Raw genomic sequence first — 144,179 nt, 5'->3', positions numbered from 1 at the left:
TTCATGTGTAGGATCCAAATATAAACGTAATAATTTATACAAGTGAAATAATTATCAATCTAATCTTTACTGTAAGACCTGATAAGAATGTTCTTAATAGACGTAACAGGAAAAAAAAAAGGAGCTTTTAAAACAGAATTAAGAAGGAACTGCTTGACTGTATGTGTTTATTTGATAAGAAAAAAGCATATCCTCCTTATAGTTCCTGTTTCTGTTGCCTAAGTTGCCCATAAATGAAGCGTGGCTCAAAGAGCCGACCTAAAATAGATTTCCTGAAATTCTAGGTGTAGTAATAATATCGTGCTGGCTAAAACAGTCACGCAAAAACAATCCCTACAACCTCCAAGCTAAAAGGCAGCTATCATACGAGTGTCACGCAAGGAAAACCCACCGCCATCCCTTCACACCTGCTTTACTTCATTATGCATTTCCTCTGTTTACACGTCTATCCTCATATCACACACATGCCTCACACCGTTTCTACAGCAATTCGTGTACTTGACCCCTAACCTTTGGTGGTCATATCGTACAAGGACTATTGCATTATTGCCTAGCGGCAGCACCCCCAATAACTCTAATAGCCTTAAGTTTTCGGATAAAGTTTACTTACTCTAGTTCCTTGATGTGAAAAAAAAGTAAAATAGAAATATGGTGAAAGAAAATATAGAATTCCCTGCTCACCAACAAAAGTTTCTAGATTGTTATACATTAGTTGTACTTTTTTTCCCGAACTTTTTTATGAGTATGAATTTTGATAGATAGGCTCTATTTGCATTATACATGTTATCTTCACATACTACCGTTATTTGCCATTATAATATTATCTTTTAAAAATAATTTTATTGGGGCTAATGCAACTCTTATCACAATCCACACATACATAAAATAGACTGTTAGGGTATGCTTGCGACAGTTTAAACCATTGATCTGCATTTTCCTGGTGATACCTATTTTTACTGATTTTTAAGTTTCAGATCTCCACAAAGATATTAAGTCAGCATTATGTTACGCTCAGATATTTTAGTCTTCACAGGCCAAAGATTAAGCCACTATTTTACCTATAAAATGCACCACACTTTCATTGCTCTATTCACACTTAAATGGGGTTTTCATTATAATAGAGTGGAGAGAAGGATTTGTTTTTCCAGTGTGTTTTCAGGAGAACGTCTATGCTATATATAAAATCGGTGTATTCATATCTTGATTATACCACTTATTGTTTCCTATGACATGAAATCTACAATTGTTTTTCCTTTACCCTAAGTAACGCCGGTATGACATTGATGTAGAAAAAAAGTGTTCTGTTGCAGAAAATCAAGTAGATATAAATATGCTGTCATTATTGAATTTTTGTTGGATTGAGACATTTGTTTTCAAGTGTTTGCAATGAGGTGACCCAGATAATATAGAACCACTTCCCTGCCCAGCACTCTGATCACTCTAAAGAAAATTTTGTGTTTTTATATTGGGGAAAACGTAGCTAAATTTAAATGCTCTAACATTTTGCTACCCCATCACTTTGGAAGAGTCGATTGTGCTAACCAAGACCATAATAACAAAGCCTCCTAAAGTTCTCAGCATGAACCTAGTCACTTGTCATTTCGGTCTATAACATCTACATGCCAACACAGACTCGCTTGGCTTGAAAAATTTCTTAAGTTGAGGAATCTTATTTAACATTCTGCTTGACTCAGGCAGTGGTGGTGACATGGAGGCATTCAATGACTACTGAGGGGACATTTAACTCCTCATGCATACCGCTGGATACTCTGTAGGTGCTGGTTCACATCTCTTTCTTGTCTTGAGTTCATTCTGAGGACAGAGTGGTTCAGGGACTCATAAACAATGCTCTTCATGCTACTCTCCAAGAATGCCTTAGAATCAACTTCTGTGTCTGTGGTGAGATGCGACCGGTGCCTCATTCTTGGCCGTACAGGTTTTGTCCTGTCAGACTATCAAGCATAGTGATGAACAATAAGCAGCGTTCGATGATTTCTATATTCTGTTGCATCGCCTTTGTTTGGAATGGGTACCCATAGGGATCTCTTCCAGGCAGTTGATCAGGTTGGCCTTCCAGATGTCTTGGCGTAAATGAGTGTTTCCAGTGCTTCATTGGCTGCTGAAACATTGCTCTCGGTGTTCTGTCGATTCCTGACCTCTTCTTTTCCAGTACCTTCAGTGCAGCTGGGACTTCTTCCTTCAGCACCGTTGGTCCTTGACCATCCACCACCCTTTGAAATGATTGGATGTTGAACAGTTTTTTTGGTTTCTCTTTTTTCTTGGCACAGTGACCCTGTTTATTCTTTACATATCTTTTGGGTGCTACCAGCATTGTTTGATATTTTGCTGATAGAATCTTTCAATATGGCATTTTAGGATTAAATTTTTTTCAGTTCTTTCAGCTTAATATATACTGAGTTTTTTTGGCTCTTTCTTTTTTGGTTTCCTAAGTGCAGAAGCATGGTCCTGAGACAGGAGCTATTCTCATCAATTCCAGTTTCTGGTGGAAATGTTCTGAAATTTTCCTGGGTTCCCACTTCAATTTGTTCACTACCAAAGAGTTGAAGAACAGCAGCTATAAGGGAAAAGAAGTAAGGTCCTCATGAAGATAATTGATGCATGTCTTTTAGCCCCAACTTCATCCATAAATGAACATTCACTCACCTCTGACTGCAAGGCTAAATGTACCCACAGAAGAGCAATAATCTACTGTTCTCCTACATGCAGTTGGCAATTAAGTTTTTCGCTCACTGCAGCAGCATCAATTGAAGGATGAAAAGCCTGCTGGCCACTGTGTTCTTTCCAAAATAGTTATTTTGCTTTCCTGTTGGTCACTACTGAGGTAACAGAGGACTTTCCAATCTTCCTTCAAGATGAAAAGCACAGCACACATTTAAGGGAAACAGGAAATATCCAAACTGTAGGCAGCTCACAATTGAATAGCTAGTATCACCATAGTGTAGAAAAATTAAAGATAAAGCAGACCAGGTCCATCTTTAAGTGGTTAGGGAAAAAAATACATACTATGACTTACACATGATATACGACTGTAATTAAAATACAAGATTTTTAAATGGCTGTCCATTTGGGGGTGATGAAGGTAGAAAAGAATCCCAAAATAGCAGTATTCCTACAGAGTGGTGGAAACATTGCTGGGCAACTGACTGAAGGGTTGGAAGTTCAATCCCACCTATAGGCACATGGGAAGAAAGTCCTGGCAATCTGCTGTCAGAAAGTAGCAGTCATGAACACCCTGCGCAGCCCAATTCTACTCTGCAGGGGGTCTCAATGAATGGGAATGGACTCAGTAGCACCTCCTGTGGTTTTTAGTTTTACAGTTGTCTCTACTACAGGGAAACTCTCACGCTGCCACACAAATGTCTTAAAGCCCCAAATGTCTTAGAGACGGTGTGAGAAATAGGCAAATGTAGAAAACCTAAACACAAAACAGGTCCAATGGTGTTCTTACTATTTTCTGTTTTTTCTTATTCATCCATTCTTAGCTACCATGGAATCTACTTGATAAAAATAAAGAACAAAATTAAAAAAAACAAAACTCTCCCAGCTTGAGTCAAAACTGACTCACAGTGCCCTCTGTGGCTTCCCCAAACTGTCGATTATTGACGTGAGTAGAAGCCTAGTCTTTCTCCCTTGGAGCAGCTGGTGGTTTCCCACTGCTGACCATGGCCTTCGCAGCCCGCTGTGTACCCACCACGCCACCCAGAACTTGTATAAAAACAAGGGCTGTTATTTCATTTAATTTTATTTCAATTTTTGCCGACCTATTTAAGGTTTCGGTAGTCTGGCCTAAATCTTTTACAGCATCAGGTCTTTGACAGGCTGTAGGATTGTCTGGTCCGTTGTTGTTCTCACTGCTATGTGAGCTGTGACATCCTTATTAAACCTCTTTGGGTGAGTCCAAGCAGGAAAATATGTCAAGTAGGTATTCTGAGAAGCCTCGTTCTAACTTCTGAGTACATTGCCTATTTCTCATACAGAGGGTTGGCTGCCCAGGAAATAACTGGATGATTGAAAGGGGGAAGTGATGGCTTTAACCTTCACCATCCCTAGCTGATGTCATGTGTCTTGACTTCTACTGGGAGGAACCCAGTTAAAGCCCGTGGGTGGAACACTTGTATATCTACAAGATCCTTTTGCTTGTCTATTTGAGTCTGTTACATTAGCGAATAGACCTCCCAAAAGATTGCTCACTTCTATGAAACTAACTTGTTGGGAAGACTGGGATAAAAGAAAACAAGTTATTCTGTGACTAAGTCAACCAGTACCCATCAGTGTGGGTACATACCACCAAGTTAGAGCACATGCTATAGTGGATAAAGATGGTAAGGGTCTAAGGGGCCAGCACATTGATACAGTGAGCTGGCAACCATAGGTCAATGGTTTGAACCCAACAATTGCTCCACAGGAAAAAGATGAGGCTGCCTACTCCCATGAAGATGCTAGGCCTCAGAAACTCAATGCAGCAGTTCTACCTTGTCCTATAGGATTGCTATGAAGGTAGAAGGGACTCGACACCCTCTTGGTACCTGGCGGGCCGTGGAAACCTTACCTTGATGGGTCTAAGGCTCTCTTAGCTGACTTGAAAAAATCAGGCACCTAAGACCCAAAAGACAAAATGCGATGTGTTGGCAAGCCAAGCAGCTGTTTCACAAACATCTTATTCCCTAGCAGGAGAGTCCCTTCCCCGGTTCTTCACTGGCAGAGGACTATGAGTTAAAGAGTCTTTATGATCCCTGGATGGCCATATTCTTATTTTAAAGTTTCTATTTCTTAAACAGAGCCCCTCCTGTCCCATAACTCGTCGTGTTGACACGTACCCCAGTGCATGGGTTCTTGTGACTGCCGCATCAGCGTGCTCTGATCGTTTACCAACCTCTTGGTCCTTTGTTCCCTTTCTTCCTGAAGATGGACTAGTTTGGGACTTATTTCCACAAGTTTACAGAGATCTTTTTAATTTTTAAAGCACTGAGATATAATTTCTACAATCATAAAAAGTCACCCTTTGAAATACACAATCAAATCATTTTTAGTATACATAGCACTTTTAGATCCTCAAAGAACCATTCAAGAATAAGATCAGAACTTTGGCTTTTATATATTCCTGCCACCTATTTACCAGCTTTTGTTGTTGTTGTCTACTATAAATTTCTATTCCACTGGTTGTCACGCCAATTCCTTCTTTAACATTCTTTCACCCCAAGGACCAGCTGTGTCATCTCTTTGTTTTCTGAACTGCTAAATAACTCCAATGGAACAATGCAAGTTATGAATTCAACATCAAGTCATGCATAATGTATCCGGTTTACACAGAAATAAAAGTACATCTATGGAACCTTCCTGAATTTTGTTTGCATGGTAAAATATTTAGGTTATTTTTCAACAGTGTAATAACTCTCATACCTGATGGTGAGCAGAATGCAGCATTTTTGTTGTTGTTAATTATAGAAAGAGAGTAAATAAGGTTTAAGAAAACCTCCCTAATTGGGGAAACAAAGCCTTAGTACCCCCACAAATATCTACTGATACTTAATAACAATGTAGTACAAGTTTTCCAAATTGAAAGCATCTGGTTTGATTTAAAATTAGTTACCTGAGTTGGGAATCATTGGTGCTTTGTTATGTTATGTAGAGAATTGTTGCCTCAGTGCCCTTGTTACATTTGGAGTTGTCAATATGATGAACCTGTTGCCACTGAGCTGGAACCAACTCGGAATGATTCCATGTGTTCCAGGTGAGAAATGCACCATAGGGTTTTCTAGACATTTCTCTTAACAGAGCAGATTCTCAGGACTTCTATTTTTGTTCTTTTGCTCAAGAAAGTTGTTGTTACTGTTTTTGTGTACTGCTGAGTCAATTTCGACTCATGAGTTGGTTTACTGTGCCAACCTGGCCAATAAACACATGTGGGTTAATTGAAGGGTGGAAAGATAAATGGCTCGGTGAGCCTCACCTTTCTAGTTCTCGGGTCTCTTGCTTTCTGATGGTCGCACCAGGGTGCAGCTGCCTTAGCCAGTTCCCTGCTTTAACTGGCAAGGCTCACTTCCTGCAAGACATCCATGTGGAGAAGCCACATGGACCTACCCCAATGCAACCCTGGGTGCTGGAGCAGCCATGTGGAGACCCCTGCCAGAGCTGAGATGCTTACACATTCACTGACTCAGCTTTCCTCCTGCAGTAGGCAGCATTGTGTCTGTTTTGTGAGATGGAGGAGGACTTTGTGGATTGGTGTCGGACATATGGGTTAATGGGTTAAGGTTGGACTTGTGGGCTTGGGCAGCACTGGGTTGGGATGTTTTCTTGATGTGCTCTTAACCTTTATATAAAACTCTCTCTTATGCATATGAGTTTCTGTGGATTTGTTTCTCTAAAGTACCCAGACTAGCACATCAGACGAGAGGAAACCTGCGTCAGAGGGTGTCCTGGAATAACATCTTTGTTATTTTTTACTGAGGCCCACAGAAAAGATCATGTGTGCTGTTTAATTAAAGAGATGTAATATAAAAATCCTCCCACATTGCATTCTGTTATTAGTTACAATATTGCCATAGTACTAAACCCCAAATAAAGGCCTAACTTTGTTTTCCAAGAAACATTGGCACTCTTTGCTAAGTCCAGGAAGTATCTTTCTTGGTGAGCCCACACACACACAGTGTCAGGGACCGTTTGCATTGGCAACACATCTGTGAGCGTGCCTCTTTGACTGTGTGTGTGATGATGTTTGATGAAGTTGTTTGGGTGGTCACTCTTTCATTAACTCCTTATTCTCTTCCAGAAAAACGTTGAAGTGTTTCTGAGAGAATAAGCAAATAGACTGAAGCCCACCGAAACACAGAACAAAGGCTCGAGACTCAACCTTATATATTTACTACTTAGGATCTACACTGTTTCCTAGAATCCATGCATGAGACATATTCATCACGATGAACTTCTTGCACGAGATAGAAGTGAACATTAAACAAACCCATTTTTAATGAGGTGATCTATGTTGTTTATATGGAAATCAGGCCCAAACAAAACTCACTGCCAATCGAGCCAGTGCCTGACTCCTAACGAGCCCCCTTTGGGTTTCCTAGACTGTAACTGTTTGCGGAAGTAGAAACTATAAGTAATGTAAACTAAACACATTTTAAAGAGGCATTTTCTGGCACATGGGGAATATTTCAGACACTCATTGCATTGGGTTACATATTTGAGATGGCTTCCAACGTTCATGGCAAAATGGAATGGAAAGATAATGGAATTGTTCCACCACCTTTTGGGTACTGCTGTGTGTGTGTGTGTGTGTGTGTGTGTGTGTGTGTGTGTGTGTGTGAGTCAAAAAAAGGATTGTGCACAAACCTTCTTAATAGGATTGAACTGTTGGATTGTTTGAAACACTGTAGCTTTGGGTAAAGGTGAACTGCAGTCAATTGCTCGGGCCCTTCGAGCTATAATCCCTTGTGTAAGGTGTTCTAGATTTTAGACTCTATTCCTGTGACTATAACTTTAGAGGGAGTTTTTGTCCTATACTATTGGAGAGATAAAAGGGGGTTGAAATCTCCGCCTTAGTGGAGAATATTAACGAAGCAAATAGTCTTTGTTTCCTTGGGGATATTGTCTGCCTGCTGAAAGGCAAAAGCCACACCCCAACACCTTTCCTTTGTGTACAAAACCGTCATCTAGGAAATAGAGAGAAATCCCTGGATCCGCCGGGGCACAGCCTCGGGAGGAATGAACACATTTGGAATCCCTGTCTGAAGCAGTGGAGACCAAACCCAGGGGCAGGAAAGGCTGGGGCATGGACACAGACCATGAGACAGAGCAGAGGAGCAGCACTGAGACTGACCCATGGAGGCTGAGCAGCAGGCTGCCTTCCTGCCCATGGAGGCAGAGGCCAAGGGACCATGGGGCCGAGAGGCTGAGGACCAGAGAGAGATGGAGCTACTGGCTGAGAAAGTACGCTGCTATGGACCAATTGTTTCATCATGATTGTTACTGCTCCGACTTTGTGGTACCCTAATACATCTCCGTGATTGTGAGCACTGTCTGTGATTTCTGTCAGGCCATTATAAGGACTTGGTGATCCCACGAGACAAGTAGAGTGCTGTGAGAACAGTCGGTGTCAGAATAGATAAAGACATATGGAAGATGCATGCCTGGCCTCTGCCTCAATAGGGAACCTGGAGGAGATTAGAGATAGCCCCCAGTGCTGTGTTTGCAATATAGCTTTAGATAATGTTTATTTCAGTTTCTCGTGTATGTGTATGTGAATATAGTTGGGTTGGAGCATATGGTGTATTTTTTTATTATAGGTAACTGTTACTTTGTATGAAAACTACTGGATTGAGATATTCCTATTATGTCTATAATTTGCCTCCCTAGGTGCTTTGGGGTAAAGACAGACAGTGGCAAATGGAGCTGGACATAAAATGGCTTGATGATGCATCGTGAAAGCAAAGAATATGTTGTCTTTTGTAGTTGTTGCCTAAGTTGGGCGCCCAAGTCTTTCCCAGAGGAGCAAGAATGGCCTTCAGGGGAAGGGACCTGAATAGAAATGAGGGAAATGGTTCCCAGCACAGCCTAACACAGAGATAATCTACCTGGCTAAGATCCAACTCTTACTGCAAGGTCTCCAACCAGCAATTTAGTTCCCTTAACTTGATACTTAATTTTTAGAAGGTATTTGGCAATATCTTGAGTCCATGCTGGAAAAGGAAAAACAAGCTAAGGACTTTAAACTGGTTGCGTCAGCACGAGGGCTTCACCCTCAAGCACGTCTGAAGTTGAAACTTATCTCTAAGAGGGCCCATATTTACACCGAAAGGGAAAATTCACTATTTTAGTCCAAAGATAGTTTCCGTAGTTCAAGAACCTTCACTTGGAGATCAAGGGCACAAAGCAAATCCCTAGGTTCATTTGAAGTCTCCAAGGGAAGTGGCACAGAAACAACATCACCGACACAGGTCTGCTGTTATTCTTCTTCTCCCATATATGTATGATGACACAATGCAGCCGACATGACACCTTCCCGTACTTGAAATGACAAAACGCACCTTAAGCTGGTGCTCAGAGGTGAGCATGCAAGAAGTGCATGTCTCTTCCTGCCCATTCATCCAACCCCCACCTTCCTGCACAGCTAAGGATGACCCTCACTTTGTCAGATTCCTCAACAGGGAATGAGCAAGAGTGGGTTGAAGAGGCCAGAGCTCAAAGTCAGTGATGTCCCAGAGATGATCGTCCAGCTCTTTCAGTTTCTCTCTAGGGGGCTGTGCAAAGAGATGGACAGGCCACTGCTGCTCTATTACTCTCCTTTTTAAAGTGCTACTTTGTTATCATGGTCCTCATCTCTGGATTTCTTTATAATATATATATATATGTGTGTGTATCTATATGTGCATACATAACTATATATGTGTATATATAACTATATATGTATACATATAACATAACTATATAATATATAGTTATATGTAGTTATAACTATATCTACATACTACCTTGATATATTACTCGTAACCTAAGAGTATCTGACTGACCATAATGCTTCTGAATTCTTTGTCTGGTAATTCCAGAAACTTTCTTCCTAAAAATATTTCCTTTGGATTTGGGTGTTGGTCACTGGCTTGTGTCCTTTTCTCAAGTATTCCGGTGGTCTGACAGGGACTGCCATCCCTCCTGGTGCAGGTCTCAGGGTTGGGAGTCAGGCTGGGTGTGTGGAGGTAGCTGACTCCAGCAGGTGGATGAAGTCAAGGAGTGAGAGCAGGCATAAGGCAAGAATCGGCCTAGGAGAGAAAGAAGAAGAAAGAGAGAAGGAAGTAAACTCCTTATAAGGCAACGATAAAAACTCTGAAAGTCATTACAAAGATACCGTCTTGTTGGAAGATGATGTGGATGAGAGTGTGGGCATGCTACCACAAGAAGGGTGAGACTCTGGGAGTGTGCAGGGTTCGTATCAATGGGATGCGCTGGCCTGGGTGCTTGTGAAGTGAGCGGTCATGACACCTGGGGCAGGTGGAGTTGGCACAAGCGGGGTCCAGGGGTGGGCGGCAGTGAGGTAATGCATGGTGTGTCATGGCAGAATAGGCATACCTGCTGGGGCTGTCAGAGTGGGTGTTTGTAGCAATCAGGGGTTGGCAGCTGAGCGGGCACACAGCGACTGGGGCTGATGAGACAGGTGTGAATGGAGGCTGGGTGTCGAAAGAAGTGTGGGTATGTGTGGTGGCCAGGGTCCAAGCATGTGGTCACAGAGTGTAAGGTGGCCAGACACAGTGAGGTAGCTGGGAGAGAGGGCTGGTGGCCTTGTGAACATGTTTGCACTTTCCTCCCCTTTATCTGACCATTACCAGTCTCTGGGATGTGGAGGTTTGGGATGACGTAGCGATTGTTTTGCAAGGTTGCTGACCATCTGTTTCTTTTTCATAATGTTCTTCTACTGATTATTATAGAAGGATTTATTCTTCTTGTGTTCAAGTGGCCATCTTGAATTGAAAGGCCTACAATCATCTTTAAATTATCTTCAATAATATCTTACTGTAATAATTAAATCAATTAATACATTTAATTAATGCCACCAATATTGTACTATTGTAATATCGATTCTATTGTGCAATATCTTCTGCATTCTTTTTTAAAAATGATTTTATTGAGGATTCTTACAACTCTTATCACAATCCATACATCCATCCAAGCACATTTGTACATTTGTTGCCATCATCATTTTCAAAACATTTTCTTATACTTGAGTCCTTGGTGTCAGCTTCTCATTTTTACCCTTCCTTCCCCCGTGAACCCTTGATAATTTATAAATTATTATTATTTTCATGTCTTACACTGTCCAATATCTCCCTTCATCTACTTTTCTGTTGTCTGTTCCCCTGGGAGGGGATTATATGTAGATAATTGTGATTGGTTCCCCCTTTCTCCCCACCACTTTCCCCTTACCCTCCTGGTATCCCTACTCTCAATATGGTCCTAAGGGGTTTATCTGTCCTAGGTTCCCTGTGTTTCTCGCTCTTATCTGTACCACTGTACATGCTCTGGTCTAGCCAATTTGTAAGGCAGAATTGGGGTCACGATAGTTGGGAGGGAGAAGGCATTAAAGAACAGGAAGAAAGTTGTATGTTTCAATGGTGCTACACTGCACCCTGACTGTCTCATCTCATCCCTGTCGGAGGCAGCCAACGAGTCCAATAGTCCTGAAAGGGGGAGTGAGGATTAAGGAAAAAGAGAGACAAAAAGTATTGGGAGGGCAACAGTCTGATGGACTGAAGCACCCGAGTTTATTCTACACACTCTTTATATTCATGCAGAAACAACCTGGGGTTAATGATCTCATTGTTAAGCAAGCACATTTGATACACATAGCAACTCTATCTTCTGCCAAGCCAGACATCCTTGAGAAAATTAAACAACCTGTTTTTCCCAGACCTTGCTTGCTTTCTTGTCCTTGACAGTCTGTTCAAAACATAGAGTCACAGAAGAAATCAGCAAACACTGGCACATAGGTCATGAGACTTCTCAGCTGTTTCAAGGCTGAGTCTTAATGGCCTTCAACACATCCCTGCATCCCTTCTGTAAAGGGATCTCCAGTTGCCTACAGATGGGCTCTGGGTCTCCACTCTGCACTCCCCTTCTTCACAATGATATGATTTTTTGTTCTGGGTCTTTTGATACTTGATAACCGATCCTCTTCACACCTCATGATCTGTAGGAAGCATCCGGCTGATCTAGGTGTTTACTAATGGGTGACTATTTAGTCCCCTGCGTTTCTGCAGACAAACGCATTGCAAAATGAATGTTGTTTGTGACTTTGCTGCTAAAAGCATTGAGGGATAACTCAGCTATTTAAGATCTCTTTGAGACTCTCTTGAATCTTGCATATCCCTGTGATTGTCATTGAACCTAGTGCTTTTATTATTCTAAAGTTAAGAAACAGTGACTAGTTAAGTAACATTTACATAGATAAGAGTTTAGGAATTTTTAACTTCTTTGATGTTTGTTTTGTGACCAATTCCCTTGTGTAAGAAAAATATAAAATCCAAGCTTCAAATATACTTGGGACTCCAGTCCATGAGATTGGAGTCCTCCCGATCCCATGCTTTGTACATAGCTCTTTCTTTTCCTTTCATCCGCACGCCTCAGTTCGAACCCAGCTTGAGGCGGGATAGCTGGTCGAATCCCCCACAATGATCACACAGGCTGGTGTGCTTCTTCCTTCTGGACTTTATTGCATCTCAGCTAGATGGCCACTTGTTTATCTTCAAGCCTTTAAGACTCCAGATGCAATATCTTTTGATAGCCGGGCACCATCAGCTTTCTTCACCACATTTGCTTATGCACCCACTTTGTCTTCAGCAATTTTGTTGGGAAGGTGAGCATCATGGAATGCCAGCTTCATAGAACAGTGTTCTTGCATTGAGGGAGTACTTGAATAAAGGCCTAATGTCCATCTGCTACCTTAATACTAAACCTATAAATATAGGTACATAGATCTATTGCCCCATCGTCATAAATATATTTATATATGTGCATGCCTGTATTTAGACCTCTATAAATGCCCTCTGCCTCCTACTTCTTTCCTCTATTTCCTTTTACTTTCCTTTTGTCCCACTATCTTGTTTGACCTTCATTTGGGTTTCAGTAATTCCTCTCAGTTGTATTTCCCTTGATCAAGCCCTACCAGGCCTCTTATGCCCTCCTCATCGATGATTTTAGATCACTTGTTTCCTTGTCCGGGGATTTGTTTACACCCACTGCCCACAGTCGGTCCTCTTGTTTTCTCCAGATTGTTTATCCCACTGATCTTATTTAGATAGACATACAGAGACTATAATAAGCATAAAACAAGACAGAGCAAAGCAAAGCAACAAAAGAAAACAAAACCACTGACCAAAAAAAAAAGCCTATAAATAATTCAAGGTCTGTTTGTTGACGTTTAGGAATGTTTTCCAGTTGAGTCTGATAGGTTCCACGCCTTGGCCCCACAGTCTATTTTGGGTATTCCCTGGCGACTTTGTGGCTCTGTTCCCCTTGCTGTTCTGTTGCACTCTCTTAGTGTCTCTCCTAGGTGTAGTGGGGTCAGATCCGGCACAATTCCCACGCTTTGTCTCCAGTGTCGTCCCTTGTAGTGCTATGGGACAGTGAGGGACATTGCGTCTTACAGTGGAACCTGCCCTACATAGTCCTGTGTGCATCATTGGCTGCTGTGAGCAGGAATATCATCCTCCGGGCTTGGTGGGCCAGGATGTACTCCCCTCTCTCTTCCTCCCACTTCATGTGTTCCCATGTCCTCTGATCAGACATGTCCATCCCCCTGAGATGTAGCTTTAGTGCTGTCCTCCGAAGTGAATTCTTCTGGGGAGGGGGTGGGGGGCTATCCATGTAGTTGGGATTGGGGCTGGCCCCTCTATTGGTTTCTGGCTTTCTGCATTCTTTTCAATAACTTTTTGATACATTCACAAATGTGGATCAAGTCAGTTGGCCAGATAACTGTCTTCCAAATCTCTTGGCGCAGGCACGTGCAAACTGCCAATATTACATCTGGCTATTGAAATATTTCTAACAGAGTCTGCCAATTCCTGGAGCTTTTTATATTGAATCTGTCTGAGGGACTAGATCACAGAGTCAGAGGGCATTGATGGTAGAAGGACAAAGAGTAGAAGGCCAATGGAAAAGCCCTAGTGAATCTCCAATTATGAACAGGGGCACTGATCACAATGTTGCATGGTCTTAATTAGTGTTCTCTAGTGTATGTATCTATGGCCTAATGTCCATTGTTATGACTACACAGAACTCACATAAAAAATTCATTATTAAAGGGTTTATAAGAAACTTAGCAAGTTTAGTGACAGTCAGAAATGCTCAGGGTTGAGTTATCAGGACACATTACAACATTCCATCAAATCTGCTAATAAATACCCGAAGAGCACCCTATAAGATTTATTTGGATGCGAAAACAGAATCAAAGACCCAATTAGCGGAGTTTTAGAAGCAGGCTTTATTGGGAAGCTTGCGGGTGGGTTCAGCAACTCAGGGTATTGAGCTATTGAAGCTGTGCCGGGAAAAAATCCTGGCAGCATTTTTATGCCCACTGCTGGCAGGCACAGCTGGGGAGGATCAAAGCTGGGGAGGATCTGCGCACACAGGTGCTTCAGAAGGGAGAAGGTCGTTAATCTTATCCATATGTCAGGGACGGGTGGAGTAACCGTATCTTCAGAAAACGTTCTGGCTTTGGGACGAGCTGGTTCCCAGAATTTGGGGTTGAGCAGGGGAGGGGAGGTTGGTTAGGGGTCAGTCTTGAGAGCTAAGATGGAGGTGCAGGACTCAAAATGAGTCTGTTGTGCCAAGACCGTCACACCCCACCATACTATAAGCCTCAACTGAAAGGCATTCAGCTTAGAGGTCTGGGACAGCAAACCCAGCACCCTCAATTAAGTGCCCAGAGGCACCCCACTCTAGTAAGACTCAGATCAAAGGCACTCAGCTTCACTTCCCTGGGTTAGCAAGCCCAACTTCTCCAATTAAGTGCCCAGAGGTCCCAAACTCTTTAAGCCAGCCTCCTGCACAAAAGCACTCCTCTACCTGCTCCATAGGTTGCAAAGTCCATCATGTTCTGGGCTTTCACGCTCTGTCCCCTGGTTGTGGTTCTGTACCTCTGCTGTTGTAGCTGTCTTCTGGACCCAGGAGGTTCTTTGTGTGGGGATTTTGGGCTCAGAGGATACATTCCATTCTTGGCTCTTGCTAGCAATGAGATTCCCCCATTTCCACCCTTCTGCTTCTCAGAGGGCTCATATTATACATAGCAGGATGGTACTTCAGGGAATTCTTATTACAAATACTCATAGATGAACCCTGGCAGTATCTTCCACCACTCTCTTACCATATCCATGCACAGAACGGTTATTTTGTGAGAGCTGGAGACCTTGGCTAAAAGAGCCACTTTGTATCACTCCCTGCCCTTGCCCATGTGATAAGAAAGTGAGTGATACAGAAGGTAGGCATGAGGGGAGAATTGGAGGACAGACTGGTGCATTCTTTTACAACTAGCCATTCGGAAGGCAGTCCAGCCCACATTCACTGCACCTCTCACACCAGGTGTTTTGCTCAGTCCGCCTTAACCTCTGCCCCTGGAAACACCCCCTCCCTATGCACTCATCACCCGCCTCCTTGGCATCCTGCAACATGGTCCCGTGGATGATCCTCGGACATCTCTGAATGGAACCTGCACTGGTAGCAAGCCAGTCCTTTTCTCTTTCCTCTTTTCTTTCCTCTTCTTCCTTCTCCAATCACCAACACCACCTCCTCTATTCCTCCTCCTCCTCTTCTTTTTTGCTCATTAGATTGGGGGAAAAGTTGTCAACACAGAGGAAGGAACAGTATTTGGTGGAAAATATAGTCTGGATGATAGAAATAACGCTGGAGATCGCATGGTAGAATTGTGCAAAACCAACAACCTGTTCAGAGAAAATATCTTTTTTTTCAACAGCACAAAAGGAAACTATACAACTGGACTTGCCCAGCTAGAATACATAAAAATCAAATGGACTGCATCTGGGGGTAGGTGCAACGGAGAAGTTCAATATCACCTGCTAAAACTGGCCAGGGGCTGACTATGCGGCAGACCATCAATTAACCATATGTAAATACCAACTAAAATGTTTGAACTAGCTAAAGAAGCACTGTAAGCACTCACTGGTTTATGCCAGGTAATTTGGATGACAGCGGTTACAGAAAGACATCCATATTTGTGCCTGTGGTCATTATATAATCTGGTATGAATGTGAAGATTCAGACTGAAGGCGTGGAGTCTAGCCTGTCAATCTGGTCGTAGCTTGATAATCTCATTTGGAGACGCTAAGGAGATAAAGAACTCCCTGGAGGTGGGACATGTGTTCAGTCCCTGTGCATCATCCTGATAGACAAGCCACTTAGAGACAGAATGATGGCAGCCAGAGCCTCAGAGCTGGAGAAGCCACGTGGAGACCCCTGCCAGTGCTGAGATGCCACTGGATACGCAAGACTTCCCACCCACCGGCCTGTGATCTTTCTGCATTAAGCATCATTGCTTGTGCTCCATGAGTCTGAAGAAGACTTTATCAATTGGTATCAGATATATGGGCTAATATTGGACTTATGGACTTGATGTGGACTGGGCTGGGATACTTTCTTAATGTACAATTACTCATTATACAAAGCTATTTCGTGTACACATATGAGTGTCTATGAATTTGTTTCTCTAGTCTACCCAGACTAACACAGTGCCCATTCCAAAGAAAGGTTGCCCAACTCAAAAACAGAACAATATCGTTGATAGCTCACAAGAATAAAACATTGCTTAAGATCATCCAACAAGGTTGGGCACAGCAGTACATTTTAAGGCAACGGCTGGAAATCTAGGCCCAACCCAGAAGAGAACATAGAACAAGAGAGAGAACAAGTCAATGGAACTTGGCTGTGAACACAGAATACCAGAAAGAGGTTTACATGTGTTTCATTGACTTTGCCAAGGCGTTCAACTGTATGAATCATAGCAAACAATGGATAACCTTGAACATAATGGGAATTCCAGAGCGCTTCATTGTGCTCAAGAGGAACTTGTGTAACCAGGAGGGAAGTAGTAAAATGGATTCCAGTTAAGTATTTACATGGATATCAGTTTTATAATCACTGACTTATATGAAAACTGGTGCAGAAATCCTCCAAGCTTTTTGCTGCACAAGACCTCTTTAGAATATTGAAAAGCAAGGATGTTACTCTCAGGACTGAAGTGTGCCCGATGCAAGCCAGGGTGGTTTCCATTGCCTCATATACATGTGAAATTGGCATTGACTAAGGAACACCAAGGAGGAATTGATGCATTTGAACTGAAGTTGTGGAGGAAAATATCAAAAATATCATTGTATTAGTCTGGGTACTTTAGTGAAACAAATCCACAGAAACTCATGTATAAGAGAGAGCTTTATATAAAGGGTGAGTGCGCATCAAGAAAACATCCCAACCCAGTGCTGCCCAAGCCCACAAGTCCAACATTAACCCATATGTCTGACACCACCAGTACACAAAGTCCTCCTCCATCTCACAAAACAGACACAATGATGCCGACTGCAGGAGGAAAGCTGAGTCAGTGAATGTGTAAGCATCTCAACATTGGCAGGGGTCTCCAGCACCCAGGGCTGCATTGGGGTAGGTCCATGTGGCTTCTCCTTGGAGATGTCTTACAGGAAGTGAGCCTTGCCAGCTGAAGCAGGAACTGGCTAAGGAAGTTACACCCTGTTCCAATCATCACAAAGCAAGAGAGCCAAGAACCGAAAGGTGAGGCTCACTGAGCCATGTGTCCCTTCGCCCTTCAATTAACCCCACGTGTGTTTATCGGCCAGGTTGGCACCATAAACTAACTCAACCATGGGCTGCTAAATGGACATACAGGTCTATGTTGAAAGAAATGCGGCCAGAATTTTCTTTGGAGGCAAGGATGGCAAGACTTAATCTTACATACTTTTGTTTGTAAGACCTCATCTTACAGTCAGGAGAAACCAATCCCTGGAGAAGGACGTTATGCTCTGTAAGGCAGAGAGGCAGGGGAAAAAGACAAGAAGGCCCTCGTGGAGATGGATTGACACAGTGGCTGCAAAAATGAGCTTGGGCAGAGGATCCATTGTGAGGATGGTACAGGACCATGCAGTGCTTCCTTCTGCTGTGCATAGAGTTGCTATGGGTTGGAGCAAGACTTGATGGAACAGAACAACTTTCTCCGTCTGCTAGGTTTTCTCATTAGATTTAAGTTAGTGAGTCTACCCAACCACACCTCCTGCACCTGCATGTCAGATGGCAAGAGTTTGTACCAAAGCTGTGCTGCTGTTCCTTCTCTAGCCTTTCTCTTTACTTCCTTTGTCTCCAACACCCCTACACCATTTTTATATTTGTTTGGTTTTTGTCTCTACATTCTGTTTTAATTTTAATCATATTTACATAATAGTATTATTGTATTACATAATAGTATTTTATCACGTAAATATCCCATTACTTTTTTCTTCAAAACCATTTTATTGGGAGTTAATACAGATCTATCATTCCATAGTTCAATCACGCCAAACAATATCGTATGGTTGCTACCACAGTCGGTTTCAAAATATTCATTCATTCCTGAGCTCCTTGACATCACCTCCGTTTTACCCCACCCCCACTCCGCCACCACTACTGTACTCCCCCAGAAACCATTATTCTACTTGTTGTCTCTATAGGTTCATCCATATTGGGTTTCATATACAGAAAAACATATAGCAAAAATCCATGAGGGTCATTCCCAATAACATAACACATTGGAGATGTGAACAAACAAAAACCAGAGCAGGCCTAATGTGCATCACAGATGGATCAACTGACAAGGTATGTTCGTCTGGGTAGACTAGAGAAACAAATTCATGTACACTCTCATATGTATAGGAAAGAGCTTTATATACAAGAGCGGTTGAATTGTGAGAAAACATCCCAGCTCAGTCCAGATCAAGCCATAAGTCCGATATTAGCGCATATGTCCCATACCAATCTCTAAAGTTCTCTTCAGACTCATGAAACACATTCAATCACGCTGAATGCAGGAAGATCACAGGCCAGTGGGTGCAAAGTCTTGTGGATCCAGTGGTGGTAGAAGCATCTTAGTGCTGGCCGGGGTCTCCACGTGGTTCCTTCAGCTCCCAGGGGACAGAGTCTTTCCGCGTAGCACTATGTGTCTTATCAGCAGAGCGACTCCCAGGGAATGAACAGAGTGAGAGACTGTTTCCTGCCTCTGAGAAGGAAATCCCGGAGTTCCCAGCATTCTCAGGAGAAGACCACGCCCACACAGAGGCCTCATTGGCCATGACCCGATTGACAGACTAGAGCCCACCCCTTCACTCTCAATCTTCTTGAGTCCCAAATTGACACCTGATTACGTAACTGCCACACAAGGTTTTAACCTTTCAAGTCAGTGTTAGCCTTCTGCTCTCCTACAGTCATCTCTCCAATGCACTCTGTTCAGCACCACTTTCCTCCCATCCTCCTATCGTGGATAGAAGGAAATCACCGGAGGCATATTGATTAGGTAGAGCCCACAAATGTATTTTGGGCTCCCACTGTTACCCATAGCCTTCTGCAAATGGGATTCTCACAATATCGACTCTGATACTAATCCCTCCTTTAAATTCAGGTTATATGATTTGCAATCTGTTGGTGACTAGTGATGATGGACTTCTTCCACGTGGACTTTGCTGATTTCTCATCTCACTTCGACGGCTTCCTGTTTGGAGAGAAACCTCTAAGACTCCGAACGCTATTTTATCTGATAGCTGGACACCAGCTAATTTATTCACCACAGTTTCCCATAGGACCCATATCTTCTGTGTTCCCTTCCTGAAGGTGAGTATCAAGTAGGGCCGTGATGCAAGAAGTAATTGCTATTTCGTTGGAGTTAGGATTTAGGGTGAGCCCAAAACTCATTCCTGGATCGGGGGGGGGGGGGGGGGGGGAGGTTGTTATTGTTGTTTATCTGCCTTTGGCTGCCTTTCAAAACCTCCTTGTTAATTTATGGTAGTCTTATCGATCATCCCCCTGGAGCATAATGATCTGTTAATACTGTCTTTGATTAGCCCCTGGTGTTAATGTTCAAAGCCCTGTTGAGGGAGGGATATTGGACCAATGTAGGCTAACTCCGTATTGTAGTACCTCAGTTACTCCCTTGTACAGAATCAATCCTTTCATTGTTGGATGCTATTTACACAAACAACGAAGGTTAATCGTCAGGGGAAATTTACAGTAATATTCACCGAGAATGTCAGTCACAGGATTGCTGGAATAATACATATCTTAATACAGCACCTAGGGCCCGATGTAGTAAGACCACGCTTGTCTGACCAACCGTTCAACAATCTTGGTACGGTTGTCTTCTGCTTACTCAGAATTTTCTGTCTTAAGTCGCAGGTTACAAGTGTGTCTGAGGTAGAGTCCAGTTCACCCAGTGGACTTTCCCCCATCAGATCTCACCGTGACAGCCTCTGGAGCATGCTGTGTGCCTTGAAAATCCAGGGTTCAATGTCTCAGTATTTCATGGTAGCCAGCCTGGGTCTCCAGGATGCACCCAGAAGACCAGGACAATGTGACCCATTCAGTACATACCACCAGGAACAGTCCCCCTCCCGGGGTCCCCAGGAGAATGCAGTCATTCTTCCCCCTAACTGGAGGTCATTCCTCCCTCTTTTCCTGCCAATAGTCAAACATTTGTATTCCCCTAGACACCCAATATTTTTGTTTCTATTTTTCCCAATTAAGCAACCTGGCCCCTACTTATTTCTTTCCACTTTTCCCCATTGTTCTGAAACAACTGACTCTCCCCAGTCCTCTTCACCAGTTTGACACCTGACCCACTGGGAGACTGATACTATTTATTCTAGTGCCACTGAATTATGACAGACAGCATTCAATACTCTCTTAGCATGGCTCAGCTGCTGAACCTGACCAATAATCAGAGACCTGCACCTACACAGCCACGCCTGATAGGTATTGAGTGCCCTAGTACTACCAAACTAGCCAAAAGTCTAGCATGTCCAACCCATTGTCTGGACATATTAGAACAACCACAAAAAAAAGAACAGGGTGAAGTCACCATAAAATCAACAAAGCAATACAATCATACCACAATGTCTTAGTGACTAAGCAAGCACAAATGATAATTTATATATTTCGATTGTGGTGTTGGTGAAGAATATTGACAGTATATGGATTGTCCGAAGAGAAAACAGGTCTGTCTTGGAAGAGGTACAGCCAGAATGTTCCTAAGAAGCAAGAATGAGAAGACTCCTTACAAATGTTGGCCATGTGAGAAGACCAGTCATCTTCCAGGAGCGACCACTCCCTGGAAAAATGACATGGATTGACAGATGGATAGGCCCAAACAGAAGAACAGTTGTGAGAATGGCTCAGGGCTGGGAATGGTTCATGATGTTGTCACTATAATTCAGAACCGAGTTGACAGCACCTAACAACAACAACGTACAGTGAAAAGAGGGAATGAATGGTGTCGTTCCAGAACTTCCAGATGGAATGGAAGGCAAGACAATATCAAGTTAAAATAGACTGTTTTAAACTTGAATGATAGTAATAAATTTCAGGGTAGCTGGTGGGCAGCAAAAAAGAGGGAGGTTGTCAATGAGATTGACACAGTGGCAGTGGTGATGGGCTAAGGTACAAGTGTGAGGGTGACCCAGGACCAGGAAGTATTTCATTCTGTTATGCACAGGGTTGCTATGGGTTGGAAATACTTGACAGCACCTAACAACAACAATCTCAAAGAAAATGAATAAACCCACCCCTCTCATTCTCAACAATGTGGTTTGTGGTCTTCAGATGCCTGTTACCCGATCCTGTAGAAACCCCATGACCACAATGGGACATCCCCTTAGAGAAGGGTCACAAGGAAGCGATGAGTCAATGAGGGCACATTATAGCACTGATGAAACACACAATACTCCTCTGGTTCCTTGAGGCTTCCTCACCCCCCACTATCATGAGCCTAGTCCTACCTTTCACTCCAGGCTAGACTAGAGCATGTACACTGATACAGATAAGCGATAAGAGCTCAGGACACATGGACTCTAGGAGCAGGAATGGGAGTAGTGATACCAGGAGGGCCGGGGCAAGGTAGGGACAGGAGCGGAGGAAGGGGGAACCAATCACAATGATTGACACATCACCACCACCACCATCACCCAGGGGAATGAACAACAGAAACCATAGGGGAAGGGAGACAGCAGTCAGTCAGAGTAAGATATGAAAATAATAATAATTTATAATCTATCAAGGGGTCATGAGGGTCGGGGGGAGAGGGAGGAAAAAAGAGTAGCTGATAATAAGTGTCCAAATAGAAAGTAACGTTTAGAAAATAATGATGGCAACATATATACAAATATTCTTGATACAAGTGATGTGTGGATTGTTAAAAGAGCTTTTAGAGCCCCAATAAAGTGACCTTTTAATTAAAAAAGTAAAAGAAATAAACCTCAACATTAAGAAAATGATGCAAAAACCCATCGACAAGATGAACTCTACACAAACTATATGGAGTAATTAAATCATTGGCACATCACCGGCAAAAATAAGCACACAAACCAAAGATCATATACGTGGCAAAATGAGAGTAGTAACTCTACCAATCAAGAAACGGGGACTAGTACATTGGATAAGAAAACATGGCCCATAAATAATGCTGTCTGAAAGAGACACACCTCAGACATAAAGACAAAAATAAGATAAAAGCAAAGGACAGCAATATATATATATAAAGAAAAATGTAACCAAAAGGGAGGAGTGGCAATATTAACTTCTGAAAAATTAGGCTGAAAAACTAATAGAGATAAAAAAGGACATATTATAATGATTAAAGGGTCAACCTAGTAAAAAGAAATTACCATAACCAATGAAAGAACTTCAATCAAACCTTAACATATTTGAGAGAAATAGAAAACTGCACAATGATTGTACAAATGTGCTTTACACAATGAATGGATGGCTGGATTGTGATCAGAGCTTCAAGAACCCCCAATAAAGTGATTAGAAAAAAGACATGAAAAATATAATTTGTAAATTATCATGGATTCATGAAAGAGGGGGAAAATGCGCTGACACCAAGGGGTCAAGTAGGAAGAAAATGTTTTGAAAATAATGATGGCAACACATGTACAAAGGTGCCTGACACATTGGATGTATGGATTGTGATCAGAGCTGCAAGAGCCCCCAATACAATGATTTTTTTAAAAGAATCAACAGAAAAAAATAATTTTCCCCAGGATGATATTCATTGCACTATTAAGATAAAATTAGAGCCATTTATAGTATAATAAAATTAAACTTAGCTCCATCAAATCCTCATTCTTTAGAAGAGATGTCTTTTTGTACAAGTTGAATTGATATTGTGTGCACCATAGTAGGAAATTTTCATCTAAGTTTAGCCTTCGTTCATGGGAACCCAAAATTCCTGTTGAACACTGACAGATTTAGAGAGGGTCAGAGGCATGCTCACACCATCACACAAAAGTCTCCCAGGACGAGTACAGTTTCTGCCCTTTCCCATATTTGGATTATCCCAAAACGATTCCACATGGTGGTAGACTGAATAGTGCACTGGAGGGAGATACGTGAAGGCTGAAGTTAGAATCAACAGTCTGTCTGCCCTGGAGGGAAGCGGGCTGACTCCTGAGGCGATGTGTTTATTACAGTCAAAATAGAACAGAATGTGAAGGAAGACCAGATGGGAGTGGAAGTCTAAGGGCTAAACATGGCCTGGTAAATTTCTCTGACATTTTCTACGCCCTACGTTTTTTTTCTATCCTTTTAAACGTCTACTGTGATTTGAACGAAAGCATACAATGTAAATTTGAATGATGGGGCTGGTGAAAAATATTAAAAATATCATGGACTGATCTGTCTTGAAAGAAACGCATCTAGAGAGTTCTTTGGAGGCAAGGATGGCAAGATTTCATCTTACATATGTTTGGGCCGGGTCCGCACTAGGCAGCCCCCATCTCCTCTCAGGCTCCTCAGGAAGATAGAACTTTAAGGTCCCCCACTTCCAGCCTCTCAGGGAAGATAAATGACCTATTGAAATCTGCATCTTCTGCTCCAACATTCCAAGGAGCTTATCTCGACAGATCAAGGTTGTTCAGCCCCTGTCCCAGCACTCCAGGGAGTAGGTTGGCAAACAGCAAAGGCACTTCCCACAGATCGCATCCTGACTCAACGTCCTGCAGCTGCAAGCTAAAAATCTCCCTTCTTGTTGTCAACGTACACCTCCCTAGCTCGAGCCCTAGATATCTCCCACCGCCTCACCAACAGGCTTCCATTTCCCTGACCTAACTCGTTGGGTCTCGGAACCCGTCCAGGAGCTCAAGATGCTCCTGTCCCTCTCTCTGCTCTCCCTTCCCTCCCAGGCGCTCTTTCCCTGCCCTAATAAAGCCGCTCTTAACCTCACGTTCCTTGTCTCAATTCTATCTCCGTTCCGTGTCTCAGTGTTGACCTCTCAGCATACTTTGGGCATACTGTCAGGAGAGACGAATGCCCGGAGAAGGCCATGGTGCGTGGAAAGTAGAGGGGCAGTAAAACAGAGGAAGGCCCTCAAGGAGATGAGTTAATACAGCGACAGCAACAAAGGTTTTGGCACAGGAACAAATGTGAGGCTGGTGCAGGACTGTGTGCCAACTGTTCCATTCTGGGCACAGTCCCACTCTGTTGGGCGACGTTCCATTCTGTTGTGCACAGGGCCATTGTGGGTCGGAATGCATCCATGGCTCCTAACAACAGCACCACACAGGATACATTGGTTTTCCATTCAGAGTCATTTTGTTTATTGTCGTTAATTGCAAGCCCCACAATGTAGCCACACTCTTCCCATTCCCCAATTGTGTTGATGGTTGCCCTTGGTCCTTCTTCCTACCCATTCTTGCCTTCTGAGCGTATCCTTGGACTAATTCTGCTCTTTTGATCTCGGACCTTTTGAGCTCCATTGACTGATTGTCCAAAGAAGTGCTTGCACCTGGTACTATTATTCTCCTTATAAGCCTGCCTGTTGGTGGGCTGAAAGTTGAATCAGGAAGAGTGAGTTCAGTTCCAAAGAACCCTGGACTCAGAGGTTCCACAAATCTTTAGCAGACCAATAAGTCCAGTCTTTTTTAAGATGTTGAGTTTCGTTCCACATTTTGTCCCATTTTATCCGGAACCTTCTTCTATTGTGACCCCTTTCAGAGAGGTTGGCGTGGTTACTAGGCACCTAATTCTGGTCACATGGTCCTGGGGGCTGAGGTTTGGACTAATTGTTCCCAGGTGTCTTTAGATTTCATCACACTTCTTCCACTGCCAACACAAACATGGAAGACACTCCCATGCTCTGTAGAACTTTGTTTTTGTGGACTTTGTTTTGCCAACTTAACTGCATGTCCTCCTTGATGATGACCCTAACCCTCAAGGCCTAGTTGTTAGGGAGAGAAGAGGAAACTTTTTCCACTGGAAAACACTCTAAAAATAAGGGAATGGTCAAGAAAAAGTTAGCTGATAAACTGCAGTAAAATGTACTAACTCAAGGAACCTACAATCAGCGAACTCTTCCCCACCTTGAGCAAGCATAGTGGGCAAAGAAATGACCTCGAGAAACCCCACTGTCCACTCTAACAATAAAAACCACAAACCCTGGGCCCTTACAGTATGTCTTTACCTAGGAGATTGCCAATTCAGACATGACCAAATAAAGGAAAGTAAGGGATGAATCCCAAACTTATCAGAAGTTCCCCTCATTCCCCCTGCAAGAAAAATCATGAATATTCCTCCCTTTGGTTATCATACATTTGTTAACCTTGAATAAACACAGCTTGCTGTACCACTGTTAGTTCAGTCTCCACTCTGCAGAGATTGATCCATTCCTTCGTCAGAGAGTACTTTTGCTTGCAAATGAATACTTAGCTGAGGGAGATACTATGGCCAAGTGAGCTTTTCTGCCAAGCTTGGGCCACTGACTCTCTGATTCTTTGTCTGGAAGTGGAGTGGGAGGCGGGCGATGTCTGGAGGGGAGAACACATGCTAAGGCATTTGGTTATGACTAAGAAGTTTGCAAAGATTTGGTCCCTCTCTGTGTGCTCTGCTCTATTTATGAATGTCATTACAGAACATAAAATACACATTTGAAATACCCTACATATGTCAGCATTCATGGACATAGTCCCATTTGTCTTCTTACAGTTCAGCTGACATGCTTCTGTATCGATTCAAAGATTATTGCTGCTACTGTTGCTGCAGGATTACCCAATCCTGTTTTAGCCTGTACCTCTGTTGCCTTTAATGCTGTGTTCCTCTCAGAGTCTTCCTTTGCCTTGATCGCTGTGTGTGGCACTCCCCCTTATTGTATATTGCCTTTCCTTTTTCCTTGTTAATATGTGGCTATCCTCCCGTGGCACTGTCGGTGAGAACTGAACTGCTAAGTTCAAGGTCTAGGGTGAAACCCCACCACCAGAAGAGGTTGTCTGCTTCAGTGAGATTTAAAAAGCCCCGGGAACCCTATATAGCGTCATTATCCAGCAAAATCGATTCATTGTCAATGGATTTACCCTCTAGTTAGTGCTTTATCCACCCTTCCCCTCCCACCCCTGATATTGTGGTTAGGTGCCTCAAGTTGTGTCTGACTCACAATGACCCTATGCCTAACGGAATGAAACATCACCAGCTCCGGCACCATGCTCAACAATGGCTATGCTTGAGGGCATTATTGGAACAAGTCTGTCAATACATCTCCTGAGGCTCTTCTATTTCCCTGCTCCTCCACTTTATCAAGCACGAGATCCTTCCCCAGAGACCCATCTCTTCTGATAACATGTCCAAATTTGAGAGGTAAAACCTTGTCTTCCTCACTTCCCAGGAGCATTTTGGCGACATTCTTCCACAACAGATTTGTGTTTTCTCCTAGAAATCCAGGACACTTTCAGCATTCACCTGCACCACATTTCAAATGAATCCACTCTTCCTTAGTCTAGACCCAATTTTCACATACACGTGGGGTGAGTGGAAATACCATGACGAGGGCCAGGTGCACCTTAGTCCTCGAGGTAACAGTCTTATTATGCATCAGTTTAAAGAGGTCTTGTGCAATGTATTTGCCCAATGCAATATGCCTGTTGATTTCTTCACTGCCACTTCCATGAGGATGGATCTTGGCTCCAAACAAGATGAAAACCTTCCAGCTTCTCTCTGTTTATTATGAGGCTCTCTATTGTTCCTAGTGTGAGGATTTTCGTCTTCTTTACACTGAGTTGCAATCTGTACTGAAGGATGAAGTCCGTGATCTTCATCAGTAAATGCTTCAAGTCTTTCTGGCTTTCAGCAAGCAAGGTTGTGTCATCCGCCTATAAAAGGTGGTTAATAAGCCTTTCTCTGCTCCTGATGCCGCTTAATCCCTTATCTAGTTCAGCTTCTTGTATCATCTTTTTAATGCACAGATCATAGATGTATGATGAAAGGATACAACGCTGATGCACACCTTTCCTGATTTTAAACCACTCAGTATATCCAAGCCTACCTCTTTGCCCGAGCAAGAATCAAGGTTTAGGCTTTCTCATTTTTTCAATGTTATCCAGTCTCTTTTGATCCGTGCAATTGAATGCCTTTGCATAGGCAACAAAGCACAAGTAAACATCTTTCTAGTATTCTCTGCTTTCAGCCAAGATCCATCTGACATCAGCAATGAGATCCCTTACTCCACCTCCTTTTCTGAATCCGGCTTGAATTTCTGAGCGCTCCCTATTGAGACACTGCTCCAACCATTGTTGAGTATGCTTCAGCAAATCTTTACTTGCATGTGATATTGATGATATTGTGTGATAGCTTCCACATCCTTGTGGCTCACCGTTCTTTGGAATGGCTACAAACATGGATCTCTTCCAGCCAGTTGGCCAGATAGCTGTCTGACACTTTTCTTAGCACAGACTCGGTGAGTGCGTCCAAAGCCACAGCAACTTGCTGAAACCTTTCATTTTATATTCCCTCTGCTCAGGGAGTCTATTTCTTACTCACCCATCATCACTTTTAAGGAATGTTTGTTTTACTGTGAGAACATTTTCTTGACTTTTTATAGTAGTGGTGTCAAGCAACATTTGATTCCACTGGGTATATGCTCTATCTTTTGTTTATCAATTCAGCCATTGATGGGTTCCTACTTAGGGGGTAGTTTCCAGTTTTATTTGTTGTCATAACCATGCTATGGAGAGCATAGGTTAGAAAAAAGGGTGCGGGTGTGCGTATACATTCGTGATACAGGGTCATGGGATTATTGGATGATATAGTATTACTATTTGCAGTTTGTAATGAAGCAGCATATCATTTCCCACAATGGCTTCACCACTTTGTAGTCTACTTACTAGCAGTGTATGAGGGTTTCAATCTCTCTGAACCAGACATGGGGAATCTCCTTTCTGCCAAGGGCCATTTGGATATTTGTAAATGTGGCTAGAATGTACCATTTGCAGGCCACAGTAAATGATCAGCTTAAAGTTAGCCTGCTATATTTGGTCATTTTTAAACCAAAATACAGCAGGATAATTTTCAAGGTGATAAGAACAGACAATTAAGATGACTTCAGCTCCCCCCCTTTGAATAAAGGAGCCACCGCAAAGTTTGTGCATAGCTTCAAACTATTGCCAGATACTGAAGGCCTAATGAATGGAAGCAGAAGAATGTCAGAAGTGGTGCCAGGGCTGTGTGACTTGTGACTGAGGAGGAACCGCTTTCTCAGAGTGCTGTCGACCAGGGTGACATGAGTCGTGTGACGTCTGTGGGAGTGGAGCCTTCAGGGTGTTCATTTGCTGATGGGGCAAGGGAAGGGGGAAACCTGCCAAGAATCTTCTAGTGATGGGAACTTTGAATGTGTGAAGTATGAATCTAGGAAAATTGGAAGGGGTCAAAATGAATCAGAGTGCATAAAGATCTTAGGCACAAAGGAGCTGCAGTGGGCTAAGAGTCACCATTTTGAATCAGGAAAACATATGGTTTACTCTTCCAGGAACAACACAGCAAAGGGGAATGCCATGGCATCCCTTGTCCAAAAGGACATTGCAAAAGCCACCAGGAAGTGCAATGCTGTCTGTGATAGGATTTATTATCCCCCATCAAGGAATTAAATAGACACCATTATTATTCAAATTTATGCACCACCCACAAAGGCCAGTGCTGAAGAAATTGAAGAAACTACAACTTCAGTCTGAAATTGATCAAATGTGCTATTAAGATGCATTTATAATTCTGGGCAATTGGAATGCAACATATGGAAACAAAAAAGAAGGAATCGTAGTTGGAAAATATAGCCTTGGTGATAGATTTAAAGCTAGAGATCGCATGATGGAATTGTGTGAAACTAACACCTTGTGTAGCGAAAACATCTTTCTTCAACAACACAAAAGATGGCTGTGCACCATGAACTTCCCCAGATGGACAACACAAAATTCAAATGGACTAGATCTGTGAGAAGAAGACATGATGGAGAAGGTCACTATCAGCAGCTAAAACTAGGCTAAAACAGTGGAACTGATCATCAATTGATCATATGTATGTTCAGGCTAAAGCTGAAGGAAATTAAAAACAAGTCCACAGGAGCCAAAATACGACCTTGAGTCTATCCCACCTGAATTTTAAGACCATCTCAAGAACAGATTTGAGGCATTGAACAGGGAGGACATCGAAACCATCATTCATGAAGAAAGCAGAAAGTCATTCAAAAGACAGGAAAGACAGAAATGATCAAAGTGGCTGTCAGAAGATATTCTGAACCTTGCCCTTAATAATAGAGTACTAAAGCAAATGGAAGGTAAAGGTAGGATGAACCCAAAGGTTTGAATAGAAAATTTCAAAGCACAGCTCAAGAAGGGAGAGCCAAATATTGTAATGTCATGCGCCAAGACATAGCATTAGAAAACCAAAAGAGAAGAACATGGTCTGCATGTCTGAAACTGGAAGAAATCAAGGGAAAAATCCAAGCCTCGAGTCGCAATCTTGAAAGATTCCACGGGCAAAACAATGAATGAGACAGGAAACGCCAAGAGAAGATGGAAAAGAGTACATAGTAACAATACCATAACGAATTAGTCGAAATCCCACCTTTTCGGGAGGTAGCATATGAACAAGAACCAATGGTACTGACAAAATCAGTTCAGGCTGTCCTGGAATACCAAGTGTTCTGGAATACCAACTACGATGCTTGACGCTAATGAAACACTAGACTACTCACTGGCGCATTCCAGGAACATTGGAAGACAACTAACTGGCCAACTTACTGAAAGACACCATATTTGTGTCCCTTCCAAAGAAAGGTGACCAAGCAGAACACTCAAACTACTAAGCGGTATGATTGATGTCACACGCAGGTCATCCAACAATGTTTGCAGCAGGGACAGGGAACTGTCAAAAGTTCAGGCGGGATTCAGGAAGAGGATGTGGAAAAAGGGATATCATTGCTGCTGTCAGCTGGATCGCGGTTCAGAGCAGAAAATACCAGAAAGATGTTTGCTTGTGTTTTATTGGTCATGCAAAAGCACTAGACTGTGTGGACCACAGTAAACCGGGGATAACTTGACAATAATGGGAATTCTGGAACACTTCACGGTGCTCATTTGGAACTTCTATATGGATCAAGAGGCAGTTTTAGGAAATGTACAAAGACATACTGCAAAGGCTGTAGTAGAAAGTAAATGTTTTCGAAATGATGATGGCAACATATGTACAAATGTGCTTGGTACAGTTGACTTATGCATTGTTATATGAGCTATAAGAGCCCCTGATAAAATGATTTATTAAAATTAAAAATATATCAATAAAATCAGGAACGGTGTGAGTCAGGGTTGTATCTTCTCAGCGTCCTTGTTCAATCTGTATGCAGAGCAGATAATCAAAGAGGCTGACTTATATGAAGAAGAATGTGTCATCTGGAGGGGAGGAAGTCTTGTTAACTCACTACAATAGGCAGATGACACACTCTTGCTTGCTGAAAGTAAGAAGACTTGAAGCACTTGCTGATGAAGATCAAAGATTGCAGTCTTCAGTGTGGACTGTGACTCACTGTAATGAAAACTAAAATCCTCACAACTGGACCAGTAGTTAACATCACGAAAATGGAGAAAAGATTATAGTTTTATGGATTTTTGTCTTGCTTGGATTCACAATCAATACTCATAGAAGCAGCACTCAAAAATTTATCAGATTTATTCCATTAGGTAAATCTGCTGCACAAGACCCCTTTAGAGTAGTGAAAAGCAAATATGTTACTTTGAGGACTGAGGTGTGTCTGACCCAAGCTATGGTCTTGTCCATCGCTTCATATGTATGTGAAAGTTGGGCATTGAATGAGGAAGATCGATGAAGAATTGATGCATTTGAATTGTGGTGCTGGAGAAGAACATTGAAAAGACTATGGACTGCTAAAAGGACAACTGAACTATCTTGAAAGAAGATGGTCAGAGTACTCCTTAGAGGCAAGGGTGGCAAGACTCATGTACTTGTCAGGATGTATTGTCAGGAGAGGCCAGTCCCTGGAGAAGGACATCATGCTTGGTAGAGTGGAGGGGCAGTGACAAAGAGGAAGACCCTTCAAGAGCTGTATTGACATAGTGGCTGTAACAGTGGGCCCAGGCAAAGGAACAACTGTGAGGATGGCACAGGACCGTGCAGTGTTTCATTCTGTTGTGCATAAGGATGCTAGGGGTTGGAACCAACTCAATGGCACCTAACATCAATAGCATATTTTGTCTAACAATGAACTCATCCATACTCTGCTGGCTGGAACAGCTTCTCTTTGGTGAGGCGTGTGGTGTTAGCTGGTATTTTGGTTTGCTGGTCTTACGTGGACTGTTTTTCCACCCCTGATCTAAACCCTTGTCAGCATTTGTTGTTTCTGTATTTTGAACTTCGTTATTAGTACGGGGATGAGAATATAGATTGTTTTGACTAGCATCTTTTGAATGGCTAATCATCATGAGAATGTCTTCAGGTGTTTGTTGGCCATCTGATTGTCCTTTTTGGCAAAGTGTCTGTTCATGTCCTTTGCCCAAATTTTAATTGGATTGTTATTTTTGTTGTTGTTGATGTGTATAAGCTTTCTATGAAATTGAGAGATTATAGCCCATTCAATATGCCATTGTCAAATATGTGGTCAATTATATTGAATGTTGCTTGTCCACTGAAAAGATTATCATTGTGATGCTGTTGGATAGAGTGCTCTGTACACGTCCATAAGTCAAATTGATTAATTGGGTTATTTAGTTCATCTATGTTTTGGTGAAGTTTCTTTCTAGTTTTCTGTCATTCATTGAAAGTGCTATATTACAAGTACAAATTAATATATGTACATAAATCTATTTTTCTATACAAATATATTTACATATGTACATGCCTGTATCTAGATCTCTACTAATGCCCTTCCTAGTTCTTTCCTCTATTTTCTTTTACTTTCCTCTTATCCCACTATCATGTTCAGCCTTCATTCAGGTTTCAGTAGGTACTTCCTCTTGGCTACATTACCCTTGATCAAGCCCCACCAGGCCCCTAAGCCCTCCTTGCCATCGATTTTAGATCACTTGTTGTTCCCTTATCCTTGGATTTGTTCGCACCCCGCTTCCTTTCCCCATGCCGCCCCTTCTCCTGTGTCCCCCTGGAACTGTCAGTCCCGTTGTTTTTCCTCTGGATTGTTTATCCCACATATCTTATCTAGAAAGACATGCAACAACAATAATAAGCACAAAGACAAGATAAAGCAAAACAAAACAAACAAACAAAAGAAACCCCAGCAACAACAACAAATAAAAGAGAAGCCTATAAATAGTTCCAGTTCTGCTTGTTGACTTTTATGAGTGTTTTCTGATTGACTATGATGGGAGGCCAGGAGCTGGCCCCAAAGTCTAGTTTTGGTAGTCCTTGGGGACTTCATTGTTGTGTTCCCCTTGCTGCTCTGTTGCACACCCTTAGTGTTTCACCCCTGTGTGATGGGGTCAGATCGTGGACAATTCCCTCACTGTGTCTCCAGTGTTTTCCTCCATAGTGCTATGGGTTGGTGGGGGGATGTGGTGACTCATGTTGGGGGCAGCCCTATCGTCCTCTCTGTGCATTGTCTCCTCTGAGCTGGAATATTGTCCTCAGGACTTGGTGGGCCAGGATGTGCTCCACTCTCTTTCTTTGCCTCTTCATTTGCTCCTGTGTGCTCTGATCAGATGTGTCTCCCTCCCTGAGCTGTAGCTTCACTGCTGTCCTCGGAAGTGCATGGAAGAAATGTTTTTAAAAGTTTTTCTCAAAAAAAAAAAGTTTTTCTCAATTATTCTATTTTAAAGTCTGAATATGAGCTCTTAAATATTGTTGAAATAGAAAATATTGTGGGAAATATCGTTGCTGTTATGTGCCATCGAACTAGCTGCAACTCGTAACAACTCTATGTACAACAGAACAAAGCACTGCCTGTCCTGCACCATCCTCACAATTACTGTTATGTTTCAGACTCTCGTTGTAGCCACTGTACCAACTAATCTCATTGAGGATCTTTCTACTTTTCACTGACCCTCTGCTTTTTCAAGCATGATGACCTTTTCCATAGACTAGTCTCTCCTGGTCACAGAATGGCAGGTTATTAGAGCAAAGTGTTCTGAGTTGAGGGAGTACTTGAGTAGAGGCCCAATTATGGCCGTATTATATGAGTCAACATCTCACCATCCCCAATTCTAAGGAGCATTCAAGTTGTACTTCTTCTAAAACAGATTTGTTTGGTCTTCTGGCAAGCTATAGTGCTTTCGATATTGTTTGTCAACACCATGATTCAACGGCATCCATTCTTCTGTAGTCTTCCTGATTCATGGTCTACCGCTCACGTGCATATTGGGCATTTAAAAATGCCATGGCTGCAGACCTGTTCTCCTCCCTTTATCACAACATCATACGAGCATCTACCTCATCACACAGACCAGAACCTAGGAACCATCTTTATCTCTTCCTCACTGGCCCACACCATCAGCCAGCAAGTTAAGCTGACTCAGTATCCCAAATATCTTTCAAGTGTGGTTGGTCCAAGTCACTGCTTAATTCGGGCCTCACTAGATCTCACATGGGTTATTGCTACTGTGTGACAAGTGGCCTTTTACTCTCCAAACTTGGCCATGTTCCCTCCTTTCCAGACCCTAATGCATTTTCCACAACAATCTCACGGTTCCCATTCTCAAACTAAGATTTTCTATTTATAACTCTCCAGCTACTCCTCAAGGACTATCCCCTCCCTTCCTCATTGTTTTCCCTTTTATTTATTTATATTTAAAATTTTATTAGGGGCTCATACAACTCTTGTCACAGTCCATACATATACATACATCAATTGTATAAGGCACATCTGTACATTCTTTGCCCTAATCACTTTCTTTTTTTTCCCTCCTCTTTTCTTTTTTTATATTTTATTAGGGACTCATACAACTCTTATCACAATCCATACATATACATATATCAATTGTATAAAGCACATCCATACATTCCCTGCCCCGATCATTCTCAAAGCATTTGCTCTCCACTTAAGCCCCTTGCATCAGGTCCTCTTTTATTCCCCCTCCCTCCTTGCTCCCCCCTCCCTCATGTGCCCTTGGTAATTTATACATTGTTATTTTGTCATATCTTGCCCTATCCGGAGTCTCCCTTCCCCCCTTCTCTGCCGTCCATCTCCCAGGGAGGAGGTCACATGTGGATCCTTGTAATCAGTTCCCCCTTTCCAACCCACTCACCATACACTCTCCCAGAATCGCCCCTCACACCCTTGGTCCTGAAGGTATCATCCACCCTGGATTCCCTGTGCCTCCAGCCCTCATATGTACCAGTGTACACCCTCTGCCCTATCCAGCCCTACAAGGTAGAATTCGGATCATAGTAGTTGGGGGGAGGAAGCATCCAGGATCTGGGGGAAAGCTGTGTTCTTCATCGGTACTACCTCGCACCCTGACTGACCCATCTCCTCTCCTAAACCCCTCTATGAGGGGATCTCCATTGGCCGACATTTGGGCCTTGGGTCTCCACTCTGCACTTCCCCCTTCATTCAATATGGTATGTATATATATACACACATACATACATACACACATATCTTTTTTTTTTTTTTGCATGATGCCTTATACCTGGTCCCTTTGGCACCTCATGATCGCACTGGCTGGTGTGTTTCTTCCATGTGGGCTTTTTTGCTTCTGAGCTAGATGGCCGCTTGTTCACCTTCAAGCCTTTAAGACCCCAGACACTATCTCTTTTGATAGCCGGGCACCATCAGCTTTCTTCACCACATTTGCTTATGCACCCATTTGTCTTCAGCGATCCTATCATGGAGGTGTGCAGCAATGATATGATTTTTTGTTCTTTGATGCCTGATAACTGATCCCTTTGGGACCACTCGATCACACAGGCTGGTGTGTTCTTCCATGTGGACTTTGTTGCTTCTGAGCTAGATGGCCGCTTGTTTATCTTCAAGCCTTTAAGACCCCAGTCACTATCTCTTTTGGTAGCCGGGCACCATCAGCTTTCTTCACCACATTTACTTGTTCACCCACTTTGGCTTCAGCAGTTGTGTCGGGAGAGTGAGCATCATAGAGTTCCAATTTAATAAAAGAAAGTATTCATGCATTGAGGGAGTGTTTGAGTAGAGGCCCAAGGCCCTTCTGCCACCTTAATACTTAACCTATAAATATAGACACATAGATCTATTTCCCCATCCTCCTATATATATTTGCATGTACATGTCTTTGTCTAGACCTCCATAAATGCCCTTTGACTCCTAGCTCTTTCCTCCATCTCCCTTGACTTTCCTCCTGCCCTACTACCATGCTTCGTCACCACCTGGGCTACAGCTATCCCTCTTCTCTACGCAACCTTACCCTTGATCATTCCCCACCAGGCCTGTCCTCATTTTTTTTTAAAATGGACTTCTTCAAATACCATTTATAGCCCACATTCTTATATAAACTGACCCTCCAGAAAGCCTTGGAAATGTTCCATGCTGAATTTTTTGTGACAGCCATCAAACTAGAGCACAAGTGAAAATCTGTTCATGCACTTGTCTTCTCCTTTCCTCTGGGACTCCAATGGTATGGTTCTGGTCGCTGCAGGAGGAGATGGCCCTCGCGGGGATGAGAAGATGACACATACTCAGCATGAACAGAAGGAGCTTCAGGAAAGTTTCACAACTGAGAGATGGGCAGGCAAACAGGCTTTGAAATGAAGATCGTGGCTCACATTTTTCCATGGTTAAGTCAGACCCTCTGAAGAAAAACGGGCTCTTACATGTCCGCAGTGTGGGAAAGCCTGATTTATGGCCATGCTGAAGTAATGCTCAAGATATTTAACAAGTGATAGTCCTTGGCCACCCAGCTACCCGATCCGGCCACTTGATCTAAAGACATCCAGAAAGAAGCACTTCCACAAGCAGCTGGTCCAGGCAGCTGAACAAACTAACCATCATGAGCTGAACAAAGGAGATGATTTGTGCACTCTGTCAGCAACTATTGAAAAGTTAAAGGTTTGTGTTTATGATTCCTTTGTGACACACAAGTATTTATTGTGTTTAAGGACCGCACCCCAGATTACAATTACTATTGTGAGAAAAATCCCAAAGAGGTTTGCTCTCTTTTGAAAAATCTCTAGAAAGTCTCTCAAATATCAAAATGGCCACATTCACGGAGAGAAATTCAGGGTTCCATGAGGCAGTAGTATTTTATATCGTGTTGATGAAACGAATTACTATAAATCAATGAGAAAAGAACAGATGTTAAAAGTCAGATATTACCAGAAAGGCTTGGAAAACTGGGTCAATTAGAAGGCTCACACACACAGAGTGACTATTGTAAACAGGGAGCATTTTTGTTTTTAGCATAATCCAGAGACTTAAATTTTAGGTGTAAAATGAAAGCATCATTCAAGGTTCGGTCCTCTCTGCAAAATGAAAATAGACTCGCATATACCTTACAATCAATGCTTAATGTAATATAGGTCACAGCCATGGAATAGGAGAGGTAAGTTATGCGCCCCCCCCCCCCCACCGTGGATACTATCTGATATTGATCTTCAGCCAACTCCTCCCTCCCTAAACACACACGCTTGCTTAACAAACAGTTGTTGTTAACTGCCTTGAGTGTCTCTCAGACTCATGGTAATTCCAGACACAATGAAATATCATGCTACTCGGTCCTGCACCTGTCCCATGATTGGTTGTGGATCGGCTTGTTGTAACCCGAAGACTCTTCATCGGTTAATTTTCAGAAGCGCTTGCCAAGTCTGTTTTCCTAGTCCCTCTCAATCTGGAAGCCCCGGTGGCTGTAATGAAGTCCACAGACTAGAGTCTTCTTCATGAAAGGCAAGAATTCCCTCAGTGAACTGCCTTAGCAGAAATGGGATTGGAAAGAATTAACCTCATATCAAGGGTTCATATGGTATGATCTGTATTTATTCTCATTACTTAAAAAACAAAGAGCAGGAAACAAGAAAGCTCAGAGGTTATTCACAATCATCTATCATTAGCTCCTCTGAAAATCCTCCTCTTCCTGAAGTATACCCTATTAAGAACTTTTCTTGCATCTGCTTTCCAATGGTACAACTTGAAGTAAAACTTTTTGAGGTCCAAATTTCTAATATTTAGTGATATGACTATTTCATGGGGGTTAGAATTTGAAGAGTATCACTTCAATCAATTTATACTGAGCAGAATACGACTTTAAGTATATCTTGTCTTTACCCAGTTTGGAATAATTCTGAAATCCTTTGTCTAAAGCAGTAATTTTTGTATTTTCCATAGATATTTGTAACAAAAGTTTTCTGAATGCCTGTGTCATTTCCTCTTCTGTTTATATTTAAACACAGGAAAAACCAGTGTTTTCAAGGGTCATTGGGTCAGATAACAGATGGACCATTTAAGTCATATCTGGGAAGTCGTCCCCAGGATCACGGCCTCCCATTGTTTGCTACAAGTTCAAAACTGCACCACACCTCACACCGTCTACAGGCAGTCGCCTCCTCTGGACACCATGTTGGCAGGTCAAATGATAAGTATTAGATTACAATTTTTTAATTCTAATTATGCACTAAGCTCTTTGGGGGTTCCAGAGCCTATATTTACTCATTTGATTCTTACAGCAAACTTATAAGGCGATGGAAAATATTATCATTATGCATAACTTGAGGAAAGGGATTCCTAGAGAAAGAAAAAGGTTAGCACAGTGTTGGGGTCATAATAATCGCCAATAAGAGCCTGGGATTATTACAGGGAAACCTATGAGAACATTGTTTTTCCAGGTCCTGTATGTTTTCCATCTTTGCCCCAATCCCGTCACTACATTTCTATTGTTCTCAATTTAGTGGAAAATATTTGAGTTTTCCTTCTTACACAAGTTTTTGGCTTACCCAAGTTCTCTTCGCTGAGAGACACGTTTTTCTTAATTTTTGTCTTTGAGAGACACACACACACACATAAAATCAAGCATAATTTCTTAATACAGAAGGCTCTTAGGCAGGATATTTAACGAGAATATTGTCTTTCCCCCGAACCTATTATAGATACATCCTTGGAGAGAGGCACATAGATCTCATTGTTTTCAAGTCAGAAAAAACTACTCCCATTCAAATGATTTTTAAGTACTGTGAAGCAATACCAGTGCAAAGAATGCCATAATTAAGTAAATTATAGAGAATACATAAGAGAGAATGGTTACAATTAATGTGGCTTCAAAGAACAGAGCCATTAGCTTTGTCTGGAAGAATACATCTCACTGAATGCCCTTTAACAAACTTGTGTAAATGATTATAGAAATGGAGAAAAGGTTGAGGTTGTCAAGGATTTTGTCTTACTTGGATCCACAACCCATGTTCATGGAAGCAGCAATCAAGAGATTAAAAGACATGTTGCATTAGGTAAATCTGCTGCACAAGACTCTTTAGAATATTGAACAGCAAGGACGTTACTTTGAGGACTGAGAAGTGCCTGACCAAAGCCATGGCATTTTCTATTGCCTCGCATGCATGTGAAAGTAGGACAAGAAGGAAGAATCAGTGCATTTGAATTGTAGTGCTGGAGAAAAATATGAACAGTACCATGGACTTCTAAAATGGACAGACCAATTTGTCTTGGAAAAAGTATGGCCTATGTGCTTCTTAGAGGCAAGGATGGCAAAACTTCATGTTACATATTTTAGATATATTGTCAGGAGAGACCGGTCCCTGTAGAAGGACATCATGCTTGGTAAATTGGAGAGGTGGTGTAAAAGAGGAAGGCACTCAAGGAGATGGACTGACACAGTAACGGCAACAATGGGTACGGGCACAGGAACAATTGTGAGGAGGGTGCAGGACTGGGTAGTGTTTCAATCTGCTGTGCATAGGGTCACTATGGGTCTGGACCTACTGTGGCACCTGATAACAACAACAACATGATGATATTAAAACCAGATCAAAGGTTTACTTGATGAGGATAACACTAGTAAAAACACCATTAACATTTACCTGGCATTTATAATGTGCACTATTACTATGTGCGTCACTATGCTATATACCTTTAGTGTTGCTTGTATCATATTCACAATAATTTACTATCATCATCTCTATAAATGAGGAAACTGAGGATAATACAGTGTAAGTATCTTCACCAAGTTCTCATAGTACGAGGAAGAGCCAATAAAAGAGCGCAATCTCAACACTGAAGTTAATTTAGTAGTCACTCTAACACACTATACCACACACCCATATGCAGGTTTGGGTTGAAGCTGGAAAAATGAAAATAAGCTCACAAGAGCCAAAATATGACACTGAGTCTACCTCATATGGATTCTGAGGTCATCTCAAGGACAGATTTTTTTGCATTGCACACTAATGACAGAAGACAGGCTGAGCTGTGGGAGGACATCAGGAACACCATCCATGAAGAAAGCAAAAGGTCAACAACAAAAAAAGACAGGAGGGAAAGAAAAGATCAAAGTGGATATCAGAACACACTCTGAAACTTGCTTGTAATCATAGAGTAGCTAAAGCAAAGAAAATAAACAATGAAGTCAAAGGGCTGAATAGAAAAATTTCAAAGGGCCGCTCAAGAAGACAACGTAAAATAGTATAATGATATATGCAAAGGCCTAGAGTTAGAATATTAGAAACATGTTCAGCATATTTTAAATGGAATGAACTCAAGAAAAATTCAAACCTCAACCTGATATACCAAAGGAGTCTATGGCCCAAATATGAAATGATTCATGAAGCATCAAAAGAAGTGGGAAAGAATACCTAATGTGACTATACCAACAAGAGCTAGTAATCATACCATCATTTCAAGAGGCATCATACAATTACGAAACAATCTGAAAGAAGAAGTCCAAGCGAAGGTATTAGTCAAAAACTAGCGCATTCCCTTACAGAACGATCACAAGGAAAGAAGATATGGACAGGGTGCAGCACAACACCAATGGAACACACAACATTCCTCTAGTTCTTTAACGCTTCCTCCCCTACGCTGTCATGACCCCAGTTCTACCTTACAAATCCGGCCAGACTAGAGCATGTACACTGGTACAGATCAGAGCTCTCGACACATGGGATCTAGGACAGATAAATCCCTCTGGCACAGCAATGGGAGTAGTGGTACCATGAGGGTGGGGGAAGGTGGGAAGAGAAGGGGGAGAAACAGGGAACCGACTATAATGACTAATGTGTAATATACCCCCAACCCCCAGGGGGACAAACAACACTAACATGGGCGAAGGGAAACAGCATGGGGTATAAGATATGAAAATAATAATAATTTCTAATTTATCAGGGGTCCAGAATGGTTGGGGAACGGGGAGGTAAAAAGAGGAACTGATACCAAGGGCTCAAACAGAAAGAAAATACTTTTAAAATGATGATGGCAACATATGTACAAATGTGCTTGATCGATAATAGGTGAATGGAATTTATAAGACCTGTAAGAGCTCACCATAAAAGTGATTTATTAAATTAAAAAATAAATAAAATAAAAATTAGGTTCCAAGAATTGATGGAATGTCAAGTTAAATATTTCACCAAGCCGGAAGCAATCACTAAGCTATGTCAGTAATTTGGAAGACAGTTAGTTACCTGGCCAGCTGACAGTAAAAGATTCCAAAGAAATGTTGGAAGTTCAAACCTACCAGCCACTCAGTGAGAGAAAAATGAGGCTATCCATTCTGTTAAAGCATACATCTTAGGACACATTATTAAGGACCACTACTGAGTCAGAATCGACTCAATGGCATTGGGTGGGGTTTGGATACCACACTGGGAGGAGGGTTAGAAATTGTATCCCACCCCGGTGTGGCTGAAAATGATCTTACTTCACAGTGTTTCAAGAAATGAGTTTATATAGTTGGAAAGAGTTCTTATCCAATTTCCTGTTGAATAATATTTGATTCCAATGAACTGTAAATACCTGATAAAAATGAAAAGTTAGGTTGGCTCTCAAGGACTTCAAGCACCCAAATGTTCAGTGGACTGAAGGTATTTTGGACTTGGCACCCTGTTGTGTGTTGCCCTGGCATCACGGAGCCAAACTGCCAATCACACAGTTCCACAAGGGAAGATGCTATTCCACTGAACCTCTGGGACCATGTTTTCATATTTAAAAACTGAGCACGCAAACAAGGTGGAACAACAAACCAACTGCCGTTGCGTCGCCTCTGATTCATGTCAACCTTCTGTGTCAGACTAGAAAGATTGATTTCCTCTCCAAATTGTTCCACCACCATTAAAATAAATGCACTGTCCCCTACACAGAAACTCTTCTTCCTTTACCATTGGCAACCACAGGTCAAGGTTGGTTTCCTTTTTTTTCTAGCAGTTTTCGTGATATAATATTCACATATCATACACTTCTATAGTTAAATGACTTTTTCAGGTCTACTGCTCTCTCCCCTTTCCACGTTTATTGACTGCTACCCAATTTCTCTCCCCTCCCTCTTCCCCCTCCCATTCCCGATAAAACATTGTATCAGTGATTGCCTCTATACATCCACTCCTTCTGTGCTTCATAAACTGGGAAACCTAACATATAACATAAACAATAAAAAAAATGAAATGAGATAGAAAGAAGGAAACAATAATAATACAAAAATAAAGAGGAAGAAAGAAAAGACCACCAACAATCGTTGAAACTCCGGAGAAGACATTTCTATTGTGGAACAATAGAGAGATGTTTGAGTCTGGAGCACATTTAGATTGGGTCAAGAGAGAGGTCACCTGACCACGTATCATATCATACTGTGGCTCAATCCACCATGACAAGTTTACCATAATCTCTGACTGACGATGAAGCTGGTCAAGTCCCTGGCCTGTGTCTACAAGGGCTCTTCCAGAGGCTTAATGTGACTGGATACTCCATAGATGGATTTGGACTCCCACTGTCCTCCATAGCTTTCTACACATTGGGTGTTCACCATGTAAGATCTGATCTTTCCCCCTCATAATATGTGGATAGGGAGATCAATAATGGTTGTACAACATGAGTATAATTAATGCTACGGAGTTATACATATAAAAGTTGTTGAATTGGAGAATGTTTTTGTTGTGTATGTTTTTGCCAAAATTGGGAGCCGGCGGGGGGGGGGGCGGGGATTACACGAATAACAATGAGCATAAGGAAGAAGAAAATGTGCTAAAATTGATTGTGGTAAAGATTATACAACTCTTCTTGATACGCTTGAACAATTGAATTGTATGATATGTGGATGAAGCTCGATAGTGTCTGGGGTCTTAAAGGCTTGAAGGTGAACAAGCGGCCATCTAGCTCAGAAGCAAAAAAGCCCACATGGAAGAAGCACACCGGCCAGTGCGATCACGAGGTGCCAAGGGACCAGGTATAAGGCATCGTGCAAAAAAAAAAAAAGATATGTGTGTGTATGTATGTGTATATATGTGTATATGTATATATGTATGTGTATATATGTATATATATATATACCATATTGAATGAAGGGGGAAGTGCAGAGTGGAGACCCAAGGCCCAAGTGTCGGCCAATGGAGATCCCCTCATAGAGGCGTTTAGGAGAGGAGATGGGTTAATTAGGGTGCGAGGTAGTACCGATGAAGAACACAGCTTTCCCCCAGATCCTGGATGCTTCCTCCCCCCAACTACCATGATCCGAATTCTACCTTGTAGGGCTGGATAGGGCAGAGGGTGTGCACTGGTACATATGAGGACTGGAGGTACAGGGAATCCAGGGTGGATGATACCTTCAGGACCAAGGGTGTGAGGGACGATGCTGGGAGAGTGGAGGGTGAGTGGGTTGGAAAGGGGGAACTGATTACAAGGATCCACATGTGACCTCTTCCCTGGGAGAGGGACAGCAGAGAAGGGGGGAAGGGAGACTCCGGATAGGGCAAGATATGACAAAATAACGATGTATAAATTACCAAGGGCACATGAGGGAGGGGGGAAAGGGGAGGGAGGGGAAAAAAAAAAGAGGACCTGATGCAAGAGGCTTAAGTGGAGAGCAAATGCCTTGGGAATGATTGGGGCAGGGAATGTATGGATGTGCTTTATACAATTGATGTATGTATATGTATGGATTGTGATAAGAGTTGTGTGAGTCCCTAATAAAATGTAAAAAAAAAAAAAAAGGGAAGGAAACTGGTTTTCCATAGTGTTTTCATTGCCTGGCTTTTTAGAAATCGATGACCAGACATTTCTCAAACTGCCAGCCTTTCAGTTAGCAGCCAAACACGCCACCCATTTGCACTACTTTAGGGACCCTTATAGTGTCAAAGCAGGATACTGGACACCGGAGTAACTGAGAAAACCAACACTTGGTAGCCATCCAAAGGCCTTCCTCCATTAGGACATGTGGATACTTGTGTCAGTGTAGGGGAACAAGTGGCCTCATGGTGAATTAGAAATTGTGCAGAGTGAACAAGTTTATGCTAGTTTATGCTAGAGGCCAGCTGTTTCCTATTTCCTTCATAGGAACTAACACTCAAATAGTGACCATTCACATGCAAGAAAACATGAGCATGGTGGAATGCTTGCTAGTCAGTCTTCTCAAAGCACACCTCCCACTGAACCAGCTAGCAAGCTCTTGCTTAGAAAAAATATAGCCAGAGTCACTCTGGAGCTCGGCATCACCCTGGCTGTCCAACGCCATCCTATTTCACTGCGCACACCACTCGGCAGGACTTAGCTTTGCGTGGGAAACAACACAAGCTCCTTTCACCATCAGCATGGCAGCGAACGTACTTTTGGTTTTCTAATGATAACTTTGGATGTAATGATTTATCACACCTCACCTCTTTTCTTCCCATCCTCGCCTACCTTTTTCAGCAAATCCACCAAGGAAGTGCCTGCTATTATGCCACGCTGTCGTTTGTGTTGGGTCTTAAAATGTCTTCAGGGAACAAACCTGTTTGGTTTGAACCCTCCCCCCCCCCCCCCCCATTATCTACTTGGATGAACTTCATAGCTTACTGACCTTTGCGAATGAAAATAGCGTCTCCAATACAGCCTGCGCAATGAACCCAGAAAGAATCTAAACAGGAACCTTAACATGAATACTCCAGATGTCCACAGAAAGGATTAGGAATTCAATGCCACACGTGGATAACGGTATCTTCACTTGGAGGTGCGTCTGAGGGGCGGGGAAAATGCTAAAGTTAAAAGGCTTCCTTTCCTTCCCCGAGCTCCTTGGGGCTGAATCAAGTCACCTAGCCCAGTGGCATCGGGGAAACAGAAGAGAGAGGAGGAGGAAGAGGACAAACAAGAAGAACCCAAATGATGGAGTGAAAGGAAGTGAGCAGAAGGCAGTGTGATATTCCGTTCCGTGGTTGCTCTTCCTGCCAAATGACTGTTTGTTTCCAAAGCTCTGATCTAAAAAGCAGCTCTACCCTTATACGTTCGCCCTTCCGTTCTTCATGGCCGTTAGCCCCAGCTTGGGGTTTTCCTTATCTAACGTGGGATTACATGAACCATTTTAACCTTTAACTAAATTGAGTTTGAGCGAAGATCAGGACATTCATGGTAAAATCCCTTGGTACATATCCGCTCTCACCCTTCTCAGAGCCTGTGATTATGAAATTTCTCTTATGTGAACAATTTTAAAGTCTCACACACACATCCCACTCCTCCAAATAACCGCCAGTGAAAGACTATAGCACTGCTGGCCCTTCCATCAGTGGAGACGTATGTGAACGCATGGAGAAAATGAGCCCCCGAAAGTACTTTCTGAACGCATGATCAAAGAACGATCTTCTTATTGTTTGAACAAGATCACTGTTAGCATTGGCAACATTTTCTCTCTAAATGAGCATCTTGAATATCAATGAAAGGAAATTTCCATTTCCAGTATTATTTTGGCAGTTGTTGCCTGGATGAAGTAGAATAGAAACAGGAACTGGACAAAAATAAAATCAATCCAAATCGTTTAGCTTAAGATAATCTTGTCATTGTTTTCTACAAGGCTTTTTCATAAAATTTTAACTTAGTTTATAATCAGAGAAGCTAATTTGATTTACCCAATACTTGATTATCCAGGTGATAGAAAGATTCTTGTCATTTGTGAACACAAACAGAGGGTTGAGTTGTTTTTTTTATAAGTATTTACCTCAGAGGTTGGCGATTTCCTTCTAAGGACCAAATCAAACCATTGTACATGCTTAAGGCTAGAAAATATTTACTACGTATTCCATGAGTCAAAGGAACTGCACTATGGTTGGAGATAAAAAGATAAATGAAGAATTCTAATGAATTCACAATCAACCAGTATTGTCACTTCATCCCCTCAACCTGTGGGGCTGATATTTAAACACTGACGCATCTCAATGCACACAGCCCCTCTACACATCTTCTTATGAACATCCATCCCTGATCAAACAAACATCTCTTCCCTGGAAACCATTGATATGTTCGAGGCGGAGAGTCAACTTCCGGCAGCTGTTCAGGCAGACTCACTGGCGCTGAAGTCAAAAGCCACAAACCGTATGGCAAGGATTAGAGAATATTGTCTGAGACCTGAAAGCAGTTATAGTGACTTTGTATATGTCAACATAAAAGGTTTGCGATTCACTGCCTTAAAGATTTTTTCATATTAAAAAAAACCCTATGCTTATTAGATGAAAATTGGGGGTGGGGGCTATGTAAAATGCCACGTATGTGGTGAGAGTCCCTGAGTGATACAATTAAATGCACTTGCAGGCTATCCAAAATTTTGGAAGTTTCAGTCCCTCCGATGGTACCTCAGAAGGAAAGTCTGGCAACCTGCTTCCAAGTGATTCACCATGAAAACCCCGTTGAGCTCTTGGGAGTCATCTTTAAATGAGAAATACTTTAGCTTGGCTAGTAAAAAATGTCTGCCTTGAGTATCATGCTCTTTTAAACAGTTAGGAAATCACCAATAGCTACTCAAAAGGTTAGATGAGCGCTTTAAAGGGACAGTGAGTTTATGGTAATGGCAGTGGAATAATTCGGGGGCGAGATGGTTGCCTACCTTGAAGAATGGAATCGAACCAATGTCACTGAATTGCAGATGTAGAAATTGTTGAATTGGTATGTGCTTTTTTTGCTATAGGTACTTTTACCACACAAAATAAAATTAAAAATTTGAAAATGAGCATGAAGCTCAATTTTACTCTGACACACACGGGACACCCAGAGTTAGCATTACCTCTACAGCCACTTTTTAATAGGGTTTTTGTTTTTTAGCTTTTAACGTGAGGGTATATGTTTTCCTAGTGGATACAGTTTATTACTTTTATCAGCAGACCCAGCTCTTTTCCTCCTCCACAGCTGGAGTTCACGAGAAAGTCCCGACTTAGATGAAATCCTACCTTTATTCTAGAAAAGGTCATAGAAAAATCTGGCTCAGAAGTCTGGTAGTTCAGCAATGAGTCAGTCTTATTTTTAGCTCTTACCCCACCCAATAATTAGGTTTCTATCTTGGCTTTTGTGTATGATCAGAACATTATAACTTTCATTGAAGCATGCAAATGTAAAATGGCCAAGATATATTCTGAAGTCATTTCACGAAACATTGTAGAAACAATTAAAAATGTAAATCTGTCTCTCAATGTATGGTGACATGGTAAAAGCTAAAAAGCAAAAGAGAATTTGGCATCCTCAAATTCACTCTATTTGGAGGGCAAATGTTTTCCTTCGCTTGAAGGCTCAATGGTTTTCATAAATCACGAAGCGGACCTGCTTAACCAGAGTGATCCTAGAACAAATAATCACGAAACAGGATGCAGGGCTCCGGAGACATCTTGCCACTGATATTGGACAGCATCAATGTCAGATGAATGTTAGTCCTGGGTTGGTTAGTTTGTTTAACACTCAACAAGACATCCGCAGATTCTACTAGACACATAGTCCAGCATTAAATGTTGTTTCCATTCTTCTACTGGTGAAGTCATCTCTTCACCAGTGTTGTTGATAGCAATTGTTTGGATCGTGACTGTGCTTTAAGATTGGTCTGGGTACATTTTGTAAATTAAAAATCCTTCAGTCCCCATTTCCTTTGAGTCAGAAACTGGCAGGGCAGTGACCAGATATCCTTATTAAAACAAAAGAAAACAAAAAAAGCTTCCCAAGGTACTACAGCTAAATTAAATCGATACTTGTAAATCAATTATGATTTGGAAGAGGACATGCAATTTTTGAATCGCAAAATATCTGGTGTCTAATCTTTGCTACTTGCTAGCTGTAGAACTTTTCAAAGATTTCCTCAAATCTTAGTGTCTGTGGTAGACACAGAAATGAATCATCCAATATACTAGAAAGATGGAGTGCTCAAATATACTATAAAGAAAAAACATCAAGACAAACCCATCTCTGGAAAATACAAGACTTCTTTGATTGTGCTCTTTAACATAAGGGGTCATGTACAGAGTTCCTTAGAGTACATGGAACTCTTTCAGGGGCCCTCAAACTTTTTAAACAGGGGGCCAGTTCACTGTCCCTCAGACCCATTGGAGGGCCGGACTGTAGTTAAAAAAAAAAAAACATGAACAAATTCCTATGCACACTGCACATATCTTATTTTAAAGTAAAAAAAATGGGGCAAAAACACCTGATGGGCCAGATAAATGTCCTCGGCAGGCCACATGTGGCCCGCGGGCCATGGTTTGAGTGCGCCTCCTTAAGATGCTTCCACAAAACCTTTATCAAGGTTCTCCTAGTATCCTTGACTCCTAAGTTCCTCTCACAGGCATTTTCCTACTTAGGTCCTTGCACATGCCACCCTGCTTTGGCATCTGCTTCTTGAAGTATTCTTCATCAGGTGAATTTAGTTGATATGAGGTACTATTAGGTAGAGGCAGAACCCAGGGGTTGTCCCTCTACAGGCCAAGGCCTCCCTCCTTACAGGAAGTGGGAAACCAATAAAGGCTAGAAGGCATGCACATTCACGCCTTTGAGACAGGAAGCCAGCACACTTAGCAGGGCCCCAATCTAGGCCAGGTGAGCTTAATTCATCCAATGAGGTCCACCAGTGCCATTGACCATACCCCCCAGCGGAGGACCCTGAGAAAGCCCGAATCTGGAGTCCACCTCGTCTTCCCCAGCTGCTCCTCCGTGTGCTGCTGTTTCTGTGGCCTCAGGGGCGCCAGGTGGCTGTGCAGTGCCCTGAGGGTGCCGGTGTAAAACCTCAAACTTCCTCTAGACAAAGAGAGAAAAGAAGTCTCACATATCTGTGGTGAGGAGCAGGTTTCAAGCCGGCAGGAGGGGAGGGTAAAATAGTAAAGGTTAGAAGCTGCAGGTGTGCATACGAGGAAGCAAGGGGAAGGAGTTGCAGCTGTAGGGGCTCTCAGCCTCCTCCATCCATAAAAATCCCAAGGTAGAGTGAACTGTCCTCCTGGTACCCTGGCAGATGGCTCATTGATCTGGGCCCTTTGAAGTTAGCCATCTTGGTCTGATAGGGGCAGACAGGCTTTTGCTAATGTTTTCTGATTGGTACCTGACCCAACATTTACAAGTCGAATTCTTCACTAGCCCCTTATTCTTAGGTTGTTTTTCAGTGGAATTTTCCAGCTTCCCTGTTCTTTCCCTAACATTCTTCCCTTAGGGAGAGGTGCCTCAAAGTATTTGAGGGTAATGGTTGATGGCTCATCTAGCTGCTTCCTGTTGTAGTGGGTAGTAGTGGGTGAAGTTTCTCCCCATCTCCTATCTGGCCCTAGCTTCTGACTGGACATGCTGTTGAGTGTAAAGGAAAGAAATGGCTTGATCCAAGGGGTCCAGATGAGTGGGAATTACAGCAGTTATCTTAGATTTTGACCACCTGTTCACAGGTGGGCTTTATTTTCTCATTGTTGCACTCCTGGTGAATGCAATGGCCTGACTGCTGCAGGGTGGCAGATGGAGACTGCCTGTGCATTCTTCCCATCTTCTTTTGAGGCTTCTTATGTACGCATCAATATTTTGTCTGTAGAATCCTTCAATATTGGAAGTCAAGGCTTGGATGTATTTTGCTTCAGCTCTTTCAGTTTAAGATATGCTGAGCTTCTCTGCATTTTTTTGTTTTCTAATTCTAGACCTTTGCACATTTCATGATAATAGTTTACTTTGTTTGTAGCACTCCCATCCCCCTCCCCCTTGGGGTCCCAAGAGGCAGTCAGTTTACCTTGTGTAGCAAGAGCTGTGAATAATGCCATTTTATTTAACTTCCTGTGGATATCAGGGGCTGATGGGTTAATAAAATGAGTGTTCACAAATAGAGCTGCCTCAGGGGAATCTGAATGCCAGGTCATTTGCAGCACTGTCTCTACTGGTCTGCTTTTAGGCACAGTAGAGTTTCATTCTTTTGTTGCATTAAGTTCATGGGTTTTATTTGTACAGCCATCCTTCCTTCTATTAAACAAGTGTGCACGTGATTCCTTGGGGTGACTCCCACTTTCTCATGTTGTTATCCCTACTCTGGGTCTTGGCTGGGGACTGCTTGATTTCCAAGGGGGAAGGTGGGATGGTGAATGTAGATGTGGCCTCCATATGCGAGGTAGTTAGTTTATTGTGCCAACCTGGCCGCTAAACACATGTGGGATTAATTGAAGGGCAGAGAGATAAATGGCTCGGCAAGCCTCGTCTTTCTTGTCTCTTGCTCTTTGATCATCGGACCATTGTGCGGCTGCCTTGCTTGTTCTGTGCCTCAATTTGCAAGATGCACTACCTGTGGGACACCTAACCCATGGACTGGGTTGCTGTAATTTGAGGTTCCTTCAAGACCTGCTTCGCCACACCATTGGATTTACATCTCTTGAGCTGGGGACTATTGGACCCTGTCATCTGGCTGACTGTTGGTGACCTGCCTTGCTGTTTGCTGTCTGTGCCCAGATAGCCTGAATTGCTCTACAGAGGACTACCAGGCAGCCCTGAAGACTTGAAGAACTGCTAGTGTCTCACAACTGTCTCACGGGAGTGAGTTGCAATGCACCATTTGTACTGCTTTATAATTTAATTAACTGTTTATTTCTTATGTTACATATCTATCTATCTGTGTATATATATATATATATATATATATATATATATATATATATATACACACACAATTATTAGCATTCTGGTTTTGTTTCTCTAGAGAACCCTGTCTAACACAATGTCCCTGCCCTTTCATCAGGAGTGCAACAAGGAGGAAGCACACGTCTCGCAGGCTAAGTCAAAGGCCCAGGTCATATGTTCAAATTCCCTAATGAAGGCAGAAGAACCAACTGAGAAGATTCTGTTTTTCTTTGCAGGCTTCAAGGTAGGTCCCCTTCCTGACCTGGGCACTCCTGGTAAGGGTAATAAGGTTACCATGAGTGTGTAGTTGGTAGCCCAACCGGTTTGGAGAGGGATTCCATCTGGCAGGACAAGGAGCAAAGAGCTCTGTTTCTCACCTTATTGAAACGGTGCTACCCCCTCTGGCTTCCTTTCTAGAAAGCATTTTTCTATACCCCCCTCACATATTTGAGGTCTTTCTTACAAGAAAGTCTGGACATATGAAACCTCTGGCTGCTTTATTTCTCTGTTACTAAACAAATCTGGTTGTGAAATGGAGTTAAACTGTCATTAACTGACCACTTCTCCCCGTCCCATAGTTGATAGGCAGGCCAAGTGGGGTTAACAGAAGAACACCAGTTTTAAAGCAAGCATTCCAATGGGGGAATTGGCAAGACTGGAAGTTCCTTGTCCCCTGATGCCAAGGGGGAGGAAAACCAAAAGGAAGGTGGATTGTCCTGAGCAGCCAATATGCATGAGCGATCACCGGTCGCTCCTGGGATGGCCCTCTCTCATTCCATTCCTGGGTCTCTGTGCACTACTTCATGGCTGCGTATCCTCCTTGGGTGAAGATTCCCAGTTCCCTGTCAGCAGTTGCACACCCTCCATCTGCCAGCCTCCTCCTTGTGGCCTTTGCTTCTCCAAGGTCCGTGACTAATGAAGCACGGACCCGGGCTAGGATGGATTCCCTGCGTGAGCATCTTTAACACCCCTCGCACGATTTACCTGGGAATAGGTTTGGTCCCACAACGCTTTCAGAAGGGAGTACCGAGCTAGAGAGCTCACAAGAAGGAAGCCAGGTCATATTAGACGGCCCACAGTCAGCCTTATCAAGATTACTGATGAGAGGATGGAAGCCTCCTATCAGAAGTTTGAGCGCAAGAAGACAGATGGAGCCCTAAGATCTGGAGGAGAGGTAAAAGGGAATGCCTGAAGGGGCACACAGGGGCAAACGGGACTGGATAGTACACTCATTCCTCAGGTTGAGAGACGTCGGAAGGAACCCCAAATGTGAGACTGCAGCAAGGAGAAAAGATCTAAGCCCCAAGTAGCTGAGAGTAAACATTCACATGAAGTCATACCTGCACCTGGAGGGATTGCCATTGACATAAGAGAGGCTTCTGTAGGACGTCCTACAGCACCAGATGCTAGCCTCTCTGGACGTCCTCGGTCCCTCCTCCTCTTCCTCTCCAAAGAATGGGAGAGTCAGTGACCCGATCGCAGTAGAAAAGCACGATGTGAGCACAGCATCACACTCGGCCACACGTTTATGTCATAGCAAAAGTATGTTCTGAAAGAGGAACGAGTCAGTCTCCAGAGAGTGGAGAAAACCTCAGCGGGTGCAATGCAGAGATTTTTGCACATGTATGATAATGAAAACTCAAAGCAAGCTGCCTGCCACCGAGTCTATTCTGACTCCTAGTGACCGCCTAGGACATGGGAGAACTGCCTCTGTGGGTTTCAGAGGCTTAACTTAAAAGATTTTTCTATTAGCATATATTTCACATATCATACAATTCAATCATTCAATCACATTAATAAAGGCTGGGAAATCATCGCCCCAATCAATTTTAGAACAATTATGTCTTTCTTGTACTCTTTGTCATCAGCTCCCCACCTTCACCCAAACTACCCCACCCCAGCCCCCAAGGAACCATCAAGGTAGTGACTGTCTCTAGAGCTGAGCCCATCCTGGATCACACATATAGAAAAACGGGGGGCGGGAGGGCGTGGGAAATGCAACAAAACAAAAAGACCACTGCACATTACTTGCTAGCAGTGATTCACATCCCTGGTCATTGATCAGAAAAAATTCACCAGAGGCTTAGTCCATGTGAGGACCCTCTACATGTATTTGGGGATCACACAGTCATCCGTAGCTTTCCACAAACCAAGTGTTCACAATTTAAGCTCTGCTACCATTTAGGTCTACTTTGCTCATTCACACAGGCTTGGATCACGCGGACTGATGTGCTTCTTCCGCATGGGCTCAGTTGATACCTCACTCTTATTGCTCATTCCCTGGAAGCTATGCTGCTTAATAGCCAGGCACCATATAGTTGGTTCACCACACTTTATTACAGTACTCATACTTTCAGTGATCGCTTCATGAGGGCAAGCATCAAGCAGGGCCATTCCATAAGAATTGTCATATTGGGGCTATACCTAACTCTAAACTCAAAATCAATTCATATACAATTTATACATATATAATTCACTTTTGTTAGAGAAAAAAATCATCCTTCTGAGGCACGTGATAATTATATTGATAGTGCCATCAATTTAGCCAACAGTGGGAACTTAAAACACTGCTGAAAGACATTATGTAATTGTAGACGGGCTACAAAACTCAATACACAAGTGATTGGAAACTATTTATACAAACAGTGGGAGTTGGTGATACAGCAAAGCTTCCAATATTATTCATTTACAATGGCAGAACCAAGCATACCAGATTGGTACATGTCATAATTTGGCCACCCTTCATTGGGCAAGAGATCCGTACCAAAGTCCAGCGATCACCGTTCTATAACCTTGGGGTAGCAGTCATCTGGTTCTGACACCAGGCAGTTCAGCCTTAAGACTCAGGCTCTGGATCTATTTGAGGTAAAGCCACATCCTTCTGATGTGCACCTTGAAAGATGGGAGTCTAAGGTCTCAGTGGTATGGATTATCCACGGTCAAGACAGTAACTCTTTATAGGAGTAAAGAGTGTGAGTGAGGTGTTATCTTTCTCCCTCAGAGCATCTGGTGGGTTCAAACTGCTGGCCTTGTGGATAGCAGCCCAGTGCTTGACCATTATGCCACTGAGGCCCCTGTGTTTATTAAGGGGAGGAATGTGATTCTGAAGGGGGAACTTCTGATAAGTTTGGGGTCCATCCCTCCCTTCCCCTTATTTGATCACATCAGAAGAATCCTGGTAATCTCCAAAGTAATGGTAAACCGTCATGGTGTGGTGATGATGGGCAATGAGGTTTCCTTGGGTCATTTCTTTTCCCACTGAGCATGCTCAAGGTGGAAGAGCGTCCTCTCATTGCAGTCTTCATTAGTAAGTTGCATTGTGCTTTGTCAGCTGAATTCTTTTAGACTACTCCCTTATTCTCAAGGTGTTTATCAGTGGAAATTTCCAGCTTCTCTGTTCTTTCCCTAACACTCCCACTGAATCCCCAGGGGGCTACAGTCTTCCACCTGACCCAAGAGCACTATATAAAGAGAAATTCCCTGCACCTTCTTTGCAAATGTGAAGGATTAGAACAGATAGGTTGTGTCTCTCATTGAAGTAATCTTAAGATGTTTTAGATCACTGTGGAGTAATATGTTCTTTCTCTTTTTATGGTGTAACATGTGACCTTTGTGTTGATTCTTTGGATAAACAGCTTGAGAAATATTTCCTCTAAGCCCTGAGGAGATGTTTCTTTGCCCTAATTCTTTTTGGAAAATCATTTTGTGGCCTCCCATGTGGCTCTCTAACCCAGAGTCAGTCTCTGCCAGTGTCAAATGTTACTTTGGGACATGAGTTGATTGACATGTCATGGATAAAGAAGGATTGGTTGAATTTTAGTCTGATGAAGATTATAGTGATTAGGATTGGCATAAAGAAAGGGCTGAACCACAGAGGTTTGCTTGGTCTCTCATTAAGAGACAGAGATATTTGCAAAGAGCTGGGCTGGCCAAGAAGCAAAGGCACTTGGGAGCTTGGTGATTCCCAAATTGCCACATTATATGTGAGCTGGCTCAGTCAGGAATGGAGAGGTTCACAGTGGAGAGACCTGGTGGCAGAGAACCGCTAAGAAAATTGTGCCGCGTGCTCCACTGGCATTCAGTTGGCGTGGAGAAACCTCAATGGCAGAGAACTATCAGGTTGTGAAAAGAGGTAAACTCTAAATGCTGCATGGTGTCCTTCTTTACAGACTTGTCCCTTATAATAACATGCCCAAAGTTTGTGAAACAGTCTCACCATCTTTGCTTTGAAGGAATATGCTTTCCTATACTTCTTCCAAAGCACTTCTTTTTCTTTTCATTTTTTTCAAAATTGTCTTCTCTTTTAAAAAATAATTTTATTGGAGGTTCTTATAGTTCTAATCGCAATCCATACTTCCATCCATTGTGTCAAGCACAATTGTACATATGTTGCCAACATCATTTTCAAAGCATTTTCTTCCTACTTTAACATGTGATATCAGCTCATTTTTTATTCTTTATCAGATTTCTTTATTCTTCTGAAAGTTCATAGTATATTCGGTTTTCTTCACCAACATCATAATGCAATACATCAAATCTTCTTAGGTCTTCTTGATTCATTGCTTGGCTTTCATGGGCTGAGACAATTGAAAATATCCTAGTTTATGTCAGACACCAGTTAGTTCTCCAAGTATGATCTTTGCTTTTTAACACTTTAAATTTGTCATAACACATCACACATGTTAAGTAGCACTTACATTTCTACCTCAGGTTTCTTGGGGGAGGGGGCCCCCACATATAGTATATCCCAACAGCCGGCTAGAGATTTGTTCAATTGTGTGAAACAAAAGAAGTCTGTTAGCAACATATTTTGGCAGTAGGAGGTTGTAGGGAGGAGAGCCGTCATAAAACTTTTGTCTCATTGGGCTTAAAAACATCAAGATAAGGCTTATATTTACCGTTTCCTGTGGACTAGCATGAAAATGCAGTATTCAGGAGTAGGTAATTTATTATTTTTTAAAGTTTTTGTTTCTTTATTATTATTAACAGGCAAAATAAAAACAAAACCAAGAAAACACAGCACCTTGAAGCTGGAGCAGGAATACTGCTTCTTGAGTTCACAAATGTAGCTGGGGCAGGTGCTCACTCCCTGAGAGGCTGAACCTAGACATGTGGCCGTGCATTTCGGAAACACGTGTACATGATCCTGAAGAATCAGAGCAATGGAAACGACTGGAGAACAGAAAGCGTCTAGAACATTTCACCAGACAATCCCAAAGTGTTCCTCTTTGCCCCTCTGTATCCTCTGTGGTTCCAGTTCCAGCTGAACTTGGCAAATCCCGAGACGCTCCCGCCTCTTTTTCAGCTTCTCACCTTCTGCAGACTTTCTGGAGATTGGTGAGGCATTTCAACCAACTCTTTGAGCTCATTCCTTCAGCCTCTCCAAGTTAACCAGAGGCCTGATGTCCAATGACAGGCCTTTGGTTGGAACTGAAGAACTGGGAACCCCAGCTGCGCAGGCCGCTTTCTTCCTCTCCAAACTCCAAGGCACATTGAATCATGTAGCTAGCTTGTGCATCCTCTGAGTCTGTCATGTTTCAGAGGTGATTCTGACCACTTTCTTCTCTGCTGCCACATCAACAATTTTTTTCAGGGGCTCTTCCGCTCCGACAGGCAGCGCTATGGACTGGGGCTCTTCTTCCGCTCTTTCATCTCCCTGTACCTCTGCATTTGCCACATCATTGTGTGCTCTTCACGATCTGCTGGAGCGTGGTGAGGAGACCTTGTTTTATTCCTTTGCTCTCCAAACCACATGCAAGACATTTCTGCTTCAGTTCAGGAAGCTTCAGCTGGTGAAGCTCCGCCGTCTCCTGCCACCATCATGTTACCAACTCCTAGGTAATATTTTTTTAATAGTTTATTGACATGTAGTTTTCCTATCATATACTTCCAAGGTTAAATCAGATTTTTAAAGATGTATTGGCACCTAGTCCCTATATCATATAATTCAATAATTCAATCATATCAGGAAGAGCTGTAAAATCATTACTACAATCAATGTTAGAATATTTTCTTCTTTCTTAAACTCACTGTAATTAGCTCCCTACTTTTTCCCAACAGACTCCCAAGAAACAATTAATCCAGATACTGTCTCTATAGATTTACCTATACCAGATCTCATATACAGAAAACATCCAAAAATATATAAAGAATAATAAAAAATCAAACAGACAAAAACTTCAGTTATAAAGAAAGTGGAAAATATTAAAAATTAGAACAAATTTTAAATGGGTCCCAAGGGAGATCAAATGATCAGGTGTAAATTTTTACCTAAGCGCATGTATAACAGTCTACTTTTGAATGCACACTGCGTGGCAGCAAGGCGGTTCGCCTCCCTGCTTTATTGTCAGAGGGTATTCAATAGAGGTCTAATCCACATGTATGTCCCATGCACTTAAGAAAATAAAAGAAAATAATAGGAATGGCTTTTAAATGGATCAACAGGAAGATCAAATATTACATTTCAACCTAACTGCTTTTGTTCTGTGCTATCCAGTTGATTCTGACCCACACTGACCCCGTGCATCCAGAGAAAAACACTGCCCAGGCCTGTGCCGTCCTCACGATGGTTCCTATACCTGAGTCCATGGGTGCAGCTGCTGTGTCTGTCCACCCCATCCCATGCCTCCCTCTTTTGCTTTGTTTCCCCCCCTCCACTTTACCAAACATGATGTCCTTCTCCAGGAACTGCTATCTTCTAGAAATATGTCCAAAGTACATATTGAAGACAAAGTCTTGCCATCCTTGCCTCTAAAGATCACTCAGGCCATTTTTCTTCCGATACAGATTGGTTTGTCTTTTGGGTACTTTTGATGGTTTCCTCCAGCATCACAATGCAAAGGCATTTATCCTTCTATGGTCCTCCTTATTCAGTGTCCTACTTGTACATGCATGTGACGCAGTGAAAAGCATCATGGCTGGGCCAGGTGCACCTTCATCCTCACAGTGACATCCTTGCTCTTTAATACTGTAATACATGGGCAGCAGGTTAGCTCATTGCAACACATTCTTTGATCTCTTGACTGCTGCTTCTATGAGCACTGATTGTGGATCCAAGCAGGACAAAATCCTTGACAACTTCAACTTTTTCTCCATTTTCATGATGTGACCTACTGATCCAGGTGTGAGGATTTTGGTCTTCTTTACATTGAGTTGTAATCCATACTGAAGACTACAATCCTTGATCTTCATCAGCAAGTGCTTCAAGCCCTCCTCACTCTCTACAACCGAGGTTGTATCATTTACATATCAGAGGTTGTTAATAAGCCTTCCACTGATCCTGGTGCCTTAATCAATTTCATATGATCTAGCTTTGCTGATGAATTCCTCAGTATAGAGATTTAACAAGGTTGGTGAAGAGGTTACAACCCTGATGCACACCTTTCTTGATTTTAAACCATGCAGTATGCCCTTGTTCTGTTCACACCACTGCTGCTTGTTCCAGGTACCAGTTCGAATGAGTACAATGAAGTGTTTGGGAATTCCCATTTGTCTCAAAGTTATCCACACAGTCAAATGTCTTTGCAAAGTCAATGAAACACAAGTAAACATCTCTTTGGTCTTCTCTATTTGGGAGCAAGACTCATCTGACATGAGCAATGATATCCCATGTTTCACAGCCTCTTCTGACTTGGCCTGAACTTCTGGCATTAACCTAACTATACTGCCATAATCAATTTTACAATGCCCTCTGTCTGAAAACAAGACTATTCACGTGGTCAGAAGGGGCTCACCATAGGCTTAATTCATGTGTTGACCCTGCAAAGGAATTTTGGGATTCCATTGTCATCATAGCTTTCTGAAAACCAGTGGTTCACAATTTAAGCGCTGATACCATTTCCTTCTTCAGACTTGGATTACTACTATATTGTTTACAATCCTTGGATCACACAGGCTGGTGTGTTTTTCCCAGGCGAACTTAGTTGATGCCTTGCTTAGATAGCTGCTTCTTTAAAAACAAGCCATTAAGACCACAGATGCTATTCTTTCTGATCGGCAGTGTGTTAGGCCAGGTTGAACAGAGAAACATATATATGCATAAGAACGTGGTATCAAGAAGTCATTGTGTGTCAAGAAAACATCCCAGCACAGTCTAACTCAAGTTCACAAGTCTGTTACTAGTCCACAAGTCCTTCTTCTAGCTTACACAGCCACATTCAGTAATGCAGAATTCAGGAAGATCACAGATCATTGTGCACCAAGTCATGTGGATCCAAGTTCATGGAAAACATTGCAGGGCTCCCACAGCTCTCGGGGTGGCCAGTAAGGAGAAAGTTCAAGACAAAGAGAAGAGGAGGTTCCCTGGACCCTCCTTATGAACAGGCCATGCTCACAAAAAGGAAGTGTCAGGCTGTGACCTGATTGACAGGTTGAGTACCACCCTATGCTTCTATAGATCAAATTGACATGAAATTACATGATGGCCACAGCCAGGCATCACCTGATTTCTTTGCCATGCTTTGCTGTAGTGTCCATGTCCTCAGTGGTTTCTTCCTGAGAGACAAGCATCAAGCAGGACCACGTCATCAGCACAGTTTAGTCAGTTAAAAAACTTATACAGTCATCACCACAACCCGTTCTAGAATATTCTCTTCATTCTTGTGCTCATTGTCATTTGCTCCCCATTTCCCCCCAACCCTCCCTGTTATACTCCCAATTGGACATTAACCCAGGTACTGTCTCAAGATTTCCCTATCCTGGAACATCTCATATACAAAAAACCTACCACCACCTCCCCCAAATATCAGAAAAGCCCTAAAAACAACCATTTATTTTAAAAAGAAAAAAACCTCACAATCAAAAAGAAGGCAGGCGTAAATTTTTGATTAATTTCTCAAATCTATATTTCTCAGTGTCAAGCTTAGTTGTGGATGACATCTGTGGTAGTTACATAATCTGTTGGCAATTTGACACTTATGAGTGAAGGGGTGGAGTTTAGCCTGTCAGTCAGGTAGCAACTTGGTGACCTCATTTGGAAGCACTAAGGAGATAAATAGCTCCCTGGAGGTGGCACACAGACTCACTCTCTGTGAGACGTTCTTGTGGAAAAGATACATGGAACTACACTAGAGCCCTGGAGCTGAAGGAGCCACGTAGAGACCCCTGCCAGCACTGAGATGCTTCCACTGCCACTGGATCCAGAAGACTTTCCACCTACTGGCCAGTGATTTTCCTGCATTTGGCATCATTGCATGTGTTGTGTGAGTCTGAAGAGAAAGTTATTGATTGGTATCACACATATGGACTAATATTAGACTTATGGACTTGATCTGAATTGGAATGGCATGTTTTCTCAATATTCAATTGCTCTTGTATATAAAGCACTTTATATACACAAAAAAACAATAACTTTAAAACAAGTGGAAAGGAGGTCAAATAAGGTGTTAACCTGTTTAACCTGCTGTTACAACAATCCACTTCCCCTTGCATTCTGCACGATAGAGAGGCTATTCACATGCTTGGTCAGAGAAAACTCACTGGAGACCTAATTCACGTGTGGACCCTACAAAGGGATTTTGACCTTCCAATGTCATGCATAGTCTCTGACATACTAGTTGTTGACAATTTAAACTCCACCCCCTCCTTCATATTTGCATTTTATTATTTATAATCTTTGGATTATAAGACTAGTGTGCTCCTGCCATGAAGGCTCCATTGACACTTCACATAGATGGCTGCTTGTTTTAAGGCAAGCCTTTAACATCCCAAATGCTATTCTGTCTGATAACCGAGCACCACATGCCTTCTTCAGCACATTTTGTTATAGCACCCATAGCTTCAGGAGGATGTGCCTTGAGAAGGGTCATGCCATAAGAGCTAATTGCTCTTACAGTGAGAATTAAGTACAAGTCCCAAATCCATTCACTTATCTCTGGTTTATATACATCTTCGGTTCACTTTAGAGGCTTCCTTATCATTTTATGACAGAAATCATTATCAATCATACAGTAATTCTATTGATAGTGTCATTAATTTACAGGATTAGATAATATTTCAATTTAAATTAATATTTAAGTTTAAGAGTGTTTGCCTGTTTGGCTTTTGATGCCCCTGCCCACATATCCTACCACCAGAGTACACGGGGACGTATATGTTCTACATATTCTATATTAAACTCCATCATCCTTCGTAGAAATTTAAAAGCATTCAGTGATCCCACATTCATTCACTCATTAACAAAAAATTATATCAAAAAAGTCTTACAAACAAAAATAATTCATCAGTGAAAGAGTTTTAAAGATGCCTTTTACAGCAGACTTTCCCAGTGTAGTGTCAGTTGTTTTGTTTTGTTTTTTTCTTGACTGCTCTTTCAATGGGTGTTGATAGTGGATCCAAAGTAAAATGAAATCCTTAACAACGTCAGTATTTTCTCAATTTATCGTAATGTGGCTCATTGATTGAGTTGTGAAGATTTTTGTTTTCTTTTGTTGAAGTATAATCCATGCCGAAGACTATATTCTTTTATCTTCCTTAGTAAATATGTCAAGTCATCTTCATTTCAGTCAGCAAAGTTGTGTCATCCACATATTGGAGATTATTAAAAAGCTTTCCTCCAAGCCTGATATCACTTTCTTATTTATACAATCCAACTTCTTTTCTTATTTGTTCAGCAAACGGATTAAATAAGTATAGTGAAAGGATACAGTCTGGCATACATTTTCCTGATATAAAACCATAAAGTATCCCATTGCTTTGTTCCAAGGACTGTCTCTTGGTCTATGTACAGGTTTTTTATGATCTCAAACAGGTGTTCTGGAATCCTCTTCTTCACAATGTTATCCATAGTTTGTTATGATGCAAACCTACCAGAAAATATCTATCTGATATTCTTTTTTATTTCAGCCAAGGTTCATCTGACATCATCAATTATCTGTTCCATGTCTTCTTCTAAATACAACTTAAATTTTCTGGTAGTCCCCTGTTAATGTACTACTAACACCGTTACTGAATTATCTACAGCAAAGCTCTACTTGCATTTAATATTAATAATACTGATTGTGTTAAGCTGTGTTGCCTAGAGAAATAAAACTGGTGACACTCATATGTATAAGAAAGAGCTTTATATCAAAAAGTAATGTTTTATGAAGACGGCATCCTAGGCCAATCCAATTCAAGTCCCTGCCTCCAGTGCTAGCTGGAGCCCTCTACAGATTCATGTAGCTGAAGTCTTGCAATGCAGGATGAAGCAGGATGCTGGGAGATTACAGGCTGGTGGGTGCAGAGTCGCATAGATCCAAGGTTGGTAGGAACATGGCAGTGCTCCAACAGCTTTCTGGGTTGGTGACTGATCCAAGGCGCCCCCTGGAGGCAGACACATAATCCCAGCCAGCAGGAAGGCCAAGGGCCAGACAGAGTAGCAGTCCCATTGCCTCTGTTATAGAAAAGTCCTCATCCCCAAGGAGGCATCATCAGGTTATTGATGGGTTGGATTCCCCCCCCACCCCACCTACTAGTACCATCAAGTTGACATAAAACCCAACCACCACTCTGTTCAATCTTTTCCACATTGTGTTGGATCGTCTTCCTTTGAAGTGGGCACAAATACGGATCTGTTCCACTTGGTTGGCCAGGTAACTGTCTTCTACCTTTCTTGGCATAGAGCAGTGAATCCTTCCAGTGAATGCTACAGAGACTTGTTGAAGCGTCACAGTTAGTGTTTCATCAATTCCTGGAGCTTGGTTTTACGCTAATGCCTTCAGGGTAGCTTTCACTTCTTCTTCCAGTGATAATGGTTCTTGACCATATGGGACTTCCTAAAATGGTTGCTTTACTTAATGTTATTCTGTTTAACATGGCACCTAGTTACAACAACATCTCTGATGGATTTTGTTACTGGGGATAGCCATCTTGAACTCTTGCAATGTTTTTCTGTTTTTCAGTATATGACACCCAGGATTGATGAACCTATAGAGACAGTTGGAGAATAAGGGGTACTGGGGGATTTGGTGAGGAAAGGTTAATAAGGGAAGCTGGTATCAAGGAGTGCAAGAAGCAAGAGAATAGTTCGAGAGTGATTATGGTAGCCAATGTACAATACTGTGGATGTGCTTGAACTACAGAAGGATATAATATCTTTTTATTAGTTCCTAATAAAACAGTATTGAATTTTTTTTTAAAGTTGAACATCGAACACTTTTTAACTTACAGTACCTGCATGTTCCTTCTATCTTCTTTTGATGTTTCCCGTGTTTTCCAGTAATTTTGTTCATTGAAGCCTTCAATATTGTGGCCAAGGTTTAAATACGAATACAAGTTTTACTTTTCTGTTTGTTTTAAGAGAGGAAAGAAGAGAGAGGAAGACAAGAAAGAGGTGGAGGGTGACAACAAAAGCCTCAGGACCGATACCAAGATATTGTTGGCCAAAGAGAAAGACAACACTAAAGGCCACAAAAGACTGCTCTCTTTGAAAAACATTTATGAAAAGAAACAAAATTAAAATTTTGAAATTTCTATTCTTAACGTGTGTGTTGTCAATTTGAGGACTAAGAGTGTAGGGACGTTGTCTAGCCTGTCAATCAGGTGTAGGCAAGGTGGCCTCTGTGCGGGCATGGCCTTCTCCTGAGGATTCTGGGAACTTCTGTATTATTCCTCCTTGGAGGTGGAAGACACTCTCTTTCTGCTCACTCCCTGTGAGACATCCCTGTGGAGAAGACACATGGAGGGAGGCTGATGGAGTCAGACATCTGGAGCTAGAGAAGCCAGTGGAGAGCCCTGCCAGCAATGAGATGCTTACAATGTCACTGGATCCACAAAACTTCCCACCCACTGGCCTGTGATCTTCCTGCACTCGGCATTAGTACAAGTGTTTTGTGAGTCTGAAAAGGGCTTTATAGATTGGTCTCAGACATATGGGCTAATATCAGACTTATGGACTTGATCTGGACTGGGCTGGGATGTTTTCTCCATATTCACCTGCTCTTGTATATAAACTTCTTTTTTTTTCTTCTTCAAAGATTTGACCTCAATTTTATTAGAATACTGCTATACTACAACATAAAATTGTCTTGAATTCAAATATTTTACTTAGAATAAATAATGTAAGAACAATATTATAGTCAACAAAACTTTAGTGATGTGTCCCTGTTACTTAGGACTTTACATACAAAAGTATAATGCTTTAATATTTCATAAACACAATAGCAATATAATTTTATGGAACTTATATTTTGATTACTTACAAAAAATGAAGTAATTTTGTTTTTAATTATAGAGGTGTTTCCTGTCCTGCTAAAAAAATCTAGCACATTAAGCTTTTAATAGATGGAATGGAGTTATAAATTTCTGCTCAGCAAACACCCCATAAACCTCTTCCTTACACACACAAAAATGTCTGTGGATTTGTTTCTCTAGTCTACCCAGACTAACACAACATGACTCCAGAATTCGTTGTTCATTCCAGGAAGCTCCTGGTTGCAGTGGCTTGGTTTCTCATTCTCTCCAAACCCTCATAGTAAAACAAACAGGGCAAAAGCAAAGTCCTATGAATGACGTTAACTAAAACAAACCACCGTGCACTCAAAACCGAAAGAAGCCACATATTCTCCTGGATCCTTCAACACAAGCAGATGAGACAAGCTACCACCAGGGAAGTTCCTGTATGGTCTCAACATCTGTGTGGAAGGACGCAGAAGACCACAGCAAGACATCTGACAGACTGGAAACAGGATACTCAAAAGAGTCAACAGAAACCCACCGGAGGGCACCCGGGTCAAGATGAGGACAGCAGTGGATGGACCCAAGAAAGAGAAGTGTCCACTCAAGTAGCAGAAAAGTACATGGGCTGTGCCGTCAGGGGCTGGAGAAGTCAAGTGCCTGTAAACTATTGAGGCGGAGCCCCCAAGGCTCCCTTTTAAGACAGAGTCTTACACTGAGTAGAAGCTATTGCGGTTGTTGTTAGCAATCGTTGAGTGCCTTCAACTCATCATGACCCTGGGTGACAGAATAGAATTGCCCCTTAGAGTGTTATAGGCGGTAACATTTATGAGCGACCACCAGGTCTCTCCCCAGTGTAGCTGCTGGATGAGCTTGAACTGATAGCCAACCGCTTAACATTTGTGCCACCACAATGCCTTAGATACTGAAGTGACACCAAAATAAAACATAACAGATTTGAAAAGATGAAGAAAAAAAGTTTATATAAAATGGGGAGGACTACCGTGATCTCAATTCTACCTTGCAAGTCTGGCTAGACCAGAGGATGTACACTGACTGGTACAGATAGAACTGGAAACACAGGGAATCCAGGGTGGATGATCCCTTCAGGACCAGGGGTGTGAGTGGTGATACTGGGAGGGTAGAGGGAAGGTGAGTTGGAAAGAGGGAACCGACAAGGGTCTGCATGTGACCTCCTCCCTGGGGGCCAGACAACAGAAAAGTGGGTGAAGAGAGACATCGGACAGGGCAAGATATGACAAAATAATAATTTATGAATTATCAAGGGTTTATGAGGGAGTGGGGAGCGGGGAGCGAGGGGGAAAATGAGGACCTGATGCCAGGGGCTTAAGTGGAGAGCAAATGTTTTTAAAATGATGAGGGCTATGAATGTACAAATGTCCTTCACACAATTGATGTATTTGTGGATAAGAGTTGTATGAGCCCCTCATAAAAAATAAATAAAATAAAATAAAGAACTAGAGGGGAAACAGAACAAAAAATTAATAAAATTGGGAGGATAAAGAGTTCCAAGTGTAAGTCATGGCATTTCGAACTATAAAAACAGAAATTAGACATTGGAAAGCTAACCTGAACCATGCCTACATCTGAAAATCTAAAAACACACTTTTACTTTAAATTAAGAAACAATTTGGCCCCATGGGCAGGACTCCACAGAGACCAGCACAGAGGGGTCATGGAAAAGGCTATCCCACCCCCCCAGACACTGTGACTCTCAGCCTAAAGATAAGTCGACACACTGAATTAAAATTAAACAGTGCTAACACCTGCTGACAGACTTCCTTTTACTATTGCCCAGACATAAGTTGGAGCAACTGGCAGCTTCCCAACTACAGGGGTCATAGCTCTTTGTGAACAGCCAGGCGCTAATATAAGCACAATAGCCCAAGCCATGGGGAGCCTCATTCTGACCCACCAGCAGTAATACCTCCCTGATAGCAGGGATAGCACAGGGCAGCCGGGAACAGACACAAGTAGTGAATAAGCTAACCCTTCACATAAGCCAGAAATCTCCAGTCCTCCATGCAAGGTACAGCCCTGTATATTTATAGGTAGGCAGACTTAATACTGTGAAAATAACACTACCTAAAACCAGCTACAGATAAAACACAATCCTGATACAAATTCCAAATATGTATTTTTTAAGGAGTGGAAAAACTAATTACCAATGTTATACAGGTAGGACCCAAGAGAAGCATACAACTTCTTAAAAAGAGGAACTGAGTAGGAGACTGTGCCCATTAGGTGAAGGCAAACTGCTTCTGGTTTACTATTTTCCTAGGTAATGGCAATTCTAATGGTGTCCACTTGTCCTTTCCTACCATGATAGCCCTTATTCCACATTTCATGGATCCAATATGGGGGTTCTGCCAGTTACTAAGTATGTCTATTCCAAGGATACATTCTGGAACTGGGGAAATAACCACAGGATGGGTCCGGGGGCCCACTGGACCCACAGTGAGGCGTACTTGAGCTAAAACTCCATTGATAACTTGACCTTCATAAACCCCCACTCTGACTGCGGGCCTTCGAAACATTTTGGGTCTCCTGGAATTAGTGTCAGTTCTGAGCCAGTGTCCAATAATCCCCAAAAAGCTTGATTATTTCCTTTCCCCCAATGAACAGTCACTCTTGTGAAAGGCCGCAGGTCCCTTTGGGGACGGCTAGAAGAAAGACTAACAGCATATACCTTTGGTGATGTAGCAGGGTCCTCCTTCAACGGGACCCAGCCTCCCCCTCATTCAAGGGGTGTGGGTCTGTAAACTGGCTCAGGTCTGGGAATTGATTGATGGATCGTGACTGTCTATTCTGCTGTTCACCTGATCTACCATTCTTTCATCTGTATAGATCATGTAAATATTTAGTAGGTTTCCCATTTATTTCATTCCTTGGGACACCGTGGCTAAGTAGCCAATGCCATAATTCCACATGAGACAGGTTGCTTTGATTACTATGGAACCTTGTTGTGTATTATAATCACGTCCACCCTGTCTCTGTTGATTCAGTGCTGACACCTGCCCTCTACCATCACAGGGACCAATCAGCCCCATTGTGGGCAAATGTTGGAGTTTGCTTAGGGCAGTGCCCACTGTTAATCCTGGTGCACATAAAATAGCAATTAAAGGAGTCTTAAGAGATGTTGAGGCCCACTTCACAAACTTGTTTCTTATGGTTGCGGTAAAGGGTATGTCCTCAGGACACCCCCATTTTGGGTCTATGGGAATATCCTGATAGATCCATTCTAACATACCAATTTCCCTAAATTTTTGCATGCCTTCCTCTACAGTGTACCAAGGTAGGTCTGGTATTTCAAATCGGTCTAATCCAGGCCATCTGGCAGTCCATGCTTCATTGAACCAACCTAATAAAAGTTAGATCCTTTTTTAGCCTCTCTCGCAGAGACATTGAAAGAAGAGTCTGTGCTTTGGGGTCCCATATCCAGAAACTCAGACTGGTCTAATATTACATTTCGTGCACCAGTATCCCACACCCTTAGTAACCATTCCCAGGGATATTCCCCAGGCTTTTGCTTGTACGTATTTGAGAACTCGAGCAGGTCTTTATGAGTATAGCACGCTTCTTCTTGGGTAATCATCTCAACCTCACCTTTAGGAACTTTCTGAGATTAATTTTAGTGACAGGTCTAGAGGAAATAATGGGTGGTGAGGGTGTTTCCTGGGTGCTTTCAGCAATATCTTGTAAGGCATCTCCCTCAGGAAATGCTACTGATGCAGCCCCACCTGCCCTATCAACTTGAATAGTTTGGCTGATCTGCTCAGTTGTTTCTAAGGGCTCAAAATCCTCCTCTTATGTATCATTAACCCATATGTTCCTATTCCATGTTTCAGGGTCCCAGCTTTTCCCAATTAATGCCCTTACTTTGGTTTCAGACACTACTCTAGGTCTGCAATTCAGCTGCTGTTGTAATTCAGCCACTTGTATAATGAGACTCTGGACCTGGTTCTCAGCAATGTCAGCTCTTTTACTAGAGGAGAGAAGGCTCTCCTTTGTAGCACAGATGTAAGTTTTCAAGTCTGTTAGTCTGCACCTGAGGTGTGCTTTTGAGGCTCTGATATCATCCCTCTCCTTAATCACACTTTCCATTGTAAGAAGAACCAGCTTCCCTATACTTGTCATCATTACAAAACTCCTGGAAAATATCAAACATACAATCACCCAGTGCCTCTCCTTTAACCAGCACCTCATTTATCGGTGGTGCTACTTTAGGTACTATCTTTGCTATTTCACACCATGGATTAGGAAGAGTAGCAGACATAGCCATGTTTTGGGTGTTGAAGTAGCATTAGTAGTGCTGTTATGACTAATCAGGTTAGAGAGTCAATTTAAGAAACCCATATTTATGGTTTTATTTTTCTAGAAGCATTCCTGGTACCAAAATGTGTTAGACAGGATTCTCAAGAGAGACAAAACCATATTGCTAGTAATTTTCTATATATATTTATAAAGGTAGATATATAACACAAGAAATGAACTGCTAAATTATATACAGATAGATATATAATACAAGAAGTGAAGTTAAATTATAAAGCAGTACAAATGGCTCAGTGCAACTCACTCCCCTGAGAGAGTTGTGAGACACTAGCAGTCCTTTCAGTCTTGAGGGCCGCCAGTTCCTTCTCTGTAGAGAGAGCTGGGCTATATATACCAGGCAGCAAACAGCAAGGCAGGTCACCAACAGTCACCACCTGTCAGTCCCCAGCTCCAGAGATGTATATTCCAATTGTGTGGGTTTAAAGGGACCTCAACTTACAGCGATACAGTCTGCAGGCTAGGCATCCCACAAGTAGTGTAGCCTCTAAATTGAGGCACAGAACAAGCAAGGCAGCCACACGCTGGTCTGATGATTAAAGAGCGAGAGACAAGAAAGGCGAGGCTCACCGAGCCATTTATCTCTCCGCCCTTCAATTAATCCCACTTGTGTTTATCGGTCAGGCTGGCACAATAAACTATCACAGAGACCTCTCTCTGCCTGACCTAAAAACCTATTACTTAGCCACAATAGTCAAAACAGGAGATACTGACATAAGGAGAGATCTAGAGACCAATGGATCAGAACAGAAAACATAGACGTCAGTGCATCAGCCTCTACGAAAAAGGACCTGGAAATGTCCAATAGGACAAAGACAGCCACTTCAATGGTTTGTCATATGGTGTTGGACAAACTGGATGTCCACACGCAGAAGAATGAAACAGACCCTTATCTCACCCCGGGCACAAAAATGAACTGACGGTGGATTAAAGACCTAAACATAAACCCCAGAGCTATCAGAATCATCAATGAGAAAACTGGAACAAAATTAACGGCCCTGTTTCAAGGCATGCCTAGAATATAAAGTTTAATGAAGGAGGCACCCACACACAAAGGAAGACAAGATAGATGACTGGGACATGCTGAAATGACATCACTTGTGCACATCAAAAAGACTTCATAAAAAGAGTCAAATGAGAGTCAACAAATTAGGAAAAAAACTCATCAATGACACATCAGACAAGGGCCTACTTACCAAAATAAACAGAACTCTATAACAGTTCAATAAGAAATAACAAATAAACAATTAAGAAGTGGGAAAAAGACAGAAAAACAATTCACCAAAAATAAAATGCAAATGGGTAACAACTGCATGAAAAATGCTCCCAATCACTAGACATCCAGGACATGCAAATTGAAAGCCTAATGAAGTATCAATTTACACCCACCATGGCAGCCCAACGAAAAAAATAATTGGAGAGATTGGAACTTGTATACATTTTTGGTCGATTTGTAAATACCTATGATCACTATTGAAAATGATCTGGTGATACTGAAAGCAACTGGGAATTGAAATTCCGTATGATCCAGCAATACCACTATTAGTTACATATCCCCAAAGAAATAAGAGATGCAACATGAGTGGATATATTCTCTCATATGCTTTTAGCAGCAAGAAAGTCGAAACAGTCCAAGTGTCCAACAGTGGAAGAATGGATGAAGAAACTATGGTACATGCACACAATGGAGTACTATGCATCCCTCAAAAATAATGATGAAAGCATGAAACACTGCCTGACGTAGAAGCACCTGGAAACCATTAAGCTGAGAAAAGTTAGTCTCACAAAAGGAAAAATAGTATTGTGTTAGTCCACTACTCTAAAAAGAAATACCATGTAAATAAATCTTGGGGACTAAATCCCAAACCAAGGGGCAGAAAGTTTGTCTTCTGGTCATGAACTACACATCACCCCCCTTACATGCACTCCATAAGATCCACCTTGAAAGAGGAGACCTCACATTGGACAGTCACTCCTTCAAGAAGGGCGGGAAGTTGATGACCATCCACTTGTTGCTATACTATATTAAAACCAACAGGTCCGCTACAGAAGTGAGCGGAGAATCTTACTGGAAAATCAAGTTCAGACCAATGGAGGGGAGCATCTACATTTTAGAGGAGGCACCGATATTTTTGTTGAGGGTTTGGTGGATAAATGGGGAGGAGAAATCTCACATTGGTAAGGGATGCTGAACAATAATTACAGGGAACCCAAGGGGAGAATAGAATAGTTTTATGTTCTTCGGTAGGTACTTTGAGTAAGTTTCTACCCAACCCTCAGGGAATCATGCCATGGACTAAGCATAAGAATGACCTTAGATGCTGGTCTTAACAGGGAACATGGCACTCCCAAGGGCCACACCAGAAGGCCTTGACATGGAAGCCCAACTAAATGAACTGGGCTCTACCTCAAAACTACCTGTCGCCCTTGGACTTAGGACTGAAACTCCCTGATGGGAGAGGAATGGAAAGATGCCCTCCTTCCCCAAAGACTGTGTAAAGGGGTTGTTGGGACCTTGGGTGGGACCCCCGGCTTAGTGGGTGTACAATGAAAGGAGACCCAGATCCCCGTACATTGAGTATCTCGATGCTCCCCTTGAAGTAATACAACAGATATCAATCTGATAGGCAAGGATCTGCCCTCGTAAGAAACATGACAGGAAAATTTCCCCTAACACCACACTCCTGCTCAATATAAAGAGTTCAATTAATTAAGAAATTAACCTGTGCAAAGCAACAACACATGGTATTTCAGCTCACAGTTGGACTATACTCACATAAACTCATATCAACAGGAAATTCAACTCTATGAAATTTGATAAATTATTGATGTTACCAAAACAATTACCTTATAATCCAGGGGGATGATTGACAATGTTTTTGAGTCCCCCTTCCTTTACATTTCTTTGTTTTCTTTGGTTGTTGTTCTTCTTGGTTTGGGTTTTTGTCACAATATGACTGCCAAAGTTAACCAGAGTTGTTCATATCCCATGGAAGAGCAGATGGATTCTGGGATCCAACTTAATTCTAGCCCCAATCCAAGAACAGTTAGTTCTTACAAGGCGCTGCTCGATACTCACCTTCATGAAATGATCACTGAAGATAAGGGTGCTACAACAAAGTGTGATGAAGAAAGCAGATGGTGCCCGGCTATCAATTGAAATAGTGTCTGGGGTCTTAAAGGCTTGTATTCAAGCAGCCATCTATGTGAAGCATAAACTAAGCTCACTCAGAAGAAGCACACAAGCACGTTTGATCCAAAGATGACAATGACAAAATCCAAATAGGACAAAGAGAAAAGGATGGAGGGCAGTGGGAACCCAAATTCATCTGTTGAGCATCTAGTTAGATTAAGCCTCTGGCATATCCCCTCTGCCCACAGGCAAGGGACTCAAACACAACTTTGTTATCAGACAGAAACTATTGGAAACTTGATTATGGTGGATCAAACTATGCTATAATGTGATACTTGGCTAGTCAACCTCCCTCTTGAACTAAATTAAATTTGCTCAAGGCTTAAATATTTCTCGCTTGGCGGCCTTTTCTTTCTTGCAGTTTATTTTTAATCTTACTGTTATTTTTATTACTATCTTTTTCTGCTTTGGTTTGTGTTTACTTTTTATTGTTTCTGTTAGGTTTCCCAGTTTTTTGTTTTGTTTTGATTTTTAATCATTTCATTGTGGGCTCATACAACTCTTATCACAATCCACACATACGTCAATTGTGTAAAGCACCCTTGTACATCCGTTGCCCTCGGATTTCCCAGTTTATGAAACACAGAAAAATGGATAAGTAGAATAACCAAGGCAATAGTTTATCGGGGACAGGGGATGGGGAAGACAAGCGCAATGAGGGAGCAAACAATAAGTGCAGGAGGGGGGAGGGAGCTTTTGAGCTGATTGTGGTGATGTATTTATAAGTCTTTTTAAAAGTGACTTAACAATGGAAGTGTATTTTTTCAAGAAAACGAATAATAAAAAAAGAGAATCCAAAGTTGACCAGTGGCTCCATGGGTAAAGGAGGAAGACTTTTTGCTTAGGGGGCATTGAGTTTATATGAATTGTGCTGGAATAATTTGGAAAGGAATATCAATACTGGTTGCATAAATGAGTGTAATCAATGGCACTGAAATATACATGTCGAAGGTGTTGAATTGGTGTATGGTTTCTTGTGTATATTTTTGTTACAGTTAAAAATAATAATTACACTAATAATGAGGAAAATGAAGACACTGTGCTAAAATTGACTGTGGTAATGACAGTACAACTTTTCTTGATAGGATTGGATGATGGAAGTATATGATATGTGGAAGATTTGCCAATCGAAATGTAAAAAAAAGTAACATACTGAGTAATGTCAAAAAAAGAGAGAAACAAATATATCGAGGTCAAATCCTATACAAAATTATGAGGAGAAACCAGGACAGGTAAAAAGGAGTTAAAAACTCAGAAATAAAGTGACACAAGTCATAGGCAACAGGAAGTAATCAAGCACATCAAAATCAGGTGAGAATTCAGGACAAAAGTTTGGAATACTTCTTTTAATAGGTGGTCATCGGAAGTTTTTACACCAGAGAAAGTCCTCCAAATGAAAACATGAGTGAAAGGAAAGAATTTGGCACCAGATGGACTTTAAGTACTGCTATGAGGAGCAGGACAACCAAAAGACTAGAACCAGGGTGACTGTGATGTGTCTAAGAAGGACCCAGGAGAGTCAAGGAGACCTCTAGGGAGTGTGGGAAAAGACCAGCAGGGGATGGATAGCAGGTCCTTGGCTGTAGAGGTTGGATGGATGGAGTCGAAGGCACCGTCCTAGCATGTCTATGTCAGCTCCCATGCTAAGGCAGGCAGTTCCCCAGTTGTATGTTTAAAATTGCAACCCTCCATCCAGGTTAGAGTTGAGAAAGCATTGTGTGAAACAGTGCTTCACAATCTAGCTACAGTATTGTGAAGGATTGGTTGGTGTTTTTCTTATTTTTCCTTTTCAACTTGTTGTGATCGATGTTTTCAGAGAAACTGATAAACCTATTATTCTTTGCATAGAAATTTCTTTACCCGAGTGAGTAGTTTTTCCCACTGCTTCCCTTCTGTACAAATACTTTGAAGCATGGTTAGAGAATGGAGGCCAGTGAGGGAGGAGCAAGCTTGGAAGTCTTCAGCGGCAGGCAGTCTGGCCTGTGGGCCTAGGGTTCATTGTTCTCTGGCCACGGGCCTGATCTCTTCCTGTAGATCTTGGGTTCATCAGCCCCCACAGCTACTTGAATAAAGGGAAGCCTCCAGTGTAACATCTGACCCATGGGCGTGAGCACAGCCTGGCCTTGAACTGGCCTGCTTCTACAACTGTGACACATTTTCTTGATACAAATTTCTCCCTCTGTAACAGCAGTTCTCAAACCTGTGGGCTGCGACCCCTTTGGGGGCCAAACGACCCTTGTACAGGGGCTGCCCGATTCATAACAGTAGCAAAATTGCAGTGATGAAGGAGCAATGAAAATCATTTTATGGTTGGGGGGTCACAACATGAGGAACTGTGTTCAAGGGGCGCGGCATTGGGAAGGGTTGAGAACCACTGCTCTATATACATGCAAAGTGTTGCCGATGTTAGAAATCCTATGTGCTTCAAACATCGAAAAGGTTCACTAAAATATTCCATCTCCCTCTTCCATTAGATTGAGACACAGATGAGAGTAATTTTGGTAAATTCTACATAGCTCCAAGATGTCTACTTCAATCTTGTGCTGCTTTACTGCCCTCTGCTGGACATAGATCATTTGTGACCTTCTACCTAGACATTTAGTCCGTTTGTTTTCGGTGGCCAGTTCCTCAGAAGTGAACAGCCTATTCCTTCTTCCTTGTCTGATGTATGTCTGGAAGTGCTGCTGAACGTGTTCACTGTGTATGACCCTGCTGGCATTTGAGACTGGTGACATAGCTCCCAGCACCACACAAGCACCAACAACAAACTGACAGACAAGTCATGGTGGTTCTCTCTCTGACCAGGGGTCGAACCTGGGCTGTGGTGGTGAAAGCATCGAATTCTAGACACGAGGAAGAGCGACGAGTCTGTGGGTTTGAATTATGGTAGTGGAGAATAGTGAAAGAACCACGAACTGCCAGAAGAACAAACAAATCTGTCCTTAGAGGCAAGGATGGTGAGACTTCATCTCACAGACTTTGGACTCGTCCCTGGAGAAGGACATCGTGCTTGGTGAAGCAGAGGGGCAGCGAAAACTAGGAAGGCCCTCGACAAGATGGATTGACACAGTGGCTGCGTCGATGGGCGCAAACATAAGAACAATTGTGAGGATGGTGTAAGACCGGACAGTGTTTGGTTCTCCGTGCCCAGGGTCATTATGAGCCAGAATCAACTCGAGGTACCGAACAACAAAACACACAAACTAGACGTTCTAGTGGTCGGATGGCAGAGGTAGCAAATAGACGACCATCACAGCATCAAAATCAAGCAATGTGCGGTGTCACCTGCACTGCTTCATTCAACCGTCCTAACAGCTGGGCCTTCGGAAAATGTTATCCTCCCGTGGTACTTGGTAGACGAGGAACTTGAAGTTCAGCTAGACAACTCTCCAGCCAAGATCACATAAAGCTAAACGAGAGGCCTTGGGATTAGCGATTAGCTCTCGGCCCAGCTCACTACTTCTGTTCATGAAGTAAATAATTTCTATCACTTGTACTGGAATGAATCTAGGATGCTATTCCAACATGTCACCTACTGATTTCTATGAATGAATAACAATGGCCTCACAAAAATGACCTCTATTCCGAAGTTCCAAAGGAATCCCACAATTTATCACAGAGGAAAACTTTACTCCTCTTCTGTGACTAGGTGAGAATGTTTTCTGAGTGACCCTGGAATCTTCTACATTAGAATTACGTGAGGTCCCCTTCTTTATCTTCTTGCTCATCTTTTCTGTGGAAGTGTACTTGAGGCTAGCCTTTCTTTGTTACATTCCTCTCAGGCATGGGATAAGAACGCATTCATCGGGCCAAGCTAGCCCCAGCCACGGCTAGCACCATCAGCAGTTTAACTGAACGGTGGATCTTCCAGCCCATCATGATCTGGAAGCAAAACTCCAGACGCACTTGTGTTGCATTTATCAATTATAACCTTGATGGCCAAAAAAAGCCAACCAAACCCACTGCCATGGAGTCTATTCCAACTCATAGTCTCTAAAGGGTTTCCAGGCTGTAAATCTTTACAAGAACACAGCCTTTTCTGTCTCCTGAGAAGCAGCTGGTGGGTTTGAACCACTGACCTTTCAGTTAGCAGTTCAAGGCTTACTTGACAGCACCACCAGGGCTTCCTGTAGCTGAAGCTAATAACTCTTAAAGACCAAGAGTCAATTCTGACTCACAGTGACCCTTTAGGATAGAGCAGAACTGCTAAGTTTCTGAGACTGTAACTCATTCTGGGAAGAGACAGTCCATCTTTCTCCTGCAGAGTGACTCATAGGTTTACAACACTTGGGGATTAACAGTCCAATGGGTGCCTTACTTTAAATGAGCCATACACGTGCGCCTATGGGACAGTCCTGAATTACTGATGTAACCTGCGTTGAAAAAAAACTGAGTTGGTCACATTACAGGAACTGTACACTTCTTCCATAGTTCATGTCCAACTTTAAAAGGCATTTGAGATCATGTACAGATTTATGGCAGTGCATCATTTGATCTGCTGCTTCCACGTGCACGGATCGGGGACCTAATAAAACCTTTGACAACTTCAACCTTTCTCCATTTATCATTGGTCGTGATGAAGACTTTCTTTACATTGAGTTGTAATCCATACACGGCTGCCACCCTGGATTTTCCTCAGCAAGTGGTTCAAGTCCTCCTTCTTTTCAGCAAGCAAGGTTGTAATGATTTGTATCACGCAGGTTGTTAATAAACCTTCCTCCCACCCCGGTGCCACATTCTTCTTCTAATCCAGTCGATTTGTTCAGCACTGACTGAGTCAGTATGGCGAGAGGAGACAGCCCTGAGGCACACCTTTCCTTATTTAAATCACACAGTATTCCCTTGTTCTACTCAGACTGCCTCTTAATCCATGTACAGCACAATGAAGTGTTTTGGAATTCCCATTCTTCTGAATGCTATCTCTAGGTGGCTGTAATCCACCCAAATGCCTTGGCATAATCAATAAAATATAAGTAAACATACAACCAAGAGGCACTGACAATTACTGGCAATTGGAATGTGCAAGCTGGGAACAAAGGGAATGGTAGTTTAAAAAGACCGCCTCAAGGTTTCCCTGCTACTCATAACTTATTTTCAGTATCTGGCAATACTCTGCTGCCACTCATAGAATTTTTCTGCAGCCTATTCCTTCTTCGGTCTGTTCTTAGTTTTGGAGCTCTGCTGAACTCTTCACTTGGGATAACCCTGCCAGTATTTATAATACCATTGGCACTGCTCCTAGAATCACACAAGCCACCACAGTAAAAGCTGAACAATGGCGGGCTGTATGACACTGGAATCCATGGCAATTTAGGATAAGACATGATGAGCAAAAGCACTGAAGGCCGTAGATTTCACTTGACCATTCAGGGAAATCAGCCTGTCTCAGAAAGGTGATAATCCCATTCAGTCAAGAAAGAACCATCACAGCGGGGTGCCTCAAAGGTCTTTGTATAGAGAAATAGTGGGGGGCAACAGAGCACACGGAGACCATGGAAGAGTGGTGGATGGTTGACCCTTGCAATGAGTAATGTTGAGTGACTATGGGCAAGAGGCTGGCTTGAAGAATGAGCTAACTTTGGGGCATTTAACAGTGCTAAGGGAGTTTGTAATACTTGCCTGAGGACAGAAGCCAAGGGACCATGTGGCTGCTAGGCTAAGGACCAAACACAGAAGAATGTGGAATGGCTAGGAAGGCACTGAAGATAAAAGAAATGCATCTTTAACATTTCTGATCCTGAATTGTAACATATTAGCTTCCCCAGTAAACTCCATGATTGAGAGTACTGTATTACCCGTGAGGTCTATATGGCCACTGCTGTGAATTATCAAACCCAAGAGAATAGAGTGTAGGGGTGCCTTGGGAGGCACTATCCTAAGGCAAATGAAGTTGGAGGCTGGAGGATCTGCTTCAAAGGAATCATCCTTACACAGATGTGGTGCGGGATTCTCCTTCCTTTGTAAGGCTATAGGAAGTTAGATATGGCCTCTGTTCCATTTCCACTAGCAGGAGGGTGGAAACGTGCTTTATTCTACCTAGTAACAGATAAATGACTACTGACAAGGGGATGGGGAGGCTGTCTCCATTGGGTCCCATGGTTGAAAATCTCTATGGGAGAAGCCTCATCTTTATCGGGTAGAGTTCTGGGTTTGAACTACCAGCCTGACAATCAGTTAAGAGTCCAATACCTAAACCACAGCCCTACCAACACTCCTAAGATTTAAGTGGAAGAAAAATCACAGTATCTAATATGGGAGATTTAAAGGTATTGAAAATATAATTTCTACCAAGAAAGGTGATTATTTTGTTGGCTACATGAGCAAGCAGAATTTCTGAAATATATTTATTAGATTATGAATGTGCTTAGAGCTCCATACTATACCGTGTCATGTATTATACCTTGGTTCTGCCAAGCATAATTATGGAGATTTCTTTCAATTAGATTTCAATTGGGAAAAGAAAAAGAGAATGGTAAGTTTTGTCTGAAAGTGGCAAAAACTAAAGGCAAACTAAGGTTATGTTGAACATAGTAGGAGGGACAGTCCCTGAAGGGCACAGTGGAAAAGAGGAAAGACTCGCTGAGCTGGACTGACACAGTGGTTGCAATGATGGGATCAAAACAAAAATGAAGAGGGTGACACAGAACTGGGCAGTGTTTTGTTCTTTTGTGATACAAAAGATGCCTTTTTTATGTTCTAATATTCTACTATACTATGAAATATTCTATCAGGCAATCACAATACAAGAAATATTCCCACATCCTTAATAAAAAAAGATTGTTAGTATCAATTGAGTAAAACCCCCAAAACTCAGCACAAAGCAAGCGCTTTATACGCACCAGCTATTAGCAAATTGGAGACTTGGAGAGGGTGTGAGAGAAACAAAGACAGAAAAGAAGAAAAGGAAAGAGCTAGTACGCAGTCTATACTTAGTTCTGATACTACTATGAATTTTATTTCCCTAAAATGTGTCGTCGGAATTCTAAACCCTACATTTGTGGGTGCAATACACATCCAATGTAGTATGATACAATCATCTTCTGTGATCTAATCAATCCATTATGGCCATACTCGTATGGGATTCTAAAAATCTAATTATATATGTTTTAAAAAGACCAGACCAGACACAAAGATTCATAAACACAGGGAAAGATGGCAGGTCAGGATAAATAAAGGAACACCAGGAGCTAAAAGAGACTTGGGAAAGAACCCACCCACATGACCAAGATCCCCATTTGGACTTTGTCCCCAGAATTATGAGAAGTTCGTGTCTGGTCTTGAAAGGCACCCACTTGGAACAGTGTTTCTGCTACAGTAGCACTAAAGAAATTATGACACGCCATTACACATTTAGTACCTTCCTCCTAAATTTGAACCCAAACCCTTAGCTTTCTATAAGATACATTTCACTAGAAGAACTGTTATTTAGGACAACCCTTTTGATAAGAAACAAGAAAGACGATGTATTTGCACTCATTTTTATTAAACAAATAAGGCTGGTAGTGGAACACTTTTTTAATGCATAAACATATAAGTCCCTTTATTAGAGAAATTGTGTATATTGATGAATATGGTCAATAGTCACATCTATGGATTAATTCTTTAAAAATCAGAACCAGTAATTAGGATAGATTCTATGCTCTCTTCATTACATTGTGAAGTGTCTTGTGTAGTCATATTCTATTGTTGGAATGACAGCTTGTACAAATTTCAAGAATATTAGAAGATACCTGAAGGTCTTCAGCTAAGGAAAATAAGATTTTTTTTTCAAAGTTCAATATTTTAAGCGAACACTGCAATTTTCAATCTTTTATTAAGCAACAATTTCTCAGAAAAATCATTCCATCCTAATAAATTTTAAGACAAAAATATTAAAGGAATCATATTACAGAAATTCACTCATACAGATTTGTATTTATTCAAAACGAAGGTCTCTGTAACGTTGTCTCTACAACTTTAAAACTGTTTGAGGACCAACTGCCATCTAACATTTTCATTTGAAACTTGTTAATAAGTAAGAGTTGCTATACACATCAAACCCAGTGTTGTCAGGGCAGCTCTAACCCCCAGTGGCACTTTAAGGATGAGTAAAACTGCCTCATGGTTTCCAGAACTATCCATCTTTCAGGGAGCAGAGCCCAATGCATTTCCTCTGGAGTGAATGTTGGACTCCACCTGCTGGCCTTTCAGGTATGTAACCACTAGTACCACTCAGCCCAAATATTTGGATGTAAACATAGGAGATAGCTATTTAAGGAGAAAAAGATCCCTTGACTGCTGAAGCATAATTTAGAGAAAATGGATAGACTAAAGAATATAAAAGCACTGACGTAAAAATTCAAAAAGCTCACTATCATCAAGTTGTGCAGACTCGTGTGACCTTACAGGACAGCGCAGAACTGCCCCGCTGAGTTTCCGAGACTGTCACTCTTGAGGGGAGCACAAAGCTTCATCTTTCTCCTGAGAAGCAGCTGGTGACTTCAAACTGAACTTGGAATAAGTAGCAAAATACGTAATTCACTATGCTACCAGTGGAAATCCTCCTTAAAGACTGCTTCTAGTTAGTCTGTGTCCTTGCCAAAGAATCTGTTATGCCTGACTGTCTTGAATGAAATCTTGTATTTTTCTACATTCTTTGGTATATTACAACTGGACTTAATTTTTACTGAGGGAACCAACTGAAACATAAATGCTACAACAATGTGTTACAGAATGTCAAGAGCAAATTTGGTTTGCACTATAAGTTCATATTTGTTTCACCATTAAATCAGATGACATTTTCTCTTAAAGGACACACTGGTGAATTACACCTGGACCCTTGAGTGTACATGTAACACTGAGGAGCATGAACCATCAAGTCTAACAGGAACCTAGTATCAAATGAATTCAAAGTATCTGGCATCTGAATAATTGATTTTAACAAATCCCTGCTACAGGTGTATGTACTTAGGGATCCAAGACTTTACTTGAATAGTAACTTTAACGTATTACTCTTATCAAGGTCAGGAAACTAAGTAAAGTAACTCTCTCTCTATATATATATATATAAAATCAATCAGGGTGTTATGACCTGGTGGAATTAAGATTCTGACCTATGCTCCATTCACATTACTTTTTAATTAATCCACTTGCTGCATAATCTAACTTTGCTTCTATGGAAAAAGGAAACAAGGTACCATTCTAAATTGGAAATATCTGTGATAGGGCAGGAATAATCATGATGAGCACAAGTCCTTAATGGACATAGTGGTGAATTACTCACAGACCCTTTAATCTATGTGTAACAGCTTATCACAATATAATACTTTCCCAATAAAGTAGAGACTTCCATTAGGGCAGGCTTCCAGATAGGAGGGACCAACCCAAAGGGGTCATGGGTACTGTCTAAAGATGACATTCCAACCCAAACCAAACCCACTGCCATTGAGTCAATGTGGGCTCATAGTGACCCCGTGTGGGTTCTGAAACTGTACAGTTCCCAGACTGCACTACTGAGCCTCCCCAAAAGGGGGCAATCACATCCTAGAGCCAATCTGCCACCAATCACACACACACCCATCAGGTAAGGATACATATGAACACCAAGTTCTCCCCCTCCTTCTGCAACTGTTTCAATAATTTTCTTCATCACTTCAGCATGTCTAGAACCAAAAGAATAAATATTATTGTATTCAATTAAACCGAAATCATTTGAAAAGGAAGTCTGTGTAGTAATTTACCCTATTAACAGTGAATTCATTTTTAAAATATAACATTTACACTGTGAAATATACTCTCCCTGCCTTTGCAAGAAGCCAGATTGCCCAGCCATGCAGGCAGTGTTACTGGGGGAGCAGGTGAATTTTAAAAGCTGTGGGATTCACTGTGAACACAATGGACACACAGCCAGCTTTCTTATCAGAATGGGGAGTTAGGCTGTGGAAAACCAGAGAAAAGAAAAGCCATGCCAGGGAAGAGCTACATACTCTGTGAAACAAAACAAAACACACTGCCATCTGAGTTGATTCCCACTCAGAACGACCCTCTAAGACAGGAAGAACTAGCTCTGTGGGCTTCGGAGACTGTGCCCTTATGAGAGGAGAGTTTCTTCTTTATCTTGGGAGCAGCTGGTGGTTGCACACTGGTGATGTCAGGGCTAATATGCCAACATGTAAAACTACAATGTCAGGGCTCCTCAATTTAGTTCAGGGAGGGTCAAAAAGGATATGCAGTAAAAGTTAGTAAAAAAAAAGAAAGAGAGAGATTGAAAATCCTAGGATTCTGACTGCTTAAATATTTAGCTGAGTTGCCCCAAAGGGCAAACTCAGTCCCGGGAGAAAGACATCAGGCTTGGTAAAGCAGTGGGGCAGCCCCTCAACAGGATGGACTGACGCAGTGGCTGCACCAAAGGACACAAACCCAAAACAACGGTGAGGATGGCGCAGGACGGGCAGTGTTCCGTGCTCTGGCACACAAGGTACCTGGTAAGCTGGAACCGACTGGAGTGCACCTAAATAACACAGCCCAAACTGAGAGGCTCAAAGAAAAGCTTACTAGTATGAGGGAAGAGTATTCATTATTTTCCACTTTGCCCTAATTGATATGAAAATATTTATATATTTTAAATACTTCTATTTAGAAAGAAAGTTTTTGTTTTATGTAAGTATTTATCGTAAGCTTGTCTTATACACAAATCTTTTCAAGGCCATCTGGTCTCTCTCCTGTGCTAAAGAAAACAGCAATATACAAATGTCACTGGGCATACAGAGTTAGAATCTTGCATGCATAAGAAGGTTATAATGCCTCTTAAAGACTTATTACTATAAACTTTGAGACAGAAGCAATTAACTGAGAAGATTAAAGTAGACATATTAACCTTGGAGATCTGAAGGCATATAAGATGGCCCATGAAAAGGCCCCAAAAGGTCTATTAAGTCTCATTTTGTAGACCTCTAGTCATACTACCATTCTGTCCCTGAGATAAGTCACATTTGTTAAAATGTTTAAAATTCACGTCAGTTTAAATCATTGTCTCCCTTCAAGTCAGAGGAAAAGTTACACCTCTCAGAAAGAGATGTGCTTCCGTTTGATAAGCACAAGCCTAAAACCTAAAGCCGTAAGAGGAACCAACAGAAAAGCTCTGAAACATGACTACCTTTCAGATAATGGATAAATCAAAACTAAAATTCATGAATGCTGCATCACTTGTCGCTGCTAACAATGGTTCCTAACAGTTCTTGACATAGAAAAGCTGGAGGAATGGACAAGGCTTTTTATGAGGCAGAGCTGAGGAATAAAGATGCTACATAAAGTGAAACAAATATTAAAGTTTCCGTTTTTCCTTGAAAGAGGGAAAGGAGGTGGGAAGGAAAATAAATGTTTCATCAAGCTGGTTAATGAAACACTAGAAGTTTCATTAAAAAAAAGCTACCAGTATAAAATCAGTAGCTGAAAGCTAATTATTAAAAATCAGTAACAACGAATTATATGCCAATAAAACATAATTTTTTTCAAAAGGTAACACCAAAAAATGACACTATAACACCATTTTTAAAAAGAAAGCTCTTAATAACATAAGCACATAGCCTCTGCCTCACTATTGGCAAAAAGAAAGTCCCACTGTAATATGAAATTCCAAACAAAGCAAAAGCTAATGCATATATAGAACTTAACAATTAACTTAAATTCTGAACCTGGGCAAACTCTGCCTTGCGGTACAGTACTAAGGACTCAGAAACAGACCAGTTAGTCTAGGAAGATTATGATTTAGATGAAATTAAATTATTAAATGGATTTTATTTGTAAGCTTCAGATTTCTTAACTGAGGAATAAAAGAAATGGAAACCCTCATATCACACTGCCCAACCAAAATAATCATCTAGGAAAGTACATCGTCAACTTCATTCTCTACATTTACACTACCACAAATGAGTCTTTCAATCCAAAACAGGATTTTCCAATCTATTTTTGGAAAACGGTATAATTCACATCACTCTCTAAATAAACACACATGCATTCTCAATATATTAAATTTAACTAAATGAATTTTCCTCCCCCTTTTCTTATACTTGTTTGAGCATAAGAACATTTCTAAGAAAAGTAAAAGGGAATTTTATTTGCTTATTAAATAAATCTTTAATGTTAGGGCATTCCATTAATAGCTTCCCAAGTAGCAGACAAGCCGCACATACGAATATACACAAAATATGAACAAACCTGCACGGGTGAACTGAACACATGGGCGGTGGTGGAAGGTGAGGGTGATCTTCAATGGTTACTGTTTTCTTCACATGATCTTGACTGATGTCTTCATACATATGCTCAACTGCTAAGGGCTGCCGTTGCTGAAAGCGCGCACGCACGCGCACACACACACATGCACACATGCCGTACAGTTACTGGTGAGAAACTTTTAGCCTAGAATCTCAATGTTTATAACCTCTCTATCCTCCACTCCCATAAGGATTTTCACCTCCAATTTAGAATTTCATACTCTTCAGAAACACCAGATTTTTTAGGAAAAATTCACAGCTCATTTGTATCAGGAGGCATGTATAAGCAAATTATATGACATAGCTACCAACTTACTGCAATCAAGATCCCACAATAAACCAGGTTCACAGCTGTCAAAATATTTTATAACTTTATAAATCATTGTTTAGGCCTTTGTTCCCACTTAAACTGTTTCTTTCAACTATTCTTTTTTCATTTAAATGGTTAAAAAAAGTATTTTCTCTCAAGGAGAACAAAAACCATACAACACAATCAGTGGTAAAAGACTCTGCGTACCACAAATGTAACCCCTCAAACAAAATTTATCATGCGCCAGGTTCAATCTCCTTACATTTTGAGGGGATCAAATCAGAAGCCAAGGAATAAATATGCAACAGGCTATTTTCTGTTTAAATTTTACGGGTATTGCACTAAGCAATTCAGCTTCTTCAAGATCTGAATTAAATTTTAAGTCAATCATCCAATCGATATAAGAGAAATGATTTCTGAAACTTCAAAGAACACAAGGTACAAGGAGATAATGATGGAGGAATTGAGTCCAATGATCTAACATGTTTATATTAAAACAATTATTTTACCTCATCATAGCCAAACAACCATAGTCTTGGAGTCCGATAATATTTATCGTAAGTGATGTAAAGGTCGTACGTTCTGGTTTGCAAGATAGCATCTTCGCCTCCAATATCAGTTTTAGCTTTACAAGCTTCAACGATTGTCCTCGTGTCTAGGGTAGCCTAGCATATCATAATGAGAAAAAAATTAGTACATTAGAATTTATATGAAGATGACATTCTAGAAAATTAAGTTTTCCCCATAATATATACATGTTTCCTATAGTCAGAAATACATAAAACTCAAAGGTAAAATCATGTTATAATCAACGTGAGCGTGCAAATAACGACATCTTTGACACACCAAAATGTTATTAGTAAGAACACTAATCCCTGAGTTCATTCATAAGTTAACTTAAGAAAATTAAATTGACAAACCTCATCTGTTTCCAACAATCCACTCTCTTCATATTCTGTTACAAAAAGCAACAAAAGATTGATCAAGCCCATGATAATCCCTAAATCAAGTTATATTGCTTCAGATTATTATTCAAATGCTGGTTTTTGCTTTTGTTTTTTACTAAAGATACCAAATAGATTAAAAAATGACTAGTTCTGTGTTGCCAAAATAGTAGAGACTTTATAAAATCTAGACAGAGTCGGTACACTTTAGTCTATGGTTCAGCACATCAATAATAGCAACTGACATAATGACACTGTAGACTCTCTAGTGACTATACAGTATATACAAGATTACTTATGCAATTGCATAAACAGTGCTTGTTGAAGTCATCTGTGGCCTCCACTTTGCTGTAAACAGATCTTCCTTTCTTGGCGGAGGACTGTCATCTATGAGCTTTCCTCCCAACGCACGGTTGTGCTCCTCTACGCTGCTCTCCATCTCTTGCACACCCCCCCACTGTGACAAGGCAGAAGCCACCAAAGGCTCGGCTGTTGCAGTCTCTTACTTAAACTTAATCCCTTTATGATTGAGAGCAGCTATCATCTGAAGGCTATGACTCCCAAATTTACTCCCTGACTTCTGAGCTAGATAGCTAATTGTTTGCTTCATGTCTCCACTTGAAAGGGCATCACATAATAGGTTATATCACAACTGAGCTTCTTATTCCTAGATTTTTCTCAGGAATTGGCATCATTCTAGAAGCTCAAGTCAAAAGCTTTGGCATCATACTTGACTCCAAGTCTGACTCATATCCCAAACCCTATCCAGCAGCAAATCCCCTTGGCCCTACCCTCAAAACACATCCACAATTTGGCTCATTCTTATCACTTCCGATGTCACCATCTTTGTGACTATTATTTACTGTCTAGAATCCAGTGCTTCCCAAGTAGGTAATACAATTCAGGGGGCCACAAAAGCAGATACCCACACTTTAGCCTGCATTATTGGGCTGCCATGCAAACGCTTTTAATTGCCAAGGGGACACTGAATAATTTCGTTTCTGAATAGGGGGAGTAGGACAAATAAATTTAGGAACCTATGGGCCCTAGATGATTACATTAGCCTTCTAATTACTATCCCATTCCTCCCTCTTCTATTCATCCTGAAGTCAGAGGGATTCTGCTAAAATGTTGAATCATCTCATTCTTCTACTTAGAAGTATTGTACAGAAGACCTCCATTGAGAATGTGTCATTTGAGAAAAGTTCTCATGTCACTCCTGTTTCTAGTTCTCGCTTACCTCTGACTCTCCCTCTCCCTCTGCTGGTAGACAAGAGTAGGCTCTATGCTATACTTTATATAGCCACCTCCGTCTTTGTCTCTTCGCCCAGAGGCCCACGTAGCTCATTCACTCACTTCTTTATGAGCTTTACTCAAATGCATATTCTCAATGGAGTTCTTTTCTGACCAACCAATTTAAAAAGAGCAGTACTACTCAATCCTGACCAACCCCTCAATATTTTTTTTCTGTAATAGTTATACCTATCTAACAAAATATGTATTTTACATAGCTCCTGCTTTTTGTTTGTCTTCCCCAATTACAAGGCAAACGCCATGAGATCGCATCTATTGCTTTATCACCAGCATCTAACACATAGATACTGAATAACTAAAAATCTGTGAAGTAAAGTGTGGGAATTAAGTCCCCGTTACACGAAGAACACATTAAAGTGGATTTGAGCCAGAAGTCCACATAAAGCAATTCTCCCCTCACACTGTCCAAAGGAAATATGGCAAACAAGCTAAGAGGCTGTCAGATATCGAGGGAGCCCTATGGCTTGTACTCGAAAACAGGGCTTTTCTCATAGCATTCTCCACACCTCCCACCCAGGCCTTGACAAGTGCATGGCATCCACACAAAGAGTGCGTATAAGAAGACGACAGGCTCGTTTTTTGCTAAGTGGGGGACAACCAGGAGGAAAGAAGATGGAGCAAACAGATCTGAAGTTCACAAGACCTGCCTGGGAGGCTTGGATATGGAGGTCCCGAGCACAGAGGTGGCATGTGCAGTTGCTTTGAGCAATGTGCGGTTGCTTTGAGCAAGTTTGGTACATGTAATTCTTTCCTATTTCCTTGGAAATACAACTGCACCATGGAAACAAAGGAAAAAAACTTACAAGAAGTTAGGAACAGGTACAGAAGTAGGTTTCATGAGGACCTGGAAATAATTTGGGTAACAGAACTAAAAGGTAGTTTAAGTCAAGGGATTCTGACAATTAGGCTATATTATTAACCCCTCATTGGCAATCTGCTGACCAACTTACCAAGAGAGTACATCAACTCTAGTTGGCAGTATCTTCTACTTCCACCTGTATAGAACATCTCCACCTCCGCCCTCAATTCTAAATAGTTTCTGGATTAGCAACCTTACACATTCCAATGCCTGCCCCATTTCACATTCTCTCCCTTTCCCCAACTACCTCATTCTGCCTCTCTCTCTCTCTCTCTCTCTCTCTCTCTCTCTCTCTCTGGGCACAAATTCCTATTTAAATATTTGCAGAGAATCGGAATGTATACTTCATTTTCCCTGTTGCACGAACTTTAATGCCACAGCCACAGAGTACATAAATTTCCAGAACTTGAAATCACGAGAAAATAATGAAGTCTCACTAAACAGGAGTTGGGAAAGAGGAAAAGAGCCCCAGAAGACTAAGGATACAGTCCAGGGAGGAGGAGGAACATCCAAGGTCACAGAAATCAAGGGAGGGAAAAAGGAAGAGAAACGGTTAACAGAACTAGATGTGCAGAGGATGAGGACAATGTTAGTGTGATTGAACGGAGAGGTAACCTTAGTGAAGAAATGCTGCAGGCAGCTAATTAAAACGTGGCTCTTCAAGTCAGTCTGTCACTCCCACCAAAAGACCTTTTCCTGATGGTCTGGGTAAGAGAAGGTGGGAGAAAATACTGCGAGTTTTCCGTTGTGAGCGCTTGTTAAACAGTCACTGTGCTTGCCAACTGCTGAGTACAAACTGAGCCCTCTAAGCAGCAGAAAGGGGGCCCTCACTGTTAGCTAGAGTCAGGAATGCGTCTCTGGACCTGGAGCCTCCTTGATCCCGAAGCTAGCTGTGACACAGCAGGGTGGCAGAGAAGATGTAGCAGAATCAGAAGCTAGATCATACAACAAAGTGGTGGACTCCCTGATGCACAGAGCAAGTAAGGCTGAGTGCTGTGGGGCAGGATGCTGGCTTGTGAAGTCAAGTGCTTATGGGCAGCACTAATTTGGAGCTGGGATTGCTGACTCTTGAAGTTGGAGCAGCCGTGTGGAGACCCTGCCAGCACTGAGATGCTTACGCACTCACTGACTCAGCTTTCCTCCTGCAGTCGGCATCACTGCATCTGTTTTGAGATGGAGGAGGACTTTGTGGGCTGGTGTTGGACATATGGGTTAATGGGTTAAGTTCCCAGAAGCACCATACTCTAGTTAAACCTCAACCAAAAGGCTCTTGAGCTCCAACTTGATGTCAGCAATCCCAGCTCTCCCTAATGTTGGACTTGTGGGCTTGGGCAGTACTGTGTTGGGATGTTTTCTTGATGTACACTTAACCTTTATATAAAACTCTCTCTTATACATGAGTTTCTGTGGAGTTGTTTCTCTAAAGTACCCACACTAACACAACCTGCATCCTGAGCATTTCCACATGAGCATTTTAACTTGTTAGTTTCCACAACAAGCCTCTTCTGTGAAGCAGTCTCTGTGAGTCTGTGTGGCCACAACAAGAAATTATAGACCCGAAATAAAAAAGTAGAGAGTGATGTGAGTCAGAGCAGTTAACTTCACCTCATTTTAAATTATCTGAAGTTTTGCATGTATTAAAGAGTACCCTTATTAATAAAACAGGAAGGTATTAATAGTCATGTTTATAGACCTATACGACTCTGCTCTTATAGAGGATCTCAATCTTTTGCAGCAGTGGCCTACTAATGCAGTGATTCTCCATTGCTAGTCCTTAGATTGGCATTTCAGAACTACAGGGCAAGAAGGGGTTCTACATAGTTTGAAAAGACTCCCCTGCAGAATTACTATCTTAGTGTTTTAGTAGGAAAGTGATATCAAAGAGGAAGAAAATTACTTGTTATATGCTTTGAAATAATTAGTTTAAAAAGTAGCTTGAGTCTATATCTTGCAGCTTTATCCAACATTAGAGATTTATGATTAACACTTTTCCTAATAGGATTAATGTGGTCAAGACTAAGCTCCAAGTAAGACAGGAGAGTCCAAAATCAAGGTAACTTTAACACTGAGTAAATATGAACTAAACAAAGTCCTCCATTGCTAAATGTTAGAACTCAGAGCTCAGTAGAGCAAAATTCTTCATTCACATCACACAAAATACTGTCAAAGAAAACCTAGAAGATTAATACCTTCCATATCTGCAGCTTCCCCTTCGTCTTCCTCTTCTTCCTCACATAATGCTGGGGAATCTTGGTGTTTCATACTGTCCTTTGAAATTAATTTAACTGTCATTTGAATATGTTCATTAACTCAAATACTGAGACACACACCCACACCCCACCAGCATGTACCAGCAGGGATAACCACTGTGAACCCAAGAATAAGATAGTCCTTACCTTCAAGAAACTTCTAATACCATAGCAATGGATGACATGAGCTCATAAATCGGTCATTTACAAATTTCCCAAAGTGGGTGACACTGCCCCCTGGGAATAGGGGAAGCAGTGGAACAGGGGGACTGCAAAAGCAGATACTTACACTTGACCCTGGATGATGGGCTACAGCATAAAGTTTCTAATGCCTGGGGTGGGGGGGCGTGGAGGAGTGCAAAGAGGGTGGCAAAATGGGGCGGGGTATGCCAACTAAATTTGGGAGCCTGTGATTTAAAGCAATATGCTAAGTGCTGTGATTGAAAACATAAAAGGAATAGGAGCTAACGACTGTAAAATAGTGAACAATTTGCAATAAGAAAAAATTATTTTTATTCAATCAATTCATTAACTTTAGAAGTTCAGATCAAAGTTATGTATGTTTTCCTACTTATAAAGGACGGAAAATTTATATTTGCAAATCATAAATTATAAATCAAACTCACTGATCCAATTTCTCAGCAATATTCTACCTGAATTAAGCAAAAGTTGTCACAGGCATTACAAGGAGTTGTAGTGGCACAAAACTTAAGAGCCTGCACTCAGATGCTAACAGAAAGGTCAGAGGTTCAAATTCACCTGCTGCTGTATGGAAGGAAAGACCTAGCAATCTGCTGCTGTAAGGATTACAGCCTAGGAAACCATGTGGGCCAGTTTCACTGTCAGCCAGCGTCCCCATGAGTGGGAATCAGCCAATGCCCGACAGAGTGGACACTGAGAAGTTTGAATCATGGTGGGGACACTCACCCTTGATACAGTGGACCCCAGCACGTATCGACAATGAAGATTAACTCGTCGTGGATATTGGCTCTAGATGCTAAGTATTCTAAGCACTGATTTACAACAAACAATGAGTGCATACTGTGTATTAACTAGAAAGTAAAGATATAGTATAGTTGTAAATTAATCTGATTAAGTTGATCATCTTGCAACAGGGCATGAAACTGTCACTAGAACACAAGATTACTATATTAACCATTACTACACTTACTTGGGAGTATTACCATACATCTGAGGGAGGGAGGGAGGGAGGGAGGAAGAGGGACAGAGGGAGAGAGAGAGAGAAGGAGAGAGAGGGAGACACACACACACACACACACACCCCACCCCACCCCACCCCCAAAGCCTAAAGCCCTCACTATTAGGACCCAAATAAATACAAGGGGGCTTCAGAAAGGTCATGGTAAATTCCATTATCTTTTCGTTTAATTTTTTATACATATTTTTGAAGCCTATCTTAAAAGGCACATTAAATGAGGAGGCTCAAGGAAATCAGTTCTGACAAGAAAGTAATTAAGGCAAACAAGCGCTACTGAAAGCAACAAAATCACGTGTGATTTCTCTGTAGTCTTTCAGATACTCCCCAAAGTAGAATATCACAAAGATGAACAGAATCTTAATCCCTAGCAAATAAAATTCTACTGTGAAGAGAAAAGAAAAGCCCTTATTTTAGTTCCTAACACTTTCTACTAAGCTTCAGTTAACAATCCCAAGATTCAAATGACAAAATATACATAAAGGATATCTTAAACCTAGTCACGGCTGCAAGCATTGCTTCATAGGACAATAGGAACATACTTATTCTTTTAAGTAATTTATCATTTATGAGATTTGGTTGCTAAAATAATCTTAAAAGAGTGAAGGTATTTTGTATTACTTTTCCAAATGATTTCAAACTGAAAACATACAATTGCTCTCTTTTTAGAATTGAATAGTTTATATACTACTCATTGTCTGAATGAACCAAATCTTCTAAGCAGAAAAATGTTACCCAATTATACAATACTACATTCCCCCAAAATAAACCACATAACAAAAGTTAACTAATTTTGATTACACTAATTCAGAATGTCATGACAAAATTAAGCTGAAGCTTACATTTAAAATGAAAAAAAATTAAGCAAATATAGAATGATTAAATTGTTTAGCAGAAAATTTAGACTACAAATTTTAAATGCCACTTTTTTATTATTAGTGTTCTCTAATAACAAGAAAAGCCCTCCAAAGCATCCACTTATACATTATCACCCACTAAATACACTTGTCAGGAACCTCAGCGGAGCTGTGTGTGAGGCTGCTAACTGCAGCTGTTCCAAGCAGAAAGAGGAGGCTATCTGCCTCTATAAAAACTATAGTCTCGACTACTTCGAGACAGAGTCACAAAGAGATGTTAATGACTTGATGAGTCATTAACAAAGCATGAGCTTTGAGATGAGAGATAAGGCATCAATTTACTGGATGGTAATGAGTCTGATTTAAATATATTTGTAAGTAAAAATCATTTTGCTATAGGTTAAATTATTTCCTCCAAAAATACAAACTGTAAATCCTCTGGACATAATCCCACTTGGGATGGGCTGTGGTATGCTACTGAGCCTACATCAGTGCAGCACATTTCTTGAGCCAATCTCTTCTGACGTAAATTAAGAAGAAGCGCAAGTGGATGGGTCTCAAGAGACAAGCTACGTATCAGCAAGCGCCTTCCCTCAAAGCCGACAGAGAAAGCCAGCCTTTCTGAGACATTGTGTTTCTTAAAGTCAGCTCAGAGCATCACTAGATAATTAAGAAAATTTCTTCTTAACTAGTCAAGAATTCAAATTTTAAGACTTCTTAATGAAAAGAGTACTTTGTAATCGTATCTGAAAAAAAGGTCTTTCTTTACCATATGACAGGTTAAGAAAAATAAGGGAAGCAATGGGAAACTGAAGTTTTGGTATCTTCAGTAGAAAGGGGGTGCAGATAGAAGAATAATTTAGAAAGGACTCTCATGAATGAGGTAATCAAAGTTAAAAATATAATGAACTAGTAGTACCTTGCTTTCCAGTGAAATCTCTTTGACTGCTTCTGTCAGTCCTGCAACACCTGTGTAAAGATCAACAGAAAAGAGTAACTAAAATTAGGCTGTGAAACTAACCCATTTACCTGATTAGAACACCATGAACTCACTCAACTCATTGCTGTTGAGTTGATTCTTACTCATAGTTATCGTATAGAGACTTAAATATATCTACATTCACACAGCTTCTCTCAAATGAGTCACAAACTATTAGCAGGTTCTTTGCAAATAAATTTTACAAGGAACAATCTTAGTCATCTCTCAAATTAATCAGAAACCTACTACTTTAGTAATTCACCATAAATGACCTTACTTTAGCATTCCTCCTTTATTTCTCTTGCTTGAAGCTCTATCAAGGTACACATTCACTGCCAGAAAGCTACACAATCTGAGAAATTACTTAGTTAAGCCTGTATCAAAATATTCCCAACAAGGGATGGTTATGGTATCATTACTATTTGCCTCAAAAATCTAGGCTAATCCAGGGGGCAGTAATACCACCTCATTTATATAATTCGCTCTACTTTATAATTTACTTATCTATGTTATTGGGAGTTAATACATATATCATCCTATAGTTCAATCACATCAAGCAGTAATGTACAATCAATTTTCAAGTATTCATCGCCTCCCTTTTACTATCCCCCTCACTACTGTATACCCCCCTCACCGAAACCCTTATTCTACTTGTTGTCCCTATAGGTTCATCAATCCTGGGTTTCATACACTGAAAAACAGAAAACAATTAACACAAATTCAAGAGGGTCTCCCCCAATGACGTAGCACATCTAAGATAAACCCCAAAACGAACAGACAAAAAACAACAACAAAAATATAGAAAATGTTGAAAACCAGATCAGGCCTAAACTGACAAGGTTTGAATTATTCAAGTCAGATTTATCCTTCTGATGTTCTATATTCATTTCCCCAATGCCCTCTGTTTAGTAAGCACTTTTCTCCCACCCCTTTCTTATGGGAAATCACTGGAGGCTTATTTCCTATGTAGATCCCATAGTGTATCTTGGGCTGACACCATCATCCACAGCCATCTGCAAACTGGGTTCTCACCATTCAGATTCTGGTATTATTCCCGTCTTCAACTTCAGATTTACAATCCTTCAGTGACGGATACTGGTGTGCTTCTTCCATGTAGACTTAGCTGACATCTCACTTTGATGGCTGCTTGTTTGGAAATAAGCTTTCAGGCCTCAGACGCTATTTTACCTGACAGCTGGGCCCCATCTAATTTCTCCGCAGTTTGCTGTAGCACTCACATCTTTCAAGCTCCCTTCCTCAGGGAAAGTATCGAGCTGGGCCATGACGGAAACACGAATTGTTCTAAGTTGGAATCAGGATTTAGTGTGAGTCCAAAACCCATTCCTGGATCTGTTTTCAATCATCCCCCTGGGGTATAACAATTTTTCGTTGATGTTGTCTTTGAATAGCCACAACTCATTTAATCGAGATAACCACTAATTACTTAAGTGGTAGTTAGGTTAAGGTGACCAGATGTCCTGCTTTTGACGGGACCATCCCGATTTTTAACAATTTGTCCTGCGTCCCACGGCGATTTTAAAAAGTCCTGATCTTTGGAAAGAATGCACGACAAGCTAGGGTATACGGTCTTCAGCTACCATGTGGCTATTTCGCCAGGATCTGAGTTTTATCAATGGTGTCCCGCTGGTGTTCTGCTTTACCAATGTTAAAATCTGGTAACCCTAATAGGTCAATGATTTCTCATTAAGAACTGACTTCTCAAAAAACAAAAAAAAATGACTTCTCCAGAGGGTTTGTGAAATGATTTGCATGAATCCGTCAGTTAAGTGAAGAAACTGGGATTCAAACCCATACCTGCTGCTTTTAGGCTCAACACAATCTCATTGAGTAAGTACTTCCGAACCAAGCTGTCACGCGAGTGCAGCAGCACTAGTTAATATTTCCAATTTAAATTATTTCTCTGTTCTCAGATGAACAAGGATGGGGAAACAGAGTAACTAACTTAAAAAATAAAGTATGCTTAAGTCCTTTTTTAAGTTCTAAAACCTTGAAATTATACATCCAACATGCCCAAACTAAGAATGATTAGCTCAGTTGTTTTACAACTCGAAAATGTCGATCCACAGCTCTGTACTAAGCAGTTAGCTCTTAAGTTTTGCTAGAAATTTTTGTATAAGTGTGGGTTACAGTATGATTATTAAACCTAGTTATTTAACATAGCTAATTGATATTACAAAATGATTAACTGAAATCTTATACAAAGGAACAAAGAATATGGGCCTCTCTCATCTGTTAAAATATAGTAATGTCCCATTAAATCAGCCTTCTCTAAAAGTAGGACACAGTGGCAAAGAAAGAGAACTCCCCTTAGCTAAGGAAGGGAATGCGACTAAGGACTAAAGGAGAATGCAGCTCAGAAGAGAAACAGGGATAAAGCAAGACATCTAAGAGTCTTTTAATTCAACTGGAAGCACTGCTACAATTACATTGGAATATAGCTTAAACCAGCGGTTCTCAACCTTCCTAATGCTGTGACACTTTAATATAGTTACACATGTTGTGGTGACACCCCCAACCATAACATTATGTTCGTTGCTACTTCATCATTGTAATTTTGCTACTGTTATGAAACGAGCAACCCATGTGGAAGGGTCATTCGAACCCCAAAGGGTTCATGCATGACCCACAGGTTGCGAAACCACTAGCTTAAACCTAAGCTTTTATATAGAGCTCTCAAAAATATTAGTTAGAATTTACTATACACATCAGTTTTTTACTTACTCCCGGAGAGTCAATGGCGACTCACAGCCACCCCACAGAACAGGGTAGAACAACTGCCCCGTGAGCCTTCAACGCTGTGTTTACATTAGTAGACAGCCCAGTCTTTCTCCCTCAGAGCTGCTGTTGGTTTAGAACTGCTCACCTTGCAGATCACAGCCCATCCCGTAACCACAAAGCCAGCAGGGCTCCAAACATTATGTAAACTGCAGTGTAATGCTATGTTGTTTCCCATATGTGAAAGTACTACTATTCTCATGGCACTAAGGAAAACTTGTGTTGTTCACCCAATTTCTCATAGATTTCTGTAATGACATTTTAAATATGGACCTGGATTTGGGAGTTTTTATTATGGAATGAATTACAACCAGAGGAAATAGTAACTCGTTAACTTAACATTAGAAAGTTAGTACTGTAACCAATGGCTCCTAGTCAGTCAGCAGACAATTTTACTAAAAATTCACTGCTTACACCTTCCAGAAAATTTCATGGGGAAATTACAGCAAGCAGCTGAATGATTGTGGAGGAGGATAAAAATCACTGTCTAACAGCACTACTCAGTGGAGGGAAGGAAGATAGAAATTATTTTCTAAGTGTGTTGAATTTGTTATCTCCTGTGGTTCTCGACACACAACAGTCACACTCATTAAAACCACGCAATTTCAGATCACGAAGCCCAATCTATGTGAAAGCAACACAAGAAAAATTCTCAATCTGGGCCTTCTGTCCATAGAAAAGAACTGGCAGCGTCCCTACATACATAGAAGAGAAACAGAACTACTAAAGAGGCACTTTGTGGGATGCTGCGACTGGCATCCAGTGAGTAGAAGCCAGAGAATGCTCCATGTTCTCCAAGGCTTGAGAAAGCCTCCCACCACATAGGATTATCTGGTCCAAAGTGACAACTGGCCCAGAGTGAGAAGCCCTCCCTTACAACTGCTTTAAGATACTTGTATCACTTAGTTTAGATAATTTAAGAGGAAAACTTGCTTCCAAGAGCCAAGATATAAATGCTGAACATACTTTCTTCATGCAATATTAAGCACTTACATAGTTACATTTGTAAACAAATGCTCATGAAGGGTTACATTCAGTCAGTGTGCTCTAACATATTTACTGAACAACTTCTAAACAGGAACTATGATAAACTGAGAATTCAACAATGAATCTGTCTTCATGGAGTTCACAGTATTTAATATCTTTTAATAAGCACTGAAAAATTATTAAGTACTGTTCAATGCCGGGTATTTTCATTGTGGTATCTGGATAAAGGAAAGGTGAATAGGATACATTTCCTGTCCTCAAGGAGCTCAGAGTCCCGTAGAATGACAAATAACCAAGGAATTCTAGTTATATAGGATACACACTCAGTATTTCTGATTTGCTTTATTTTTTCTTTATTTAGAAATACAAAATATGGACATTTTCAAAATACAATTTGAGAAGCAATTACAGAAATCTAGTGTATTTCAAGGGCTTTTTAAACATCAATTTTGCCAATATGTCCTCTTCCTTCCCTCAGAGGAAAGTTACAGGGGACAAAACTGCACAGTATATGCCCCCTTTGTTTGAGCGACGCTTTTTACAAAAGACTTTAAGACCATTTAAAACGAATATATAGCATCCTGGTCTCCTCTTACCTGTGTTGTGGTATGTATCTACCCATCCCCCATCACCATCATCTTCTTCAATGATAGCTTCCAATTCATCTGAATATTCCATCTGTTTGCACCGCTTGTAACATGGCACTATTAAAAAATGGCAAATAGTTATAGCACATGCCATGCTATTCATAAGTCCATTAGTTTTTCATAAAGTTCCATCCTATAAAGATATATTATCTGCATCAATGCATTTCGTTTCTAAAGAAAGTGATTTAGAGTGGTATTCAGCTCAGATACTTAATTCTTCAGTTACATTAATGATCCCCAACGTATCCGTGTCAGAAGACAGGAGAAAATGGTCTACTCCGAGTTCTCTACACACTCCTTCCCTGACAGTCTGCGAGAACCCAGGCTGAGGTCACAAGTGGCATTATCCACCCCCCTCTGTCAGTGGTCTTAAGCTCACAACAGGGAGGCACCACCTGTCATGCCCAAGTGGGGAGGGAGCAGGTGACCTCCTGTTTGCACAGCTGAAGGAACTTTCAATGTAAAATTCACCATTTAAGTTCCAGTTTTCACAATAGAGTGCCTTAAAATCCCCTAACAGCTGAATTTAATTCTTTCAGACAATACTGCTGCCAAGGCAATGAACAGGTGTTAGTTTTTATAAGCCTAACACAGAGAAACTGCAAAGTAAAAGCACCTAACAAAGGATTAATACATCTGATTTGTTTTCTTTTTTAACATAGGAGGATATAATTATCAACTATACTAAGAAAAAAGTATGCAAAAGGTAAGGAAAACTTGTGTCTCATACACAATTGCTTTCCCTTTCTATGTCAGTTACATTTGAACAGAAATCAATGCACTGCTTTGCTATCAATCCGGATGACAAGATTTGGTGTTTCCAAATCAAGTGTATAAAAACAGTGCCTGCTTCAAAAATATCAATGTGACTATAAGAAATCCTTCAGAGCAGCCCGGGTGGCTTAGTGGTTGAGTTGGGTTGCAATCCAAAAGGTCAGTAGATCCAAACCACCAGTTGCTCCAAGGGAGAAAGATGGGACTTTTTATTCCTGTAAAGAGTTAAAATCTCAGAAATTCCCAGAACAGTTCTACTGGTCCTACAGGATCGCTACAAGTTGATATGACTCTATGGCACAGAGAGAGAAGCAATCCTTCAATGACAAAGTGGATAACAGGATCTTTAGTTTGGAGATTTTAGATGTATAATGTAGTTATCAATTTCATCTTTTCTTTTCGTTTTGACGGAGGAAGCTCCTATTCCATCTCTCTGCTCCAAAAACCATTTAATATATTGTCCTCGGATAGAGGACATATCAGATATTAAACTGATAAGAACAGATACTACACAGGCCAAAAGGCCGAGAAGAGATCAATTTCATCTTTTAATGAAGAATATATATCTACGAAAAATTAACATCAAGTATCTAAACAGATTATTACATCAACTCAAATAAAAATTCAGTTAGACAAAGGTCAACTTTGTGCTTTGAGCTCTCTTCTTCCAATTAGATTAGATGCTCGGTTTTTTGTTTTTTTTGGGGGGGCGGTGGCAGGGGAGCTGAGGGAGATAAAAGTTAAATACCGTATACACTTGTTCGTGTATAAGCAGAGTTGTTCAGCACAAAAAATGTGCTGAAAAACTGGGGTTCGGTTTATACACGCGTCAGTGGTACCCCATTGAGGTGTGACATCTCGCTGGCCCCCTCCCCAGGTAACAGGACAAGCCCATTATCTCCCGGGGGATTGCCGTTTCTCCGCTGACACTGCAGGGCTTTGAATGTTTGTTTACTCACATCTAACCAATAAGAGCCGTCCTATGACATGTATCTTTGAATAAGCCTTTTTAAGACCGTGTGCGAAGGATGTGGCATGAATGGATGTCATCTGGTCAAGCCTGACTAACAAAAGGAGGAAATCTCATGAAGCCTGACAAAGAGTTAATAGCAAACTGGGTTCGAGATGCATGGGAAGACATTCCAGAAGACATGGTGCGACGTGCCTTCCAGAAATGTAGTATTAGTAATCCTGTGGATGGCAGTGAAGGCTGCGCTTTGTATGAAAATGACAGCAGTGATGGTGATGACGGTGATCTCAGTGAGGACAGAGTCTATGATGACCTCATACCAGCTGAAGCTCTGCACTGGGATACGGATGATGTTGAGGAACCCGGTTTGGAAGGATTTTAACTCTACATTTTAGCTTGGTTGCTGATTGAGCTCGGGGAATAGCAGTCTTAAGGTATTATTGTTGATACCTCATTGTTTTTGTTGAACCTATTTTCCACTTACTGTGCTGGTTTATTAATGTTAAATGACTTGCTGTCCTTTTATTTAAAATAAATATTTAAATACATTACCCCACTGATGTCTCAATTTTTAGTAATTTTATTTTCATTTGTTTTGATTATTGAAGCTCACCAACAGCTTCTGCATTTTTTCCCTCGGCTTATACTCGAGTCAATCAGTTTTCCTCGTTTCCCAGGTAATAATTAGGTACCTCGGCTTATACTAAGGTCACCTTATATTCCAGTATATATGGTAAATGGGAGGAAAAAAACCCCAAAAACTCCAGCAGCAGAAAGTACAGGGTTTCATTAAACTTCTAAATTGTTATCTGAGAACCACAATCTATAAACACAGTTTTAAGTATAGATTAAGACCACTGAGTGTTAAAGTGTTGTGTTTTTTTAAATATAACTGTACACCATTCTTTAATATGTACAACATAATTCTTACCATTTTTGGTTACCAAAAATTGTTTGCCTTTTGGTAAGTAAGCCTTCACTTTGGATTCTTCCCCTGTAGCCCTTTAAAAACAATGAAAGGTACATAGAGAGACACATAAACTTTTAGAAGGTAATACGGAATGACGATATCACATCTAAGTCGCAAAACTACCCAACTTGGATTAGCATTTGCCCAAAAACAATGTTCAGAAGTCTGGAAGGAGCAGGAAAGAAGTGGGAATGGACAATGGCCCAGGGAAGAAGTGGACAGAGCACTATTACATTGATTTGCAAATGTCCAACAAAATGTGAATAAATTGTTGAATGGAACACTAATGATTTGCTGTTAATTTTTATGCAAACTACAGTAAAATGTTAAAAAGAAAACAAAACCTATATCACAGTCCCCAAGAAAACTATTTTACTACTATTTTGGATAGAATGTCATTTAATGATTGATCCTGGGCATATTTTGGCTCAGCGCATTAAAAAGCATAATTCACCTTTAAAAGTAAAATGCACTAAGATATGTAGATCTACAAAATTTTGACATTAGACAAAGGGGTTAGAATAATATAGATTAAACAAGTATTGTATTTGTCTGAAAATAAAAAGAAAATTCCATTCCCTTGTGTGTATATGCTCATTCATATTTTCAGTCCTAAAGCAATGCTCACGTCCAAGCCAAGAAGAGGCAGCAAAAAAAGCTGCATTACATTACATAACAAAGTAGGCTGCTGGCACGATCCCATTCCTATCACTGATGAAAATCAGAACTCGGGGATGCGAGATCCTTTGAATCACAAAATGATAATGTTGAGAATAATGACTAAACACAAACTTTTACTGAATACTTACTGCGTCACAAATTAAAATTTTAATCTGTATTTTAAAAATTTAATCCTAATAAACAACTAGGTAATATTAAAATCCCCATTTCACAATTAGGTAAACAAAAGCTTAATAAAGTCAAATTGTCCAGGGCCACAAAACCAAACGGTGGAATCACCAGGAGGAAGCCAGAGACCCCAGGGTCCTGCCCATGACCACTACTCCCTCTGTGGGCCAGAGCCAGTAACAATGCTTCCTTCCCACTCTTCTAGGATATGCTGGAATCCCCCAGGATGCATTTGTTCAAAGATTTTTCTGTTAATGACTGGAACTAGCCAGATGTAGGGTGGCATCTGGTCTGTCACAGAAATATAAAGGCATCGATTTAGTGCTGTTACCTTCTTAAGCTTCAGTCTTAAATTCAGTCCACAGATAGGTTTTAAGCACAAAGTAAACCACCAGGAGGTTCTCCATTAAGATTTGGCAGTCCTGTGGGTTGCTTTAGGCCATTCCCAAGAGTCAAATTCCTCATGGTCAAGCAAATGCTACAGGCACTGAGAGGACGTTCCTTAGGGCACTGAGCCTTAAGGGTACACAGGAAAGCATGGCATGGCAAGAACTTGTTTCTACCACGGACTTGAAATGGATTATTCCTTTGGATCCACAAGCCAGCCAAAAGAACAGACACTGGAGTAAGATTTAAATGAGTTCTGAATTATAGTAAAATGATTTCAAACTGCACAATTCATAGAGTACGACTATAAACTCTGAATGTCTACTTAAAAAGATCCTGACCACATATACACACAATGGCATAAATCATGTCTAAGCTAATCAAATAATTATGGGATTTAACAAAGGAATCAGAACAAGCAAAACATGTATCACAAATGTGTATTTATCAGGAAAATCTTAAATTAGTTCAGTTTTTGCAAAATTATTCTAAGTTTTCCTTATCTGACTTCACATATATCTAAATTAATATCAAAATTCAGTATATACATTTTTAACAATTTAGATAGTAGGGTGGGGGCAGGGAGCAACAACCCTTACTAAAATCAGGGAGCGTATACAATATAATCTCAGTTTTAAATATGGAACTGAAAACACAGAAGGGCAAAAAGGATATAATAATAAACCTGCCAGTTTAGCTTTCATGATGCATAAATATCAATGCCCTATGTGGTAGTTACATAATTTCATGTCAACTTGGAGACATAGAAAAGTGTAGTGGAGTCTAGCCTGTCTATCAGGTCACAACCTGATGGTGACCTTTTGTGGGCATGGCCTTCTCATAAAGAGGGTGCTGGGAACCTTCCCCTCTCTCTCTGTCTTCACCTTTCCTGCTGGATGACCTAGATTGCTGCCAGAGCCCTGGAGATGCAGCTACTGCCATTGGATTCAAAGGACTTTGCTTCTACCTGCCTGATCTGTAATCTTCCTGAATTCTGCATCATTCCATGTGGCCGCATGAGTCAGAAGAGGAATATGCAGACTAATATTGGACTTAGGGATCTGATCTGGACTGGGCTAGGATGTTTGCTTAATATACAATTACTTCTTGAAATAAAGCTCTTTCTTACACATTTGCGTGTCTCTGGATTTGTTTCTTTAGTTAACCTGGCCTAACCCACCCCAGAAAATTAAAATGATTAAAAGCAGGAACAACTCTCTGGGTATAAGTTAAATATAAAAACTACGGGAAATAAACGACCACAGATAGAAAAGAGTGCCAATTCCGGTTTAAAATGATGTAATTATTTAAGATCTTTAAATATTTAAAAACATCAATTAGAACCTCATTAGTTTTAGAATCCCTTGCCCCAAATTTTATAACATTCATTTGTACTCATAAAGAAATTTTTAGGTAGCTGGATAATGAGGGTTGTTCCCCTCCATGCCTAGCGGCCCCCTACAGGTAATTGTAAGAAGCCAGTATACCTGGGTGGGCCCCAATCTAGGCCAGGTGGGCTGAATTAAGCCAATGGGGGTCAACCAGCACCTTCACCAGGCCTCCCAGGGGAAGGCCCTAAAACAGCCTGAACCAGGAGACCACCTCTCCCTTTTCCCGCTGTTCCTCGTGCTGTGGCCTCAGGTCTGTGTAAAACCTGAAACTTCTGCTATCCTTTATAAAACTCATTACGATCACAAACTAGTTTTGCCGTGAATTTCTTTCTCGCAGGAAGCCAAGAATCGAGGTATTCCCCACCCGAGGAATCTAACAAAATTACTTGGGATGGGGGTCAGTGGGGTCTGACTGCCTCTAGCTAAGCAATGGAGAGGAGAAATCACCTTCATCAGCCTCCCATCTGCCAACATTCCTTCCAACTGACACCAGTTGGCTGAGTGGTTATGCATTGGGCTTTTCTAAATGCAAGGTGTCAGCAGTTGGAAAGCACCCAGCCACTCCTTAGGCAGAAGACCAGGCTTTCAACTCGGGTAAAGAGTTACAGTCTCGGAAGCCCACAGTTCGACCCTGTTTAGGGATTGCTTTCCACTAAGAGTCAACATGGACTTACAGCGGGAGTTTGTTATGGTGTGCTCCCTCCGACAGCACACTGCACTCTTCAGCTGGGTTGGAGAATTACTGCAACAGCCACTCACAATTCAGACACAACTCACAATTGGGGGCTTTAATAAGGAAGTTAGCAGGTTGCAAAATCTCAAGGATGCAATATTTGCACAGGACACCCAGGCCCCTCTCTGATCTTTGTAATGTTAACAAAGCTCTTTTTGGGCATGTCACTCCCCACATAAGCCTCAGCAGGAAGGCACTCAGGAGGGGCTGGAGCCATAACTGTTTCTTTTGTGTTCACTCAAATGTACTTACCATTGCCATGTTGGGCAGTGGTGGACTAAATGATCTCCAGCGGCCACAAACTATTCAGGGTTTGAAAAGAAAAGGTATGCATCATTACATATAGTATGGTAAGATACCAAACTGATCACTACAAAACGGGTCAGATCTTCAACTAAATTTTAAACAGCATTAAACCTAATTTATTTGTCTGAAAGTGATTTTTGATTATTGTGAGAGCTACATTCTTATAGCATACAGTATCATATAATGAATAGAGGTAAGGCTACAGGATTGAAAATGCCAAAAACGATTCCAGGGACAAATAAAATGTAGAGAGACTCTTGCTACTGGGTGAAAACTTCTAAAAAAAAGTTTAAGTTGTCAAACTGAAAAAAGCCTCTAATGTAAAGTTAGCTGATTATATATCAAAATGCATGCTACTTTTTCTCCTCCTTTCCCCTTCATTTAGAAAATGGCCAATTTTAAAACTTCTTTCACAGTCTTAATCATTAAAAACAGAAATGTAGTGCCAAAGAAGGCAGAAAAAAACTTTGGAGATGACTTTTAAAATATCTAGCTAATTAAGAAACTGACTCAGCAAACAAGCCTTTTGTATTCTACACATTTTTGTTTTACTCCAACAACAACAACAACAAATTTAAATAGGAAGTGTCCCCCTTTGAGAGTTTCCAGTTAAGCAAGAGCTAGCTTTATCTGCAGACAGCAACTCCGCTGATTCTTGAGAGCAGAAAGCAAAAGCCTGTTGAACATAATTTTCAATGCCCCAATTCAAGTAAAGTACATACGTACTTCCCCAATTATTTGTATTTCACAACAACTCTCACTTCCCTTGCTTTATTTTGTTCATGAATTTATTCCACTGCAAAAGTCCTAAGATCCTAATACTTCCCCCTCCTCATGCCTGATGGCATAAAAAAAATTAAACTATAAGGAAAACAACCCTGAGAAAGGAATTGCACAAGCACCCATCTATCCTCATTAACAATATACAATGACCACTATTACTTGTTTCTGTTCAAATAAACTAAATGTAAGATAGAAATGGACTCAGATTTCTACGTGATCAATACTGCTTACAACAGCTTTTACTCAGTAATTATTCTCTTGTGAGATTTATCATCAAGCAGAAAATTTACTTTTAAGATAAAACTGATATTATTAACAATTTGGTGAGCAACTATTTCTCAAGCTGCCTTCTATGAATAGTACTCTACTTAATCGAGCCACACACATCCAACATGAAAGTAGATTTAGCTTATACCACTGCCATCAAGTTGACTAATTTTTCTTCCATGTAGCAGCCCCTAACCTATAAGTTAACAGCCCAAAGCTTAACCCCCGATTCCACCAGTTTTCCTTTATTTCTAGCTAGATAAAACACTCTTAAATTAATTCCGGTTTTAAAAGTTACTTTTTTATCCAGTAACCATACAGTTTCATATTTAACTTCAACTATTTATCAATTAGTCATCTCCACAGAAGGCATAAAGTCCAAGCCAGTGTTTCCCAAAGTGGGGTATTATTGACACCTGGGGGACACTGGAATGATACAAGCATCGGGTTGATGGAAGATACCTAATACTTTATTCTGGATTATAAGTTATAGTACAAAAGTTTTCATTGCTGGGGAGAATGGGTTTTGTTGTTTTTCCCTGAAAAGGGGAAAGTAGAGCAAGTAAGTTTGGGAATCTATGATCTAAGGATATAAGAACAGAATACTGTCATCTCTGCTCTTGATTTCAGATGTTTAGTTTTAAGAGTCCACTGCTTGTCTGTCGGTGTGTCGTACTGTGGTGGCTTGTGTGTTGCTGTGATGCTGGAAGCTCTGTCACGGTTATTTCAAATGCCAGCAGGGTCGCCCAAAGTGAACAGCAGAGTTTCCAGACTAAGAGCAGACTACAAAGAAGGCATCAGCTGTCCTACGAAGTGGACAGTCTTATGGCTAATCAAAGCACTGTCACATACTGAGGATCTACGAAACAGAAGTAGAACACGGTCAGAGATAATGTCATAAATGAGTGCCTCAGGTCAGAAGGCTCAGAATACGACTAAGGCAGAGGCACATTTTCAAAGTAGAGCCACGGAATAAAGTCCGTGGGATGTGAGAGCAAAGCCTTCTTGACCTCGTTTCCGGAAGGGGCAAAACTGAAAATGAGAAGATATGGCTGTGAAAATCCACCGACACGAACTTGGAATGTACCAAGTACGAATCTATGAAAACTGGAGGTCAAAAACATAACACATGAAAATCAATATCCCAGGCACTAGTCAGCTAAAACTAAATTACTGTTGCCATTCTGAACTAGAACATTCTACGGTTTACTATGCTGAAAAACACAATCAAGAGGAAAGGCACTGCACTCATTGCCAAAAAGGGACATTTCATTATCTATTTTGAAATAACATGATTGAGCTAGGATTATACCTATTCATTTTCAAGGAAATTCAATCAATACAACTATTATTCAAATTTGTGCATCAACTACTAGTTAGTGCTGAAGAAATTGAAGAATTCTAATACCATCTTCAGCCTAAATCAATCAAACATGCAATCAAGATGTACTGATGACAGTGTTACAGCTCTTTTAGAATTTGTCTAAAAAAAAAAGATGCACCGATGATTACTGGTAATGCAAAAGTTTGAAACAAAGAGGAAGGAAAAGTAGTTGGAAAATATGCTCTTGATTGTAGAAATGAAACTGGAAATTGCAAGATAGAATTTTGCAAGACCAACAACTGTTTTATAGCAAATACCTTTTTCAACAACACAAATGGTGACTATACACACGGACTTCCCCAGATGGAATACACAGAAATCAAACTGACCACATGATGGAGAAGCTCAATATCAGCAGCTAAAACCAGGCCAAGGGGCTGACTTGTAGAACGGACCATCAATTACTTGTTCATATGTAAGTTCTGGTTGATGCTGAAGAAAATTAAAACGAATCCATGAGAACCAAAATACAACCTTGAGCCTATCCCACCTGAATTTCAAGAACACCTCAATAACAGATTTGCTGCACTGCACACGAATGACAGAGGATAAGCTGTGGAATGACATCAAGAATATCATTCATTAAAAAGAGAAGGAGAAAGAAAAGATTAAAGTAGCTATCACAAGAGACTGAACCTTGCTCATAATCGTAGAGTAGCTAAGCCAAGTGGAAAAAATGATGACATCAAAGAGTCGAGCAGAAAATTTCAAAGAGCAGCTTTCGAAGATAAATTATTATAATGATATATGTACAGACCTAGAGTTAGGAAACCAATAGAGAATTCACTCAGCATATTTGAAAATGAAAGAATCAAGCCTTGAATTGCAATACTGAAAGACTCTATGGACAAAATTATGCATCAAAAGAAGATAGAAAGAATACAGTCATTATACAAAACAAATAGACATTCCACCATATCAGGAGGTAGTATATGAGCAAGAACCAACAGTATTAAAGGAAGAAATTCAAGCTGCACTGAATGCATTAGCCAAAACCAAAGCTCCAGAAATTGACTGAATAACAATTGAAATGTTTCAATAAGTGATGAAGCACTGAAAGCACTCATTCATCTATGCCAGGAAATTTGGAACACAGCTACCTGGCCAACTGAATGGAAGAGATCATATTTGTACTAGTTCCAAAGAAAGGTAAGCCAACAGAATGCTCACATTATACAATATCAATAACAGCACATGCAAGTAAAATTTTGCTAAAGATCATCCAATAATGGTTGTAGCAGTACAATGGCAGGAGCTTCCAGAGGTTCAGGCTAGATTGAGAAGGGGCAAGATAGGTCTTGGTTGAAAGCAGAGAAGACCAGAAAGACGGTTATTTGTGTTTTATTGACTATGAAAAGGCATTTGACTGAGTAGTTCTTAAACTATGGATAACCTTGAGGAGAACGGAAACTCCAAAACACGCCGTTGTGTTTATGCTGAACTTGTACATGCACCAAGCAGCAGCTGTTTGAACAAAGGACTACACACGCTGTAAGATCAGGAAAGGCATGCTTCCTCGGGGTCACATCGTCTCACCATACTTATTCAATCTGTTTGATATGCAAACAACCGAGAAGCTGGATTATAAGAAGAATGTGGCATCAGGAGTGAAAAAAGGCTTATTAACTATCTACTATATGCAAATGACACAATCTTGCTTAATGCGCAGAGGACTTAAAAATACTTGCTAATGAAGATCAGGGATTGAAGCCTTGAGTATTAATTACAACTCAATGTAAAGAAAATCGAATCTTCACATCTAGACCAATAGGTAACATCATGAAAAATGAACCAAAGGTTGAAGTTGTCAAGGATTTTGTCTTGCTTGGATCCACAGTCAATCCACTGCTCATGGAAACAACAGCAGTCAAGAGATCAAATGACATATTGCAATGGGTAAATCTGCTGCACAAGACCGCTTTAAAGTTCTGAAAAGCAAGGATGTTACTGTGAGAACTAAGATGTGCCTGACCCAAACCACATTATTTTCCATTGCCTCGTATGCATGTGAAATTTGATTGTTGACTAAGGAAGACCAAAGGAGAATGAATGCATTTGAATTGTGGTGCTGGTGAAGAATACTGAAAGCTCCATGGACTGCCTAAAGAACCAACATCTTGGAGGAAGCACAGCCAGACTGCACAGCAGAGGCAAAGACAGAGAAATGGTCTGGTGTACTTTGGACATGTTTTCAGAAGAGACCAATCCTGAGGAAAGACATCGTGTTTCGCAGAACAGTGCTGAAGAAGGCCTCTAACAAAGTGGACTGGCAGTGGCTGCAGCAATAGAAGAACAACTGTGACGATGGTACGTGATCAGGCAATGCTTCACTGTTGTGCATGTGGTGGCACGAGTCAGAAGAGACTCGATGACACCTAGCAACAACAATTCCAAAAGTCATGTCTCCATTATAGCTTTGTTTGGCAAGAATTTCCATGCCCTTAAGATCAAAAGCCAGTTTCATGAGCACTAAAGGCATTGAACTCATGAAGCCTAAACTATCTCCACAATATCTGTTGGAACCCTAGCCTCTATCCCTGCGGATGAGATCTAATGTGACGACCTCGCACAATGCAGTCAAATATCACGCAATCCATGCATCTGTTGAAGTGCTACCAATGAAGGGTGGGTCCAGCTCTTTCTATACAGAGCAAAGCATGCGTACAGACAGGCAGCCACTTACTGGGGAAGACTGAAAGTATGTCCTCCATGGGACCAGGATTGTGATCCTGGACGTGAATCCTCAAGACTACGAGAAAATATAATCCTGTTCCTTTAGTCCACACACTTGTGGCATTTGTGTTACTGAAACACTAGATAACTAAGGTAAGTAGAATGGATCCCTTAAAGAATATCTGGGCCAAATCTCACCTTTTAGATGAGGAACCTGGCCTAAGCCTGCACAACTTGCCATTGCCCAAGTGAGAACAAGAAAAACCAAAGCAATTCACCTAAAGCACTGGTTCTCAACCTTCCTAATCCCGCAACCCTTTTAATACAGTCCCTCTTGTTGTAGTGGGCCCCCAACCACAAATTTATTCTTGTTGCTACTTCATAACTGTAATTTTGCTACTGTTCTGAATCGGGTGACCTCTGTGAAAGTCGTTCGACCCCCAAAGGGGTTGCGACCCACAGGTTGAGAACCACTGACCTAAAGGCAAGTCTTCTAGGTTCTTTCTACACCATTATGTGCCTTTATGAAAAATAAGGATTATTTTATATGTGCTTGGTACCCATCTGGACTGGTTTTGTTAAGCACAATTGTCTTACAATTCACTTGAATTTCTAAAAACAAAACAACTCATTGCCACCGAGTCCATTCTGACTCAGCAATCCTATCAGGCAGACTAGACCCCTGTAGGTGCCTGAGAGTGTAACTCTTCATGGAGTATCTTTTGCCCATGGATGGGCTGGTGGCTTCGAACGACTAACTGTGGTTTGCGACTCAACAAATAAACTACTATTTCATCACAATAGGAAATTGAAAGACCAGTTAATTCACTGCCTTGTGGACTTGTATTTAAAACATCAGTAAGATCCTATCATGTGCCACATTGTAAATTTTTTCTTTCAAAATAATAAATTAAGCTCTATTACCAAAGAGTGGTGTTTTCAGTGAGAGCTTAAGTAAAACTCAAATAAATTCTGTTCCATATTTTAAGAACAAAAATAAGTCTGATACAACCGTAGCTACTTATAATAAATACCTGATTGCAAAGAATAGATTCTAAAAAGGATTCAGAATCGATCTTTTCTCCGTTTTTTTCATGGAAAACAAAGTGAAATTATCTAAATTGAAAAGAACTCTTTGTCTTGTTAGAAGTTTTTTTTTAAAAAATACAACTAGCCTATGACATAGCTGTTATTTCCAACATAAAGGAGTTTCAAAATAACCTAGTTTGTAGAATAAGTTGGATTGGGAGAAAAGAATCAGTGTGAAGTATGTTTAAAAAAAACCACATAATCTGAATACTAAGAGAACAATGAATGTTCCAGCAGTGGATGGAGTATACAACCAGAAAGCCATGAAAACCCATTTGGGGCAAACAGTCAGGTCTGCGAACGTCACAGTGCCCACTGCAAAGACTAATATGGCATAGAGATGAGCAGAGGGTAAATGGCCATGCCTCTATCACCCTATTTCTAAATACAGAGGAAGCACAGAGCAAAGGGAGAAGTGGCAAATTAAGAGGGAAGTAACCTCTCCTTTTATAGGAAGTAGTACATTATTTAAAGTCCCTAAATATTGTAAATAGAAAGAATCCAGTTTTACTTAAATTGCGACTAACATTTAAAAGCTTTTCTTACAAAGCAGAAAACACAGGGTTTTAATAAAATAATTATTTCTCTAAATTTAGGAAACTTAAAATCTATCCGGCGCTTACCTCTTCTGGGTTGATGGCTCCTGTTTCTTTAAACTTTGATTCCTAAAATTAAAAAAAGAATAAATGAGTAACATCAATTTCTACTTTTTATTCATTTAAATAAAAAACATTTGTGAAGCAACTATTTGCCTGGCATCTACTATTTTAGGCAATGAGGCAGACAAAAAGTGAATGAATGAATCTGATCTCAAGGAATAAACAAGTCTAATAGGTGACATGGACATGAAAACAATTACAATACAGTGTACAACAAAAGAGCATTGGTGGTGTAGTGGGGCAAGGTTATAGGTATAAAGCCAGAAGCCCTTCTGTGGGAAGATGCGGCTCCCTGCTTCCACAAATATTTAGTCTTACGAACAAGGGCAACCGGGCACTTTAGGTTCACTAGTGAGCCGCAGTCGACTTCATGGCAGTGGATTTGGTTGTGTTTTATAGCAGAACAAGTCTTTTGGGAAAGAATTCAAAAGTTTATACAACCATGACCAAACCAAACTCACTGTCCCTGAGTCAATACTGACTCAGAGCAATCCTACAGGTCAAGGTAGAACTGCCCCCGTGGGTTTCCGAAGCAGTAACTATTTACGGGACCAGAAAGCCCCATCTTTCTCCTAAGGAGCTGCTGCTGATTTTGAACTGCCTACTTTGTAGATAGCAGCCCAACTTGATGTCACACCTTATGGTAATTCTGATTTTATTTTACAACAGTGAAAAATTTGTAAATTCTTTCCTCTAAAGCCAGAATGTTATTTTACTAATATTTTTCTACATTTTAAGTCATATATAAATTGTGGTAGTCTACAAAAAAAACAAAAGGATTTATCTAAGAATATGACCCACTTAAAATGTAGTATCACAGTGTGCCACTGTCCGAGACCTGGGCATATAGCAATGTGTAAAACAGTTCAAATTCATTCTTATCCTCACAGGGAACTTAATTTCTGGAGGAGGGAAAAACACACTAAACAAAGAATGCCATTAAGAAAAGTAAAACAGCGAGCAGCGAGAGGAGGAATGAAGATATCCACAGCCACTGAGTCCATCTCGACTCAAAGTACCCCTCCACAACAGGGTAGAACTACAACTGTGGATCTCCAAGCCTGTAAACCTTGATAGTAGAAAACCTCATCTTTCTCCCAAGCACCAGATGGTGGTTTCAAACTGCTGACTTTGTAGCCCAAGGAGGAACCCACAACTTGAGGTAAGAGCAAAAGAAAACGCCCCTAGGCAAATTCTGTTTGACAGAGACACAGAGAAGGATCCGAATGGCTTAAACAAGCGTGAACAAAGACTAGATATGAGAATGGGGTTTGTCAGGATTATGATGATCATCTTAAGAACTTGGGCTGTTGTCTCTTACTATGGTCTTCAGAAGAAAAGGAAAGAAAAGAAATCCTTCATTTTAACGTTGTCTCCTCTGTCATACAGCCAAGGAGCTGATGGTTTCTACCCGCTAGGTGTGTGCGGTTAGCAGCTCAACACATGACCCACAATACCCACGGCTCCTTTTACTTGCTAGGAGGTCATGAGAGTCCTAGATGGAGCACTGCTCGTGTAGATTTAAGTGTTGGGTTGTGATCTTCATGGTTGACAGTTCAAAACTATCAGCAACTCTGAGGGGCCGCTATGAGTCAGCATTGACTTGACGTCAGTGAGCAGAGTGAGGTGGTGCAGTGGTTTAAGTGTCAGCTGCTAAGAGCAAGGTTGGGGTTCAAACCTACTCAAGCAGTTCCTCGGGAGAAAGCCCAAGCTTTCTGCTCCCATAAAGATTTACAGCTTCAGAAACTCAAAGCCGGAGGAGAGGAGTTTTACTTTGTCATATAGTGTTGCGATTTAGTTCAAATTGACTCCGTTGGCAGTAGTTGTGGTTTGGGGGTTCAAGGCGGCCATTCCTTCTTTTCTGAGTATTTTGCTTAGCATGCTCACCTCTAGCAGGAAAGGATTCTTTCTGTAAGCTGTTTCCACAGGAGGGAAAAGTAACAGACGGGTCATTGGTTCTGCTTTCCTGATTTTAAAAGGAACACACTAAATATTTCCTTTTCAGTTCAACCTTTCACCTTTTTAATGTAGGGGGTCTTCTCTTGCTCCTCTCTTCGGGAAACTAAGAAATGGAATAGTTCTGTATTATTTAAGTTTTATGTATTTATGTAGAGGTACTATTCTGAAAAGGTAAAACACTACACACAAACACATTTGTTAAAAATCAATAGAATTTTCAACTTTGAGTAGCCTACTGAATAATCTTAATTAAGATGGGCCTCACAGTAAACAAATATAAACAATACAAGAATCGGAATTCTCATTCATATACTTTTTGAACCATGTCTAGTAAGGGGATTATTTGAAAATCAGTCTTAGAAATACTTAGAAAAGCCAAGTATGCTAAAGAATGGGACAGAAGGAAAGGAGAAACTGTCTGGTATTCTTAGCATACTGGCCAAGCTTCTTGAATAAAGAAAACCAACTTTCCAATATTTGATCTCCACATTAACAATTCCGAAGTTTTAATCAAAAACTAAACTTAAAACATAAAGTAAAACTTTGCCATCCTTTTCTTTCACTTTGTCAGAAAGGCAAATAAGCTTATCAATATAAAACACAAAAATGTTTACATCTGTTATGAAAAGAAATGAATCCACTTCTAAAATTTAATTCTTGAAATAGCAAAACTTTGTTGTAACTAACGTCACTTTTAAAAAAGCACTGAATTACTGTACTGTTGTCCACATAATAAAGATAGACAACATGTAGCAAGGTCAAGTCACTCCTTGGTATCACTTACATTCAAGTTTAACAACTAATTATCACTCTTTTAAAAGCTTGGGAAAAGCCAGGCTTTGCTGCTTAGCAAGGGTTGTAAAAGAGATAATATCACAATTTTCACTGTTTCTCTGAAACGTAAAACAAGTTGGGACGGAGTCCACACTGGGAAGCAAAAACAAAACAAAAAACCCTAAACCGGCGACATGTCATTAGTCTAGATGAACTGATTTCATTTGCTTAAAAAAGATAACCAAATCCTCGTTTGGAAAGTTTGAACCGACTTCAGAGGTCACAATGTGACGTCCTCACATCGACTCAGCGACACACCACCTTCGCACCCGACGTGTCGAGACGCTGAATGCTGCGCGCGCACAGCGTCGCTAGCGGGTCGCCCCTCGGGTCCCGAAAGCCCTGCAGGCCAGCCGGGCAGGACCGTGGCTGCACAAGGCACCTTTCCCCGAGCTCCATCCCTCCCGCCTGCGCCGGCCGGGCAGCACGAGGCGCCCTGCGGCGCCCAGTCCTCGGCCCTGGCCGACTGAAGCGCGTGCCCGACGGCCCCGGGCCAGCCCGGCCCCGCTTACCTTGAGGACAGGGGTCAGGTACTCGGCCACTTCCAGCGCCTTTCCCTTCACCGTGTTGATCACATTCTGCATCCTGGGGCCGGAATCGCGGCCGGCCCCGCGACCGAGGGGCAAAGGCAGCCGGCGGACGCGGGACAGGGACTGGGCGGTCGGACTGCGTCCCCGCAGCTGCCGCCTCGCTTCGGCACCGGGCCGCCGCCGCCCGAGGGGACGGGACGGGACGCGACCGGACGGGAGAGGGGGAGGGGTGGCCGGCTCGACGCGGGCGGGAGCCCGCGCGCGGCGAACTCGGCTGGCGGACCGGGCCCGGCTGTCACCGGGCCGCGAAGGAGGGCAGCGGGGCCCGGGAGAGAGCCGGCGGGAGAGGCGGGCGCACGCGCACCCCTGGCCCGCTTCGGAGCTGTCTTCACCCCGCCTCTTAGCTTCCCTCAGCCTCTTCCGGCTTCCCCTGCTCTCTCACTCTCTCGCCGTAGCTTTGCCGCCCCCTGGGGCTCACGTGACGACGCTCCCGACACTTGATGCGACAAGGGGGCGGGCCCAATCGGCTTTTCCCCGCCCACCGGAAGCGTAACATCCAATGCGCCTGCGCCAAGGACTCCGCGCATGCTCTTTCCTCCTCAGGACCTTATCGGGCTTTCAGTTCCGGGAAAGGGACTTGATAGCAGAGGCTTTCTGGCCTCTTTCCCGCCCATACCCTCTCCGTTATGGACTCTAAGCTCTACAGCTGCAGCGGAGAGCTAGGCATTTAATTTCCCCAGCTCTAGGATGTGCGCGCTCCCTCTCCAAGCTCCCCGAAGGGACCGAGGTAACCGCGCCCCGCGAGCACAGGACTGCGTGCGGGAGGGGAGGGCGCGCCCGGAGGGGTTCCCTACTGCGCACGCGTCTCCAGAGGGACACTTCCTTTGGGCGATGTCGGGCTGGTGTCTTCTCGGTGTCCCGGACCTTAGTGCTTAGTGGAAATGTCAATCATGGCATTTTAAGTCCATCTCTCCTCTGGCCCTTTATTGGTGATCTGTATCACCCCTAACGATCGACCGGGAGTCTTGGGACAAGTTAACTTGCTTGGAGTTTAGTACCTTGAACGTGTCAAGAACGATTATGAGACTCTTGATTTTTAAGATCCCTTCTAAGACGGGTCGGGTGGGAATCAGCAGTGTTTCAAGCATATGCATTTTGGCCTATCTGTAGCAGAGTCCTTTTTTGGCCCAGAATTTCTCTTTTGAAGCTGAGTTTTCATAAGAATGAAAACAAATAATAACAAAATAGTTTATTTTTAAAAGAATACTAAAGAATTGTTACGCGATGAAACATATAACTTTCCTCTACTTCTTAAATACTACACCCCCCCACTATCATGATCCCAATTCTACCTTGCAAATCTGGCTAGACCAGAGGATGTACATTGGTACAGATAGGAACTGGAAACACGGAATCCAGGACAGATGATTCCTCCAGAACCAGTGATCAGAGTGGCGATGCCTGAAGGGTGGAGAGAATGTAAGCTAGAAAGAGGGAACTGATTACAGGAATCTACATATAGCCTCCTCCCTGGGGGAGGGACAGCAGACAGTAATATATGACAAAATGATATATGAATGAATAATATATATGAATGATGAAGGGTTCATGAGGTAGGGGGGAATGGGGAGGGAGGAGGAAAATGAGCAGCAGATATTAAGGACTCAAGTACAAGGCAAATGTTTTGAGAATGATGATGGCAACAAATGTACATATGTTCTTGACACAATGGATGTATGTATGGATTGTAGGAGCCCCCAATAAAATGATCTAAAAAAAAGAATTGTTGCGATAAGGAGCTGAAATGCTAGGTTCCATCAGTAGCTGGTGGACCACTGGGTTAACCATTGGGTTGTTCACTCTGCCCTCACCGGTTTGAACCAACCAGCCACTCCAGGGAGCTTTTGTATTCTCTCCTGTAGGGTCTCCATGTGTCTGAATTGACTTGATGGCTGAGTTTGCTTGTTTTTAAAGATAATAATAGAATTGATTGAAAAGTAACAATGAGTCAATCTCAGGGTATTGTCCAGGATGAAGGAGGCAAGGCTACCTAAGAACAAAGGAGTCTACATTCTAAAACGACTACTTCTACTTCTACGTCAGTCATGGCAATTGTTGGGAGCTCCTGAAGGAATAATACGTAGGAAAATTTCAGCAAGCAGTATGTAGATCGAGGTCATTCTTTGTCCCCCCCTTAAAAGAATGAAGTGCACCTTCTTGGAGGCTCTAAGTCACAGAGCTAGTTACTAATTGAATACACTTGACTCATGGTGACCTCAGTGGGGCAGAGTAGGACTTCTTTCTAGACTTTGAATGGCTGATCTTTCAGAAATAGATGATGAGGCTTTGGGTGAATTCCAACCTCTTGGTTAACCGTCAAGCACATGTTCTGTGTATACTGAACATGTATACTGCTTCCAGGGCAGCGCTTCTCAATTTCAGTGCTATTGATATTTTGGATTAGAGAGTGCTTCTCAGAAGCAAGGATGGTAAGACTTTGTCTTGCTTGTTTGGGACATGTTCCCAGGAGGTTCAAATCCCTAGAGAAGGGTATTAAGCTTCCTAAAGAGGGTCAGTGAAAAAGAGTGGATCGACACAGCGACTGCAACAGTTAGCTCCATAATAGTGGTGGTGAGGAAGGTGCAGGTCCAAACAACATTTTGCTGTTCTGTGTTGTATAGATCTTTACTTGTCAGACCCAACTTAATGGCTCTCAGCAATAACGCCACAGTGTTTTGACGGGAATAGCAGCTTGGCTGTGCCTTGTAGGATGTTTAGTAGCATCCCTGACCTCATCAATCACACCCAATTGTGATAACCGAAAATGTCTCTGTTGTTAGGTGCCATCAAGTCGGTTCTGACTCGTGGTGGGAAACCGAGAACTGGGCAGAGAGTGTATGTGGACAAATTCTCTACAGTCATATTTAAAGAATCTGAGAGGCAGACTCTGGTGGAGGAAGGCCTTCATATTTGTGAGTTGGAGATGAATCCCAGACACATTCTCCTGACAAAATCATCCCCATGGTCTCCCCCCAATAATAGGTTACTTAGAAATCTTCCTATTAAGCACTTACTGCTCTTTAGTACGCCAAGAGACTATCTGCTGTCAGACTCTAATGTCCACCCATCCGCGAGGATCAGCGAAGTCCCATCTGATAAAGATCATAGACTGCGCCCCGGGAGAAGAGCTCTGTGACACCTAAGCTGACGTCATTTCAGGGATGGCCCAGGTTAAGCTGCCATCTTCACTCTACAACCGGCCCACCTTGTTAGTTTTTTGCCTTCCTGTCACATGTATACTCCTAGTACCTCCCCTTTCTGTTACTAATGTTCTTGGGACTGGGCACGGGGTGCAGGTGGGAGCTTGCTAGCCCAGACTAAACATGGGAGAATATATTAGCTCTCCATCTCTCTGGTCCTAGCTTCCATGGAAGAGGTGAGCCCTTGCATGTCTTGTCTGACGTTTCTTTAATTGACCCTTCAATTATACAACTGTGCCTTAGGACCGATTTGGTTTTGGAGGTTGACCCCCCCCCCCAACTCATAGCAGTCCGAGGCACAGCAAAATGAAACATCACTCACTCCATTGCAGCCCTCGCAGTTGTTCTTATGTCTAAGCCTGTCATTGCAGCCGCTGTTAATTCAGCTCATCGGGACTCTTAATCTCTGTCACTGCCCCTTTCCTTTCCCAAGCAAGATGTTCTTGTCTCTCCTGATAACCTGCCCAAAGTACATGAGGTGAAATTTCCCCATCCTTACTTCCGCCCCCCCCCCTCATTTCTAAGGAGCATTATGGTGGTACTTCTTCCAAAACAGATTTGATTGTTCTTTTGTCAGTCCATGGTACTTTTTTAATATTCTTTGTCAGCACCGTAATTCAAATTTCGATCTTACTTACTCAGTGTCCAATTTTCAAATGCATATGAGGCAAGTGAGACTATCATTACTTGGATCAGGTGCACCATCATCCTCAAAGTAAAATCCTTGCTTTTCAAAACTGTAAAGATGTTTTGTGTTGCAGAGTTACCTAATGCACTGCTTCTTTTGATTTCTTAACTGATTCTTCCTTGAACGTTGATTTGGGATCCAGCAAGGTGAAATCCTGACAACTTCAGTCTTTTCTCTCTGTGTCATCATGCTATCTCTTTGCCCAGTTGTGAGGATTGTTGTTCTCTTTACAATGAATTGTAACCCATATTGAAGGCTGTAGTCCTTGTTCGTCAGCAGCAAGTGCTTCAAAATGACTCTAGACATTGCCAGATATCTCCCTGGGACAAAATCCCCCCCCCCCCCAGTTGTCAACTATTGTTGTAGCAAGTGGTGGCTCATATGCCTTTATTGGCGCCTTCTTGAGAATGTAGAGAACCTGCTTTCTCGTCATGGACCTTACGTTCGTTCCTGTCTAGTCCTGAAATGTCCGTTACTCACTCCTTTTGTCCTACTGCTAATCTGGCCCCATGTGTTTGTCTTTAGGGTCCCCTTTCTAGTTGATTTTATCTTTTTCATCGCCTTTCACTGGTAGTTTCGCCCGTATTTTTCTATTCGCTTTTCTTATACAGTTATAACCAGACAGCTTAAAAAGGTTCTTTTCCGTTGTTCAGAGATCAGTGGTATTTTTTTTCAGTGAACTTACATTTGCATCTCCCAGAAAACTTTCCCTAAAATTCCTGCATTATATGTATCATGAGATATTTGCTCACGAAAATGTTCTTCTCCAAGGAAATTAAACCCCAGAGGAATGGAGCGCAAGTGCTGTGCTCGCCGCCTGCTGCGCTCTTTGTCAACAATGTATGCATTCCTGCTCGGAGCTGTATTCGTCGGGTTAAGCTCAAGCCGCATCCTACTGGTGAAATATTCAGCCAATGAAGGTAAGTGAAGACGTGGACTATGTATGGAGCACTTCCCACTGTTGTCTCTAGTGTCCTTCGCTAAAAGGGGATGAAATGAAATAATCATAATCCTTTGGACACGTATCAGATGGTTACACATGACTATTGCTTCAATCAGCAGGTGTTTCTAGGCCTATAACAGTATACATAACTATAGCTGATTTTGAAAGCAGCAGGATAAGTCTCTTTGGATAGCCGGCGTCTGAGGTGCCATATCAATAGGACAATAAAACAGGACAGATAGCCAGCTTTGACAAGTATGCAGGAAATGTTCTCTCTTTTTAATGTAATAATTTGTATTTAACTAAATAGTTTAATTCCACAAAACTGAATAGAGTACGCCTGTAATTCCTGAGGACACATAATATGATTATGTCTTGACTCTTAAAAGTCTGCTTGGGAGTCCGATATGTATTCAAGTCTCTCTTTCAGTTAACATTTATCTGCCAGGCACAGGGCTAAGTTACTAGTAGCTCTCAAAGTAGGTAAAACAAGAACTTTGCCCTTCAAAGCTCATTTTATTAAAGGATACGTTCACCTAAACACACCATGAAAATATAATCAGTGCATTAAACCAGTCAACCCTCTTGCTGTTGAGTTGATTCTGACTCATAGTACCCGTTAGGACTTGAGCTGCCCCATGGGGAGTCCAAGGCAGGGATCTCTGCAGAAGCAGGCTGACACACCTTGTAGTTCAGACAGTCAGCCTTCTAGTTGCTGAATGCTTCGCCACCGCACTGCTGGAGCGCCTTAAAAATAAACCGGAGGTGCCAACATGGGCGAGGGGAGAAAGTAACAATACTCTGTTTTGGAGGGGAGGGTCAGGGAACACTTCCCCAGTCAGGTGACATTTGATGCACAAGAAGACACACTAGGCAGTGCTATTCAAAACAGAGGCACCAGCTTATCAAAAGGAATCCCACACCAAGCCCTGTGCCATGAAGTTGATTCTGACTTGCCGTAGCACCCCTTTACTAGAACGCACGGGCTCAGCTTTCGCCTTGGAGTGGCTTGTGGGTTTGCCATTAGCAGACCCGTGCCTAACCCATGGTGTCACCGGGGCTTCTTATCAAAAGGAGTAGAGGTGTAAAAATGCAGACTGCAGAGAACGGGCACTCTAGGGTTAAAAACATGGACGAGGATGAAGGCGCGCTTAGCTGGACAGGTGATAGCAATCAATAGTGCAGGGCTTCAAGGAGTGCTTGCAGTATTGATAGCTGTGGCAGTTGGAGGATTGGCTGAAAGGGAATAGCCTGGAAACAAGTAGGCGCCAGGTGAGGTGTTTTTGCAAAATCCTGCCGCAGGTGGTTAAGACTTTATAGGCATACAGGGGCATGTAGATTGGAGAAAGCCTAGGGGATGTCCTAAATATGAGGGTCAGAGATGACAGATTTCTGGTGTGTATGTTGCTGGTGTCCCGGCTGAGCTGGGACTGTGCGGAGGAAAAGCAGTGGGCAGATTGGGGAGAGGTTGCATATTTAGCTACTAAGTTCCATGAGACCAGCAGCTCCCTCCTTGTTCTTTGTGATTCTGAAAAACAACTCTAATACATTGTGACCAAAATGGTTACAGAAGTGTACCGGGGTGCTTCAGGAGCAGGGATGAATACAGAATGGACTCAGCTGGTTGAGAAGGTTAGGGGAAACTTTAGAAATGAGGAGGAAAAAAGCTCCTGACCAGAGAGAAGGTCAACCGGCTTTTTTCACCCTTTCTTTGCTAGTTTGGGTTTTTGGTACAATGGCCAAGAGAGATAAATATTCTCAAAGGAGGGAAAGGAAAACCCATTCCTGAGCATTGGACCTGATAAAGTTTATGCTCGTTTTTGGCAAAATCATGAACTAAGTTGGTTGTTTGTAAGCGTGTAGGAGTAACTGCTAGGACCAAGGTGTGCGACCCAACCTTTCACTTCCTATTTAGGTTGACCCATGAGTTAGGACATAGCTGCCCAAGTAGTGAATGGATTTGGATCTGCCAAAGGATTTCCCCTAAGCCCTAGGGATAGTCAGGGCACTCGACCAGCTGCCTCTTGCCTAGCTTCCTTCTGGAACCCCAAAGAACCTTTGATCCCAAAGAAATATTGATACTTTCTGCATGTGTCCCGATGTGAAATGTAAAACTCTGCGTTAAAAAAAATAAACTGAGCTGTGCCTTGATTTTGGCAAAGTAGTCGCGAGAAAAATCATGAGCTGGGTAATAATTCAGCTCGGTTTTGTAATTGGTTGACAAGCCAGATCCCAAGAGTGTAGATTAATGGTCAGTAGAGAAACTAGTACTTGATGCCATGACGTCTATGTTTCTTCGTTGTCTTTGCCCCTGGCGCTAGCCTTCTCAACAAATTTATCAGCAACTTGGATGAGAATATGAAAGGTATGTTGATCAAGTTCAAGGGTAATAAAAAAGTTAAATAGGGTAGTGATAGTTAGTACATTAGGTGAATTTACTCAGGAATCCAAAAAAGCAAAACCAACTGGGTAAGGTTGAGTAAAACCTATATTGAAATCTAACTTTTAAGTTTCAAAGTATTCGTAAATTATTAACTATGTAGCATCATTGTAGTAAAATGGTTAATAATAATTATTTCTGTTACAGAGAACAAATACGATTATCTTCCAACTACCGTGAATGTTTGCTCAGAACTGGTCAAGCTTGTGTTCTGTGTGCTTGTGTCATTCTGGGTGATAAAGAAAGGTGAGGCTTGAAATGATAGCACGTATCTGGTAAAAACCACAGGATCAAAGTATTTTAGAGGTGAAAATACTTCACTAGTTTTTCATAGAAGGAAGCAAAAGTGCCATCCGGATACTAATAATAGTAGGCATCATTATTAATGCTGGCAGACCAGTATGGCATTGACAGATGGTTAAGCATTGACTTTCTTGTCAGCTGGCAACTCTGTATGACAGCCCACATGCTGCAGGTGGACAAACAGGGCGGGTAGGAAGGAGCAGAGCCTGGACTCCACCCCAGGTTTTTCCGTATCCTTACCATTACTCTACCTTGTTTATATGGTGGATTGCACAGCAGGATAGTTTTCTTCCAAGTCAGGATCCATCCCAGTCACTCTGCTGTCTTAGTTGACAAGTAGCATATGGAAAAACTCCAGTTCCCTTTTCCTACAGGGCACGTGGAGTAGCTCACTGGCATTTGAGAGAGTGTTCTGGAGCCAATGACTTCAAGTCTCTTAAGCTTCAGTTTCCACTCATATCAAAAGTGGTGCTCATCCCTTCCTCAAGTGATGAATTAATGTACGGCATCAAGTGTTTGGCAGAATGGATGGCCTCCTACCACCACTACAGACTTGTCAACGTCACTGTTTTGATTCAGTTACTTGTGGAAGTCACTCGAATGAGACAGGGACGGTGTGTTACTGCAGGAACTTGCCTGCAGCCATCCTTGGCGGAGACAAGTATAAACACATTTTGTTTGGAGGAAACTCATGAATGTGTGAGCTGGAACTCCACTCCGGTAGCATTTTTTGACATGCCCTCCTGCTATCTCAAGTTAACGGGGATTCAGAGTTCCGGCATTCCTACATCTGTCTGGATTGTCCATGGTGAAGCACAACAGAGGCACAAAGAAAGACAGTAATGGAGTCCTGGCTGGTGTTGATTTCTTAACGGCTAGTAGTTCATTATGGAAGCAAGTGCACCAAGCCACTTCTAAGGAATTGTGTCAGTAATCAGATCTACTTACTTTCACTAAATACATGAGCTTTCCTCTTGGGACTGCTTGCTTACTGCTACATTGCTTTTGTTCTGTTTTTTTTTTTTTTTTAGAAGATCATCAAAGTCGCAACTTTAGATGTGGTTCCTGGAAGCAGTTCTTCAATTTTATGAAGTGGTCCATTCCTGGCTTTCTTTATTTCCTGGATAATTTGATTGTGTTCTATGTCTTATCCTATCTTCAGCCTGTAAGTACACATCCACGAAAAAAGCAATGAAATGGCATGGCAAATTGATTCCATTACCTAAACTCCCTTTGTCACCGTTTCCCTTGCATTCTTAGTTTTTCCTTTCCTGCCCTGGCTTTCCTGGGTTTTCCCAGAGGTTTCTGAACACTGAATTGCCCATCTGCTTCCCAGCTCCTCTCATTGTCACACATTGGTATGTGTAACTGTGCTTATGGCTGTCAGAGTTGCCCTGTTGGTACCTGGCATCAAAGCCTCCCCTCTGTGACCTTATTCACTCTGCCTCATTGCTGAGCCTACAGCATTGCCTTCAACTTCAAGGCCTTCTGCTCAGACTTCCACGATTAACTCAGAAAATTAGACCATCTGTGACCTTCTCCTTTTTCCCCTGATCTTACCCATTTTCTTACATTCTAAACTTTTTAAAAACGTTTTGTTGTGACTTGGGTGACGATGTACAGAGCAAATCTGCATTCCATTCAGCAGTTCATACACATTTTGTTCACGCCCTTGTTTGCAGTTTCCTCAGCGTGCCGTCGTTTATCTTACTCTGTCCCTTAGTGGCCCATTTCCACGTTTCCTTTCCTAACCCTTCTGAACTTGGCCACTTTATCAGTATTTTGATAGACATTATATATATTCTATGTGTACGAGGTTAAGTTCAAAAGTACTGTTAATGGGATTACAATGCATACGTTCATGGGTTTGTGTACCAAACACAGTGTGTTTACACTTGTTTCTGCCAACAGTGCACGTGTCCAGACAGATTGTCTCAGTAATGGACTTGTCTTAGTCTCTGGAGAGGCCCTCCAACCTAGGTCCCATCAAAACGGTAGCCTCTGAGGGGGTGGAATTCAAGATGAGGTCAGCTCAGGGAGTTTTCTAATGGGTTTTCATTAGATTCCACTGGCATAATCTTGATAAGTTTTCTGAAGGACACAAGGCGATCACAGGGCCTTATTATGAAAACCTTCTTTGGCCCGTCACAACGATATGCCTGGCTCATTTTTCGAGGGTAGCAGTGACTGTCCGAGGAGTGGGGCTGGGAACCTTTCCACATCTCCCTCCATCCCTGATCCCGCCCCTGCAGGCTGCGACTGCTCCCGAACAGCGTTGACAAGGGACACGCGCTGTGTCCCTAGAGGATGCCCCAACCGCCTTTCCATGTGGTGTAAATCCAAGAGCACGGAATTCTTCACGGAAGGGTTAGAGCGGTGCGGACACGCTCCCTTCCGAAGTGCGCCGGCCTCAATGGAGGCTATGCCAGGAAGCAACAGCTTCTCGTTTTGATAATTTTGTTAGTGAAGATTTCTCTGGGGTGTATTAATACTGTGAGGGAGCAGCCTCCACAACCACAGGGTCCTAAGGAGCGATTGTGGATTTTAAAGGAAAGAAAGAAAGGACAACAGGCGAGGCGTGCAAGGGCTCCCCCTTCCATGGAGTCTGGACCCAGAGAGAGAGAGACTAGATTCTCTAACAGACTTAAAGACTCATCGGGCGTGCCAGCCATGTCATGCGCATAGGAAACAGACAGGGCTTGTCCTGGGGGCATATGTGGAATAGGAAGGGGGAGAGCTTACACATGACAGCAAGGTACATGCGTAACAGGATGGGCAGATCCTAGTGTTAAGATGGCTGATTAGCCTTGGTCATCCCTGAGCTGGTGTGACCTTAAGTGTCCCTGAGCTCTTCTCCCAGAGAACAATCTATGATTCTAATCAGAAAGGAGTGGCCTGTACTTAGGGGGTGGGGGGCGGGCAACAATAGGCTCTGATTGCTCTCAGTGGCAGATAACCTTCAGGATAGAGTAAGTAGCGGTGAGCTTGTAGGAAGCCTTTGATTGGCATTATTGTAGGGAACAACTTTTAGTTAGGAGAATGTGACTGGGATTCATCTCCAACTCACAAGTGTGCCGGCCTTCCGCCACCAGTCTGCCTCCCAGACTCTCAATTGTGAGCGGAGAGCATTTGTGCACATACTCTTCCCAGCTCTCAGTTTCCCACATAGTAAGTTTTGCGCACTCTCATGTTTTTGTTCGTTTAATAAGCTGTCTGAAGGTAGGAATCACATCCTCCTGAGGATGAGTGCTATTTATAATTCATCTGCTAAGAATGCTTCCATCACTCTCAGCATCCGTTTTCTCAGCTGGGAGAGCCATTAGCCATTGGAAGCAACTGCTTGGTCTTCTGCCTTTATTAATCAGTTTGAGGAGTCGCACGTATATCTACCTTTTTCTAATGTATATACTTTCTCCCAATATTTACAAAATCAAACTTTTTGTTGCCATAATGTTTTACATTTAAAAAAAATACAGGCATTTTGACTAGGATTAGGTTTTACAGGCATCGGCCCTCCACGTGAAGCTAGTAGATACATAGAGGCGTCACAAAAGCTGTGGGGAAATGGAATTAAAAGATAATGGAATTTTTTTTTTTCATGAACTCTTTGAAGCCCCTTCGTAGAAGCAGCTCGCGTTTGCAGTGGGAAGAAGAGGAGAGTGCAGTAGGCAAAGAGCACTGAGCTCGGCACAGCGTGTGACACTTTCCCACTATGTAAAGCTGGGTCACTGGCAAATCCCAGCTGCCCTGAGTGCCGGTTGCCGCAGCTGTCAGTAGACCTAGAACAGTGATGTCGTGCGGGCCCGAGGCAGGCACCTGGGGCAGTTGGCCACCGGAAGTTCCTTTCAGCTCTGTGATCCATGTTAGTAGAAGGAGCCCTGGCAGTCTAGGAGGTTCCACCCCGGGCTTCTAACCTCAGAGTTGTGGGTTCAAATGGACTCGCCACTCTACGGGAGAAGGGCGAGGCTCTCAGCTCCCATAAGGATTATTCGTGTTTCCTAAAGCGGGCAATTGGGAGTCCAGCGATCAGGGGCAGGTGGGGAGAGACCACGAAAACAGGTGTCTACACGTTAAGCCTGGATTATAGGGCCATAGTAAAGTTCTCATTTACCAGGGGAATGTTGAGTCATTTATTTATTTATTGCGTAAAGGGGGCAGTCGGCCAAATGAGTTTAGGAACGTGTGCTTTACAGTCTCAGAAACCCTAGGTAGCAGTGCCATGTCCTATAGGGGTGCTGTGCATTGGAATCAGTAAGTGAGTGAGTGTATTATCTAGCATGTATTCTCCTCTAAATTATTCTCTCCATCCCCTCCACCGCGCTCCCACCCCCAAATCTGAGACTAGTCACACCCGACAAACTTACTGATATTTAATAAACATACGTTTGTTGTAGTTCTTTGTATGAAGCAAGCTCGTTCCGAATCGGATGCTTTGTGCGCTGCTGGAAGATTGCGGCTCCTTTGTTCTAGCAGGCGTGTGCCGTGCTCTTCCTTCCTGGCTGTCTGGCCACAGCGTCACACGGCCTCGGCCGCCACACTGTAGTGGTATTTCTGTGCCTGGGCCCATGGAGGCGGACTGAAGGAGAGGAGAGGTGCCGAGGAGGTTGTGGGCAGAGGGCTCTGGTGTGTAAGTAAGTATTTGACTAGTCTTCCAAGTTGATGAGGCCAGCCCATCTGCTGGGTAGAAGCGACTGTCCTCCCACTGCCCTTGTGGTGTTTGCTCCCAGCCCCCACTCCTGCGCTCCCCCAGGCCACTTTTTATTTCCTCTCCGCCTGTTCATCTCTAGGCGGGGTCTATAAAGCACTGTGCTCCTGAGAGATACACTGAAAATGTGAATTTCCATTAAAAACAGTTTAACTCCAATATTAGATACTTGGAGTTGTTGCTAGATGTTCACTACATCCTCTGCTTTCAATGACCCATGTGTGCTATCCTAGATTATAGATGTTATGGATAGTCGGTAGAAGTTATAGATTGTTTGTGGAGTTTAATATTCTTAAAAATGATACCCAGGTGGAAAGTAGGTGAGAAGTCAGTCAGGCATGTGGTAAAGTGATTGTGTTAATACTGTTGAATGTCATGAGGAGCAGTGGTGAAATTCCATTCTTTCTGAGCAACCAAATCCTCAAACCAAACTCAACTGCCATTGAGTTCCTTCCAACTCAGAGCCGCCCTGCAGGATCGAGCAGAACTGCCACTCTGGGTTTCTGAGACTGCGCGTTTTTACATGAGTAGAAAGCCTCATCTTCCTCCTGCAAAGTGACAGACGGTTTCGAACTGCTGACCTTGTGGTTAGCAGCCCAACCCACCAACTAGGTACCTACTCTGATGAATGTTCTCAGGTGTGAACTATGACTGAATTCACAAAGTAAACTTCTGTGAAATCTCGCATAGTACATTTCTAACTGTCTAAAGCAACATGTAAATCAGACTGTCAGTGATTAGTTAGGAACTGAGTGACTTCTGTCCAACCAAGAAAATGGATTGTCTTTGAAGCTAGAGATGCTTAAAAGCCCATGCCTCCATTTTCGTACCATGTGAGCGGGCCTACCCCAGTGCCTGACGTCTCTCGAGCCGTGGAGCACAGCAGAGCTGGACAAGGTGGGTTTCCTGAGTGGGACGGCCCTTAGTGTCTGAGCAGACCGTTCCTTTGCCTATCTTCAGATCGCATGCAGATTATTTTCACAGGCATTTGCTGGATTGAACTACGTGATTTTCAAAGCCTCTGCAATGATTTGGTCAGATCTGAATAAATTCAGCAAGCAATAAAAATGAGATGTAATCCTCTAGGGAAATAGCTGCCCAAAGAACCCCGCCTTTTTTTTTTTTAATTGACCACAAAGCTTTGTGTGTGTGTCCATCACCAAGCTGGGAGCTTTCCGAGGTCGCTGCTGTTGTGTGGATTGTAACTCGTCTTCCCTTTCTTTCCAGGCCATGGCTGTTATCTTCTCAAATTTCAGCATTATCACAACCGCGCTTCTGTTCAGGATAGTGCTGAAGTAAGTAGCTTGCTGTGGAAGCGTAGCCTGCGCTTGACAGCGGCCCCGCCTCCTTTGAGTTCAGACACGGGGAGCACAGCCTTCACGCTCCCGAGGCCTCCGTTTTATGCCTCGTTGCTTTTGTGGGTGAAGCAAGTGGCTTCTCCCACCTGGAAAGCTATCCCGGTGCCAGCCTGGCTAACGCCTCTGTGATGAGCTGTAGGCGGATTTTGAGCATCATGAGAAAGATGGTTGTACGGGTTATAATTGGTATCTTAAACTTTAGTGCCAGAGTTTCGGCGGGAGCGGGGGTGGGGTGATCACCAGCTTTTGTAGCATCTCTGCGTTTTAGGGAAGCCACGGGGTTCTTAGAATGAAGACGCTGGTCACTTGGAAAGGATCCAACAAGCAACAATACAAACTCCCTGCCATCAAGTACACTCTGACAGTATAGGACAAAGTAGAACCGGGTGCCCGAGACTGTAACTGTTGACAGGAGTCCAGAGCACTGTCTCCCGAGGAGTGGCCAGTGGCTGTGAAGTGCTGAGCTGATTGATGCTGAGCGCCCGGCTCCTGGCCACTCTGCCAGCAGGCTCCCTCGGGAGGGCATGCAGGCACATTTGTCGTTGCACTCTGAGGTAAGTGCCAGCTTTAAGCTTTAATGGGCTGGATTCCCATGAGAAATTTTCAGTCACTTTGAGGTTGACAGTTGAGGTGATCATGATCGATTTTTACGTTTTTCAAAATGCCATCTTCAGCCTTTTCCAGCCCAGGAGGACCACTGCAGACTAGAAACATCTTTAGGGAAATAGGCTCTGCTTGGAAGGAAAGGCCAGGATAGGACTGTCCAGGAAGGGACTTGCAGTGGGGGCAGCACCCAATCTGGATACTTAACCACAGTTTAACTTGTTACATGTTGATAATAAAAATAAAAGCACCTTCTTGTCATATTTGTTGTGGTGTTTCTCAGTTTTACACTTGTCTTTTTTAATTCCTTATTTCTCCGTGTGCTTTGTGCGAGTGTGCGTTTTTATAATTTGTAGAGAAGGAAGGACTTGACACATAGGTCTGAAAGTCAATTTCTTAGGTGCATTGATGGGGCCATTCTCTTTCTGCGCTGTGGAATTTCTGAAACTTTCCTTTTTTGCCCTGAGGAAACATTGGGTTTAATAGTTAATATGAAAGATGAAGGAGAAAGGCGTGAGGTTCACATTTTGTCTAGTTCAAATGTTCGAGTACATTGAAATTTGCATTATGCATCATATTCTTCATTGATAAATTGTGAAGATAATTAGCTAATAATTTAAAGAACAGCATTCAACATGATTTGAAATCTTGGGAAATTGCCATGATGATGGTAAAAATAAAAGCACCTTGTCATATTTGTTGTGGCGTTTCTCAGTTTTACACTTTGGCTACTGAGAAAGTGAGTAAGCAATTCAGTGCTTTGATAAAATTAGAAATGGATTTCTAGAAAGAAAAAATATGATTGCAAGACATATTGCTTACTAGTAAGGGAGTAAAGGACTAAAAATGTCATTTTAAAGTAATAAGTTTTCCTATGAATGACAATGTATGAGTACACATTCAATATGTAAGTACTATGTAAAGTACTGTGTGAAATTCCATGATATTAATAATTCAGTGTAGCAAAGAGGAGATAATACGTGAAGTTGGCCAGTAACCCTATGTGTGCCTCATAGTAAAATATCTCCTATTAAAACTTTAACCATTTAATTACTTCTATTAAGAAAATTCTTAGTTTAACCAAATCAAAAGTATTTGCCTTGTAAATTTTAAATGCTTGCTTTTAATACATAAATTATATATCTTCTAATTAGCATTTATATACTTTTAATCTTAGCACAATCTTACAGATTCCTAGTTATGCATTTGCATCGGTTTCAGGATCTCTGAATGAATATTTAACTACATTAAAAGCACAATAAAAACTCCATTCTATTTTCACAGGCACTAAGTTAGCTTACTGGGGGATCTTAATTTGACCAAATCAAAAATCCACAGAGAAGCTGCTCTAAATCAGATAAAATGTGATGAATAATACTATATCCTTCATTACCTTTGACATAGGGTAGCTGTAAGTCAGAATCGACTCAATGGCACCTAACAACACCTTTTGTGAGAATGTCTTTGAAATACTATCTTTAATTACATCTTAAGTCATTCAATATTTTTCTTTGTTTATCTTTTTATTGGTGTGATATCTGTTCTATAATTCTTTATGAACATCTGAGTGTCTTGCTGCTGGCAATGATATATCGATTATGGGATAGCAGTGTAAGCATTCTAGCACATATTCTTGTTTGCCATACATAATTCATCTTTCACTTAGAATAGTAAAGCATTTATCTTCGATACTTGCTTCTAACAAAGCCATCAAATACCTTTTCTTAGACAGTTAAAGAATATGAGGCTACAGAAGTAGGACAGACTAAACGTAGTGGCTAATGCAAAGGTTATTATGAAGGATTTGGAAGTGGGAAAAAGATACGTATCACCGCTGCTCATGTTCTTTCTTTCCTGGAGAAACACTCTGAATCTGCTCATTGATCATTGAAGGATGTCCACCGGGGCATAGGAGACTGGGGGGTCTGCAATCCGGCTTGACTTGGCTTTGACAAATAATACCGTCCTGGCCATTGAAGATTAGGGCAAAAGGTAACCAAGACTAGCACTCACTTTTACAAAAAGAAAAAACTTAAGTTTCTTTGATGCCTTCAGAGAGAAGCTATGGAAAACTTCATTTTAAAATGTTTTGAAGCATACGATAGGTATCTTGGAAAGTGTGAGTCCAATGTGGTTGCTGTGAAGCCCACAGTAAAGGTGGGGTGATCCCTTGTAGTCGTGGCCTGTTCTGCACAGTCATTCATCCACTCGATAGGTCTTTGTAATCTTTGGCAACTTGGCTCCTAGTCACTGTGCCTGCTGAGAACTGGGTTATGTGGTTTCTGAGGCAGCAGTTGTCTGGAACTTTCCACTCACTTGTTCTCAGAATCCTCCTCAGTTTAATCCCATCAAATAGGATTGACATGCTCGCACGGAGCACCATTTGTACATCATTGTGCAGAAAAACTAAAATATCAAAACAAAGAGGTCCCTTAATTTATTTTAACTTAAAGTCTCCAAATGTACTTTCAGTCAGTCGTTCTCTTTGATGTCAACTTTCTCTTTGAGTATGATTGACGTGTGTGGACTGCAATTGGGTTTTCCTACATGAAGGAACACTTGTTATGCATCATCCATTATTTCTGGCTGCACTTTTTTTTTTGAAGTGGAACAGGCCTTAAAAATACTTTCAAGTAGCACTGTCCTAGCATTTTTATTGTTTTCCCCCCTAGTCTTTTGTAATTCACTCACCTATACCTAATCCAAAAGAGCCCTGGTGATCTGTAGTGGGTTACACGCTGGGCTGCTCCCTACGGAGTTCAGCAGTTAGAAACCACCAGCTCGTCCTTGGGGCTGTACTCCCAAAAGCATTTGCAGTCTTGGAAACTCCCAGTTCTGCTCTCCCACGTGAAGGTAAGTGTGAGTTGAGATGCTCTCAGTGGCGGTGAGTGAGGCGTGACATACAGGCGCAGTGGGCCAAGTTCTCTGTCAGGAAACAGCAGTCGGCAGTTTGAACCCGCCAGCTGTTCTCGGTCAGAAAAGATGAGGCCGTCAGCAGTTCTGTCAGAATCTGCTTGGAGCTAGTGCGTGTACATAAATTGAGTGCAATGCTTTTATGTTGTGATTTGCCTTTAAAAATTTCTTCTGAACCACTGAACTTAATTTTTCTACTCATAGTGTCTCATTTTAAATAATCGTGTATACTCTTATACACACATCTAATACTGAGGTTATTTGGCAAAAACTTCAAGAAATAGATTGTAGAATATATCATTGCCTCATTTGTCTATAATTCACTTTTTTTTCCAAATAAATTGAGCATCCATTTTTTTTGTCTGCCTTTGTCCACTCTGATTCCTCTCTGCTACTTTTATGTACCAGATAGAGATACACCTTCAGAGATTAAACATCTCTTATGCTTACCCTCATCACCACGTTCTAGCTCTGGGAGCTGGAGCAGGACATAGACTCAGAAGCCATATAATGGTGTAAGTGTACCAGATGTACTACTCGATTGGGCAGCTGCACAGTACCAGACTCTTGAATCTTCGGTGAAAGCAGATATATCTTCCTACTTAGGAAGTTGGAGAGCTCAGAATTATGTCTGAGGAAGGCCCAAAAGATCACAATTCACACCCTTCCTAGTTCGCATCCTGGCTGTCTCCCTTATTGAAGTCCAGAATCCTAAGGATGGAGATTAACTGTTGATTCCTCCAGATGTCTAGGACGTAGTGACTGCTTATTTGATGTAAGTTAACAACAAAGTGGAATAATCATAATACATTTCTGCTGTATCTCATAAGTTTGTTGTTAGCTCCCTCCTTTAAAAACAGCAAAAACACCGTTAGAACTTTATAAACTATGGAACATTGCCCAAAGGGGTTTGTTTGTTTGCCCCCCTCTTGCTTAATCAGCCAGCAGTTTACTGAAGAATGAATGTGTTATGGTTAGATCATGGATTCAAGAGCTAGCTTCCCCCCTAAATCTTTTTCGGCTCATGAGAAGCTTAGCTGAAGATTTGACAAAACTTTGAAGATTCTTCCCAGAGGGGAGAAGTTCACCTATAGATGTAGAAGATGTAAACCACTGATTCACAGACTCCTAAAGCTCACCCACATACTTTCTGACTCACGAGCACCAGGTTAACAATCCCTGATAAAACTTACTTTAGAGCAAATAAGTGATAGACAACAGACGATATCATAGACAAATCAAGCATAGTTTTTATTTACATAAAAAGTGCTGCCCCAGCCGAAGATCACCTCTGGATGTGAACAGGAGGCTTAGTTCATAAAGCCTCGTGGTTGAACAAAAGGCAACAGAGCGAAGTGGCTCTCTGCCTCTAAGGGAGAGCTACTAGAGAAGTAAAGTTACCATGTTTATGAAGCTACGGAGCCGAGAGTTTTCCTTCAAGCCTGAATTGTGGGGAGTGCTAGCAATGAGTTTATCCAGCCGCACCCTTGAGTGTGTCTGATTTGTCGGTTGAAATTATTGATAAAGCAAATGGAAACAATGGGCGTAAACTCTTGTGTTCATCTTTGAACAGGCGGCATCTAAACTGGATACAGTGGGCCTCCCTCCTGATCCTGTTTTTGTCTATCGTGGCCTTGACTGCTGGAACCACGACTTCACAGCATGACTTAGCCGGACACGGGTTTCATCATGATGCCTTCTTCCGCCCATCCAATGCCTGCCTGCTCTTCAGAGGGGAGCACCCCAGGAATGGCAGTGCCACGGCAAAAGAGTGGGCTTTTCCCGAGGCCGGGTGGAACACCACGGCCAGGGTTTTCAGTCACTTCCGCCTGGGCCTGGGCCATGTTCTTATTGTAGCCCAGTGTTTCATTTCCTCCATGGCCAATATCTATAACGAGAAGATCCTGAAGGAAGGGGACCAGCTCACGGAAAGCATCTTCATTCAGAACAGCAAGCTCTATTTCTTTGGCATTCTTTTTAACGCGCTCACCCTGGGCCTTCAAAGCAGTAAACGGGATCAGGTGCAGAACTGCGGATTTTTCTATGGCCACAATGCGTTTTCAGTAGCCCTGATCTTTGTCACCGCCTTGCAGGGCCTGTCGGTGGCTTTCATCCTCAAGTTCCTGGACAACATGTTCCATGTCTTGATGGCTCAGGTCACCACCGTCGTCATCACAGCCGTGTCTGTCCTGGTGTTCGACTTCAGGCCCTCCCTGGAGTTTTTCTTGGAGGCCCCATCAGTCCTCCTATCGATATTTATTTATAATGCCAGCAAGCCTTCAGGTCTGGAGGACGCGCCTCGGCAGGCCAGGGTCCGAGATCTGAGTGGCATTCTCCGGGAGCGTTCCAGCGGGGTAAGTTGTGAGGATGCAGCCTCTTTTTTTTTCCTTAATAAAGAATGCATTGGATATCGGTGACTTAAAGATCCATCCGCTGTAGGAACTTGAGTGCAGAGCAAAAGAGTAGTATAAATCTGAGCCTCGAGGACCTTAGGAATCTGTGGCATCACAGAGCCAGAAGATGCTTTGCAAGTTACGGTGTCTTGCCCTGTCCCCCTAGGTAAGAAGCCAACTCAGGCAAAGTGGTTTACAGCTAATAAAGGAAGAACTAGTATTAGATCCATAGGGTCTGACTTCTATTCCACTCTTATTTCCACTTTACCTCAGCTGTGGAGAAAAGCCTCATCCATAATAAAACTTGGTCTTATGCCATTGATAAGTCTTGTTAAGTAAAGAGCTTGGCTCCTTGTTTCTCCCTGTAGTGACTTGATGGTAAACCAGCATTCTAGAAGAGCAAGGCCTACTGATCTCACCAAGTCTCTGCAAATGGAAGAAAAAGATTTTCTAGACAAACACTTTTGTGATTCTGAATGTCTGCCAGTTGCATAGTTGTTTGTAGAAGGCTCGCTCAGTCGTGTTAATAGCAAATTTATTTTCATTTGGAGATGCCTGTAGGGAGTGTTAGTCTGGGTCGACTAGAGAAACCAATTCATAGACACTCCTGTGTGTATAAGAAAAAGCTTTGTGTAAAGAGTAATTGTATACTAAGAAAACAGCCCAGCCCAGTCCAGATCAAGTCCATTAGTCTGGATAGAGTCCATATGTCTGATACCAGCCTATAAATTCCTGTCAGACTCATGCAACATATGCAATGACGCTGAATGCAGGAAGATCACGGCCGCGTGGGTGGGTGGAAAGTCTCGTGGATCCAGTGGCAGTGGAAGCATCTCAGCAAGGGAAGCATCCTTGCATTCGTGTGAGTCTCCGTGTGGCACCTCTGGCTCCAGCGTAGCTCCATCAGGCTTGTCATTAGGAAAGTCTCCCAGCGACTATGTGTCTTGTCTCCAGGGAGAAGACAAGGGTTCCCAGAGTCCTTAGGAGAAGGCCAGGCCCACACAGAGACCTCATTGGCTGTGACCTAATTGACAGGCTAGACTCCACCCCTTCACAAGTTGACTTTATTAACTCCATGGGGAGTTAACGATGTATGTGTTTAAATAAATGATAAGCAATTCCTCTAGCTCTAGATTTCAGTTTACATAAATACCCAAAATATGAAATGCCGCTAACGTAAACATTTCACACCTTGAGAAAATGAAGCTCTTGCTTGTTAACAGCTCATGGTGTAGCTTAGTGTAAGGCCCCTGAATTGGTGACACTGCAGTGTTACGATTAAAAATTGGATGCCCACGTGCCAAATTACCTGCTCTCAGGAGACATTTTTCCCCCCACTGATAGACTGGTAGCACTGCTTGCCCTGCGTTTTGAGTAAAAGAAGAGCAATGTAGGTAAGAAAACAAACAAAAACCACTGCCACCGAGTCGATTGTGACTCCTGGAAACCCTGTAGGAGAGACTAAAACTGCCTCTGTGGGTTTCCAAGACTTTAAATCTTCACAGGAGTAGACAGCCTCACCTTCCTCTTGGGGAGCTGCTGGAAATTCAGACTCATGACTTTGTGGTCAGCAGCCGAACACTACAGCAACCAGCCCTTCTAAATCCACCCTGCCATCGACTTCATTCCGACTCAGCAACCGGATAGGACTTGGTCCAACTGCCCCCTGCTGGTTTATGAGACAGAACTCGTTATGAGAGTGGAAAGCTTCATCTTCCCCCTGCAGAGCACCTGGTGGTTTCGAACTGCTGACCCTAAAGGTAGCAGAAACCTCAGAATGCCTGATTAATCTTTCTCCACCCTTTAAGATTTCCCCTCAAAACCAGCAGAGGGTGCTGTTGTTCATATTGTTGCCTTTGAAATCCAAGCACTGAGTGCATTTTTTATATATCTCAGTGCACTTCTAAAATTAACTTTCAAAGAACTTACATATTTATTTCACTTGACCAGTTGATATTTAGACAGATAAGCATCACAGATTGTCCACTAAGGACAGCATCCAACCACTTGTCCATGGTCCCATAAGTTTTGTTTGTTTGTTAAAGGGAAAGCAGCTCTGCTTTTGATTAATTTCCTCTAATCGTTTAAAGACCCTCGGCCTATCCTTTTGTAGCACCAGGCCCCAGGTGGGATACAGTCAGGTGAGGCAGAGGACATGGTGCTCCGAGGCTTGGGTTTTGGAACTCAATAAAGGGCCAGGTGGCTGGCAGCAAGTGCTGGGCCTCCGCACCTGATGCTCAGGTGGGGGGTGGGGGTGTTGGCTGAATGTGCTCCGCCCCCTCCCCTCTCACTTGCTCCTGCTCCCCTCCTGCTGCGCCTGCTTCTGTGGGCCCTTCCGAAGCCTGAGTCAGCAGCCTTAGCAGCAACAGTGTCCTTCAGAGAAGGATGTTCAGAAGCAGGATCTGCTATAAAGTTTTAATATGGCTGTCACGTTTTAATAAGAAATACAGGTGTTGCACATGCCAAAATTATTACATCCTACTTCACTGAGCCTATCAAGGGCACTAAGCCACAGATGAAAATAAAAAACAAAAGCTAAAAAATAAAAGCTCATAGCCAGAGTGGATTCTGACTCTGAGTGACCCTATCGGGCAGAGCAGAACTGTCCCCTCTGCGTTTCTAAGACTGCTAATCTGTATAGGAGCGGAAAGCCTCATCTTCTCTGGAACGGCTGGTGAATTTGAACAGCTGCCCTTGTTAGCAGCCCAGTGCGTCGTCCAGGAGGCCACCATGGCTTTAAGCAGAACGTACTAGTACTTTAATTAAATACAGCCCGTGCCATGAATCAGTCATCACTGAGCTTTTATTTAAAAGGGCATGCCTCTTGTTTTAATCTTTGCTTTTCCTTGTTTCCTTATAGGATGGAGAAGAACTGGAGAGACTTACGAAACCCAAGAGTGACAATGAGTCAGATGAAGATAATTTCTAATGACTACCCAGCTCTTTGGCAACTTTTGAAAGCCCCATTTTCGCATTTTCAGCATTCGACGTTGATAAACTAAAACTGCCTCTAAAATATTCTTTACATATAGCTAACCATTCGTTAAACACTTCCATCCAGATGTCAAGGAGCTTCAGGCTGAAACGTTCTAAGGAAGGGACCTAGAATCAATAGAGTGGCGACTGCAACAGTCGCCTGCAGTAGAACTTGACAAGCCGGTGAGAGATGTTTGCAGCTTGTTTTCCTTGTCTTCCAGCTTCCAGAGAGTGCAGTAATTATGCTAACTGTGTCCTACTGACTATACCATGCGAGCAGTTTGTCAGATATTGACAGTTACACGGTTCTAGCCTGCACGCCAAAGTCTTCCTGTCTGAACATCAAAGCATCACTTAGCTTGTCCTTCGAATGTTGAGACCTTAGACATTCTCAATTTTGGAACTAAAAGTAAGACTCTGACTTAAACATTTGGTTGAAGGACCTAAATACCAGGCTACAGCAGACAGCAGGGGCTCGGGGAGCCTACCAGGCTACAGCATACAGCAGGGGCTCGGGGAGCCTACCAGGCTACAGCATACAGCAGGGGCTCGGGGAGCCTGCCAGGCTACAGCATACAGCAGGGGCTCGGGTAGCCTACCAGGCTACAGCATACAGCAGGGGCTCGGGGAGCCTACCAAGCTACAGCATACAGCAGGGGCTCGGGGAGCCTACCAGGCTACAGCATACAGCAGGGGCTCGGGGAGCCTACCAGGCTACAGCATACAGCAGGGGCTCGGGGAGCCTGCCAGGCTACAGCATACAGCAGGGGCTCGGGGAGCCTGCCAGGCTACAGCATACAGCAGGGGCTCGGGGAGCCTACCAGGCTACAGCATACAGCAGGGGCTCGGGGAGCCTACCAGGCTACAGCATACAGCAGGGGCTCGGGGAGCCTACCAGGCTACAGCATACAGCAGGGGCTCGGGGAGCCTACCAGGCTACAGCATACAGCAGGGGCTCGGGTAGCCTACCAGGCTACAGCATACAGCAGGGGCTCGGGGAGCCTGCCAGGCTACAGCATACAGCAGGGGCTCGGGGAGCCTGCCAGGCTACAGCATACAGCAGGGGCTCGGGGAGCCTGCCAGGCTACAGCATACAGCAGGGGCTCGGGGAGCCTGCCAGGCTACAGCATACAGCAGGGGCTCGGGGAGCCTGCCAGGCTACAGCATACAGCAGGGGCTCGGGGAGCCTGCCAGGCTACAGCATACAGCAGGGGCTCGGGGAGCCTGCCAGGCTACAGCATACAGCAGGGGCTCGGGGAGCCTGCCAGGCTACAGCATACAGCAGGGGCTCGGGGAGCCTGCCAGGCTACAGCATACAGCAGGGGCTCGGGGAGCCTGCCAGGCTACAGCATACAGCAGGGGCTCGGGGAGCCTACCAGGCTACAGCATACAGCAGGGGCTCGGGGAGCCTACCAGGCTACAGCATACAGCAGGGGCTCGGGGAGCCTACCAGGCTACAGCATACAGCAGGGGCTCGGGGAGCCTACCAGGCTACAGCATACAGCAGGGGCTCGGGGAGCCTACCAGGCTACAGCATATAGCAGGGGCTCGGGTAGCTGGGCAAAATGTACTAGAGAGGCAAGTTCTAGGACTTTATGAGACATTTGATTTTCAGTTGTCACGTGATGTTTTTCTGCATGAAAAGGCTTCTATTTAAGTGAAAGCTGTGTGTCTGTTTTCTCCTCGGTTGTATATCACAAAATCTTGTCTTCATAATTGTGGTTATATTTCGGAGAGTTACTAAGGCACTTCGTTGTATTAATTGAGTTATTGATTAGAACTTGTGGCTGTTTTATGTCTATGTATCATGTCCTGCTCCCCGAAGGAACAGTAAGACTTCTGACTTCACAGTCATGACTAGGTTGTCAAAGGCATGCTTTAGAGTTCTTTTCAATGGACCACTTTTTTTTCAATTTTTTAAATATATTTTTTATTTTTTTAATAATTTAAATATTTATTTTGATTCTAAGAAGAGAGACCATTCCAGAGAGTTATGGAACCTAGTGTTTTGGATTTTTTAAAATTGTTTTATTAGGAGTTCATACAACTCTCACAGTCCATACATACGTCAATTGTGTAAAGCACATTTGTCCATGCATTGCCCTCATCATTCTCAAAACATTTGCTCTCTACTTAGGCCCCTGGCATCAGGGACCACTTTAGAGGCAAAGTGTTGCCTTTCATTGAAATATGAATAGTGTCATTCCAGAAGCAGTACAAGAAGGCATTTTATAGTAATAATTTTCTGCACTTTATAATGCATGATATTTCCAAGGTGCTTTTGCATGTAGCAAGTTGGTTTTATAAGGCAAGACAGGCGATAGACTAAAAACAACCAAACTCCCTGCCATCCGTCAGTGCCAACTCATAGTGACCCTATGGGACAGGGTTGAAATGCCCCTGAGAGTTCCGAGACTGTAACTCTTCCCGGGAGTGGAAGCCTCCTCTTTCTCTCCTAGAGCAGCTGGTGTTTTCCAACTGCTGACTTTATAGTTAGCTGCCCAGTGTTATGCAGCTGAACGGCAATGGGAAAAGAGTTGGCTTTAAGCAGAGAGTCTTTAGAGAACCTGCAATTGGACTGTCAGGCAAGTATTGAATTGCTGCTGACTAGAGGGTTGGTGGTTCAAATCCACCAACTACTCTTCGGGAGAAAGATGGCGCTGTTTGCTTCCATCGAGATGGACAGCGTCAGAAACCCTGTAAAGCCACTTGATGGCAGAGAACAGTGGGTTAGTGAGTCTTTATGTTTACTGGATACGTTGCCATTTTGGATTTTAAGATATCATTCTAATGCTTCTTATAAACCATTTCTTCTCTTCGTTTCCTTAATTTTATGCAAATGAATTCAAAATGTAAACAAATGGCTATCATTTTGATTATGGCAAGACCAAATAGGAAGAACTGGCCCCTAGGATTTCCCAGGCTGGCCTTTACAGAAGCAGCCTCATGTATCTTTTTTCCCATGGAATGGCTTCTGCGTTGGAACCATTGACCTTTTAGTTAGCAGGACACATACCCACTACTCTACGGTGGGTCTTCAGGTAAAATACTGCAATTTCATATGAATTTCAAAATACTGCTCCTGTAAAGGTTAGATTGCCTTCCATTTTTTGTGGTATGTTGTCATTTTAGATTGTGTTGTCAATCTTTGCCTCGGCGCTAGTAACTAAGGTCCCATTTTGAAGTGAGTTGTCCATTATGCTCGTGGGCAGGATTCAGGGTAGGATGTGTGTGAGTCACTGCTGTTCCAGTTACCTCTGTTGCCCACCTGTCTGCTGTATTCAAGTCACGCCCTTGTACTACTGCGTTGCTCAAGAAGGAGCGGTTCCTGCAGGCTATGGTCTACAGACAAGATAGATTTGAATGTTCTGGCAAAGTTTCATCACTTGTTTTGCATTCTGCATCTGGTTTGTCCTTATGTGACTTCTAGTTCCTCAACCAGTAATCTATCATCTGACCTGATTCACCAGCCTCTATAGCAGTGGTTCTCAACCTTCCTCATGCTGCGACCCTATAATACAGTTCCTCATACCGTGAAGACCCCCCCAACCATAAAATTATTTTCATTGCTACTTCATAACTATAATTTTGCTACTGTTATGAGTCGGAATGTAAGTATTTGCTGTGCAGGATGTATTTTCATTGTTACAAATTGAACATAATTAAATATAATTAATACATAGTGATTAATCACAAAATAATATGTAATTATATATTGTGAAATATTTAAGTGTTTTTCCACTGGTCTTAGGCAATCCTGTGAAAGGGTCATTTGCCCCCCCAAAGGGGTCGAGACCCACAGGTTGAGAACCACTGCTCTTTAGCCTGGTGAGCTAGAAGCATGTCAACCGGTCTTAGGAACGTGGGTTCATCAAGCCCTGTACCTGCGTGAACTGGAAAAGCTTCCAGCTTGTTACCTGACCCATGGATTTGGGACATTTCCTTGAAGGTTTATGTGTCCTGTGAGACATTACAGTGAAGTGCAGACCCCCCAAATAGAAGGACGTGTACAGAGGGGAGGTGGGGGAGCTGATTAAGATAATGGGGTGGTGTTGCAGTTTAGAAAAGGAATCATCTCATAGGAATCAGCTTTGTGCTGGTCATTATAAAAGATTATCCATTCAAGCTGTGATATCCAAAATTAATGGTTAGTAAGAGTTGGTGGAAATTGTGTAATTAAAATAATAATTAAATCTTTATCTTGTGCTGTCACTCTGATGTGAGGGTGGGATGTGGAGTTCTGTTAATTTCCAAAAATGAAACACATTTTGAAATTTCCTCTAGTGGATCTGGACTTAGAGTAAGAAGGTTCTTCCCCTCATCATAGGTATTCCTGTTGGAGTCATGCAAACCAGGAAGCTTCCATCTATCACAACTCATTTAACGCTAAAGGGAATAAGCTACGGGAGGACTTCTCCTTCAGGAAAGAAAGCATGCAAAACATTTTTCTCTTACAGAACAAAGGATTGTGAAAATATGATTTACAAAACTGTCACTGAATTTATTTAATAGGGCCCACTAGTCACTAGCGTTTGGAGATTGATTTTCTTATTTATAAATACTTGCTGGAAGGCACCTGTTGATGCCCAAGCTCCCTGCCATTACGTCGACTCTGACTCGGGTAGAACTGCCCCTGTGGTTTCTGAGACCAGCTCTTCAGGGAGTAGAAAGCAAGCCTCCACATCCTCCTGAGGCGCCGCCGCTGCTGGTTTTTAACTGCTGGCCTTGTGGGGAGCAGCACGTGCCTGACTATAGCGCAGGGCTCAAAGTAAAGTTCAGCCTTGCTCATTTACCACTTAATAGAGCTTGAACTGAAATACACTTTCAAAAGTGATGGGTCTAGTGTGGTAACCCACCACAATTAACCCCAGTGTCACCATCATGTAGTAGTCAAGGGTAGCCAGTTTGTCTGTACTGCGTTAATTGGCTTGAGTGCAGCCATTATGCATTGACCTGTGTGGCCACTCTCCAACTACAGTAATTCCTTCTCCAACTGCTGACCCATTGCCACTTGTTTTTGAAGTTGCTAATATTGCTTGTAAATTCCCGTTTTCTTTTTAAATAATTTTATGGAAAATCCCTCATTTTTCTGTATATGACACTATCCATTCTTGTGCCTTCTTTATTCCGCAATATAAAAACTCCCCTCTTAAAGCACTCGGGGTGGAGGGAGAATTAGGCTCTAGCCACCCCTTGTTCCAACTAATAAAGGCTTATTGGTTTTAATTAGAGTTGTGTGGGGGTTAATTAATCTTGCTCCGGTACAACATGCGATCACATCATCTCAGATGCCCTTGAATCAAGGGGTTGTATAACTTGGACAGGAAAGCAACTGTCTTATTTTAAAAGTGCCCACTGCTATTCCGGAGACCAAATTACAGTGAGTTACAGGACGGTGGTTTTTATTCTTCATGGAAAGATGAAGCTGTGTGCTCCTGTAAAGACTGATCGTCTTCGACTCTGTCATGAAGGAGCACTGTGAGTCAAACTTGAGTCAATGTGTTAGTGGTGCTCCCCCGCTAACCGCAGGGCTGGCAGCCTGAAATGGCCCATTTGCACCACAGAAGAAAGGCCTGACCATCTGCTTGGGTAAGGAGTGCAGCCGGGAAAGCCTTATGTAGCAGTTGTCCGTGACATACGGATGGGTCACCCGGCGTCAGGATGGACGCCAGTGCCTTTTGATGTACAGCATCTTTAGCCATGCACAAGACCTCCCTGGAGAGTGGCAGGACAGGACGTGGGGAGTATATTTTCTATCACATGTTTTAAGAAAGAGATTGTGTTACCTAGTTGTTTTAGAAGAGATTGCTTCATTTGGCATAGAAGTTAGACTTGGGTGATTTCTCAATCCCTTCCTAGCCTTATGTTCTCAGCACTTCAGACCCCAAATGAACGAACTGAGTTGATATAGTTAGTTTATTGTGCCAGCCTGGCCGATAAACAGAAGTGGGATTAATTGAAGGGCGGAGAGAGAAATGGCTCAGCGAGCCTCGCCTTTCTTGTCGCTCGCTCTTTGATCATTGGACCAGTGTGCGCTGCCTTCCTTGTTCTGTGCCTCAATTTGCAAACTACACTACCTGTGGGACACCTAACCTGTGGACTGTGTCGCTGTAATTTGAGGTCCCTTTAAGACCTTCCTCGCCACACAATTGGAATTTACATCTCGAGCTGGGGACTGACTGTTGGTGACCTGCCTTGCTGTTTGCTGCCTGTGCTGGGATAACCTGGATATCTCTACAGAGGGCTACCTGGCGGCCCTGAAGACTTGAAGGACTGCCAGTGTCTCACAACTGTCTAACACATTTGAATTGTACTGAGCCATTTGTACTGCTCTATGATTTAACTGTTCATTTCTTCTGTTATATATCTATCTGTATGTAATTTAACTATTCATTTCTTGTTAGCTATCTATATATAAAGTATTAGCAATCTGGTTTTGTCTCTCTAGAGAACCCTGTCTAACACTTGAGTTTTCTCCCCTCTTCCGTTTTGAATGACCTTCAATGAGTCACAAGAAGAACCTGCAGTGCTGGCTTGGTGCCAATTCTGCCCTGGCTCTGGAACGGAACTGTCCTGGGATGTGCCTGATCCTGAGGGGGCCAGACTGTGGCTGCTGGTTCGAGTTGGGGGGAAAGATGGCCTAGATACAGGATCAAAATCCTTAGTCAGCCACATCCTGTTGCCATCAGTCCATATGAAAGAGGGGACCCTCCAGGTAGAATTACTGTCTGTAACTCAGAGTGTGCTGTGTGCGATCTCGGTCACTTTTCAGTTGAACTAATACTTGCTAGACTTAAAAATAAATTAGACTAATAGCACTTCGGGGAATCCTATTGCTACAAATCTGACAAAATCTAGCCTCCTTGACACCTTTCTCTTCACTTAGCCCTTATTTTCCCCGTGAACTCATCTTTACAGGGGGAAGAAGCAGCAAGCAAAAATCAAACTCCATGGAAAGAATGGATGTAGTTCTCCCTTCCCAAAGCCTGGAGCACTATGTCGGACACTTGAACTATGTGGCTGTCCCTTTAAGGGAGCCCTGATAGTGGACTGTGTAATTGAAAGGCCAGCAGTTTGAAACCACCAGCTGCTCCTCGGGAGACATGAAACTTTCTCCTCCAATAGAGAGTCTCGGAAACCCAGAGGGCAGTTCTAGTCTACTCTGTCCTATAGAGTTGGAGTCAAGTGAATGGGAATGACTGTCGGATGTTTGACATGAAAACAAAATGCTCACAGATCTCAGTCTTGGTATTTCCCCCTACTTTACTGCTACTTAAATATGTACCAATAATCGAAAGATATCGCCTTTGCCAGCAGGTTCTATATGAGAAGCAAAGTACAAAGCTTAAATACAATTTAAGTCAAATAGGAGTTTAATGTGAAGGTAGTGTTCTGTTGAACTTGAATTGCACAAAATCCCCTAGCACAAGCAAGACTAAGAACGGTCGAGCATAAATAACATTTCAACTAGATAAGATGGGCAAAGTGTGCCACATGGACCACAGTAACAAGCACGTCGCCCTGCAGAAATTCTGCTCTCGCCAGCTGTTTCGGTCGCCTCAATCACCGTGGTGTCTGCCAAGAGAACAAACCTGCTGATGTTGTCAGGATTGCATTTTGTCCCGCTTGGATTTATCAACCCATGTTGCTAACAATCCCATGTGGATGTGGCCTGGGGCAAGCTGCCCAAGCCCACTGGCCTCTAATCCCAGGCGAGGTTTAAAAAACATCAGCATTTTATTTTATCCCTGAACCTTTGAAAAAGCACCAATAAGATCACCTATGATTGACCCCTTTTTCAGAGTACTTTTCTCCTACATTTTATATTTCTGGATCTGCTCTTAATTTGTTGCCAATTTTATTTTAAAAATCTGACTATTCATCCATTTGAAGCTTATTTGCATAAGAGTTTATGGTTCATTTTCTCATAATTCTTTTTACTTTCCTCTGGTAGTACAGTTCTATTTTATTTCTCATTCTTGGTGTTGTGTATGAATGGTCTCTTTGTATTTCTTTAAAAGTAAGTTAGCAATCTGCTTATAATTTATTGTATCCAGGTTTCTCTGGGTTTTTTTTCTTTTAAGGTTTATGTTTATTTTCCATCTTCCTGACGTGCATTTATTCTCCACCCTTTTTGTTAATAAACCTGCTTATGACTAATAAAAATATTCCTTGGATAGAAATATCTTTGGCCTGTCCCCAGAGATCTTGAAGTACAGTGGTGCCCTGGCCGGAATCGGCATCGACTCAAAGCAGTGAGTTTGACTGAGTCTCTTTTGAGCCAAGAGCCATGTAATTGAGGGTTTGTCACTGTCTTATTTCTCATTTGAAGACATAATGTGTAGTAAATGACATCTGTACTCACTATTTTGGAACATTTATGGATTTTTCCTTCATGAGAGTTTTTACATATGTTTCACGGGCCTTTAAGCAGTAGGTAGACTGTTACCTTAGTTCAAAAGTTATTATTGCAAGGTTTCTGTCACATATTTCTTCCCACGTTAATCTATTCACAGTTGAGTGTTTGGGTGTAGAAAGTTTCATGTTGCTTATATTGTAATGTGATATGTACAGCAAAAACTCCCCATTGTCAAGTCAATTCTGGCTCATAGTGACCATAGAGGATCGAGTGGAACCGTCCATAAGGGGTTCCAAGCCTATCAGTCAGTATTTAGGAGACAACCTTATCTTTCTCTCTTGGAGCCCCTAGTGGTTTCGAACTGCTGACCTTGCACTTAGCAACCCAACTTACAACCCACTGCACCACCAGGGCTGTGTTAAATATAGGTGTGGTTTTATAAGGCTGATCATTTAGTACAGAGGCAGACTGACTCATCTTTATCCTGAGGAGCAACTGGTGGTTTGAACCACTGATCTTTTGATTAGTAGCCAGCAGTTAGACCTCCGTATCACAAAGGATC

At 42.1% G+C, this 144,179-nt stretch overlaps 2 protein-coding genes, 1 non-coding gene and 2 pseudogenes across 4 annotated transcripts; 2 read left to right on the top strand and 3 right to left on the bottom strand.

The window, feature by feature from the left end:
- Positions 1 to 47,986: 47,986 nt before the first annotated feature.
- LOC142440643 (SAP domain-containing ribonucleoprotein pseudogene) lies at positions 47,987 to 58,205 on the bottom strand (annotated as a pseudogene).
- Positions 58,206 to 78,173: 19,968 nt separating this feature from the next.
- Positions 78,174 to 113,120, bottom strand: ATG3 (autophagy related 3). The gene is made up of 12 exons (XM_075542533.1): positions 112,659 to 113,120; positions 109,318 to 109,359; positions 102,445 to 102,494; positions 98,794 to 98,864; positions 96,068 to 96,175; positions 91,629 to 91,678; positions 88,577 to 88,655; positions 84,191 to 84,225; positions 83,780 to 83,935; positions 82,905 to 83,032; positions 80,282 to 80,350; positions 78,174 to 78,439 (listed from the first exon to the last, which is right to left on the bottom strand). The coding sequence occupies exons 1-12, from the start codon at positions 112,728 to 112,730 to the stop codon at positions 78,358 to 78,360; spliced, it is 942 nt and encodes a 313-aa protein (XP_075398648.1). The 5' UTR covers positions 112,731 to 113,120; the 3' UTR covers positions 78,174 to 78,357.
- LOC142441850 (U2 spliceosomal RNA) lies at positions 97,247 to 97,428 on the bottom strand. Its single transcript, XR_012783165.1, has one exon. It is a non-coding gene; the product is annotated as a U2 spliceosomal RNA (small nuclear RNA).
- Positions 105,005 to 105,034, top strand: LOC142442057 (U7 small nuclear RNA; annotated as a pseudogene).
- Positions 113,121 to 113,261: 141 nt separating the features above from the next.
- SLC35A5 (solute carrier family 35 member A5) lies at positions 113,262 to 135,988 on the top strand. Of its 2 annotated transcripts, XM_075542531.1 has the most exons (8): positions 113,262 to 113,463; positions 115,517 to 115,648; positions 117,396 to 117,544; positions 120,155 to 120,253; positions 121,342 to 121,475; positions 126,243 to 126,310; positions 131,463 to 132,243; positions 135,143 to 135,988. In XM_075542531.1, exons 3-8 carry the CDS (start codon positions 117,415 to 117,417, stop codon positions 135,209 to 135,211), a joined length of 1,281 nt encoding a protein of 426 aa, XP_075398646.1. In that variant the 5' UTR covers positions 113,262 to 113,463; positions 115,517 to 115,648; positions 117,396 to 117,414; the 3' UTR covers positions 135,212 to 135,988. The 2 variants fall into 2 exon arrangements, with proteins under 2 accessions (XP_075398646.1, XP_075398647.1); XM_075542532.1 differs by lacking the exon at positions 115,517 to 115,648.
- The last annotated feature ends 8,191 nt before the right edge of the window (positions 135,989 to 144,179 follow it).

This window comes from Tenrec ecaudatus, chromosome 2 (assembly GCF_050624435.1).
Source record: "Tenrec ecaudatus isolate mTenEca1 chromosome 2, mTenEca1.hap1, whole genome shotgun sequence".
Lineage (NCBI taxonomy): Eukaryota > Metazoa > Chordata > Mammalia > Afrosoricida > Tenrecidae > Tenrec > Tenrec ecaudatus.
Note: the sequence above shows the minus strand (reverse complement) of the source record. Positions and strands in the feature narration are given on the sequence as shown.

Bases quoted from the DNA above. Each gene is read 5' to 3' on its own strand.
- ATG3 (XM_075542533.1), bottom strand. From the start codon at position 112,730: ATGCAGAATGTGATCAACACGGTGAAGGGAAAGGCGCTGGAAGTGGCC. The intron at 109,360-112,658 runs GTAAGCGGGGCC...TTTTAATTTTAG, and splicing joins ACCTGACCCCTGTCCTCAAG to GAATCAAAGTTTAAAGAAAC. The intron at 91,679-96,067 runs GTAAGAGGAGAC...ATCTTTACACAG, and splicing joins AGATACATACCACAACACAG to GTGTTGCAGGACTGACAGAA.
- SLC35A5 (XM_075542532.1), top strand. From the start codon at position 117,415: ATGGAGCGCAAGTGCTGTGCTCGCCGCCTGCTGCGCTCTTTGTCAACA. The intron at 121,476-126,242 runs GTAAGTACACAT...CTTTCTTTCCAG, and splicing joins TCTTATCCTATCTTCAGCCT to GCCATGGCTGTTATCTTCTC. The intron at 126,311-131,462 runs GTAAGTAGCTTG...ATCTTTGAACAG, and splicing joins CTGTTCAGGATAGTGCTGAA to GCGGCATCTAAACTGGATAC.